Source organism: Panthera leo, chromosome D3, assembly GCF_018350215.1.
Source record: "Panthera leo isolate Ple1 chromosome D3, P.leo_Ple1_pat1.1, whole genome shotgun sequence".
Taxonomy (NCBI): domain Eukaryota; kingdom Metazoa; phylum Chordata; class Mammalia; order Carnivora; family Felidae; genus Panthera; species Panthera leo.
The window spans coordinates 53,455,161-53,599,339 of record NC_056690.1 but is presented as its reverse complement, the minus strand read 5'-3'; the positions used below and the strand labels follow the sequence as shown (position 1 = coordinate 53,599,339).

Sequence of the window (144,179 nt, the reverse complement as noted above, 5' to 3'; positions counted from 1 at the left end):
GAGAAAAATAAAGCAGAGTGAAGGGGTTACATGGGAGGCTATTTTAATTTTTTTTTTTTTTTTTTGAGAGAGAGAGAGAGAGAGAGAATGCACACAAGCAGGGGAGGGGCAGAGAGAGGGAGAGAGACAGAATCCCAAGCAGGCTCCATGCTGTCAGCGGAGAGCCCGATGCAGGGTTTGAACCCACGAACTGTGAGATCATGACCTGAGCTGAAATCAAGAGACAGACACTTAACTGACTGAGCCACCCAGGCACCCCATGTACTATTATTAGTGGGGCTCCGTGATGAGTATGGAGCCTGTTTGGAATTCTGTCTCTCCCTCTTTCTCTGCCCTTCCCTCACTCACGTGTTTGCTCTCTCTCTTCTCTCTCAAAATAAATAAACTTAAAAGATAATAGTACATAACCGGGGCAACAGCATTATGATGATGATGATGATGATGATGATGATGATGATAATGATTATTTCTGATGAGGAAGTTGTTTCAGGGTTCCGTATCTCCTCACTCTCCTCTGTGGGAATACAGTCCATTCTGGTGCTGCCACTTTGTAGGGTCTTAGCAGCAGCAGCAGCAGTGAGGTTTCTTGGGTTCTTGTGACATCAGAGGGAGTCCTGAGTGGTTAAAGAGGGCTCTAGTGATCCAAGGGGTAGTAGGGAATCTCAGAAGAGTCCCAAGAATGATCAGGAGGGGGCACAGATTCCAGTTGCCCTCCGCAGTGAAAGAAACGGAAAGTATAAGTGATGAGAATGCTAGAAGCAGAGAAGCTGGAATCACCAAAATCCAGCAGAGAGGGGAGGAGACATCCAGTCAGTACCGCTCTGTTGTCGACGCTAGGGGACACCATTGTCATGGGAGATGTGCTCCTCACACAGAATTCACTACACACGGGGTGGCGGGGACCTGTTTTCAGTAGGAAATTGGAGCAGGTGAACTCCCAAATGGGACACTGATGTCCAGGTAAGAGATGCTTATATGTCAGGCATTTGTAAGTCAAAAACTGCCTTGCAAACTTTTATTTATATATTTCAAAATTCTCCATATATTCCTATATATGCACACACACACACATATATGTACTAGGGGATATAGTAGGATTATTTGGCCTCATGCTTTTTCATAGACCAGGTTATGTCATGTCAAGTAATAGTTTCTCTCCAAAAGTACATTTTGGAGCCATCATTCTGGTTACATTGCAGACGAATGCAGAGGAAGGCAAGACTGGAGACAGGAAGAATAATTAGGAAGGGACTGAAACAATGACATTCAGGCCTGATACAGGGCAGGAGAATCTGACAATATTTAGGTAATAAAATTGAACAGACTTGAGACATTTGATATGAAGGCAAGGAGGGAGAAGAGCATAACATGTTTATGGGCTCCTGGTTAACTAAGCAGGTGATACTGAACACTGATGAAGGAACAGTTTCGGAGGAACAATGGTGGGCTCACTCTTAGACAATCTGAATTCAATGCAACGAGGGATTATCCATATGGAAAGATCTAGCAAGCCTGGAGCTTAGTGCAAAGTGCAGAGTTGGAGACAGTCATCCAGTAGAGTGCAAGGAACCAGTGCTAAGAGTATATGGAGGACACGGTGTGTAGGAAAGAACCTTGAAGATCAGCAGATTTAATGGTCGGATAGAGGAGAAGACCCAGTGACAGTTTATGTTTTGGAAAATCAAAGGATTTGTCTTTCACCGGATTTACAAAGTACCTAAACCAATCTATCTGCTCCTGGCTACTTAATACTGTTCAATGATGGTTGTACAATGAACATAAAATAAGTTGCTTCTTTTCTTTTAAACCCTTACCGCAATATGTCCTTATGTAATAATTAGTGAGGAGTTTGACATTAATCAAAACAGGACTAAATAAACAGTACTTGGTGACCTCTTAGGGAAGACTTTTAAAAGTTGTGAATATTTGCATTGACATAAAACTTTTTGTTGCACAACAACAAACTTATTCGAGCCAATTTCATGGTTTCAGTTAACCTTATTAACATTGTCAAACTTTTTGTATTTTGAAATTGTCAATAATGAGAATGCCATCATTGTCTAATCAGAAAAAAAAATTTTAGTTTTTTTAAAAAATTAGTTGGAAGCAAATATGAAAACTATTGACAGGAACTGTGTGGTGGCAGAAATATGTGTTTGTCATATTGTTAGATTACATATTTAAATTTCAAAAAAAATAAGTTTAAAATTGGTTTATTTTTCCAAATTTAATTATTCAATTACAGTCTGCAGTGAGAATATGGGGTGTGCCAGAATTTCAAATCCAACACCATGGGTATTATGCAATTCATTTATATGTCAAAGGCTACCCTTATGAATATAAATGAATAATGATTCTACAATTTTATTTTCTAGTTTTATATCTTTGACCAAAATCGAATAATAAAGAAGTATCAGTGTTTCATTAGTGACTGAAGACCTTCCCTCCATTCTGTTTTAATACGTATGAGTCGTTCCTAAGAGATTTCAGGAGAGCTGTGGTTCATTCAAGTCCTGACTCTTCCTACTGAAATAGCCACTGAATTCCAGCGTTGTGGAAATCACTGCTGCCAGCTGAAATGGAGGCTTATAGCCAGGGGAAAACCATCCTGGGAGCACCCTTCCCTGTGCTGATGATGGAGGCTGGCTGATGAGGGGTTCACCACTGTCATGGCAAGTTCTCAAAATAGCCTCTAGAGGGCAGAGAAATCACAAGCCCGCGAGAAATTCTGTGTTGCTAGTTACCCAGGATTCTGCATCCTTTCTTTAAAAATATTATGTGCTGTGCCCTTTTGTTTCAAATTGATTTGTTTTCATGATACATGGTACCAAATTTCAGAGTTATAGAAGGGGTATTGTTATTCCCCAGAAACAGCCAATAGAACTCAATATTATCAATTCCTTATACACTAAAACCTTGGATTGAGTAACTTGTTCTGCGAGTGTTCCACAAGACGAGCAAACATTTCTAATAAATTTTAACTTGATAAACAAGTGGTGTCTTTCAATATTCATAGTTCGTGATGCTGAACATCACATGATCACAACTGAGCCAATGGTTCTTGAAATTTGCTTTGATATACAAATGCTTTGGATTACAAGCATGTTTCCAGAATGAATTATGCTCGCAAACCCAGGTTTTACTGTATATCCTTCCAGAGACCACGTGTGTGAATATTACCCTCCTTCTTCCCTCCTTTTATATAAATGGTGGCATCCGCACATCCTATTCTGTGCCTTCACTTTTTTCAATTAATATTATCTTGGACAAAAATTCAATGCAAGAATGCAGAGAGCTTTCTTGTTTATGACTGCAAATTATTCTAGCTATGGGTGTGCCATAATCTTTCAAGTGATACTTTGGTAAAGGGCATTTAGTTGTTTCTGCAGTAGTACAGAAACTTGTACATGCATAATTTCACTTGTGCGTTGATTACATCTGTAGGTTAAAAACGGCATTGCCTCATGCAGTTATGGGGACTGGCAAGTTTGAAGTCTTACGGCAGGCCGGCAGGAACCCAGGTGATAGGTGGTGGTAGTTTTGAGTTTGAAATCTGTAGAGCATCTAGCAGGCTGGGAAGTCAGGAAGGATTAAAAAAATTATATGCTTAATTTATCCATATATTCACTTTTTTTAAGTTTATTTATTGTGTGAGAGAAAGAGTGCTGAAGGGCAGAGAGAGAGAGGGAGATAGAGAGAGAGAGAGAGAGAGAGAGAGAGAGAGAGAGAATCTCAAGCAGGCTCTGCACCATCAGTGCAGAATCTGATGTGTGGCTCAAACTCACGAACCACGAGATCATGACCTGAGCCAAAATCAAGAGTCAGCCGCTTAACTGACAGAGCCGCCCAGGAGCCCCTAGACATTCACTTTGAATTCAGTCCACAAATCTTTAACATGTTCCAGGCTCTGTGCTAGGTGCAGCATATACAATGTGAACAAACACAGACCAGATTCAGGCCTGTTCTTGAGGTGCTTTCATATGCTTTTCACAAATCTGTCATTTCTGGTAGTTGCTGTATTTTCCCTTTCTGAACCAATGAGACACTTGCTTCCTCTCTCCCAACCCTTACTGACTCCAAATTATTTCCCACTGCTCTAGTCCGGCCTGCAATCCTGTTTAGAATGGCTTAGGTGTGTCCCCCACCCCCACCTGCCCCTTCTTACTCCCTCTCAGCAGCTTTCATCAATGGACAGGGCTGCTGGCTGGGTTCTCCGCTCAGCGGCCTCTGCAAACAGGAATGCAGTCCACCAAGATTTAACTACTGGTTCCTATAAGCTCCGCCCCTTCCTCTGTCTCTGACACCCAGTGGTCCAGCCCTGCAGATTTCCTCCTCCAGTGATTCTGTGAAATGAGACCCAAGTGTGTCTCCCAGGAAGGGTCTTGAAATGTTGGAGAAGTTAGATGCCCACTGGAGAAACCATACACTGAAGGGGCCTTCTTGCTGTGGCCCTATGCTGGCCTAGGGGAAGGGCCATCTGGTCAAAGTGAAATTGTACCTCTTGCCCTTCCATTGTGGTTTTTCTCAGTCTCTGTGGCCCACAGCGGGGCTTCAGCCTTCCCCTTGGGTTCTGGGATTTTCACAGTGGCATTTTGCTTATGGGTAGTTGCTAGGTGGTCTTTTTGTGAGGGGGACTAAAATCAAGAATGACCTATATTGGCATCTTGATGACATCACTCTCCAGGAAGGATTTCTGCTACAGTCTTGAAGCAGAATTCCTTCTACTCTGGGAAACCTGTTTTTTTGCTCTTAAGGTCTCAAGGGACTGGGTGAATTCCATCCACAATATCAAGGGCAATCTCTTTTACTTTAAGTCAACTGATTGCAGATGTTAATCATGTCTACAAAATACCTTCAGCAACATCAAATGTTTGACCAGATAACGGGGTACTCTAGCCTAGCCAAGTTAACACCTAAAATCATATCAAGTTACTCTCTGCAGACACTGTACCGATTTTCTCTCTTACCTAGAATGTTTAAGAGTGGCACGCCCAAGGATCAAACCCCACGTCAGGCTTGGTGCTGAGCATGGAACCTGCTTGGGACTCTCTCTCCTCCCTTTCTCTTTGCCTCTCCCCTGCTCGTTCTCTCTCTTTCTCTCTCTCTCTCTCTCTCTCTCTCTCTCAAAATAAATAAATAAACATTAAAAGAAAAAAAAGAGTAGCATGCCCAAGGTAGCATTAGAAGATTATCAAAGCATTTTGAAAGAGGTTCTGGTTTGCTTCTTAAACCACCCTGTGCCGTTAGATTAGTAGCAGCAATAGCTCCGCCTGGGTCATCACTTACAAAGTTCTAAAGGCTGTTCTTAATTTTGCTGGTGAAGGTGGGGAAAACGATATTGTACTGCATTTCTTGTTCCCTTTAAATTCCCTCTGAAAACAATGTCTCTCCTAAAGAAATCTTTCCCACTCGGACATTTCTTCCTCTGCCAGCTTCTCAAGGAGAATTCTAAGTATCTTCTTTGCCCTTGTTTGTCTCTTCCAGATCATTTTACCTCCTCCTTAAACACCCACTCTTGAATCTCATGTCACTAGGCTTTCAACCACTTCTCTTCAGTGTTGGTGTTCGTTACCAACCCCCAGATCACATTCCCTGATTTCTCTGTGTTTTCTAGTGCCTGGACCACTGTTTGTCTTTTCTGTCTCATTCAACTCTATTTCTGTCTCCATATCTACATTTTGATATCTGCATAGGTGAAGCTTTCACATTTTGCTCTGCTCGAACTGGGATTTTAAGGGTAAGGATCCAGGCAAACAAGGTAGCAAAGGTCATTTTAGCTAGATAAGGGCGTTTATATAAAAGCAAGAATGTGAAATTAAGGTTTGTGGATAGGGAACTACAGAGTGAGATTCTAATTAAGTAGGGACAAGATTAGGACCAATCATTATTATCATAATTTATTTAGACTATTGAGTAGATAATGAGAGTTCTAAAAGATTCTAAGGGTAGGAGTAACAAGCTAAAATTTGTGATTATAAATGTAAATCAGGTAACTCTGATTGTAGAAGGTAGATGGGAGAAAAGTATTGCTAAGAAGGAATATCTCTTGGTGGCACATTATTTCTTAGACTGTTTATTTGTTCAGTGTGGCACATCCTGGATTTGGGAGGCCAAGATAAATATCTCCTGACTGGCATGGTCACCGATGTCTCCTCAGTATGCCCACTGGTAAAATGTCTCCAGGGTACCCAAAAGAAGTTAGATAGTTGGAGCAAAGTAGGCCTGTGGGTCCTCTCCCTTAAACTGAGTAGGACTATGGGAGAATGTCACTTTAATTTCTCTGAAGACAGGGGCTGAGAAATATAATGTGTGCAGTGCTGGGGCTGGAAAGCCTGGGTTTGAATCTGAGGTTTATTTTCTGTTGGCTGTTTGATCTTAAGCAGCTGCCAAATCTCTATATGCCCTCTTCCTCATATAAAATATAAAAATGGGAATAAAAATCGTACCTTTGCTACAGGGTTATCACCCAAAGTACCCTTAAAGCAGTGCCTAGCATATCTTAAATAAATACCTTTACCTCTATTTATATCACTTTGTAGTAAGACTAACGCTTTGGGAAAAATCCTTTTTTAGTATTTCAAACTCCTATTTGAAAGTATAAGTGAAAAAAATCATTTTAGTATATTGCCACAAAAATTAAAGAAGAGGCAGAATATAATGTTGCAATAAAATAATAAAATCACATTTATATAAGCTTTTTTTTTAGCTTTATCATATAAAGTAAAATGTTTGTTTCATTTATGTGAGTGTGTGTGTGTGTGTGTGTGTGTGTGTGTGTGAGAACTGGATCATCAGGTAAAATGCATTTTTACTCTAACTCCCATCAAGAAAAAATGTAAAACACTATTTCAAAAGAAGCAATGAGGCTAAAAACCCTTAGACACTGTCAAAACAGGAGACTCCCAAATGTTGTTAACTCATTCTACCTTAGGAAGAAGAGGAAAATTCTTAATACCTACATCTCTACCATTTTGCTGGAGGACCTTCCTGGGATCCTTGACTGATCAGCAGAATGTAAAGGGGAGATCTTTCTCTTTCTTCTGTATTGGCTCACTAGGCATGCCTGAATTCCCAGGACTTGTACCAACAGAAGGGCCAGTGTTTATCTCCAGCAGATACTGGGGCCTCTATACTCAGAGGTTTCTAAAAGCCCTCCCTCCTTTCCCTTCTGTCCCCATTCCTGAATGTACTATTTTGCACCAGTCCTGGAGGTCTGACTCTCGCTCTCCTGTGCGCATGCTCTTTGTTACCTAGCAACTTTGACTGCCAAGCCTGAGACCATTATTATTATTATTATTGTTACAATACCAGAATAAATCCAGTGGGAAATATTTCTCAAAAGAGAAAACATACTTGCTATTTTGTTTCAATACCATTTTATGCTGATTGAGGGGTAAGAACACGTTGTTTAAATGTTTTATTTTGGTAAGTATACATTTGCTACTATAATATGAATCTGGAAAAGAGTCTGGAAATAACTTGTGAGGCCATCTGATCTTTAACCCTATTGTTTCTATGTAAATAAGCCAAGACATAAATCATAGACTCTATTTTTATCAACTCTGATGTCTTCTTAAATGCAAGAGCCTGATGTTTTAAGCCTGCCTAGTCCAAAGAATTCTTTGGGGTGCCTGGTTGGCTCAGTCAGAAAGAGAGTATGACCCCTGATCTTGAGTTTGTGAGTTCGAGCTCTATGTTGTGTGCAGAGATTACTAAATTAAAAAAAAATAGTTAATTAAAAAAACCAGAAAATAATTTTTTAGGTTGCTTTCCCTGGTCAAAAGGAAAATAATACTTTAGGCTTATTGTGCCTGAAATTATTGGTACGCTTACAAATTCTCAATCTCATTACCATGAAAGGGTAATGAGGAAAGATGATACCAAATCTAAGGATTTGGTGCATTTTCCCATGCAATATAATGCTATTATATATTATTCAGGAGTTCTGTTCAAGTGTTTTTGAGGTGAATAGAGAAAATTACTTCCAAGATGACTTTGTATCTGAGCTTTTCTAATGGGGGTCAAATGTCTATAACAATAATTCATTCGCTCTGCTACAACTTAAGAAGGATGAATTGTTTAGTTATAGGAATATTAATTGCATTACAACATGATGGTGAGCATATGCTCTCATCCCATGCATCATATACTGATTGAACATGATATCCAGCCTTCAGTGTCTGGAGTGGGTACCTTTCAATCAACTGTCAGGATTCAGGGATATTATAATGTTCAGTATATTAATAGCTCATAGAAAAGATTAAACTTGTACTAAAATGGACATGTACCAAAATGGGCAGATGGGGCTATAACTCCTCTACTTGTTTTGGAAATTCACTTTACTGGGTGTATTTTTTAGAGTTGAATGAGTTTTTTTCTGGTAGCATGCTGATGTTCTGTGTAGTTGTGGATATATGATGACTTGGGGCACTTTCAGGGAATTGCTCTCAACAGCAAAGGGCTTAAGGAGATGGGCTCAGAGGCTGCTCAGTGTCTGCCATCGCCCCTGGCAATCAGTTGGGGAAGGGTGGTCATCTCTCCTCAGGAGTCTAAGAGCCTGGATATGTGGTTTTTCTCCACTTCCTCTCTTTCTCTACCAGTGACCCGTCTCTGACCCTGTTCACTGCAGCGCCGTCTGTGGGATCAGATCAGGTGCTGAGCTACTGTGAAGAAATTCCAGAGTATGTACTTGGCGGTTGAGGTAAATTACTGGTATAGTATCTCATTACTCAGTTTAACAACAGTTTTGAGCATAAAACATTCTTCCAGGCATTCTCTGTCATCACTCTCATTACCAGCCCCAAAGCCAATTTCTGCACTATTTTGGTTCTATCACCCAGTTCTGACCTCTCTCTCAGACCCCTAAGTACCTAAGTTCAGGTACATTCTTTACCCGAAACTGAAATTTAACTGAGAATTTTGTATTTTTACTTGTTAATCTCATGAGCAACCAGCTTTTGAAACTACTGACCCAGATCCTGAGTGGGGCCTGCCATTAAATGAGGGAAATGAGCTGAGTGCCTGTAAGACAGGATTTTAGGTGCTCCAGGGAGGTGATCATGGTCTTTTCCTATAAGAAATCCTGGGGCACCTGGGTGGCTCAGTCGGTTAAGTGTCCCACTCTTGATTTCAACTCAGGTCATGACCTCACAGTTCGTGAGTTTGAGCCCTGAATCAGGATCCGCACTGACAGTGCAGAGTCTGCTTAGAGTTCTGCCTCTCCCTCTCTCTCGGATCCTCCCCAATTCTCTCTCTCTTTCAAAATAAATCAATAAACATTAAAAAAAAAAAAAAAAGGGAATAAGAAATCCTGCCTTACCATCTTCTCGGGGCTGACATTTGACTCTTAGAATTTTATATATTGTAAATATCCTAGGGAAGGGTAGAAACTTCAAGTAAGTATCCATTATTTACACTTAATTGTAGTTGAACAACATAAAAAATAAGTTTTTGAGAGTGAATAAAGAGCATATGAGGCCCTAATCTCTGTGGAAAGGGGAAGATAGTGGCCTGACTTGTAATTCCAGAGCTGGGATGTGGAAGAGGCTAAGGACACACTTTACCTAGTCCCTAGGCCTGTCCTGGAGCTGACCTGTTCTCAGTTACAGTGATGCCCAGCCAGATGGGTGGACTTTGCAGCCTCTCTCTACTCAGGTGTAAGAGAAATGGTAGGAATGGGCTGGCGGAAGAGTTAACTTTAGCACTACAGTACCAGTTGGCAATCAGTTGGGGATCATGACAGATGATAGAAAAGCAGCCCAGATTTTCTTGTTTTCTACTTCAGTGCTGTCCAACAGAACTTTCTACAATCATGGAAATGCTCTGCACTGTCCATTACATGAGCCACAAGCTACATGTTGCCACTCAACACTAAAATGTTATTAGTGCAGCTAAAGAGCTGAAGTGTAGGGGCACCCGGGTGGCTCAGTCAGTTGAGTGTCTGACTTCAGCTCAGGTCATGACCTCATGGTTCTGTGAGTTCGAGCCCCACATCGGGCTCACTGCTGTCAGGGCAGAGCCTGCTTCACATCTTCTGTCCTCCTCTTTCTCTGCTCCTCCCCCCCTCTCTCTGGCCCTCCCCCGCTCACGCTCTCTCAAAAATAAATAAAAGATTAAAAAAAAAAAAAGAGCTGAAGTGCAAATTTTATTTTAATTGATATTAAAATTAAAATAGCTGCCTCTGGCTAGTGGCTACCATATTGGACATGTGGTTTACAGACCAACATGAGCCTACAGTAGAGTCTTTCACCAGCCAGCAGCTCGTGGGCCATGTAGACACATTTAGTTTGCACAGTGAGAGAAACAAAAAGACCTGATTTAGTTGCTAACATTTAATAACAGGCAGATTTTAAGTGAAAACCTGAATTCCTGGCTTCCTTGGAAAATGACAAGATATCTGGCAAACAAGTCAACAGTCCTAAAGGCACCAATTAACTTGAGCTTATCAGTGGCTATTTTGCTTTTGTTTTATTTTATACCCCACCTGCTTTCTTCATCTATTTAAACTACCTAGTTGCCACAGGCATTTGATTTTAGGATCCCTGTTTGAAAAACATTCAAGTTTCACCTTTCTGAAAATAAATTAACTAAACACCTAACTTTGAGATGCCTTTTACAAATATTAATTAGAAGGTGCTTCTGACTAACAAAGAAGCCCGGGAACAGGAAAGTGGGAACCTCACACTCTGTCAGAGCAGGACATGCTGGAATCATCATGTTCTAAGAAGACAACTTTGGCCTCATCCTTTTGTCTCTGAGAAACTCTATCTATCCACCTGGAACTTAAGCCAATTATAGTACGTTCCTTGTAGTATCCTTATGGGGCTTTACAATAATGAAGTGTATAAAGCACTTAAGATCTATGCTTAATAATAAACTTAAAATTTTAAAAGTAACATTTTCCGAGCACCTGGATGGCTCAGTAGGTTAAGTGTCCGACTTCAGCTCAAGTCATTATTTCGAGGTTCATGAGTTTGAGCCCTACATCAAGCTCTCTGCTGTCAGCACAGAGCCTGCTTTGGGTCCTCTGTCTCCTTCTCTCTCTGCCCCTACCCTGCTTATTCTATCTTTCTCTCTCTCTCTTAAACATAAATTTTTAAAAAATTTAAATAAAAGTAACATTTTCATCTGAATTAACATTTTTATATTCAAAAAATTTTTTTAATGTTTATTTATTTTTGAGAGAGAGAAAAACAGTGTGTGAATGGGGAAGGGGCAGAGAGAAAGGGAGACACAGAATCCAAAGCAGGCTCTAGGTTCTGAGCTGTCAGCACAGAGCACGATGTGGGGCTTGTACTCACGGACTGTGAGATTGTGACCTGAGCCAAAGTCGGACACTTAACTGAGCCACCCAGGCACCCCTCATTTTTATGTTTAGATAAGAATGTCAATTTTGAAAGAATCCGGGGAGAACAAAATAGTGCATGGAAAAAATGCACTCTTTTGTTAATAAATAAAAAATAAAGTGCTACAGCCTACATAGAGGAAATAAAAGAAAAGTTTCTTTTCATATGTTTTTGGGCTTAAACTCATTGATAATAATCTAATATATCCTACAAAATAATAACTGCATTTTGAGCCTATCAAGATGAAATTGGCTTATTAACATGCTTTTCCCTGCATAGTGGCAAAGTTAATTTGGAATGGAAAGGAGCCAAAAATAGAAAAAGAAATCAAATTCAGATGAAACATAACATCACCAAAAGCCCTTAAAAATAGGGCAGTGAATGCAAATGTGAGCATAACAAAGGGAATTAGGAACGGGAAAGTGAAAGTGATTTTCCTGAAAGATGGTATGTCAGGAAAGTAAAAGGAAAGAGGATGTATCATAGAGGTACAAAAATAATGGCAACCACACACTATTGCAGAAATCCAATGGTAGATATGAAAAAGACTTCATGATATAGCCTATGTCTACATCATCAGTAGAAGTAATGATCAGCAGAACTTGTTTTTTTTTTTTAAATAAACATTATTTTATTTTATTTTATTTTATTTTATTTTATTTTATTTGAGAGAGAGAGAGAGAGAGAGAGAGAGAGAGAATGAATCCCAAGTGGGATCCATGCTCAGCATGGAACCTGACACAGGACTTGATCTCACAATCCTGGGATCATGACCTGAGCCGAAATCGAGTCCAATGCCCAACAGACTGAGCCACCTAGGCACCCCCATGAGCAGAGCTTATAAGTCTTTTAATGTTACTGATTTTGGAAAATGGCAAGTGTTTAAACTTAAGTGATTATAATCCTCATAGGGTATTTCGTTATGAGAAAAAATGCTTAGGAAACAAACATTTGAGCATGAGCTAAATTCAGGACAATGGGAACAACCAATCAGGGTTCTCCTGTCAAAGAGCTATTATCAAGCTGGGGAGATATAGGTGAGAAAAGAGGCTAATGTGGGAGATAGATGATGACTGGTAAATTTTGGAGGGGCATTATATAGTCTTTACTTTTTGATAATCCCATTTATTTCATTTTGAAATGTGTTTTGAAAGATAAACAGATGAATAATAGTTTACCTGGTGGACAAGAAGAGAAAGTGATTCTAAGCACAAGGTCCTGCATGTTCAAAGGCTCAGAAATTTAAAATAGTGAAAAAAGATGGAAACAATCTTATTCCCCAGGATATGGTACACAGAGAGTGTTGGTGGGATGACTTATATCAGTAGCAGAGTTGTGTATAAGTATTTGGAATTTCGGAAAGGAGAGGGTAACATGAGGGAAAAACTGAACATGATGGTGAAGTCGCGGGTTATGTGTATGACATAATCTTTCCTCTGTGCTACTCCCAAACTTCAGAAATCTTCCTAGGCTTAAGAAATGCTTGATATTTGGGAATTATTTGTGGATACCAGTCTTGGAGAAGAGTTGAGACTATGGGACCAGGGGCAAGAGGACAGACAAAAAGAACCACCAAGACCACTGCTGATGTTATGTCATTTTTGTACAAATTTTACAAAGATTATCTCTTTGGGACTGGGTCGCTGATTTGTGCAAAAAAGGAGGCCTTGCACGACCAAGGCAATTGGGGATATCCTTTTAATCTTCCCACAGCAGGGTGCACAGCTTTGAGGGCAGAGCGCTGGTGGACTGCAGCCCTCATGCACCTCCCTGGCTAGATGACCTGCAATACACAGCCTGCACAACGTGACACGGCAGCGCCGACCATGAGGAACTAAGCATGGAAGGGAATTCACAGGATGCCAGGGGGATGGTTTTTGCCTGTTACAGGTCATGGAAGTGGGCTTAGGCCAACATCACCTAATCTGTAAAGGATTTGGGAACTATATTATGTGTACATGTGTACAGTGTGTTCAGAGAACTCTGAGAAGATCAGTATTTTTGGAAACTACAGTTGACCCTTGAACAAGAGGGGTTTCAACCACACAGGTCCACTCATACGCGGACGTGTTTGATAAATACAGGACCATAAAATATTTTCTCTTCCCAATGATTTTCTCAACAACAGTTTCTTTTCTTTAGCTTACTTTATTGTAAGAATATAGTATATAATACATAAGACATAGAAAATATGTGTTAATTGGCTATTATGTTATTGTAATTCTTCCAGTCAATGTTGACATAGGCTATTAGCAGTTAAGTTTTTGATTTTTCTTATGTTTATTTATTTTTGAGAGAGTGAAAGAGAGACAGAGTGCGAGCGGGGGAAAGGCGGAGAGAGAGGGAGACACAGAATCTGAAGCAGGCTCCAGGCTCTGAGCTGTCAGCACAGAGCCCCATGCGGGGCTAAAACTCATGAACCGCAAGATCAAGACCTGAGCCGAAGTCGGATGCCTGACTGACTGAGCCACCCAGAGCCCTAAAGTTTTGGGGGAGTCAAAGCTGTATGCAGATTTTCAACTGCATGGGGGGTCAGCACTCCTAACCCCTGTGTTGTTCAAGGGACACTTGTGTATTTTTAAAGGGGTGTATTTGTTTCCTAAGGCTGCTGTCACACCTTGTCATAAACTAGATGGCTTAAAACAACAAAAATTTATTTTCTCACAGTTCTGGAGGCCATAAATGCAGAAGTCTGAAATCAAGCTGTCAGCTGGGGTGGCTCCCCCCTCCCGTGGCTTGGAGGAAGTATCCATTCAATGGATGCTCATTTCCTTCCTGGTGACTGCTAACAATCCTTGCATTATAGACACCACTCCATCTCTGCCCCTGTCTTCACATCATCTTTTCTTCTGTGATAAGCACACTTCATTGGATTTAGAACAATGCACGTTACATTTCCAAAAATGTTTTTTGCAAATAGGGTCACATTCACGGGTTCTGGGAGGGCATATCTTTGGGGGGCCACCATTCAACCCACTAGAAGGGGAGTTGTGGTAAGACATTAAGCAGGTGAGTAGGCAGGACTTCCCATCTGATATTGTGAGATCACAGCATTGCTTGTTTATAACAGTTTATGGTTCACTGATATTCAAATATTTGTCACTTACTTGATGTTTATTTCAGTCTATGCAGTCTTTCCTCATTTTATACTTGTGTGGTTTGGTTTTGTCCTGACAAGACAAGTCAATTGTTTTATTTTATTATTATTTTTTAATGTTTATTATTTATTTAGTTAGTTTTTAATTTTAATGTTTATTTTTGAGAGAGACAGAGCATGAGCAGGGGAGGGGCAGAGAGGGAGACACAGAATCTGAAGCAGGCTCCAGGCTCTGAGCTGTCAGCACAGAGCCCAACGTGGGGCTTGAACTTGAGAACAGCAAGACCATGACCTGGGCTGAAGTCTGATGCTCTATGGACTAAGCCACCAAGGCGCCCCAAGGCAATTGTTTTAATCAGAAAAGCACACTTTTCTTTACACATTTCTTTCTTTTTTTTTTTTTTAAAGTTTAGTTACTTATTTTGAGAGAGAGAAAGGGCAAGCAAGGAAGGGGCAGAGAGTGAAGGGGGAGAGAGAGAATTCCAAGCAGATCCCGCACCGTCAGCACAGAGCCCTCTGCAAGGCTTGAACTCACGAACTATGAGATCGTGACCTTGAGCCGAAACCAAGAGTCAGCTACTTAACCAACTGAGCCACCCAGGTGCCCCAAACATTTCTTACCTCTTAAAGATGAAAAGTCCCTGAGTTGCTGTTGGTAGTCTTTGAGTTTGAACCTAAATTTTTCTACTTGCCTAGAACTTGTTTTAAATTGTTGATATCCTAGAGACATCATTTTCCTGCTAATGTCTTTGTGGATTGATTTTCATTGAAGTATTAAAACCCTTCTATAATTAATGAATTCTCTTTGGCCCTCTGTGTTTCAGAATGACAAATAGTATCTAATGTACCTTAGATGAGAAAGATTCCAGTGGGATGTATATTTACAGGCTGTTAATGCTCATTGTCACATATCCCAGTGCCCATGGGTTTTTAAATTAGAATAAAGAAAAGGCTCTTTTTCTGAAATGAGGTTAATGACGAAATGAAATAAATTGCTCTCTCATGGAATTAAAGAATATTAGAGGTGAAGGTTTCTGTTGATTAATCTAATCTAGCTCATACATTTTACAAGCTAGGAAGCTGATGCAAGAGAGACTGACTTGTCAGAGACCACCCAGCCAGAGAGTAAAGCGAGAGCACTAGATCTAGGGATCATCCCATTCACCTTTACTGCTTCAAGGTAAATTTGCAACAGTTTTTCAGATTACGTACATAGGTAGAAACCCTGATGAAATGAAAATTGTATTTAAAATAGGAGTTCCTATTTCATAATGATGCATCTAGAATGACAAACCTGATCTTATCCTTCTTCAGTTGCTTATTCCCAAACCAGAGGATGGTTTCTCTTCCACCACCATTTTGCATCTTTCTAATTAAATATATTAATTGAATAAATGCATCCTTTGCTTTCTGATATTATTTTGTATTTCCTTCTGCTAATATCTCCCAATATCTGCTACTGAACTCCTTTCTTGTCATAGTTTCTCTTAACTTTTTATTTTTTCCCCAAAACTCTATTTAATATGTTTTACTATTTTCCTTCCATGGAATAAGTGGGAAGGTCAGAGGTTGGGGTGAAATGAAGAAGAAATGTGGAAAAGAATAAAGAGAGAGAGAGAGAGAGAGAGAGAGAGAGAAAGATTTCTTTCTAACTTTCTATTTCTTTTGTTTTCAGTTATCATTTTTTCCCAATGTTTTGCATAAACAAATAGAACTACATGTGCATCAAAAAGAAACTTATGAACTAAGTGTTTCTCAAAATTTGGCTTGTATCAGAATCTCTTCTGAACACTCTTAAAAATATGGTGAGTCCCATGCTGGGCCTTATGAATCTAAACATGTATAAGCTGGACATTGGCAGCAGGGTAATTACTAAATTTACATGAGCGTAAGTAATGTAAACTGAAATTTGCTTAGTGCATTAAAGCACTTTATGATAAATCTGTGTGAAGGAGTACTATATAGCCATCAAAATGTAGAGTGATATTAACTGACATTGACAAATGCCCATAATCTGGGGCATGAAGGTTACGGACAAGCTGGTGCCACTGGTGAAGGTCTCTCCGCTCATCAAGGTTACCTGAAACCTTGGGCAGAAGAGGAAAGGAGGATAGCAGCTGAGGAGAAAAAGAAGCAGGACGAATGGAAATGGAATGAGAGAAAACTGGCAGACGCCCAAGATGACAGCATGCTAAAGTGAGCCTGCCTTTGTCTGGAACAGTGTGCATGAATAAAGTTTTCCGTGTTATGTGATGCTTTCCAAAAAAAAAAAAAAAAAAAAAATCCCATCATCTGTTGAGTGAAAGGTCAAGTTAAAGCATGATCAGGTTTAATATGATCTCATTTATTTTAATGCATATCATATATGTAATATAATATATAGCATATATGCTATGTAGAATATTATATTACATGTATGCATATAAGTATAATGTCTGATAAACTACAGAGCCAGTATACTGTTGTATTGGAGACTCAATACAGTTCTGTTTTCAAATTTTCATAATGAGTCTATTATGAACCATGCATAATTGGGGGAAAATATTAAAATAAGAAGCTGCCTAAAGCTCCTGTCCTTAAATGACAATGTCAAGGAAACTTCTGAGGAGGCTTAAATTAATTAATACCATTTAAATAATTTACTACTGTGAAAAATGTTTTATTCATTTCTTTCCCGAGCTTACTCTTTTCAAACATTCTAAATTACAGGTGGAACATGTTTAACTTAGCTCATAAATTAACCTCTTCATCTAGAACAGGGAGGAATACAAATTTCTGTGCCCACATTTTTTATTGTGGTCAAAGCTGTAACTCTTAATGAGGCCAGTTGATCAACATCTATGAGTGAGAAATTAATAAAATGATCATCGTTCAAGCCAGAAACCTTGTTTGGGTTATAGGTACTAGTGAAATATTTTACTAAGTTCTAACACTATGGTGTCTTGGAACATCAGTGAATATTTTATTAAAGAGGAAAAACACTGGTTTCCTCAGTGGCATTAACTATTTAAAAACAAGAAATGTAAAAATAAATCAATTAACTATTTCTCACAGATAAGGGTCTGGTTAATCATTTTGGGTCTCTGAGTAAAAAGTTCAGAAAAAAATGGACTTTCAGATTCTTATTGGCAAGGAAAGTGGTTTCCTAGATACTGTGCTATGCAGCCACTCTTACGAAGAGAAAAAAAACACAGACAAGCAGTGACTGTTTATGTTTCTCTGTGTTTTCCTTCTTCCTTTCATCCACCTCCCCGGTATATACCAAGGTGCACGAGGAAGTGTCCACTCAACATAGATGTTAATCGATAGGCAACTCTTGCAATTTAAGCATGTGAACATGGTTAATGTTTTAGAGTTCTCACGGAACACCCAGAAAGCTTCTCCTCCCGCATTAGTAGAGTCCTCAGATTTATCTTAATGATGCTGCTATTGTTTCTCACTAGGTCTGTTTATGTACTTTCAGCTAAGGGATACTAAGCCTAAAACAGGCGTGAGCATATTGTTATTGGTTATTACCATTAAAGTTTCTAGAAGACATTAATGTGAGTAATAGGAAATATGGAAATATACAGAGATTCTTTTGAAGTTGCATAAGGTTCTTGATAGTAAATGTGTTATGTATATGATATATACATTAATTTTATACATATAATTCATGTACATATATGTGTATATATACATCTAATACATTTATACAGACATCTGTGTGTGTTTCCCCTGTGAACAGGATTATATATATATTTTTTAATGTTTATTTATTTTTGAGACAGAGAGAGACAGAGCATGAATGGGGGAGGGTCAGAGAGAGGGAGACACAGAATCTGAAACAGGCTCCAGGCTCTGAGCTGTCAGCACAGAGCCCGACGCGGGGCTCGAACTCACGGACCGCGAGATCATGACCTGAGCCGAAGTCGGCCGCTTAACCGACTGAGCCACCCAGGCGCCCCCAGCATTATATTTTTTATAAGGTTGGAGGAATTAGGATGTGAAACTTCATGAAATCTAATGTTTATGAGCATTTACTGTGTTCTATACTTGTCTTATTTAATCATTGTTACTACCTGTCTCTGTAAATTTCAAGGAACTAAAAACATGATTCTCATTCCAATATAGAATCAATATATACTAAAGATTTATTAACTCATTAATGAGCAAATCAACAACATAATAAAGCTGTTCAAAAAGCATTTTGAGGAACTGGGTATTTACAGACACATAAGACAACAGAATAAGACTGATCTTGAGGGCAGTAAAAAAATATCTTTTCTTTGGAGCTATCTTTTCCACCTGACAGAAATTACTTGCAGTTCCATTGTGTCTACCTTCAAATTAACATACCACTTCACAGAGTCTAAGATCTTAATTTATGTACAAGTCAAACACAAAGGTCTGTATGAAAATCAAACAAAGAAATGTTACCTTAGCTCACGAAATAATCCGTGGATAGGCTGGCTAAACAATGCCCAGTAGGATACTGAAAGTGTACCTTCACTTTCCCTGCCTTAGAGCCAAGTTTTAGATAATAACTTTTAATGTACTCTAATGTGTAAGTACTTTCATTATCCTCATTAATTTGTTAGGAGTTAAGAAAAAATATCAGACTCAAATATGCTAAGTCACATATATTTTACAAGGTAGTAAAAAGATTGGAGTTTGAAGTCAGCTCAACTTTATATTCCCATCTATAAACTGAGAAAAGCTATATTCATATAGGACCATATTTATTACTTGACTTTTGTCTTATTTATCTTATTTGACTGATTTGGTATTGTGTTGTATCATGAATTTTAAATGACAGTCTATGGCCAATTCTTTTGGTAGGGGAATAGAATATTAATATAGTGTTATAACTATAAAGATTTGACTTTGTATGCCTACGTACATTTCTCTATACATCTCTTATACCTCTTTCAAATGGCAAATTAATTACTAATCATGTGACTCTTTTCATGTCCCCAAAACTCTGGGCCAGTCAGCCCAGTTGATTATTGTATGTGACAAATGAGGTCATTAGGGATTGCTTAGCTTTAATATGGAAAACACAAACAAACAAACAAACAAACAGAAAAAAACCCTCTTCAATGGCCACGGCCTGCGTCCCTAAACCAACTGGTTAAGTCACAAATATGTTGGTCAGGAGAGAGCAAAAGCCTACACATTATGTCTTCTAAAGATGCTGTCATCAATCTTAGAAAAATAAATCCAGTTTTGTTAATCATATGTTTTGTTAGTTTTTGTAAATATCCTACATCCACTTGAAAAAATGTTTCACTTTTTTTTGGCACTTATGTGGCGTATATATTTCAATAATGCAATTTATTAAAAAAAAAGAAGGCCATATCCAAATACCTATTTATGAGTACAAATATTTGGAAAAGGCATAACAACGACTGTACTGAGAATATATACAGGACTTCTTTTGAAATAAAAAAAGACGTTCTGTGCTGTTTTATGAAAGATCTTGGGTTTGCTTAACTGATTCTATTATTTGTCTATATCTTGAAGCCCTTTAAATTCTTCAGATTAGTAATTAATTGTAAAATTATCATGAATTATTATTATTATGTGTACTTGATAGTCTATGTATCATTTACCCCAAGAATTTTCTAGGGCCAGCTTTCTACATTCAGTTTTTGTTGCTGTCATTAATGTTGTTTTTGCAGAAAATAGAAACAACAAAGAAGGATTAAAATTCCAGGCCTGGCTATATGATTTATTATGATGGAAAAAGTCTGATAGCCTCTTCTGAATCACAACACACTGGCTATCAATTCCCAGAATATTGAAACCTCTTAACCCTGCTGATATGAAAAAGAGCCAATGCAAAGCAGTTGAGCTCAGAGCTTTACATATTCCTCCATATGAATTCTTAGACATTTGCAGAATACCTGAGTCAGACCTGTCCTTGAATACATTTATTTGCCTCTCCTCGAGTTCTATATATATCACACAGCTCCCCAGGCATCCTAGAGCTCTAGCTGTTTAGGCTCACTCTTTTCTTAACATTGGCTTGGTCTCTGACCTCAAATATGGCAAAAATCAGCATCCCTCCTACATTGCTGAAGACTTTCTAGGGGCTTATGCTTTTCCAAGTCAGATTCTGTCCCAATTTCCGGCTTTGGATGAAATGCATTTTTTGTGTGTCTGTCCAACTGTAATTCTTCTTTATTCTCGGTCCTAAAACAGCCCAAACAGGAAACAGAGTCCTATCCCTTTAATCTCTCCCACCCACTCTAACCACATACCATAAGTACAAGCAGTGAATATGGCTTGTTTTTCTGAAGAATTGGGGTAATACAAAACTGGGTATTAGAGAGCATGTTCTTAGAGTTCTGTGTCATTCTGGTCCTTTTTTCTCCTTAGGTCTTAGCTATCCAGCATTTCCTGTGTCCCTTGTATCTTTCCTCAAATTTTTCACTTGTTTGGGGCACCTGGCTGGCTCACTCAGTCGACCATGTACTCTTGATCTCAGGATTGTGAGTTTGAGCGCTATGTTAGGGGTAGAGCTTATTTAAAAAAAAAAAAATCCTCACTTCCTGCTTTCTACTCATTGCTGGGTTCTCTCACTCTCTTCAAATTATTCTTCAAATTCTTTCTCTCTCTTTTGCTTCTCAGACCTCTTTTTCTTCAGCTAGAATGACTTCCCAAGATGTTTGCTAAACAAGCGTATTCTCCCTAAAAGAATTTCTGCCACCAGCTGCTTTTTAAATCAAAAAAATAATACACGCATAAAGTTATAAAAATTTCAACAGTTAAATAAACAATCCAGAGAAAATCTGATTTCTTTCCACCTCATATTTCAAAGATCCCCATTCCCATGGCTCTCTTTCTCAAAGGCCCCTCATGCCAGATTCTTGGGTATGTAAGTATGATATACTCTCTTTCCAAAACATAGAGTGCTATATCTCACCCATTTCCCAGATACACTCTCTACCTCTCTTTCCCTGCTCAGAGCTCCATTAGGGATTAATCCACAGACTTGCTCACCTCTGGCTTCATGTTGGAAGATCTAAGGGGGAGAAGAGAGAGGTGAGGCCTCAGTCTGCCTTCCTAAGGTCCCATTGGTGACTCTCCAACTACCCTATCATTCCAATTCTGGTAACTGTGCCTTTCTTTCATCTTTCCAAGTCTATGGTTACCATGCCTTGCATTATCTCTAGAGGTTTCTCCACCCCACCCACATGAATTTATAAACAGTGTCCTTTGAAAACTCAGATGATCCAGTATGAATGTGGCCTGGTGGAATCCTAAAGATATAAATGGGGGCAGCATTTATGCAATTTTCTGGAGGTTAGATGTCAGGATCTCAGCTCACATGAAATCTACCTTAGGTCTTTATAAATGTAATTTTCAATCACACCTGCTGTAATTTATTTACCTGTTCCTTAATGTTGGCAGTTAGGTTTTTTCCTGTTTATGACACTGATGCAAACATATACCTTGTGTTTATATCTTTGCACGTATTTGTAAGTAAAAGCGTGGAATAAGTTTTAAAAAATAGTAATTGCCAGGGGTGCCTGGGTGGCTCAGTTGGCTGGGCGTCCGACTTAGGCCCAGGTCATCATATCACTGTCCAGTCTGTGAGTTGGAGCCCCATGTCTGGCTCTGTGCTGACAGCTCGGAGCCTGGAGCCTGCTTCTGATTCTGTCTCCCTCTTTCCCTACCTTTCCCGACTCATGCTCTGTCTCTGTCTCTCTCAAAAATAAATAAACATTAAAAAAAATAGTAACTGCTATACCAAAGACTATAAGCACTTAAAATATTAGCCAATTGTATTAATTTATACTGCCTGTGATAGTATCTTGCCAATACAGTTAATTCCTTACCAAACCCATAAGTGAAAGATGGTATTTCATTGTCATTTTAACTCGCATCTTAAAAATTGTGAGTAAAAGCTTAACAACTTTCTATTTTTTTAAACTATTTTTTCCCAGAAAGTTCCTTTTTTCCATCTCTTATTAATATGTGAGCACTTATATATTAAAGAAATTAATCCTTTGTCTCTTTCATGCATTTCAGATACTTGTTTTCAGATTGTCATTGATTTTTAACTTTGCTTATGGAATATTTCCAATGAAGAAAATGTATATTTGCTTGGTAACAGTTCTCAATCATTTCTTTTAACGTCTTTGTTAGGAATATCCTCCCCATTCTGAGACAGTCAAGAGATTTGTCTTGTTTTCTTCTAGTAGTTTTGCAATGTCAGTTCTTATATTTTCATGTTTAAAGCTTCGAACCCCGGGCATTTTTAGTGTAAAAAATTAAGCAGATCTAGTTCCTTCCAGATGTTAGTATTGTTCCTTCACCATTTAATGACTAATCTTGCCCATTCTTATGACTTCAAAAGAGCACTTTAATATATATATTGAATTCCTATATTCATTTAGTTCTGAATTTATATTCTGTTCTATTGTTTTGGTAATGGAGTTTATTAGTTGATAGTAGTCTGCATTGACTCAATGATTACATCATTCCTTTACTGTCATTTCTTTATTCAGTTCTTTGCTAGCTGACATTCTCTGTACAGAAGGTTTTTCAAGAAGGGGTTCATGGGAAGCATACTATTTGACTTCTTCCATGTTTGAAAGTATCTGTTGCCTTTATGCTAAGCAATAATTTCTTTGGATATAAAATTATTGCATGATATTTTTTCTCCCTGGTGACTTCTGGAAATTAATGTAGAATTCAACACCCCTGTGGAGAAGTCTGGATCCAGTTAATTGTTTTCCTTGCTGTAATGATTTGATCTTTTTTGCTTGGATGTCCAGAAGAGACTTTCTTTTTTGCTGTGTACTGAGTATACTGATCAGTGTTGATTAGTCTGTATTTATTTGCCTTCTGGGACATGGCATGCACTTTGAACATGTTGACTTAAGCCTTCAACCTCCTGTACGATGGTCTCTGAGTTCACAAGACAGGGGCATCCCTTCCATTGTAAACACATTGAAAAAGATCAATAAGAAGAACAGAGAAGCAATGCAATAACTGAATTGAGTACTGCTGAGGCTCTAACTCAGAGATGAAGAGATGGAAAACCACAGGAGAAATTAAAAGACAGGCAGGGGGAATGGGAAGATTCAACATATGCCAAACAGAATTCCTGAAGAAGCACATAGGGAGGATGGGGAATAAGCAATATTCAGAGAACTGATGACTGCAAATTTTTCATAATTTAAGAAAGGCATTACACACTGATTCCCTAGCAGTCTAAATAAAAACATATTTCAAACACATAATAATGAAACCACAGAACATCCCCAAAGAGAGAAAATTGTAACGGTGATGGAGGGAAAATTATCTAGTAAAGAATGATAATCAGTCAAATAGCAACCATAGGTACCATAAGACAATGACACAATTCCTTCAAAGGCTGAAGGAAGAATAATTGTCAACCTATAATTCTATGCCAGGCTAGTAATCATTTAGTACTGAGGGCAAAGTAAAGTCGTATTTATACACACAATGATTGAGGGTTTAAGACCACAGACTCTTGCTGTAAGAACTATAAAGGATGTATTTGAGCAAGAAGGAAAATGAACTTAGATGAAACAGCTGATGTAAGAAGCCATGGTAAGAAGAGAAATGGATAAAACATCTTAGAAAAAAATACAGAAGTATTAATCCTAAAAGCTGCAGCAACTATAATTTAAAAAAAAAAGAATTTGGATACCATATGATTTCACTCATATGTGGAATTTAGGAAACAAAACAGATGAACATAAGGAAAGGGAAAAGAGAGAGAGAGAGAGAGAGAGAGAGAGAGAAACAAACCATAAGAGACTCTTAATGATAGAGAACAAACTGAGGGTTGCTGGAGGGGAGGTGGGTGATGGGATGGGCTAAATGGGTGATGGGTACTAAGAAGGGCACTTCTTGGGAGGAGCACTGGCTGCTGTATGTAAGCAATGAATCACTAAATTCTACACCTGAAACCAATATCACACTATATGTTAACTAGCTAGAATTTAAATGAGAATTTGAAAAAAAAAAACAAAATAAAGAAATTTGATGGGGTTTAAAGCAATAAAGATAAAATGGTAGGCATGGCATATTATATGGAATGTAGGCTGTTTGGAGAAAAGTTAAATTGCTTTGGATCTTTGAGGAGACACTGATAATTTTAGAATTACTTAAGAATAATAAAAATTTGGGGGCGCCTGGGTAGCTTAGTCATTCGAGTGTTCGACTCTTGATTTAGGCTCAGGTGATGATCCCAGGGTGGTGGGATTGAGCCCCATGTTGGGATCCGTGCTGAGTGTGGAGCCTGATTGGAATTCTCTGTCTTTCCCTCTGCCACTTCTCTGCTCTCTCTCTCTTTCCCTCTCCCTCTCAAAATAAATATTTAAAACAATAATTAAAATTTTAATATGCATGTTAAAAATTTGAGGATAATCAATAAAGTAATAGAAATAGAATGTAGGAAACAGTAAAGGAGAAAAGGCAATGAAATCAAACTTGATTAATCAAATGCAAGACTTGATAGGAATAAACAAAGCCAAAAAAATCTATAATGAATAGAGATATTCTTTGTTTTTAGTTTGTTCAACTATATTTTTGAATTTTTTTTCTGTTGCATTTATTCTGTTTTCTTCTTCAGCAATACCAAATACCTGATGAATTCTGCTGGCATCTTTTTTTAATATTAGCTTTACTGAGGTTTAATTAACAGAATTATAGTATCTTTAACGTGTACATCATGGTGGTTTGATATATGCATACATGAAAGGAATCCCCCATCTAAACTAACACATCTATCACCTGTCTTTCACATCTACTTTTTCATTTACTATTTCACTTTGCTCAGTTTTCTCAAGCCTGTTACCTCACACCTCTGATTGTATTTTCACCAATATCTGTTATTCATTTATTTCTGCTCTCCATATGGATATTTTTGTGATGGTATTATTCTTCTCTTTCATTTTTCTCCTGAGCTCTGCCGGTTTATTTTGCACCTGCTTCCTTGAGCTCTTGTAAAATTCTCTACACTTATCCCAGGTAAGTGTGTATGTGTGTATAAAAATTCTTTGGAATTAAAAAAAATCTATATTGATCTCATTTATGGTATAATTTTTCTGGTGTGTGGTTATCTGCCTACCTTACATCATGTCCTTTTTCCTCTTGTTTTTCTTGTGTTTTATGGCGGCCCCTTCTTGACTATTTCTGTTTGGAATGGAGTTATTCCCAGTGGAGTAGCAGGTAAGGGCCAGGGAGCGCCCCCGCGGAACGGCTGCATTACAAGATGCTGCCTGAGAAAGTGTTTACCACTTTGCCCTGTGGCGTAATTCTTATCCAGCTTAGCAGTTGCACTGGTTTTTCACGAATCTCTATATGATACAATTTTCCAGGATGTTTCCCTTTGCCTTAGCTTTCACAACTGTGCAGTTTCTAGAAGCTGGCAGCTCAGGGTTGCAGGTCATCCAGGGTTTTGCCTCCCCATGATACACTGCTTCTTACGGACATAGTGCGTCTGTGCTTTGCTGGTTGGACACTTCCCCTGCCACACGACAGAAGAGGTGAGAGAAGCCCCTCAGGCAGCCTAGCTATCACCTCTCCTTCCAAGGGCTCCAAGAGCTCTGTCCCAAACGGTCTGAGTAGGGATCCTCTTCCAGCATTCTCCATGACAATATTCCCAGGCTTCCTTCATATGTAACTGTTCAGAATCTTAGGTGTTTTCTTGCATCATTGAAGATTTTTCTTGTATTACTCTTATTTACAGTTGATTTCAGGAGGAAGAGGTGACAGAGCTATTTTTTTTTAATGTTTCTTTATTTTTGAGAGAGAGAGAGAGAGAGAGAGAGAGAGGCAGAGAGAGGAAGAGAATCCCCAAGCAGGGTCCTTGTGCTGTGAGTGCAGAGCCTGATGTGGGGCTTGAACTCACCAACCATGAGATCATGACCTGAGTGGAAACCAGGAGTCTGACACTTAACCCTGACTGAGCTGCCCAGGTGCCCCTGAAGAGCTATTTTTATTTCATTCGGTTAAACTGGAAATCACCTTTTGCCAGCCTAGCCTTTTTATAACAAGTTACCTCCTGCTACATGTCTCCTTTTACTGTTTTAGCCCCTCTCTCTGTGGGAGTGGAGAAGGGCTTACCAGAAAGGTTTTTCTTAGAAGTAGGAAAAAAGTCATTCCCACCTTATTTTAATGAGACTTCTATTTCATCAGATCAGTATTCCCTCTCCACTGCATAGCATGGTTCTTCAGAACTGCCATACATGATAAAGGCTCCCAAGAGATTTTAAGGTTATTTTACAAGCAGACCCAGAACTCAATCAGGAATGTTTAAAATTAAATGTCTTTATTAATCACAACGCAATTCACATTGCTAAGATTATTCTACCATTAACCGTTTAAAGACTTATGGGGTCTGGGGATGACCGGTATGTCAAATGTGGTGGAGTAAAATTTATTTGTTGTTTTGTACTATCAGTTTCACAGTTAATGCATATTGTTTTGGTAAGGTGGGATTTTAAGCTATCTTTATCATACAGCAAAAATAAGGACTTTTTAAAATGGAAGTTATTTGAAGAAAATTCACAGCAGGACCAGAGGCAAAACCAATTATAACTCAGTAATAATTGCCAGTTGCTGCAAATTATGTGAACAAAAGCCCGACAGATGCTTTTCATTTGACCAGGGGTGAAGATCGTATAGCCAAGGACTCTACCTGAAGTCACTTCATATCCTCTCCTTAGTACACTGGCTCTCCCAAGTCGCTGTGGAGCCTGGAGAGACACTGAACAATCATTCCCTATCTAGTACACGTAGTCCTGAGGAGGTTAGTGTGTTCAAAGGTGTCTAGTATTGTCTGTACACACCCGTGCTCTGGGTAAGCAAAGGGGTATCACGCCGAGTGCAAGCATTTCCACCTAGGAAGGCAAGTCTTGCTTATGAGAGCTGACCTTCTCCACCTCAGACGCTTTAGCTGACTAGTCTGGAAATACTTCCTGTTTACCTTACCTCTTCCTGAAGAAAGACTTCATTTATTTAAGGATAGATTAATCTTTTTTCTCACCTTGACAATAACCATATTTTTCATGCTTGTCAGATGAAGAATGCTAGGAACATAATTGGTTATATGTATAGATATATATAGATAGGGAGTTGTCCTTTGCTTTGGAAGCACGTTTACTGCTGTGTGTCCTGTCTCAAACCATTTATTTTTGGGATAAGTGACTGTAACTCTTTAACTTGGTCTTTCTCCAGCATTCACGGTCACCTTTGGGGAGAGTCCACATCATTGTAATACTGAATTCATCCATCCTTCCCATTTATATATATATATATATATATATACACACACACACATATATACATATATGTGTATATATACACATATATACATACACATATGTATATATATATATATACACATATGCACACACATGTGTGCACACACACATATTTATTTATTTAAGTTTATTTATTTATTTTGAGAGAGAGAGAAAGCATGAGTAGGGGAGGAACAAGTGAAAAGAGAGTGAGAATCCCAAGCGGGCCCCCGCTACAACACAGGGCTCAAACCCACAATCTATGAGAACATGACCTGAACTGAAGTTGGCCGCTTAACTGACTGAGCCACCTAGGCGCCACCATCCATTCCATTTCTCATTTCTTTTGGGTCTCCATTTTTTCTGGAAGCAAATTATTTATTTATTTATTTATTTATTTATTTATTTATTTATTTAATGTTTATTTTTGAGAGAGAGAGAGAGAGACAGATTGAGAGTGGGGACTGGTCAGAGAGAGAGAGGGAGACACAGAATCTGAAGTGGGCTCCAGGCTCTGAGCTTGTCAGCACAGAGCCCGATGCGGGGCTTGAACTTGAGAACAGCAAGATCATGACCTGGGCTGAAGTCTGATGCTCAACGGACTAAGCCACCAAGGCACCCCAAGGCAATTGTTTTAATCAGAAAAGCACACTTTCCTTTACACATTTCTTACTTTTTTTTTTTTTTAAGTTTATTTACTTATTTTGAGACAGAGGTATACTCTTCATATACGGTTTATAATCAGTGTGTAGATATCCATAAAACAACCTGCTGGGATTTTTATTGGGATTGCACTGAATCTATAGATCAATTTGGGAACTTGATAGATCAACTGATGTCTTAGGCTGGAACTGGATATTCTCTTAGGCCACATGGAAGGCTAGAGCTGACTGGAATTTGGTATTCCCTCTCCCCTAGGTCAATTAGGCTCTGATAATGCCCCAGCTAGTTGGGCTGTGGTTAACTCACAGGTTAATATTTGGGATGAGTTGATTGAATTTTATCCATTTTGTAATATAGTTAGGTACATTACATTTCCCATTTGCTATTTGTCCTTATGATATTTTCAAAGATAGAATATGCTATATGAATAACAGTACATTTACATATTTAATAATACATCATATTGCCCTGTTAATAGGCTTTTTCTCTATGCTCCGAGTGCCATCACATGCTCAGCCCATGAGGTTCTAGAGGACTACCTGCTACCAAACATAACGAGTGAGTGATGTCCCAGCCTTCCTGAGATGAGTGTTTCTACAATGGGTGTTGTTTTCTCTGCTTTAACCTCTCCTGCATTTTGAGCTCTAGTAAATAATTTTGACATAAACCGACTAACAAAGTTTTGGTGCTACACAGTGCTGTATCTACTACAAAGGAAAAAGGAGGACCAGAAGCTAGGTTAGAAGACAGATTTTCTGGAAACTTGTGATACTTTCAAGGAACTGCTTGAGGAAGCAGAAAATTAGAGGATTGGTAGGAGTTTTTTCTTTTGACATTTTGAGGGACATCTTAAATATTGCTAAAAGCTGCGAGGATTGAAAAATTGCTTCAGTACAATACTTAAAATACTTCTCCATAGGAACTATAGAACCTCATATAACTAACTGTTAGAGCTCTGATTCCTAGGAATTAATCTCCATGCTGAACTGGGTAAGTGTGCATATATTGTTTTCATTGGCTCTTTACTGATCTATCCTATTAGAAGAAACAGGTTTTCCAGTTAGTACTTTCTGGTAGTCACAAACCTATGAATAACAATAATTTTTCTCACTTTCTTTCCACTACTTTTACCTCTTCATATTCTCATCCAAGTGCATTGCTTAATTCTTGCCAGTCCATGTCTTTTTCATGATTTTGAATGAGGATAATTCTATATTAATCATACTGATGCTTCTTGGTCTTTTAAAAATAAGAACATTTCTGTTTATCCCTATTTTATGAAGAGTTTTAACATCAGAAATTGCTTAATTGTATCAAATGTTTTTCTAGCCTCTATACAAGATATTGTATGCCAATAAATTTATGACAAATTGCTCAATCTTTTTGGTAGTCCTTAGGAAAGTGCAAATTAAAACCAAGATGAGGCACCACTACATTCTATCTGGAATGCTAATATTTATAGGGTTGATTACACCAAGTGTTGGTGAGAACATAAGGAACTTGAGCTCTCAAACCCTACTAGTGGGAATGTAAATTGATAGAACCATTTTGGGGAAATAGTTGCCATTATTTGTGAAATCTGAGCACACTCATATCATGAAGCAAGAATTCTGACTAGTAGGAATATAGCCAACAGAAATGCACAAATATGTGTGTGTTATAATAGTTTATAATGTGTGCATTATACTAGTTTTATTTGTAATTGGATCCAATTGCAAAGCAATGTTCATTCACAAATAATAGGATAGGTAATCAAATTGTAGTATATTTATACAATCACCTACTTAAAAATATACTAAATTTCTTTTCTTTGGTCTAATATGTTGGGTTATGCTAATAACTTGCCTAGGTTTTTGCATTTCTGGGGCATTCCTTATTGGTTATGGTGAATTGGTGTTATTCATACTTTTTAACCTGAAAAGACTGGCTTCTTTGTTTGTTTGTTTGTTTTAAGTTTTTAATTTATTTTGAGAGAGAGAGAGCAAGCACAAGCAGGGGAGGGACAGAGAGAGAGAGAGAGAGAGAGAGAGAGAGAGAGAATTCCAAGCAGGCACTACACTGTCAGTGCAGAGCCCAAGCACAGATGGAACTCACAAACCACGAGATCATGACCTGAGCCTAGCCGAAGTCAGACTCTCAACAGATTGAGTCATCCTGGTGCCCCAAGACTGGCTTCTTTCTTTTGGTTAGCTCTGATATATTTAAACTTAGGTTTTTACATCCCTTGGGTTTTTTTTTTTTTTTTTTTTTAGTGTTTTACCATGATTATTTTATTTATTTTTTTACATCCCTTGTATGGTAACTTAAATCCTTCCTGTGACTATGAACGTGTGAATTTTAATTTAAGTCAGGACCTCAGTATTCCAAAATTCTCTTCTCAGGCACAGAAGCACTGAAATCCTTTATCAAATTTACTTGAATCCTCTTTCTCACTTCAACATTTATCCATTTAAACTCTAAAATTATGTTAGTCACTAAAAGAATAGATGAGTTAGTCACTAAAAGAATAGATGGAGAAAATCCTGTGAGCCCTATGATGTCACATAGGATAAAAAAAATGGATAAAAAATTGCCTATGAATGTCCTTCATTAAAAGTTTATTCTGTATTTTAAATTCTATATTTTTGATTGCTTTTGGCTGCCACAGGTTATAGGATTCTTGATATGATAGAAGAACATTTTAATAATATCCTAGCTTTTATCTATGCATTTTATCTTCTACTTTTATGATTCATTCACCTATGAAGATGGCTCTTTTGATAAAATGCTCCTGGTAAATTAAAGTGAACTAACTTGTACTCCTTGTTACACTACTCAAAGGAATATATGTAATCACGTAAAAGGTTAAAAGTAATGTTGATTGACTCATTCAATAATTATTTATTGCCTTGTTTTTGTACAAGGTTTTGGGGTACTACTGTATGTCATCAAAATAGAATCATGTACAGGAAATGATTTTTTAAAAAATTCAATGAACTGTGTCAAGTAATGAGTGTTTTTTTCTTCCTTCTTTTTAACGTGTGTGTATGTGTGTATCGATAAGAAAGATATGTCTCAAAGTTACCCAGGACTAACTGCTGTTTAGAATTCAAGGCGGTTCTGGGAATGTGGTTATTGCTTTGTGTGTTTAGTAGCCAGGTTTATGGACCCTCTCTCTAGGGTGGGATTGATCAGCTGGTATGTATAATGCCCACTTGTCCTCTGCATCTGTTTCTATGTGTGCTGATACTGTGATTTCCCTTAGCTTTCTGGGAACCTGGGTGGTGGAAGCCTCAAACAGGAAGAGGAAACCTACATTTCACCCTGGTGGGTGCTTAAATAACACCCTTTCCCATGGAAGGCACAAGGCGCTACCTTTTATGTGACCCAGCTGCTCTCTGTCTCCCGTCTTTGCTTTTCATTGTCTGTTCCTCCACCTCCAACCTCAAGTTTTCTGAACATATTCTTATTTCATCTGCCATGGGGAGGTTTTTTTTTTTTCTAGGCAGCCTAGAGGCTAGTTAGGGGCATTGGCTGGCAGCTCAGGTTCTCTTTAAAGCAAAACTAGCAATCTGTTGAATAAACCAACATTATGCTGAGGAAAAAAAAATGGATAAAGCAAACACAATCTATTAATTTTTCATTTTGACCTATCAATTGCTTTAACTAGACAGATGGGCCTTAACTTTATGCTTTATGCTATAAACTATAAACATAATTTATATGCTTTGTGACACAGATATGAGACAAAATTAGTAAAGATAGTTTGAAAGATTTCTAGAAAAAAATTTTTAAAAATACATTAAATAAAACATTTGCCCCCATAGACAACATAATCCCTGTGAAAACTGGAGCAGGTGTGGTTTGTGGAAAGGGCACTGAATGAGGCTGATAACATCTTGGCTCTCTGCCCAGCTCTGCTACCTTATTACCATGTGACCTCAGGCCAGATATTGTACCTTACTGAGCTTTAGTGACATAATAATACTTGCCAAACGTACCCCAAAGGGATGTTGTGAAAATGATAGAAAGGTGGTTTGAATACTTGAAAACGCTATAGGGCATTCTTATGATGGGAAAGAATGATTTTGGATTTAGGATGAAAGGGTTAAGGAAATTTGGGTCAACTGCTGAAGTAGAGATTGTTATTACTACGATGGTTTTCCTTTTAAATGTTAACCACAATACAGTATCACCTTACAGCTTGTATTTTTTCATATATATAAGATTATTAAAATCTGCCTTTAAAGTGATTGTTTGCTTTCAAATGTAAGACACTTATTTTAATATTTATTTAATACAACCTAAATAAGATATAGAAAGATCTGCTGATTTTTCTCAGCAGAACTCTGACTGTATTTATAATGAAAATCAGTGGGGAAAATGGGCTTTATTTAAGAGAAGCATCTGTGCCACAACAATATCTTAGAATATATATTCCATTTCATAAATCACACCAAAGTCTAATTCTTATACAATCTACACCCCAATAATGTAAGTAAAAAATTCAAGTATCTAAGCATAATTCATCAACCCAACAATTTTCTTTAACTGAATATCAGATGCTGAGACCATGTGTTTAAATATATAAAATTACCATATTTAATCAGTGATTGTAATATAGAGGTCTGAACCTTAACCAACCATAAAAGTAAGATTCTATGTGCTTTCATGCATTCCTCCACCCCCACCCCCACCCAGTTTAGAGGAAAAAAACAAAAAACAAAAAACCTTACAGATTTTTATGCTACCAAGGTTGTGAGCAAATCCCAAACCCTTAATGGATATTGTTTATCCTCACTCAGCACAGACCAAGTAAAATGTCACCCACCTCATCAAACAAGTACATTTTTCTATTCTGTTGTAATCACAATCTCAGTAATATATTTCTGATTAATATAAATAGAAAACCATTAGTTTTAACTTATTCAGTTTGACACGCAGATATTTAAGAGCAGGGGGCTCTCATAAACAGAAAATAATAGAAGGAATACTTGGTAGTAATAAATGTAAAACAAAGCAGTTAAATGAAATTTACTTATGTCTTACTATTGTTAAGTTTTGTCTTATTATAAGTTTAAAGTCTTACTGATGTTATAAAATTAAACCTTGATATTATAAAATTAAACTTTCTGCAAGGTCATTCCTCTGCTGTGGGCTTTACCTGGCTCGTGAAGAAGTGTCAGTTGATAATCTGGGCTTGAAAAGGTTTGGTTAGCATTTCTTCAGTTCTAAGTATTTCATCGATTATTGCTTTACAAATGAGCTGAGACCCTGAGGCATCCTTCAGACTACTGGAAACTTAATGGATGACTCAGTAGGAAATTTGGTATTTAAACAGGAAGAGACCGGCATCACTCTTTACTGTTGGCAGAGTGTGATCTAAAAGAGATTAAAAAAAAAACAACAACCAAATTTAACAAATATTCTTGTTGTGCTTAGTAGGTACCAGGCTCCCCAAAGCTCTTTAGAGGCATTACCTCATTTAATTTAATCCTTACAACAACCCTAATAGGCAGTATGATTATCTTCTTTAGCTGATGAGGAAATGAAGGCACAGGGAGCTTACGTAAACTTCAAGGTCACTTGATCAGTGATTGGGATTCGACCCCCGGCTCCCTGGCTCCAGAGGCTTGGCTGCTGACGCTCTTTGTGAGTGGTGATAAAAGAGGTAACAGGCACACCAACTAAGCTGGTTTTCTGGTACGCTGCTTTACTCCAGAGGAGAATCAACCAGTCTTTTTCTTTTTAGAACTAGTCTTTTTTTTTTTTTTTTTTTAATTTTTCTATAATGGACTTTTTTTCTTATTGATGTACAGTTCACATACAATCTTATATTACTTTCAGGTACAAAGAATGATTCGATATATGTATACTCTACAAAATGATCGCCACAATAAGTCTGGTTACCATCTGTCACCATGCATAAATACAAATTTTCTTTTTCTTGTGATGTGAGCCTTTTAAGATTTACTCTCTTAGCAACCAGTTTTAACAAGTACTGTAGTGAACCTGAAAGAGATACCAGTGGCAGTAATCTATGCCAGCCAGGCACATCTATACATAGACGTCAGATTTCTTAAAATAAGATTCATAATCAATTTCTAAGATGTTAATACTTCCCTCTTCGTTTTATGATAAAGTTTCCTAATAAAAAGCCAACCTCACCTGAGACCTGGCTGTTGCTAAGCCAGCAGTTGAACTGATGCAAATAAGATGAAAAGTCAGCAGGATCTGAGAAACTACAACTTTGCTTCCTCAACATTCATGGATTTCTTTCGTTTGCAAAGGTATTTTTTTAAGCGAGTTTTATCTTGTATTTAATGGGGCGCCATTTGTATTTCACATTTCCCTTAAGCATCTAAAAATGTTACAGAATCGTGTCATTTCCTTTCACATTAAATATCCAATCAACCAGAGAAGTTGAGTAACTTGTAAGTATCTCAAAAAACAAAATGTTAAAAAATGAATTTGAACTTGGCGATTTCATTCAGTCATGCGTCCAATGGGATGTGAGGGAATCTCTTATGTGCCAGACATCGTGTTTGGCATTTTACAGTTATCCGGTTTAACCCCACAGCCTTGCAAGGTCACACCCATCATCTGGGGGCCGAGAAAAGAGGCTTGCAGAGGGTAGTAGCTTGCTATGAATTTCACAGTTAATAAAAGGCCTTAGTGAATTATAAACTCAGATGTTTCAGGCTCCACGGAACATAGTACTATTTAAGAGACGATCCAAGGCCTGGGTATCTTGCTAAGAAGGTACCAAATTTGCTGGCAATCAAATGATGGTTCAATACCACCGCATCTGGAAATAGTGAGCAAATCATGGCGGTAGGGTGCATCCAACCACTTCCTACATGATTGGTTGAAATAGAAACACCTTCACATACGTTGGAAAATGTGACATAGCTAAGGATCCGGACTTCTTCACTTAGCTAGCAGGAAGAAGCAGCTTTTGAACAAAAGGGAGACCACGGCCTAGGAGGGGGGATTAAAACAATTTGCCTACTGAAGCTGGTTGGTGCTGCAGTACTCAAGGGCCAGTTGACTGCACGGAAGTCTTTTCCGCCACGCCTGAATGGGTATAGCTACCGTAGGACCACCCAGTGCTCACCTTCAGATGAGAGGGCAAGTCCCATTACAAGGGATATATACACAGATCCATAACACATCCTGACAATATGTTTCTATAAGAAGTGCGAGATGGAAGGTTTCATTAATCTGGGACTGGAAAAACCCTTGTTCCCGGAGCGTGGTATTTTGGGAGGAAATTACACCATTGAAGTCCCCTCCTTGAGATACCCTTTTTCCTCCAGGTACATCATACTTCTTTATCGATCTCCAGGGGGAGGCGTACCCGAAGCTCAAGACCAGTCCCTCAACGCCGAGGGGCGCGGGGTCCCCGGGCTCGCGGGGGCGGCGGTGACGCAGGAGGCAGCGGCGGCCCAGGTCGCGGCGCGAGGTGGGGGCAGGTTGCTCCGCGCGGTGCGGCGCCAGCCAATCAGGAGGCGCGGTGTTTCGGGCGAAGGGAGGAGAGAGGGTGGGTGGGGGCCTCCAGGTTTCCTCCGGTGCCCGGGCAGCGCCGCCTGCAGTTTCGAGCCCGAGCGCGGAGCCCCGCGGGGGCCTCCGGGTGCGCCCGCCGGTCCCGGTTTTCCGCCTCTTCCCCGCCCTTTCGGGCCCGCCCCCTCCTGCGATCCAGACGCGGCTCCGACGGCGCCCGGCCTCCTCCTCTTCGGGCCCCCGGCTCTGCCCGCAGCGCGAGTCTCCCGGTCGCTCTACGCCTGGTGTCCGGGGGCGGAGTGGGGGGGCGGCGCCGGCGGGGGCGCCTGACCCCGGGCGGGCGGCGGTAATGTTGCTGCGGTTGCCGCCCTTGCGGCCGGGCGGGCAGCTGGCGGTGGCAGGAGCCGGGGTCGGAGCGCGCTCGCCGCTAGCCGGGACGCCGCCCTCGCCTGCGCTCGGCTCCCGCGGCCGCCGCGGGGCGCCGGGGCCCGGCGCGGCATGAGGAGGTGGCTGCGCGTCCGCGAGCGCTCAGCTCCTCGGCCCCCAGGGCCCCCGCGGGCCCCCGCGCGTCGCGCGCGCCGGCTGCGGCCCCGGCGCCCACGCTAGCCCCGCGCAGGCACGAGACGCCGCGGCCCGGACGAGGCGGCGGCGCAGGCCTGCCGAGCGCAGGCGGGCAGCCTCCGGAGCGCGGGGGCTTCGCGTCCCGCACCCCGGTGAACGCGGGTAGCCCGGGCGTGCTGTATTTTGCTGCCCCTCTCCGCAGGGGCGCCGCGGCGTGCAGCCCGCGCTTCTCCCCACCTGCAGCCCCTCCTCCCGCCGCTGCCGGGGGGGGGGATAAGGCGCACGTCCTTGCCCTTCCTCGGCCTCTTCAGGTCCTGCTGTCCCCGGCCCCCACCCCGCCTTGCCTCCCCCCCCACCCCCGCCTTGCCTCCCCCCCCCCCCCGCTCCTCCCCTCCCCCGACTCTCCGGCCTCCCATTCATTCCGTGCGCTGCCTCCCTCCCCTTTCCTCTTTCCCGCCCCGGCCCTCCCCCGGAGCCTCCCCACGCGGACCCCGTTGCAGTCTCGCTATTCTTGGCACATTCGTGGAAGTTTAGGGCCTGGATGGTGCCCCCAAGTCCGGCCTGAGAACGCAGCCCGAGCTGCTGGCCGGGAACAGGAAGATGTCTGTGCTCAAGCGGATGATGCGGGTCTCCAATCGCTCCCTCCTTGCCTTCATCTTCTTCTTCTCCCTCTCCTCGTCCTGCCTCTACTTCGTCTATGTGGCTCCAGGCATCGGTAAGCACAGAGACACACCCTCACTTCTCTCGGTCACGCCGAAGGAAACGGAGGATGTTCACTTACGGGATTTGGAAGGCGTGCGAACAGGGGCCCGGCAGAAAGCGTTTTATTTGAAATGTTATTTCAGGAGTGTCAGATAAACTGCTTGGGGGGCATGGCTTTGGTACGTGAGTGGGTTTCGTTTGTGCACGTTTGAATAACTTGAAGACTGCATTAAACGGACACAGCAAAATTAGGTGTGGTGACCCCGGATGCCCTGGTTGCTTTCTTGAGTATTCATGACAGCGTTATTCACTTAATACCGGGTCCTTTAAGCTTAAACTCAGTGCTTAATCTTAGTTTTATTCACACACTCTCAGATATAATAGCTGATTGTAAAAATATGATGGAGAAACCAACACCAGCGAATGTGATTGAGTTCAAGAATGTATGTTTTCAAGTGTTCTAGGTCACTTTTTTAGAATGGGGCCAGTGAACATCTGTGCCACATACTTCAGGAATTTTTAGGCGATGAGTTTTCTTATGAAAACAATGCTCCATTATTTTGTCTGCTTTTCAAGGGTAGGTAGAGTCTGCTACCTGTTAGGATGACTTCTGAGATAAAATAACGATTAAAACAACAATTTTGTGGGATAGTTTGTAGTTTAACTTTATCCTACTTATCATTTTTTGGGCCTTTGGCCTAAATACCCTTCTTAATAATCTACTTGAATTGGCTTATTATATATTCTAATTACTCAGCCCCCTTTGGTTGAAAAGGTGTCAATGTGGCATTCTAGTGACTAAAACCTAGGAACCTCATATGGGATTAAAACACATCGTGTCTCCCAAACTTTTTCTGGGTTTTTCCTGGTTATTATGTAGTTAATGTTAAATATTTATGGTATGTATTTAATGTTAGTGTATTTAGTGTAAAATATGAGTTTAATGTTAACTTAGTATTAATGTGGATCTCCTATTATTTCTTTTTAGACACTGGTAGGCTTTTGAGCCAGTGCCATTTCTCCCTGGTTCAGGCAAAAATGAATGGCCTCTTATACAGTGAAAACAACTGCAAAATTTTGAGATGGAATTGTTATCAGGATATTGTCCTGTGCAATAGTAGATTATATTAATGACTTTCAGGGGAGAGGGAAGAAGCAAACCTTATTGAGACGGTTTTATTTCCTAAAACAGGATCACTGTATGATTTTTTTCTTGATTAAATTTTTGGATTCAAGTAAGATGTTTAAACTCAGATAATGATGCTTGAGAAGACATAAATTGTTGAAACCTTGATGTATCCCAAAATAGAAGTTTAGGTTAAAGTTTGAAGAGGTGTGAATATTTTAAAATATTATTTTCCTTTGATGCAGTTTTTTCCTTAGGCTGAATAAAATCCCCTGGAAACCTGTAGAAGAAATGACAGCGATAGCTCGGTGGATTTGAGTAGTTAACCAAAATATTTGGTGGCTGTTCTTAAAATCTTCTGCCATTTTGGAAGTCTTATAAGTTAACTCTTACCGGGGCACCTGATGGCTCAGTAGGTGAAGTGTCTGAATCTTGATTTCAGCTCAGGTCATGATCTCACAGTTTGTAGGATCGAGCCCTGCGTCAAGCTCTGCACTGACAGCACAGAGCCTGCTTGGGATTCTCTCTCTCCCTCTCTGTCTGCTCCTCCCCCATGCATGCATGCTCTCAAAATAAATTTAAAAAATAATAAACTCTTCATTCTGTAGCAATTTTTACTTTGTCATGTAGCTCTCTCTTTAAAGGTTGGAAATCTTTGGGTGATGTTATTTTATCAGATATTTAACTTTGAGAGGTTTTGGAGAAAAAAGTTTTTTTTGCACTTAGGCAACAGTTTTGTTTCTTGGTATTTTGAGTAACTTGTTGAACTTAGGTTACTCAAAAATCTAACCAAAGGAAATAAATTCCAGCTGTTGCTTCTTAGTCATCCCTTTTTCTTGGTGCACTGAATCTGTAGATTCTTAGAATTCAGTTGATGTGATATACTAATACATTTTTCTCACTTATATACTTAATGTTTGCCATAACATTATGGTATGTCATAAAAAATTTGGCAATTTTCATACAGACAATTAGGCTGACACAGTTTAAACTACTGTTTTTGTGGGTCTTATAATTTATAACTTAAAAAAGTTGATTAAAGCCAGTTAAGAATGAAAATAAAAACTTACAAAGTACTTAAGAATGAAAATCAAAACTTACAAAGTACTATCAATTTATTATATCGTCTGTTTCCCAAACCAAGTATTATTTAGCAGGAAAAAAAAAGTCTTATTTTTCTTTTAAGTGTTGGGAAGCAGTTTTCCAAAATTCACATTTTTGCCTGAAAGCTCAAATTTTACCATTGGCAACAAATACTGTCAGTTTTGTTTTGTTTGTTTTTTTTTTTTTTGAAGTGTCCGGCTCACTTTGTTCATTTTTGGAAAATGTAGGTCAAACACAGGAATCTAACCATAGTTTGTCAGTTCTCTAAAATAAAAATGATAGTTTATGTAAAATGTGGCTAGTTCAGCTCACAATGCAACAGTCAGTGCACAAGTTGATTTTTAAGATAACCATGGTACTTTGGTATGCTACAGAGATGCTTATGAATACTTCCCATTTCATGACACGTTTCTTATTAATGAGATGTACCCCAAACTAATTAGGTTCTTATAACTAACTAATTTGCATGAGGTGTACAGAGAATCTTCTTGAAATAATTCATATTTAATTATTTTTAAGTTTTTTAAATTCATTTTGAGAGACAGAGAAAAAGAAGGGACAGGAGGACCAGAGGGAGAGGGAGGGAAAATCCCAAGCAGGCTCTGCACTGTCAGCGGGGAGCTGGATGCGGGACTCGAACCCACAAACCATGAGATCATGACCTGAGCCGAAATCAAGAGTCGGACGCTCACGTAACCGACTGAGCCACCCAGATGCCCCGAAAGAATTAATCTTTTAGCCTGAATTACATCTTGGGGCAAAATTTTCATGTGACTAAAATACATGTTGTATAAGAGGGTACTTTTTGTTGATCTTAAATAAATGTTTCAAATCTCTTCTGTTAAAAAGCCCATATTATTCCTATCCACACCAACTTGTTGAGTAGACATTAATTATATTTTCCTGCCTTTTATGTCCAGAGACCTATTTTTGTCATGCGCCTTCCCCCAGGCAATCGGTCTGTCATTTTTAGTTCCTCTTCCTCAGTCTTCTTTACCTGTGTTTCTCCCTCCCTCTCTCTCTTCCCTCTGTGTAGTACCACACAGTTGTAGACAGCCTGATCTATTTCGTTTCCAGTGTTTTCTGGTGTTCAACAGTTTTTTTGGCTAATGGGTGTTAAGCTACAATGAGTTCCATCAAACTCTATGCTCATTATTCTTAAGAATATTTTGAAACGTTTTCCTTGAAATTTCTAATTCATGCTGGAAATACAGGGATAGTCTTTATATCATGAACTTTAGTAGAAGGGAAATTGGTCTGCAGACTACCCCCCCAGGAAGTCCATAGACCGCTTCCCCTAGCCCACCTGGTAGAGTCAGGAGCCATTAATTGTTTCTCATTCTCTTTCTGCTTTTGTGCAGGATTGCAAAAAGATGAGTGCAGTTTCCCCCCAAGGTCTTGACCTGGCTGGATTGCCAGTGAAATTCCATTTAGCATGAAACAGTTTCCATTGTAACTTCCAACACAACGTACTTCTATTTTCCTGCTATAGTATCAAAGGAGAAGATGAGCTGACTTCCAAGTTCATTCAGTAAACACAAGTGGAGTATCTCACATAGGCTGGACATTGTTTGAGGCACAGAAGATAGATGACTAAGACTCAGTTACTTCCCTCATGCTACAATGGGATGAACATCAGGAAAGAGCTATAGCCAGTCCTTGGAAAGCATGCCTTGTGGAGTGTGGGCTAGTTACGGATATCCAGAAGGAGCTGGTGGTTGGAGCAGGCCATTGAGAGTTTTCCGGACTAAGCAATGGGACAGCATGGGCAAAGGTACTTAAAAACAGAAGTATTTCCACCCGGCTACCACTTAGGATGTGGAGTGGCAGGTCAGCCAGTATTTTGGTGTCGAGGACCCAAAAATTCCTGGCAGAGAGAAGCTGGACTTGACTCGCACAGGTTTATCAAAGTGTCTATGATTAAGAAAAAGAGTTGATGTACCTATAATTAGTGGGGTAGTATGGCGGAGAAGATTGCATAACTCCTTTGGGAACGGGGTTTCACTGTCTATTTGACTCACCAGAGCTTCCGACCTTTCCTAGACATGCTGACAGGCTGTTTTATTCTTTGAGTAGAGGTGGAATCTGGTTGGGGCACTTTGGTCTGAATTCCTATGGTACCTTTAAGGAATTACCCGCAAGTGCTTTGTTAGCGGGCCTCTGGGCGGTTTGTGAGCTCTGCTACTTCTGGTGTAGCTGATGGGTGGTCAGAGTGTGGGGGTCTGTGTGCACGGGTATGCGTTATGGGAGACGGTGGCTTAGTTAGGTCATTGCTGAGAGCCCCCTGACATTTTTTTTCTAAATTTTTATAGATTACTTTCACAGTTTTTTTTTTTCCATATGAAATCGTCTCAGTTGTTTCTTACAATGGTATCCATTTTCAAAGCTTTTATACATTTATCCTGTAGTTGTATTTCTCCTGATTTTTCCTGAATGTTTAACATTGATGCCCATTTAATTTTTTTTTTTTTCCTTGCCTGAGTTCCTCTTGGCTAGCTCAGAAGGTGGCAAGTTGCCCTGCAGCTTTCTTATCATAGCCCTTTAGCCTCCTGGCCCTGGCTGTGTGAGCCTGGTTGTGTTCTTTTTGAGCTGTTGAAGTTTGCTTTGTGTGTCAAAGGTCCACTGGTGTTTTCCTCACCAAGTTCTCTGACCTACATGGCTCCTTTTAGGGTTTCTTTTGATTTGGGTCTTGGTGTCAGTGGTTTCTTCCCTCCGGGCCTTTCTTTGCTGGTCACTGATCCCAGGCTCAAATTTTTGTCCTGGGAGTAGCAGGAAACATCAGAAGTTTTGAAAAGGGGAATGATGCAATCCTTTGTTTTAGAGCATTTCTTTTAGCATGGAGCATGATTGATAAAGGGCAGAACCAGTGGCAGGGAGACCAGGTAGGAAGTTATGTCAGTAGCTCAGAAAGTAGAATATGAGAACCTGATCAAGGTCATAGTTGGATCCAGACAGAGTTGAGAGGATGTGAGTAGTGACATTGAAGGCAAGAGAGAGGCTTTAGGAGGATGCTGGTATTCCAGCTTAGACAGCTAGGTGGCTGGTAGGAGGTATAGACAGGCATGTGCTTTGAGGGAGCTATTTTGGTTTTAGAGAGAGTGAGTTAGGATATCCTAACTCTTTAGAGAGAGTGTGGGATATCCAGGAAGAACATGTCAGTAGGTAGGAAGACGCAAATAAGAACTTAGAGCCTAGGAGAGACGTCTAACAAGAAAGAGATTTGGCTGTCTTCAGCATATACGTAAATGGTACTTACCTATTTCTCCCCCAACACACCTGAGTGATAAAACTAACTCCTGCAAGTAGAAGTAACTCGTCATGTCAGTTACTGGTAAACATGGGGCGCTAAGGATTAAATCGAAATATGGAGGAGGCCTAAGTGTAGTTTGAAAAGTTTCCCAAAAGGCTCTGTTACCCTATTCATTCCCCAGTCTCACATAGGCAGTCAATGTGGTTGACATCATGGGAAGTTTGGATGGCCACTCAAGGAGAGCTTGTGGAAGCTGAAGAGAAGATAGCCATGGATGAAATCTCACAACTTAGGGCAAGTGGAGAAATAGGAACAGGAAAATGAAGGGAGAGAGAGATCATAGGAATGAAGTGAGGCCTTTGTGAGTGAGTGAATGAATGAATGAAAAATGATGATTAGCAAGACAAGTGTTGCAATGGGTTAATGCTTAGAAGAATTCCCAATTTGGTAAGTAGGAGGTAAGTAGAGAACGGATTATAACATGTGGTCTAGGAAGACTTCATACTGCAAATGTTTGTCTCTACAGGACACTGTGGTTCAGCATTGAACAGGATCCACAGGTCCTTGTCTTCATAGACCATATAACCCGTGAGAAATCCTCACAACTGAAGAATAACTATTCTAGAGTAGAGTGAAATGCCATTTGTTGTGGATGCACTGGTTGTGGGGTGGCACTAAACTAATTTAGGCATTATGCAGAAGACAAAGATGAAGCTGCGGCCAGAAGCTTAAGTTAGGTACTTAAACGATTGGCTTGGGGGAAAAATATTTCGTGCTAGATTGGAATATTTGAAAGCTAAGAGGTGAGGGGGAAATGGAAAGTTAAAAAAAAAAAAAAGTTAGGGGCTAGAGCATAGAGTACAGAGAGGAGTGTGGGCTGGAGCCAGAGAGATACACATGGGTCCAGTCGGAGTGATCCTTGTAAACTGGGTAAGAGAACTTGGACGTTAGCCTGAGGACAATGTCAAACCATTGAGCTTAAATTTTAAGTGGGAGAGTGACGCAATCAGATTTGCATTTCAGAAATATTTAGGCGGTACCACTATGAATGGATTAAAGGGAGCAGGATTGGAATTAGAGCAGGTAGAGTGGGATAAAGCGTATAGGTACATTAGTTTTGGAGATGGGAGAAGAGAGGACATAAAGATGTTTGCTGTAGCAAAAAATTAGATAATTAGATGAATATGGAGAAGGAGGTTGAGGGAGTTCGTACTAGATTAGGTAGGTGTCTGAGTTATCTGTTTAGAGTGAGGGGCTCAGTTTATTTGATCAAATCTAAGTATAGAGTGAACTGTTTCCTAAACTAAGTTAAGAGATTTGGTTTCTGCCTTGGTGCATGCTAGAGGCTTACTAAAGAATTGTTGAGTGGCTGAATGTTTCTAATTCAGTCCCTTCTGTTGGTAGGGCGGCTTCTTTGTTCTCTTACCAGCTGACTAATCAATACCATTGGGATGTTAGATGTGAGACACCTTGGGAGTTTATGGAGGGTTGGGCTGAGAATTAGGAACAGTAGAGAAAATTGGATTGGTCAGCATATTAGTTATCTATAACTTTGTGAATTACCCCAAAATGTAGGGGCTTAAAAGAACACATATGTATTATCTCATAGTTGCTATGGGCCAGGAATGTGGATATGGTGTGGCTGCATGCCTGTGGTTCAAGTTCTCTCACGAGTCTACAGAGTATTGAGGGTTGATCAGGGTTGTGGGTGAAGGCTCCACTGGGGAGCCTTCCAAGTTCACCCATGTAGGTTTGGGCAGGATTCAGTTCTTTGAGGGCTGTTGGAGTGAGGGCCTCAGTTCTCTGCAGGTTGTTAGTTGGAGGCCTCCCTCACTTCTTGCCACATGGACCTCTCCATAGGGCAGTTCACAACCTCATCACTTTTGCCGTGTTTTCTCAGAAAAGAGCCACTCAGTTTGGTCTACAATCAAGGGAATAGGAGGCATTCTTAGAGACTGCCTACCACAGTCAGATTGCCATCCTTGAACAGCATATGTAACTCCACTATGTTGTTTCAGTATATGTGAATCTAAATCCTAGGGGCCTGTGGGAATTAGGTTGTTTTTTTTTTTTTAATTTTTAAATGTTTATTATTGAAAGAGAGAGAGAGACAGAGATAGAGACAGAGACAGAGTGTGAATGGGGGAGGGGCAGAGAGAGAGAGGGAGATACAGAATCTGAAGCAGGCTCCAGGCTCTGAGCTGTCAGCACAGAGCCCAATGTGGGGCTCTAACCCACAAACCACAAGATCATGACCTGAGCCAGAGTCGGACACAAGCAACTGAGCCACCCAGGCACCCCGAAATTAGGTATTTTTGAAGAGAAAATTTGTTCGTTGAAATCTGACAATGCTGGGGCACCTGGGTGGCTTGGTCGGTTAAGTGTCCGACTTCAGCTCAGGTCATGATCTCACGGTCCGTGGGTTCGAGCCCCGCGTCGGGCTCTGTGCTGACAGCTCAGCCTGGAGCCTGTTTCAGATTCTGTGTCTCCCTCTTTCTCTGCTCCTCCCCTGTTCATGCTCTGTCTCTCTCTGTCTCAAAAATAAATAAATGTTAAAAAAAAAAAAAATTAAAAAAAAAATTAGAAATCTGACAATGCTAAATACCATTCTTCATGTTATTCTTCCATGAATACATTTGAGGTCTGTTAATGTGGCAGAACGAGGTAAATGATGTATTTATTCTGCAGCAGTGTTTACCATTACTGCCTTTTAATGTTTATTGAAGGTAAAAATAGCCACGTCTGTGGATACTTTTAAAAGGGAACTCCTAATCTAGGTTTGTAGTCTCTGTGTGGCAGGTATTCCAAATACCAGTTGGAATTTAGCTGGGAACAGGATGGATTTTTCTCTTGAGGCAGTGTTATTATATACAGTGGGTAGTTTCCTAGCCCATCGTGTGGCCAGCCTGTTTATCAGAGGATATACTACAAGGCTTATCAGGACACTTGGCTTTGTAGGCCTTAGGCTCTCTGGCGGTCAGAGCTATGGCTGCCTGTTTCCCCACTGGAGCCTCTAGGTTTGCTCCTCTGTTCAAGGGCCGGGGCCGTGGGAACCTTGGACCCAGAGGCCTTCGTGTCTCTGGAACCAAATCTTTGTGCAAAGAAAGAAGTTACAGGAGAAAGATCCCAAATGTAGCCCACTGCTTCACTGTTGGAGCTTCATAGAGTTGTCCTTGCCACACCCCCAGCCCCATGCTAATGGAATAGTCTTGTAAAGAAAGAGAAGGCAAGACTGGCTCCCAAAGGTTGTCACCTGTCCGAAGTCTCACACGTTGTTGTTGGAAGAGCTGAAGTAGTTTTCTGGCAGAGCTGAAATGTACAGCTTGGGGTATCTGACTCTTCCACTGTGCGTGAGTTGAAGGACCTGATCATTGTTGCCCTGGAAGATGGTTTGGGGGAAATATGAGCTCTGTCTTCTTCACCTTAAAGGAAGACCACGTAGAAGAGAGATGAAACTTTTTTGGATAGCGTCAGATAGCCATAAAAGTAGTTTAGTTACAAAGAGGCAGATTAAAAAAAAAAAAATTAATGTTTATTTTTGAGGCACAGAGCATGAGTGGGGGAGAGGGGACACAGGGTCTGAAGCAGGCTCCAGGCTCTGAGCCATCAGCACGAGCCCAATGCAGGGCTTGAACGCACGAACCGGGAGATCATGATCTGAGCCGAAGTTGGACACTTAACCGACTCAGCCACCCAGGTGCCCCATGAAGCAGATTTTAAGAAACCACAGCATTCTGAGTTGTCAGTAAACAATGAAATAAGTGCTTCATAAGCATGTTTTTAATCTGGGGGTAGATGACCACCTGTTAAGGCTGGAGAAGGTGCTTTGCTTGGGAGACTGGTCAGACTTCTAATAGCCTCTTACACTCAGTTATGCTATGTTAACCTCCACAGCACCCTTGCTCACCCAGCTTAGGGGCAGACCTGTTCCTCCACCTGTCCCCCCACCCCCACATTGCCTTTTATGACTTCCTTTCCCTTTCAAGCCTGCGTTTCATGTTTGTCTTAAGTAAGTGTGGGGGTGGATGGGGAGACTGCAGGGAGACAGTGGAAAGAGGTACATTGCAGTGATTTTTCTAGAGCTTGGATTTCCTAGGTCACTTTTGGGAATTCCCAAGAGCATTGATTTGTGCACTATTCTCCTGGTCAGTTTTCCTGGCTGCTTTAGACCGAGCTGGCTGTTGTTACCACTGCCTCAGACTGCAGTTTACCAGTTTAATCAGAACAGCCTGTCCCTGTCATCTCTGTCATCCTTTTTTCCCCTTTTCCCTCTGTATCTGTTTTTCTTTTCTTTTCTTTTCTTTTCTTTTCTTTTCTTTTCTCTTCTCTTCTCTTCTCTTCTCTTCTCTTTCCTCTTTTTAATTCATGGAGGACACAGTGATTTAATATTTAAAAGACTATTTTTTTCCATTTTTGCCTTTTGTCAGCATAGTAGCAAAGAGAGTACTATACAGGTAATATTGTGATTTATGGTGAAGATCAGGCTGATTCAACGTTGAAAGTAGGTTTTCCGAGGATACCTACACCACCATTAACACGCCTTTGCAAAATTAAGACTTTACTCCAGTTAGTACTGGACATTTTTATCCCATGTCTTGGATTCACTGGGGAATTTCAGGTAACACCCCAATTTTATTTTTCTCTAGTATATAAATCCTGCAGTGAGCCAACTTGATTTGTTATGTTTCATCAGCATACTTGTTTTTAGTCATATCAAAACTTGGCAAAGTTTAGTTTAAAGCCACAGCAAAAACCCTCAGTTAAAATAGGAAAGATAGCTTAAAGGGTGTTCGTCAGCAGTTATATTTTTGGCTGCGTGGCGTGGCGAAATGTTTAGGAAAACATACTTAGTAATTTTAAATCTGAAATTTGTAATTAACTTGTTTTTTTCTCCAGAGGCATAATAAATATGGCTTTTTGCTTGCATCTATGTTTTCATGATTAATTACTCGAGTGTGTAAAAGTCTTTGATTCGACCAAATCATCGTGTGATACCATTATACTAGGAGGTAAACTTAGATTCTTCCATGTCTGAATGAACTGTGCATGAATTAGAAAGCTGTGTAAAGAGGATTTATTTAATATAATTAAACTGATGTAAAAGGACGTTCTAATTTTTTGCTTGTTACAAATGTTATTTTTAAAGAGTTACTACAAGCAGTGGTTTTCAAACAGGAATGTGCTTAAGGTGGTTTGCATAAACAAACTTATTTCCTACGTTTCATCACCTGAGATTCTGATTCTGATTCTGGTTCATTTTAAATATACATCTTAGGTAATTCTGGACCCTGGGAACTTTATTTCTGACAAATACCGCAACTGGTGGGTGAAAAAAAGTTAAGTGCTTGACAGGTTTACCTCTCTAAATTAATCATCTTATATCATTTGATCTTTCATAGAAGAAATCTTACTTTTTAAAAACTAGATTAACTTGTTTATAGCATCATGTTTTACTGGAGTGGAGATGGCTGTCATGGTGAAGAATTTTTTTCCTCCAGAATAGAAATGGACAGAATGGACAAATACATCCTTTAAGACAACCAGGATCATGTGTTTCTTTGTGAATCTGCACTGACTATGTGACTGAGTTATAGGTTGATCTGAAATTTGTTAGTGTTTTTAATTATTAGAAAGATACATTGTAATTTGCTTAATCAGATCAGTAAAAGGGATTAAAGCAGATAACCTTGCATGTTAGCCAATGATTTAAAAACATTTTATATAGCATTTTTCTAGAAAAGTCTCTTTGTAATATTGTTACACTGAAGTAGGTATATGAAACTTGGTGCTATAATCTCGATTGAAATATTGGGTCTTGTTTTATTTTTAAATATTTGAGGTTTGCTAGTGTTAATGTGACCTTATTGAAACCATGTTATATATATTGTTTTCCTGATAATTACGCTAATACCTCAGAAATTATGATTTATGCAATTTCTAGTTTGACTCAGAGGAAGAGAAATTGGACTTTATTTTTATTTGAATCAGGAGACCTAAGGTAGAGAATTATAAGGTGCCTTGTTTATTGATTTGAAAATATGCTCTAGCTTTGGAAATCTTTGAAATTCATTTCCCACAGTGTATCCTTCTCTCCTGCTTGTTACAGAATCATTTTCCTTTCATAAATAAGTTGAAATTTCAGAAGGTATTTTAATTGTGAAAACACAAGGAAATTGGGGATAATTATAAAACATATAGTTCAAATACTTTTCACCTTTTTTCCTCATGAGAGAATTAAAAAAAAAATTACTTATTTTGAGCGAGAGAGTGCGTGAGCAGAAGAGGGGCAGTGAGAGGGAGAGAGAGAATCCCAAGCACGCTCTGTGCTGTCAGTGCGGAGCTGTAAGATCACGACCGGAACTGAAATCAAAAGTTGGACACCTAACCAACTGAGTCACCCGGGCGCCCCACATGATAGAATTCTTCAGTAAAGATTCATTTCACATTCACCTTATGTATTCTGAAATCATTAATTTTCAGAAATTTAATAATGTTGCCTGGCTGTTTATTTATGGTTTGATCTTTTAGTCTGTAATTTCATTAGATAAGTTTCCTTACTGATTAGGTTAAAAAATCTATTTAATTGGCTACATTCTTCCTTCCCTGATTCCCTCATTTCCTCCTAATTTTCCTTTCCTACAATGTGGTGCATAATGCTTAACTTTTGTTTGTGCTTTAAAGAAACGTGTGTCTATTTTAAGTGAACAACAGTCAACTAAGAAATGTCAGTGCAGATTGATATCTTGTGTTAGTGTTTTCATATTGCTAGGTTCAGAGTCTATTTTTAGAATTATCAGCTGAGTTTAAACGAGGCTTCACTAATGATCTGCAAAAGTACTTCTGATGTTTTAGGTAGTTTATGCTGCTTTAGGATTTTGGTTTTTACAAAGGAACCTCCCTGACCCCTTAATTTCTGGTACTGCTTGGCAAATGGTAAGCGTTCAGTAAATATGTGTTGAACAAACACATGTCTCCACCCTGAACATCTTTAAGACTGTTGGAAGAGTCCAATTTTATTTAAAAATATTTAATTTTGATCAGTATTCAAACAGAAATAATCCCCAGAAATAACTTAAGACTGCTAAATTGCAGAGTGGAAGTGGTAAAAGCACCAGTTGTAAAGAATTTCTTGTTAATTTTTAGTGTCTACATCAGCAAAGCTGTAGCTGTTGGCTAAGATCTGAAATAGATCTGTACCGTGTCTAACCACTGAATTCATTATTCCTTGATAAAATGGGATTCTGAATGCAGAAGTCTTTCATTCTCTTTATTCGTTAGTCAGCCCATGACTCACTTGAAAGATGGGGAGGAAGTTATTGTAGGTTGGTAATTATTTGCACTACAGATTTCCTTGAGCCCATACCTGGCTTTGAATTATCATCACCATGGTGAGGTACTCTGCTTAAATAGTACCTTGACATAAAGTGAATTGTTTGTCTTACAGCCTGGCACAGCCTAGAAATTTGTTACTTTTTTGTTTTTAACCCAGGCAGTACTTTGGTCCTAGACAAAGTATGAACAATATTTCACATATTATCTGGCCTAATTCTGGGGTTTACAACATGATTAACAGAGATAATATGTTTAGCTTTACCATCTTGGGTGAGTAATTTCTGGGAATTTGTTGAACAAGGGCTAGATGTGGGAAGAAGAAAACCTTTAAGCATCTGAAATAGATACTTAGAAGATTATTGTGAGTTCTTAGAAATTCAGAGCTATCTGATTCAGATATCTGTACTAATATCAAGGGGTGTAATGGAAGCAGTATTTTTCTTTTTTCCACATTGTTCAATTCTTTATGTGTTCTGTAGATAATATGGGAAACTATAAGTGCCCCTTCTGATTTCCTCCTCTTCTTCCTTGCACTAGTTGGAATCTGGTTGATCCCTTCTCACTCCCCTCAGAACTTCTTACATTGAAGATTTTTCTTTTTTTTTTTTTTTCTTTTTTGTCCCTCCCTCTGCTCTATGACTTTCAACCATTGCTTCTAACACATTGCTGCCCCTCAGAGTCCTTCAGACCTGTCCTTGAATCCCAGTTTTTAATACCGACCTATGCAGCTTCTGAGTTTGTTTTTGGATCTTACGATGGGGAAAATTGTACCCATGCCATGTGGTAGTGTATTAGTTTCCTATGGCCGTTATACACATTACCACACACTGAGTGGCTTGAAGCAACAGAAATTTATTATCTCACAGTCCTAGGGACCAAAAGTCTGAAATCAAGTGTCAGGGCTGTGCTCCCTCTGGAGGCTCTCAAGGAGAATCCTTCCTTCCTTCTTCCAGCCTCAGGTGCCTCTTGGCATTCTTTGTCTTCCTAGGCTTGTGGCCACATCACTCCAGTCTCTGCTTCCATCTTTACATTTCTTTCTTCTCTCTCTCTCTCTCTCTCTCTGTCTCTCTCTCTCTCTCTGTGTGTGTGTGTGTGTGTATGTGTGTGTGTGTAAATGATCCCTTGCCCTTTTCTTGTCCGTGCATTTGTCATTGGATTTTATGCCCACCCGGATAATCCAGGATGATCTCCTCATCTCAGGATCCTTAATTACATCTGCAAAGACTCCTTTTCCAAATAAGATAACATTTTCACCGCTTCTGGGAATTAGGATGTGCACATATCTTTTGGGGGGGCGTCTCCATTCAACCTGATACATACAGGCAGTTTAAGAATTAAATATAATCATGGGTGCATGGGTGGCTCAGTTGATTAGGCGTCCGACTTTGGCTCAGGTCATGGTCTCGCGGTTCATGGGTTCGAACCCTGCACTGGGCTCTGTGCTGGCAGTTTGGAGCCTGGAGCCTGCTTTGGATTCTGTCTCTTTATCTTTCTCTCTCTCTCTCTCTCTCTCCCCCTCTCTCTCCCCCCTCCCGCACTCATGCTCTGTGTCTCTTTCACGAATAAACATTAAAAAAACTAAAAAAAGAATTAAATATAATTATATGTATATATATTTACATATATTTGTATACAGCAGGTAGCTTGACCAATGTAGGTACTCAATAAATGTTCATTCATTTCTCTTCTCTTTAGAAGCCTGTGCCCCCAACATTCTGCATCCTGGGATGATTTTGGCAGTTAGTACAGGCGTACCTCATTTTATTATGCTTCACTTTATTGTGCTTTGCAGATAATGCATTTTTTACAAATTGAATGTTTGTGGCAATCTTGCGTCGGGAAAGTCTGTTGACACCATTTTTCCAACAGCTTCTGCTCCATGTCTTTGTGTCACATTTGGTTATTGTCACTATATTTCAAACGTTTTCATTATTATTATATCTGTTATGGTGATTTGTGTTCTTTGATGTTACTATTGTAATTGTTTTGGGTGTCATGAACCCAAACTTAAGACAGCAAACTTAATAATCAATAAATGTGCATGTTCTGACACTTTGCTGACTGACCCTTCCCTGTCAGTCTCCCTCTCCTTGGGCCTCCTTATATTTCCTGAGACAAAACAATATTGAAATTAGGCTAATTAATAATCCTACAGTGGCTTCTAGGTGCTCAAGTGAAAGGAAGAGTTGCACGTCTCACTTTAGATCAAAAGCTAGAAATGAATAAGCTTAGTGAGGAAGGGATGTCGAAAGCCAAGACAGGTGGAAAGCTCTCTTGCACCAAACAGCCAAGATATGAATGCAGAGGAAAGGTTTTTTTATTTTCTTTTATTTTTTTATTTTTTAATGTTTATTTATTTTTTGAGGGAGACAGAGAGTACGAGGAGGGAAGGGGCAGAGAGAGAAGGAGACACAGAATACAAAGCAGGCTCCATGCTCAGCACAGAGCCCAATGTGGGACTTGAACTCATGAACCGCGAGATCATGACCTGAGCCGAAGTTGGACACTTAACTGACTGAGCCACCCAGGCACCCCATAAAGTTTGTTTATTTTTGAAAGAGAGCATGTGTGTGCATGTGAGGACAAGTGGGGAGAGGCAAAGAGAGGAGACACAGAATCCTAAGCAGGCTCCATGCTGTCAGCACAGAGCCCAACATGGGGCTTGAACTCATAAACTGCGAGATCATGACCTGAGCTGAAATCAATGAGTTGGATGCTTCACTGACTAAGCCACCCAGGTGCCCCCAGAAGAATGGTTCTTGAAGGAAATTAAAAGCGCTACTCTGGTGAACACATGAATGAAAAGAAAGTGACACAATCTTATTGCTGAAATGGAAAAAGTTTTAGTGGTCTGGATAGAAGATCAGACCAGCCACAACATTTCCTGAAGCCAGAGCCTAGTCCAGAGCAAGGCCCTAACTCTCTTCAATTCTGGGAAGGCTGAGAGAGGTGAGGAAGCTGCAGAAGAAAAGTCTGAAGCTAGCAGAGGTTGGTTCATGAGGTTTAAGGAAAGAAGCTGTCTCTATAACATGGCAGTGCAAGGAGAAGCAGCAAGTGCTGGTGTAGAAGCCATAGCAACTTATCTAGAAGGTCTAGCTAATTAGTTAGGTGGTTCCACTAAACAACAGATACCCAGTATAGACAAAACAGCTTTCTATTGGAAGAAGACACCGTCTAGGACTTTTATAGCTAGAGAAGAGAAGTCAATGCCTGATTTCGAAGCTTCAAAGGACAGGCAGACTTTTGTTAGGTAGGGGCTAATGTAGCAGGTGACTTTAAATTGAAACCATCTCTCATTTGCCATTCCCAAAATTCTAGGACCCTAAGAATGATGCTAAGTCTACTCTGCCTGTGCTCTAGAAATGGAACAACAAAACCTAGATGAGAGCACATTTGTTTACAGCATGGTTTACTACTGAATATTTAAAGTCCACTGTTGAGACCTACTCAGAAAAAAAGGTTTCTTACAAAATATTTCTGCTCATTGACAAGGTACCTTCACTCAAGAGCTCTGACGGAGATACACAATGAAGTTAGTATTTTCATGCCTGCTGACAGAGCATCTATTCGGTAGCCCATGGGTCAAGGAGCCATTTTGACTTTCAAGTATTATTTAAGAAATACATTTCATAAAGCTTTACCTGCCATACATAGTGATTCCTCTGATGGATCTGGGCAAGGTAAATTGAAAACCTGGAAAAGATTCATCGTTCTAAATGCTATTAAGAACACTTATGGAGGGGAAGAGGTCCAAATATTAGTATTACCAGGAGTTTGGAAGAAAGTGATTCTAACCCTCATGGATGACTTTGAGGGGTTCAGGACTTCAGTGGAGGAAGTCACTGCAGATGTGGTGGAAATAGCAAGAGAACTAGAGTTACAAGTGGAGTCTGATCATGTGACTGATTTGCTGCAATCTCATGATAAAACTCGAGCGGGTGAGGAGTTGCTTTTTATGGATGAACAAAGAAAGTGGTTTCTTGAGATGGAATCTGCTGGGGAAGATGCCGTGAAGATTGCTGAAATGACAACAGAGGATTTAGAATATTACATAAACTTAGTTCATTAAGCATTGGCAGGGTCTGAGAGGATTGACTCCAGGTTTGCAGTTCTACTATGGATAAAATGCTAGCAAACAGCATCACATTCTCCAGAGAAATCATTCGTGGAGGGAAGAATCATTTGATGTGGCAAACTTGGTTGTTGTTTTATTTTCAGAAATTGCCACAGCCATCCCAGCCTTCAGCACCACCACCCCGATCAGTCAGCAGCCATCAACTTTGAGGCAAGACCATCAGCGAAAAGGTTATTACTTGCTGAAAACTCAGATGATGATTAACATTTTTTAGCAATAAAGTATTTTTTAGTTAAGGTATTACATTGCTTTTTGGGGCACCTGGGTGGCTCAGTCGGTTGAGCATCCGACTTCAGCTCAGGTCATGATCTCGTGCTTCGTGGGTTTGAGCCCCACTTCGGGCTCTGAGCCTGGAGCCTGCTTCGGATTCTGTGTCTCCCTCTCTCTCTCTGCCCCTCCCCTGCTCGTGCTCTGTCTGTCTCAAAAATAAATAAACATTAAAAAAAAAAGCTATGTACATTGCTTTTTAAGACATAAAGCTGTTGCATGCTTAGAGTACAGTGTAAGTGTAGCTTTTAGATGCACTGGGAAGTGACAACGTTTGTTTGACTTGATTTATTATAGTAAAATAAATAAAATAAATAAATAAATTAATGAATTAATTAAAAAAATCTATTGTGGTGGTCTGCAGCAGACCACTGCAGCAGTGTCTCTGAGATATGCCTGCATCAGTTCAGAACCTTCCAGCTCCACCTCCTATCCCACTGACGTCTCTCTCGGTGGCCATCAGGCAGTCTGGTCCTTGTCTTCCATCCTCCCATGTGCCAAGTCCCCATAGCTGTGACCTGTTCTCCCTGGCACCTCCCCAGTCCACAGTCTTCCTAACCTTATACTTCTGGCACTTTCTCACCATTGTTAACATTACTTCTCATCTTCACAAAGACCTCAAGTCCGCTCCCCTTTTTTCTTCTGTGTTTTTTTTTTCCCCCCACACCATCCATCCATGTGGACCTTTACAAATCATTTTCCATTGCTTCCAAACTCTACTCAAGTTGGGTTGTTTACTCCCGGATATGCTCAGCACCTGTGTACCCCACAGCCTCTGTGTACACTGTCCCATCAGTGGAAATGTGCTTTCCTGTCCTTCCTCTTACTTCTTTTTGTGCCTTAAATTTAAATGTACTTTTTCTTCCCTCTACTTAGGCCACAGCCATGCTCAGGTTTCTCCTATTCTAAAAAACAAAACCCACTTTCCCTTGACTTTGCTCTCACAATTTTCTCTGAAAATTGTTTTCACTTTGCCACTACCCACTTTACTCTTTCCTGTTTGCCTTTTGTTTCCATTGCTTCCCAGAAACTCTTCTCTTAAAAGATTGACAGTGATCTCCTAATAGCATTTTTAAGAGGCTAAATAGTATGGTGGTAAAGAGCTAAACTGCTGGGATTTGAATTCTGCCTCCACCACCACCTGATAACTGTGTGACCTTGAGCAAATTACTTAACCATGCCTCTTTTTTTTTTTTTTTTTACTCTGTAAAATGGGAATGATATTAGTACCTATCTTGTACGGTTGCTTGTAAGGATTAATTTGGTTAGTGTATGTGAAGCTTTTCTAAGGATGCCTGGTAAGGAGTATGTACTGAATATTAGTGTTTTACTTTTTTAAGCTGTTATTTTTTTTTAAGTTTATTTATTTTGATGGGGGGAGAGGCAGAGAGTGAGAGAGAGAGAATTCCATGTAGGCTCCATGTGGACAGATGCAGGGTGCAATCTCACGAACTGCGAGATCATGACCTGAGCTGAAATCAAGAGCGGGATGCCTAACTGACTGAGCCACCCAGGCACCCCAAGCTATTCTTTTTAGTTTTTCTTCTTAGCCTTCCTGGCATTTGATATAGTTGACCATTTCCTCTTTCTCCTGCACTGTGTTCAAGCTCAGACTAATTCATCTCGGGATCTTTTATCTATGTGACCCTATTTGCGGTCTCTCTCCATGCATCTGAATTTATCTCTTCTGTGGATCATTTTTCTACAGTAATTCACTGCCATATTTCCCACTCTTATTTTTTTTTCAATTTTTTTTTTAACATTTATTTATTTTTGAGACAGAGACAGAGCATGAACGGGGGAGGGTCAGAGAGAGGGAGACACAGAATCTGAAACAGGTTCCAGGCTCTGAGCTGTCAGCACAGAGCCTGACGTGGGGCTCGAACTCACGGGCCGTGAAATCATGACCTGAGCTGAAGTTGGCCGCTTAACCGACTGAGCCACCCAGGTGCCCCAATTCCCACTCTTAAATACATGTCACCCCAAGTTGTATTTCTTGCACCTCTTTCTTAGCTCCAGTGCTACACTTAAAATGTACCTAACTCACATAATCTCCTTCACTGGGTTACTTTCTGTTAAAGGATCTGTGCTAGTGTGTCGTAAGGTTAGGAACGTGGTATTGGGACCAAGGGGATATTGTGTTTGAGGCCTTTGAAGCTCGGGAAACATTTCCAGGTCAGTGCAGACTGGCACATACTCCTTGTCTTTTTTCACTGAATACTGAATACTTTTTTCACTGAACAAAGCTAGATGTGGAAAGAGATGGGGAGACACAGTACATTCCTTAGTTTTCTGATGTTGAGAATGAGGCAAGTTCATAAATTTCTTGCCTCGCAAACCCAGGGTGAGATATCTGGAAGTTGTAAACTGTTGATTTTTGAAGTTTTTTTGTTTTTGTTAAGTTATAGGTACCCCCTCCCCACCCCAAAAACAGAACAATGTAAATAAATTTGTCTCATAAAGCAGAGGCAAATAGCAAATTAACTAGAGAACAGGGCATGATTTTAATTAAACAGTGGTAGTTTTTAGTGTATTTCTGAGTTGTCTCAAGACCAAAGGGCAAAGCTGAGAAAGTTTTTCCTATTTGTTTTCTGAAATGCAGTTTCTTACCCTTGGAATAGAAATTTTAGAAGAGGATTTTGTCGAATTTGTTGGTTTGCCAGTAAGATACTCCATTTTATATTTGTGATAATTAGCAGTCATATGGTTATTTGTGGTTAATAATGTAGGGTGTTTGGAAATCAGGTAGTTGGAACCATTCTCATGTTGGTTTAGTGTGCCTTGCAATACTTTGACACCTTGCATTCTTCCCATTAATGACAACTCTAAACAAAACAGCTTCATTCCCTAATGGATTTTGATCTTTGGGGATTAAACCCACGAGGACCATTAACCTAAGGAATGTAACTCAATTAGCTGTAAATGATTTAAGACAAACTAATAGATTTTCCATTTGGAGGGCTTGGTGTCTTGCTTTCCTGAATTTTTTTCTCTATCCATCTAACGAGTAATAAATGCATTCTTTCAGTAAATGGTTCACCTTTGTCACAGTTGCCGGCAGGCATTTTTTTTTAAATTTTTTTTTATTTTTTAATGTTCCTTAGCAGTTTTGTTACCTGATGTTTTGAAGTTTTTAGGACCATTTGACTTTGATGTTTCTTTTCTATACCCGATGTTTTCCTTGCGCTTAAATCTGACTTGGATTCAAGATGTCAGACAATTTTCTGTATATGAGTTGGTGTGTTAAAAGGAAAAGCAATGTAGTTAAAAAAAATTCCATTTCTAGGACACATGGTAGTGCATCTACATTCTTACTCGCACATCCTTGCTTAGGCTCAGTACTGTTTCCTGGAGGCAAAGACTTTGACAGGGGCCTCAGTCCTGCTGCTTCATGACAGGTCTTTTCCCCAGTTTGGTATGGAACAAGGCTTACAAGGTATTTACATCACCGACAATAAATTTCCTACATAAGTTCAAGTTTAAATGATCCAGGGTGTTGAAAACCAGTTGGCATTAGTTTTCTATTTGATGGTTTTTCCCTGTATCAATTCAGTTGAAGTTTTGTTTTCCTACATTTGTTTTGGTTGGCTATTCTTTTGTTTTCATTTTGCACTTTGTTTTCTTCTTTCTTTTAAAGTCCACTGAAGGGCAAAAATGTAATAAAAACTTGTGTTTGTAAACCCACGGGTGTAATAAATTCAAGCCTAAATGAGTTATATATAATTATAGGACTGCTTTCTAGAGAGGATGTAGACATGCTCTTAAAATGATTGAGGTAGAACTTATGTGAAGCTTGGATTTCTGTTTCTGTCTCTGTTACAGATTGAAGGTAAGAGGAGAGTGTTATTTTACTCTGTTCTCTACTAGTTTTATTTACTTTGCTCCTTTGTATTTCGAGCAAATTAACATTGACATAAAAAATGGGAAAGGAGGTAGTAAACATTACATTTTGCTCATCTCTTTGTATCATCTCAAGGAAGTAGAATAAGACCCAGAAAATTAGTTGGCATTTAAGATTTTTTAACTTGGCATTCATTTTTTGAGAGTGTCATTACAGTGTTCAGGGTCAGATTATTTTAAAATCCTAAGAGTCATTAGGTGAACCTTGCAGTTTTTTGGTTTTGCAATGAAAATGATCCTCCTCCCTTTGACTGTGTGGAGTTCATGATGTTTTGGTCGTATGCTTGGAGAATTTAGAGAAGAAGGGGCTTTAGAGAACAGCCAGGGCAGTACTGCCTTTTTTAGGGGAGGAAGCCAAGATTCGGTGAGCTGTCCAAAGTTATGCCTGCATTGTGCTTGTAGAATCATGACTGAGAAAGAAAGGATCTTTTGATTACTTCTGTGCCTCTCTGAAGAGGCCTGGCATCTCTTAAAGGCAGAGATTTTTGTAATCTTGGTCAATTTACCAGTTTCTCCCAAAGGAAGACATTTGGGGCCTTGTTCGAAGCACTTAACCACTAAGAATTAAATGTACCAACTTGAAAATGCACATTGATTTTGATTGTGTCTGCTTTTACAATCCTGGTAGGTAGATTTGTGATTGAAAGGGAGTGTAAAAGTTCCAAGAAATTAACTCAGTAGAGAGAAATTACCAAAATAGGTATTGATTCTAGGTCATTCTGCCCCCTAACTCTCCTTCCCCAAAGACACTGAGAATTTGCAAGATCTATTGTGAGATTCATATTCATACTAGATGTGGTGATTTATGATATATTTATGATTAGATAAGGAATGCTTGCCTTTGTTGGAGTTTTGATTTGAGGGAATTCATATAGAATTAGAGAAAGTATATTATGTGATTGTATATTTGTAGTAAAATGCCTTTTTTGAAATTTCTAAGTGTATTTTATGGTAGAAAATAATTTATGAATAAAGGAATTATGATATTCAGTTAGTCTCATTCTATTTGATGGACATCACTACTTAAATCTTTCATTTTTATTGTTTTAAAAAAGCAGTTTGTTTTATGTTTTTGTTTGTTGTTGTTGTTGTTTTTTATATTTTATTTTATTTTTAAGAAATCTCTACTCCTAACTTGGGGCTCCAACCTAAAACCCTGAGATCAAGAATCCCATGCTCTCCCCACTGAGCCAGCCAAGCACCCCTGTTTTTATAAGTTTTTGATAATGGGCAGTAATCATTTTATATTTCTGTTTTCTCTTTGGACATGCTGATTAAGTCAGTTGGGGTCTGTTGGACAGTTCCTCATTCTGACTATTATTTTATTAAATTAAAAACAAAAGCATACTGAGTCATGATACTTCATCTTTTTTCTTTTGTAGCCAACACGTATCTCTTCATGGTACAAGCTCGAGGAATAATGTTGAGAGAAAATGTGAAAACCATAGGACATATGATCAGGCTGTACACAAACAAGAACACCACACTCAACGGTACAGGTGAGATGGCTAGCTGCTTCCTCCTTCTCTGCTTCTGTTTCTTAACGTTTGTAGCAAAAAGAGGTAAACCAAGTCTCGCAGCCTCTGGTTTTGTCTCTAAGTAACTCTTTTAATGATGAAGGTGTCTCCTACTGTCTGTGCGGGGAGGTTCTTGTACTGCGTGAGCCAGGGCTGTCCCATGTTTTAGGATATGTAAAAGTGTTCTCACAGAGGGGACGGGGGTTTTGTCCAAAGATACTTAATTCTTGCAAGCATACAATGCAAAAAGCTTTTCCAATTCACCTATTGTCAAGAGGAACTAACCACAGAGAGAGTAGTTTATCCATATTAGTCCTTTTGCTGTCTCTCTTTATGCCCATTCTGACTCCTAAAATGTTTTTCAACTATGTCTAGAAAATACTTACTGTTTTTAATTGCAGAAGATTCTTAATAATTGTATGGCTTTTTAAGGGGGCTTCAGGAGAAATTATTGAAGATTGGAAATCCGTAGCTAGCTGCTCTTCTTTAAAAATATTATCTGGAAGTAGACTCTCCATCACAATCACATTTGGTTAAAACTTAAGTAATATGCCCAAGTAGTGCTTTAATGAAGGTAGACTTGATGTAAATAGCTTTAACTACTGTGGAAGAATGCTCATGCCCCCATGTGGCAGAGTTTCTGCGGTGTCTCCTGAAGTGTTATTAGAGGTTACTTAAAGGTTTTAGTGATTCATTGTCACTTGTTGCATCCTCTATATTCTCATTTTAAGCAGTTAAAATTAAAGATTTGGAGTGCCTGGGTGACTCAGTCGGTTGAGTGTCCGACTTCAGCTCAGGCCATGATCTCACAGCTTGTGAGTTTGAGCCCCGTGTCAGGCTCTGTGCTGATAGCTCAGAGCCTGGAACCTGCTTCAGATTCTGTGCCTCCTTCTCTCTCTGCCCCAACCCACTCGCATTCTGTCTCTGTCTCTCCCAAAAATAAATAAACATTAAAAAAAAAAGATTTAATTTATGTCAATAGTTCTCCAATGTGCCATTGTAAACAAGAGGCAGACACACACACACACACACACACACACACACACACACACACTCTATTAATAGGAAGTCCCTATCTTCCAACCATAGATCTTCTTAAAATGTCTGTTAAGGTGGGTAATAGTTTTACCCTTCTAAAAAATTCAAGACTGTATCATATTGATTCTTAATTTAATTTCACACGTGCTTCTACGAAATCCATTCTAGCCATTTGCCTGATTTGTTTGATGATGTCACAAATCAAAACACTCTTGTTTTCTCCCTTTTAATTTTAAAGAAATTTCTTTTAGAAAGACTGTCATTGTACTTGGAATTTTAATAGTATAGTAAAAATCTTGTTAACTGGTCTTCTGCTTTAATTGGTCTTCTGAGTAGTAGGTCAGTGTTAGGAGCAGTTTAAACATTATAAAAGCTTCTTTAGGACTTGTTCTGGTTGAATAAGTTGATTGTGAAAGTGTTCACTAAAAGTTCACTCCACTGAACAGAAATACTCAGCATCTTTAGGTTACTGTATTCGTATAAGGGAGTGCTGGACTTCTGTGCATGATCAGGTTCTTTTCCTGGGGCATGAATAAGTTTTATGTGAGAACATTGAGCTTGATTAAGAGAATTTATTACTGAGTCAAGACCCCACAACTGGAAGACAAGAAAGAAATGGGGAAATCCTCTTTTCCCCTTTACCATCTCATATTTTCTTTCTTTTTAAAAAAAATTTTTTTTTAATGTTTACTTCTTCTGAGAGAGAGAGAGAGAGAGAGAGTCAGAGTATGAGTGGGGGAGGGGCAGAGAGAGAGGGAGACACAGAATCTGAAGCAGGCTCCAGGCTCTGAGCTGTCAGCACAGAGCCCGACGCAGGGCTCGAACTCACAAACTGTGAGATCATGACCTGGGCCGAAGTTGGACGCTCAACCGATTGAGCCACGCAGGTGCCCCTTCCATCTCGTATTTTCAATAGTGACCCAACAACTAATGCCAGCTTTGGTAAGAGTTGGCTTACTTTTGTTAACCTTTGAAAACTTTTCACATGGTTCCTTCACTGGTGGTAACACTGTTCTCTGGGGACAGTCATTGTATCAGCTACAGATCGGGATTGGTCATAAGAAAGACCCGGCTGCAGTGGCTTAAGCACATGAGGCTTTATATTCTTATGTCTGGAAGTTGGCTATCTGTGGCTGTGGTGGAGAGTGTCCTCACACGCCTTCCATCTTCTGCTCTGTCACAGAGTTTTACAGTCTGAGGTTGTTATAGGGCCCCGGTCCTTATATTTGTACTTGGGTCAGTAAGAAGGAAGAAAGGAAGAGGGAAGAACAGAGGGACCCTTTTAAGGAGACTTCCCAGAAGTTTCACATGGTATCTTTGTTTAAATCTCGGTGGCCAGGACTTTGTTATAACAGGCTATAAATTACAGTCTTTGAGCTGGGTACACTGGTGCTTTGAATGAAATTGGGGTTGTGTTACCTAAGGAGAAAGAGAAAATGGAGTTTGAGTAGGCAACTATGAGGCTTTTGCCATGTTCACTGATATTGAACAATTGGTATGGTTAGTGTACTTTACTAGATACTGGAGATACAACATTAAGAACAATATCCTCCCTTTGTATGAGGATCTCTAGGCTTTTGGGAGAGATGGAAGCATACATGGTTATTTATAATACTGTTATTTCTTTTCTTTTAAGTTTATTCATTTTGGGAGAGAGAGAGAGAGAGTGTGTGCATGTGTGTGCGTGCAAGCACGGGCGTGTGTGAGTGGGTGAGGGGCAGAGAGAGAGAGAATCCCAAACAGGCTCCATGCTCAGCACAGAGTCTGACCCAGGGCTCAATCCCATGACCTTGAGACTATGACCTGAGTGGAAATCAAGAGTCAGATGCTTAACCGGCTGAGCCATCCAGGTGCACCAATATAATGCAGTTTATTTCTGCACAGACATACAGATATAATCTGCAAAAAGGAGATAATGGCCAATAAGGTGTACAAAGAGCTAACTGAACTCTAGGGGAAAATCGATTAACATGTACTGGCTCATTTAAAATTTAACACTTGATGGCAAATAGATTGTGATATGTCTAAGCACACATTTGATTTCAGAAAAGGGTTTTTAACCTCTTACCTGGCTTTCTGAAGCACCAAATGTAAATACATACTGTATGTAATACTTTTGTAAAGAAATTACACACTCTCATGATCAAATGATGCTTTGCCTTATAGCTACAGAGTTAGTCAAGTTTAGAAACAAGATGTAATCAGTGAATAATTACCGAAGCAGAGGATAGTTGTCATGCAGCGTTAGAAGTGGTAGGTTTGTTAGAAATAACCCAGCACACTTCCTCGTTTGATAGATGCAGGGTCTGAGACGCCACAGGCAACACACCATAAGCAGTGGTAAACAGGCTAGAACTCTCACTGAGTTTCTGTACCTGTTTTAAGCTGCCGTTTGTGGGAAAAACTATGCCCTTGAGGGTCCTTTTTCCATTAGTCATAAGGTCCTATGAGAGCTGAGGAGGGGACCTGCCCAGCAGTTTTCATTCTGTGTCTCTCTTTCCTTCAGGTGTGGTGCTAGAAGAGAGGAAGAAGGCTGGGGGCCCAGAACTCATTGTGTTTTCATCCATCCATTCATTAGATGAAATAATGTCTATATTTTACAGCAGTTGTGGTAGATCAGTCTCAACTGCATCTATCATGCATAACCTTTTAAAACTGCTCCTGATTTTGAAAGCAGTGGTTTTACTTGATGGACCTAAGCACTTTTGTGGGAATAATGATTTTGTGGGTTTATTACAGTATAGCCTCCAAAAGCTTAAATTGTTGGCTGTATTATCAGTTGTGAGGTGTTCATTTACAGTAAATTTTTTACCATGTTGTAGATACTTTATTAGATACTGGAAATCAAAGGCAATTTGATTTCAAAAAAAAGATATTCAGACTAGTGGCAGGGGTTGAGTGGATGGATTTATACATAATACATCGGGATGACATAAGTCCCACTGGACGCAGTACTCAAGGGGTGCGGAGACTTTTCTGTAAGTCTGGCAATGAGTTGAGACCCTTATGATCATTTGTGATGATGTGGCCAAGAATAACATGTTTAGCTCCAAAACTTTGTGTTTAAAGGAAGTGAATATATTCCTGTTGTGTGTCTTTGAGGTTTGTTTTATTTTTAATGGTTCTTTAAAAACTGATGCAAGGGTACTTTGTGAAAGACTCAGTCATTCTAGCACTAAAATAAAAAGTGAAACAATCCTCCAGACCTCCCGTTGCCACCAGGCTTCCCAGGGGGAGCTATCGTTAACAGTTTGTTTTACAGAAATGTCTAGAGAGCTTATTACTTCTGTGAGTTGGATGTAGATTTATAGAATCATAGCAAGTGGCTAAAAGAAGGAGCCAGACATTAATAACAAGAAATAATAAATTATGCACAATAAGAAAATACTCTTATTTAAAGTTAACTACATGACATGAAGAAATTGCTTGGGAATTTTGAGAATGTTAATATTTATCTGCCTCAGGATTATAAGAAAATGAATCTTCTGAACACATAAAGTCCAGGGACAACCTTATTTATCTGCTGTTTTTAGCTCCTACAAATGCATAGTGTATAGTAAATGCCTACTATAGTACGAGTCCCCATAAATGAAGAAAAGTTTTTTGAATATAACTTGAAATTTGATCTATATCTGGATATATTTTTTAAAAAGCATCTTAAGGAGGAGCGCCTGGGTGGCTCAGTCGGTTAAGCGTCCAACTTCGGCTCAGGTCATGATATCGCGGTTCGTGAGTTCAAGCCCTGCGTCGGGCTCTGTGCTGACAGCTCAGAGCCTGGAGCCTGTTTCAGATTCTGTGTCTCCCTCTCTCTCTCTGACCCTCCCCCATTCATGCTCTGTCTCTCTCTGTCTCAAAAATAAATAAAAACGTTAAAAAAAAATTAAAAAAAAAGCATCTTAAGGAAAGAATCAGAACTTTAATGGACTTACACTTCTTTTATGTTCAGTATCTTAAATCATTCAGATATATATGGGGGACATATAGGGTGTGGACTGCTAGAGGGGTCTCAATGCTCTTGGTGTGTCCCTGGTTATAAAACAATTAATGTCCACTAAACGCCCCCTCCCCTTTGGGTTGGAGGATTTTCTTTGTTGAGTGCTTTCCAGGGCTCTTCTGGAGAGGGGCATTGGGAGGATTCTGTCGCTGGGGCTTTCCAGCTTCCTGGTGGAATAGGCCTTAGCAGTTGTACATCTTATCGTGGGGTTTCCTGGCAGTAAATGCACTTCCCTTAAAACCTTCCCCGTGCCCTGCCAAATTCATAACTGGGATTTCCATGTAGTCCTTTAGAATTGGACCTTCTCCTCCAGCTTCTGTCTTCTCCTTGGTACCAGATCCCCTTATACCTCCTCTTGCAGCCTCTGCAGGGTCCCGTCCAGCAGGTGTGCCTGGGGGTGGGGAGAGTCTCTTTCCTCGGAAGTGCCATCCTGGAGCCCGGGCTGCATCCCTTGTCAAATTCATTTTGATGATGAGTGAATATCTATGTTAGGCAAAAAGTATGCAGGTGTTTGGTATTTGATTATTCTAATATAATTCATATTCAATTGCCAGGATTCTACCATTTTTCCACAGTGAGAGGGTTTAGTTTTTCCAGTTTAGTGAGGTATGTGATTTTTACCTTTCGCCTTTTGCTTGCTGGTCACTGACAGACAGGCCTCTTTTTGCAGTCACATGCCTCTTCTCCTCTTTCTTCTCTCTTTTCATGCAGACCAGTTCAGATAGGAATAACTGTTTCAACAGAGCAGATTACTGGAGATTGAGAGAATATCTTTGCATTTTCCTAAAGTGTCTGCTAGAGCTTCATTTCCTGTGGGGACACGGTTTATGACCTAGGAGACAGACAGTAGTTTAATCAGCTGTTTCCGAGTCTTGTCTCTTACTGCGTGTTGGTCTCATTCTCTTAGACTGGCCTCATTTTACATAGAGGTCATGGTTCTCAGGCCTGAATCTCAGAACCTTGTTACAGAAAGGGCCGAAACATGATCTCTTTGGTTCCAAGTTCAAAATTCCTAAGGTTCTACTGTCCCAGGTTAAGTCACATGCACGTCTCTGAACCAGTCACTCATAGCTCTAGTCAGTGAGTATATATATGGGCTCCAGATTGTTCTGAGCATTTCTCTAACTGAAACCTGAAAATGGCTACATGAGGTAGGCACAGGTGGGAAACTACATTGTCTTGCCCTGTGCCACAAAGCTAGGGCATTTTGGAGCAAGGATTTGAACTCCCCATTTGACTGTGGCACCCTAACTAGTGCCCTCCCTGTATGCTGTATAACTTGCAGTATCTAAAAATAATGGACCTAACATGAGATAGAGCTTCACAGCTCCCCAGGGACTGCAACCTGCTATTGCTATTGGGAATGAGTAATTTAAAGATTTAAAATGGGGGGCGCCTGTGGGTGGCTCAGTCGGTTAAGCGTCCGACTTCAGCTCAGGTCATGATCTCGCGGTCTGTGAGTTCGAGCCCCGCGTCGGGCTCTAGGCTGATGGCTCAGAGCCTGGAGCCTGCTTCCGATTCTGTGTCTCCCTCTCTCTCTGCCCCTCCCCCGTTCATGCTCTGTCTCTCTTTGTCTCAAAAATAAATAAATGTTAAAAAAAAAATTAAAAAAAAAAGATTTAAAATGGACCGTATTACAGAAGTAACTTGAGTGGTAAATCTCAGTTTCTTAAGTGTGGGGTGGTGAGAAAACAGTACTCCCACCCCTCTGCTCCGTGGTTACTAGAAGCATTGTGCTGTGACGGTGTGGTTGTCCAGGATACCCTTGGCCATTTGACGGTGGAGAGGATTCCCTGGTATACTTTCACATTCCCTTTTGATCTTGCTCAGCCGGGGGAGGGATGGGAGCAGGTGTTCTCCTATGGTTACAGATAAGCCTGCTCTGTATGTATGCACAGATCTGGCCAGGCTGCTCTCTAGACTTTTCCCCAGTTCCCTTGGGAAATCATGCTGAGAGGTCTTTTCTAGCAGCAGTGAAGGGTGAATGGGAGAGTAGCCACAGCAGCTGCGTTTGCTTTTCTCTAGTTCTTTGTAGATAATTGCTTTTAAGTACTTCTGTAGATTGCATACTGTAGGCCTTCTCACAGTGGTAGTGACATATTTCGTACTAGGAGCAAAGAAAGCAAAAGGGAGTTTTTTGGTTGTAACTTTTTTCTCTCTCTCCAAGATTATCCTGAAGGCAATAATTCAAGTGATTATCTTGTTCAAACAACAACATATCTTCCGGAAAACTTCACATATTCACCATATCTCCCCTGCCCAGAAAAACTGCCTTATATGCGTAAGTGTCATCTAATTTTGACTTAACTGTTTGCTTGTGTTATAATAAAATAATACAAATCATATGGTTTGAGCACACCATGCTCAGATCATTAACTGTGGGTGCTAATGTTCATGTTATGTAGCATGTTACTTGATATTTCTTTTTTGGACAAGGCATTTTTTTGGGGTGGGAGGGAGATTGAAAAGTTGAAGAAAAAGCTTATCGCTTACCCAGAAGCAACCTCTATTGTGAGTTTGATATGTGTTCTTACAGGTTATTTAAAAAAATTTTTTTACAGAAATAGGTAGACAGTTATAATGTCTCAAAGGTGTTAAGAATTTATATAAATTGTCTTAAGATTACAATTATTTCTAGAATTTGCTTGCTTAATTAAAAAAAAATTTTTTTAAATATTTATTTTTGAGAGAGAGAGAGAGCCAGCATGAGTGGGGGAGGGGCAGAGAGAGAGGGAGACAATTGGAAGTAGGCTTCAGGCTCTGAGCTGTCAGCACAGAGCCCGATTCAGGGCTCAAACTCACCAACCGTGAGATCATGACCTGAGCTGAAGTCGGACTGAGGCACCCAGGCGCCCTTCCTTAATTTTTTTAGAACGATCCACATTGATACATATAGATCTACTTATTTTCCTTAATTACTGTATTGTACATGTTTGAATAAGGGTACTACATTTCATTTACCTTTTTACCTGCTGATGGAAATTTACATGGTTTCCACTTTTTTGCTATCACAAAGTAGTGTTATTGGGAGCAGGACGGTACAGATTTCTCTGCATGTGGTACATATATGCTTGAGGGTTCATCCCTAGAACTGGAGTTGCTACATAGGCTGGCTTGGTTTTGCACCAAAGGAGCTGTACCAGTTTATTTTTATTTTTATTTTCATTTTTTTCAAGTGCTTATTTATTTTTGAGAGAGAGAGACAGAGAGCACATGAGCAGAGAAGGGCAGAGAGAGAGGGAGAGAGAGAATGCCAAGCAGGCCCTTGCTGTCAGCACAGAGCCCATTGCGGGGCTCAATCCCACTTACTGTGAAATCATGACCTGAGTCGAAACCAAGAGTCTGACGCTTAACCAACTGAACCACCCAGGTGCCCTGGAGCTGTACCAGTTTATATCCTCAACATCAAAGCATGAATGTAACTATTTTGATATTGATAGACTTTTAAATTTTTGCTAATGTGATAAAAATATATTTTCTAATTTGTTAAAAAATGATATCTCGTTTGGATTTTCACTTTTCTCATTAGCAATGGGTTTGAGTAACTTTTGATGGGTTAGTGAGTGGTTTTGAATTTTCTCTCCTGTGACTCACTCAGTTGTGTGCTTTATTGATTCCATATTGGTTAATTGGACTTTTGTCCTGATTAATGGAAGTTCTTTACATATATTCCAACAGTGACCTATTGTCTGCTGTATGTATTGTATAACAGCTTTTCACAGTCCTTGGCTTGTCTTTTCATTTTGTTTATGGAATCTTCTGTTTTATAGAAGTTTAAAGTTACGATATTTTCAAGTGTATCAATCGTGTTAAAGTTTTTGCTTTTTCTGTCTCAAGAAAGCTTTCTATATTACTCCAAGGCCGTACAAATACTCTTTTATTTCCTTCTAATAGTTTTACCATTTTGTACTTAACTTTTGTGTATGAGATAGCAACAAAGATGGTGTATTTTAAAAATATGTATTTTTAAAAATACATATTTTTTCAAAATTATGAAAACAGTACATGATCATTTAAAAGCCCACTATAATCACTCAGAAGCTGCAGGGCTATCATTTTGGCATTTTTTTCTTTGTATGTTTCCCCTCCCCCAATTTTAAGCATGATCTGTACAGATAAGCTTATATGTTGATTTTTATGTAATTAAAAAATTAAATAAATATCCTTTTGAATTGCTTATTTATCCTTGGGTTCTAAAGCACTCAGTATCAAAATGTGTTTTTTATGTCTTTACATAAGTATTCTTTCTTGAAGAAATTGGCCTTTGCCTATCATATTTATAAACTGAAAGTTTATCGTTGGTAAATTATTGAAATTATATATTTACAATCAAGAGTCCCCTTTCAATGAATGTCATCTAAGGCCATGGGTCTCAAATTTGGGGGTGCATCAGAATCAGCTGGATAGTCTTAAAATTCAGGTTGCTGTGCTCCACATTCGGAGTTTCAGACTCCATATATCTTGAGTGGGGTCTGAGAATTTTCATCCCTAACAGGTTCCTGGGTGCTGGTGATCCTTGGGCCACACTTTGAGAGCCACCAATCTGGAGTACGTCCTACTCTAGCCACCAGCCTAGAGTAGGCTATATCAGGCCTGAGGAACTTTTGTGATTCTTGGTCCCAACCTCTAAGTGATTTTATTAATCTGACAGGGGGCATGGGTATTTTAAAAAAGATTCTCACTTGACTCGAATCTTCCTGTCTCTTTGCTGTCTTATAATAGAGAATGAAGCTATGATTTTTGTGGCCGTGTATTTGTCATTACTTTGTTATTGTAGCCCTGGTTTTCTAAAAATGAATGTTTTTGTCTGTGCAGTACTGAAACCACTAAGTAATGTTCTGTTGAAATATTGATTATAATAATTTCATTTTCATAATTTGCATATTCAAGGGTTTACAGTCTTAGGAAATCTTTCTGTTCTCGGTTTAGTTGCCATTTTCTTAATTACTGCTTTATGGGTACTAATTAAACTCTGTTTAAAAGCATCTGCCTGCCAGGCCTTCCTACTAGCACTGCTCTCCTCCAGCCCACAACTTGTAGATGTCCCTGTCGTGGTGCTTGAGAGACTCTGTCAGGCCTGCTGCGCACTCACTGCCCTGTCACTGAATGTCCTGCTGCTACTGCTCCTTATCACTGCTTCCGTCAGAGTCTTCTTCACAAGAGAGGATCACACTGGTTGGGCGAGCCACCTTTTCACAGAAGGCCTCCTCATGGGCTGCTGGCTTTGGGTCCAGCACCACCCCCATGTCGTAGTTAGAAGATTGGTCATGTACAATAACTACTTAGAATGGGGCCGTGGGAACAGCCAATATAATGAGGCTTCTTCCAAGAGGGGCTTACTTGAGCCATCCAGGAGAGCCCCTTCACTGAGTCATGTGACCTCTGCAAAATAGAGCCTCACTTTACCTATCTGTAAACTAGGGAGTATTGTATCAACTTCACAGTGTTGCAAGGATAAAAAGAAGTGCAGTGCTTTAAGCTTGATAGACATTAGTTTGATATTCTCTTTCTTCCTCACTGCTTTGATGGAGCTACACGTTGTGATGATCAAGGGAATGAAAAACCTGGGAGAAATGGGTGGAGTTAAGGGGTTTTATACTTACCTATGTATCCCTATTTTTTTTTTTAAGTTCACAGGATTATTTCCCATTGATAATAGAGAATGGCATACCAAAATACCTAAGTGTAAAATCTTTTTATAATATTGCACAAAATAATTGAATGCAGTATCTCCCTAAATAATAGTTAAACGAAGTCCGTGTAGGGAGAAGGTCTACTTTGATGAAAACTGTCCAAGTATGAATGATACTTAATTTTCCTGTAATTTTCACCAAAAGTGAAGTTGAGGCTTAACATTGGTGTGTTTGATTATCTAGCTGTAGCTTCTTTTTTATTTTTCTCTAGTGGAGCAATGGGACTGCCAGCACTGGATTACCATAGAGATAAACTTGTGGCTTTTCCAGTTGGAATTTAGATAAAATGGATTTCATGGATTTCAGCAATATTTTACATTCAGTCAATTATACCATAAAATCTATTTTATAATTTTTTTTTAATGTTTGTTTATTTCTGAGACAGAGAGAGACAGAGCATGAGTGGGGGAGGGGCAGAGAGAGAGGGAGACACAGGATCTAAAGCAGGCTCCAGGCTCTGAGCTGTCAGCCCAGAGCCCGATGCGGGGCTTGAACTCAAAGATCATGAGATCATGACCTGAGCCAAAATCAGACGTTTAACCAACTGAGCCACCTAGGCGCCCCTGTAAAATCTGTTTGTTTGTTTTTTTAAATTTTTTTTTTAACGTTTATTTATTTTTGAGACAGAGAGAGACAGAGCATGAACGGGGGAGGGGCAGAGAGAGGGAGACACAGAATCTGAAACAGGCTCCAGGCTCTGAGCCATCAGCCCCTGTAAAATCTGTTTTAATGTGTGTTATTTATACAATATGAGTGACTTCTTTGTCACTGTTAGTATTTATAGATCCTCCAGAGGGCTAATCCATTTTCAGCTTTCTTAAATTTATGTGAGACTCTCCTTGCTAACAAAGTAAAGTAGAAATTTCACTTTTTCCAGACCTAAAAAATAACAAGTGCTTAGCGTGGATGGTTTGATTTTTGTGAGTGAAGCAGAGTGGGGAAAATGTCATTTGTGTACTTTGCATTAAAATGAAGGTAGACTAGGGGCGCCTGGGTGGCGCAGTCGGTTAAGCGTCCGACTTCAGCCAGGTCACGATCTCACGGTCCGTGAGTTCGAGCCCCGCGTCAGGCTCTGGGCTGATGGCTCAGAGCCTGGAGCCTGTTTCCGATTCTGTGTCTCCCTCTCTCTCTGTCCCTCCCCCGTTCATGCTCTGTCTCTCTCTGTCCCAAAAATAAATAAACGTTGAAAAAAAAAAAAAAAAATAAATAAATAAATAAATAAAATAAAATGAAGGTAGACTTGCCTGGAGTTTTCCTATCTTTTAATTCTTCGAACAGAATACATTTCCAGTAACTTTCATATATTTTGTCCTTACTGTTTGTGGAATATTTCCCTTTATGGTTTAACCTTGGTAATTGCTATAGTTGGTAGACTTAGGAATATAACAAAAGCTATAAGGACTTTTTGAGATGAATTTCAATAACTCAAATGAAAATCAGGAGAAAGGGACAAGATAAGTACACTTCAGAGAAGCTCAAAGAATATGTACTATGACAAACCATCATGCACATGTGTACTGTAAAAAGAGATGGGAACCATTTTCGAGTAAACCGTGGCTGCACATGTAGTGGCCTTGGGTTGTTCACAGGGGCAGGCAGAGGAGACACGAAGCTGAATGGCCCTGTGTCTAACAGCCAGAGCAGGTAACACGCTCACAGAAAAGCAGCGTCCTCACTATGAATGGGTTATTATGTGATGAAAGGGAACCTATGGTTCATTCGAAAAGGGAAAGGGAGATGTCAGTGAGAGGGGACATTGTAATTGGCTCTTGCAAGATAGTTCACTAGTAGCTGAGGTAACAGTGTCAGAGCCTGAAGGGTTCTGTGAGAATGGAGGGTGGTCTGTTGTGACCAGGGTGGGAAGTGAGGCTGGACAGGGAGGGGAGGGGCCTTGAGGGCCATGTGGGTTCCAGGAGTCCCCGGGCACCCATGAGATAGGCCTCAGAGGGAGCAGGGCCCTTGAGCATATATGCAAAGGGTTGATTTGTGGCCTGTGTGCCTATCTCTAGGATGAGTGTACAGTTTTCAAAGGGTCTGGGGCAAAAAAGGATAAAACAAAATGAACAAAGACCACTGCTCTAAGCAGATGAGTAGTGTGACTAAGATGGTATTCAGAAAGACTATTCTGATGAGAAGTGGAAAAATGGATGAAAATGGGAAAATACTAGAACCTGGAAGGCCAGCAAGGAGCTTTCTGCCTGGGCCAAGAGGAATGACAAGAGCATATGCCGAGGCTGTGGCATTGGAGAGAGGACAAGGCACCAAAAAGAAGCCCTAGGAGTGCCATCGGCTAGATGTGGTGGCCAACCAAGGGATCAGGGTTAATGAGCAAGTTTCTGGCTTGGTGATTGCTAACTGAAACAAGTAATGCAGGATAAACATCACATTTGGAGAATAAGGAAGTTAATGAGGAAGTTAGACTTGGGCCTTGTTTAAAGCTCAGGAGAGTTAATTTGGGGTCTGAATTTCATCAGAGAGATCTGGGCTAGAAACAGAGGAAGTGAGATGGGAATGCTAAGGGTGGGTCCCTGGAGAATACTGGCACTTGTGGGGGCAACGGGTAGTCAGTAGCAGAAGAGAGAACTGTCAGGGACATGAAGGAGTCAGGGAGCAGTGTCCCAGAGGCTAATGAGGACACAGTTTTGAGGAGAGAATGTTCTGTCTTGTGACATACCTCAAAGCAGATGGAATGAAGACCTGTGACAAGCCATTGAGTGTGGCATAGAGAAAACAGAGGCGACACCAAATGCAGTCTCAGTAGAGGGGTAGGGTAGGGTGCAAAAGACACTGTCCGGAGAAGTGACTCAGAGGGATATAAAAACTTGTTGGTTAAAAAAAAATAGTGTGGTGGGAAAGGGAAGTAGAATGGAGGAAGGTATCTGGAGGAGGTGGGGGCAAGGGAAGAACTCTTTAGGAAGATATGGACTTGAGCAAGTTTTGGGGAATTCCAGAGAGACTGTCGAGATGGTAAATACAAGGAAGCAGAAGGGAAGTATCCATGGAGCCAGATTCTGGAGAAGTTTACAGGAAACAGAAGTAGGTTCAAGTCAAGGAATTAGCCTTGGAAAGCAAGAACCTCTTCTCCCCTGAGGCAAGAGTATATATAGTTCATTGGGAGATGAGGTGGAGAAAGTTAGGGGGGTTCATGCCTATTACTTCAGTGTTCCTGATAAAGTGGGAGGCCATATACGTATGAGAGGTTGGCCAGGAAGGCGGGACTCAGTGGTGGGCAGTTCCCGCAACTGAAATGTGTTCATGTCCAGCTGTGTGGCCACAAACATGATTCAGGGGTGTCTACTGACATAGGAGGTTTGAGAATGGGTCCAGTAACCTTCATTCTAAACAGCTATGCCTCGTGATTCTTAGCCACGTGACCAAAATTACTGAGCTGCTTATTAGAAGACCAGATAGACTGGGCAAATGAGGATATAGCAGAGAGAAATTTAAGCCAGAGCTGACTGGCTTTCAATTCTGACACTGCCAGTCCTCCTAGGTAATGGTGATGCTTAAGGTATGAATACAGGTCAGAGTTTATAAGGATGATGTACTAAATAAAGAAAGAAAGAAAGAAAGAAAGAAAGAAAGAAAGATAGATAGATAGATAGATAGATATACAGGGGAGGGGAGAGTACCTCCTGGTCAGTAAACAAGGCTGGATATTTGAAGGTGGTACAATTAAAAATCACAAACTTCAAAGGAGGTGAATTCATGAAAGAAGGAAGTAAGTGTGTGTGTGTGTGTGTGTGTGTGTGTGTGTGTGTGTGTGTGTTTGTAGAGTGTAGCTGTAAGTCTGCAGAATACTTTCTTTTATCCCCGGCTCCAAGATTGTAGACCTAGGAAAGCAAGCATTTGGCACAGTTTGAAAGGGAGAACACGTTTTCATTTAAGATGAGGGGTAGGGTGGTATTCTAGGGAAGACACTGAAGTACAGTATATGGAAGCTCTTGGCAATGAAATGGTTCCAGGAAACATTTGAAATCACGGGAGGAGTATATGATATACCATATTTTCTTGACAAGATACATTATAAATTTCATAACAGCTTTTTGGGAACAAGAAAGAAGCAGTACATGAAATGCACACGTTGTAGGGTGTGTCCCTGTGTCAGGATGCGAAAACATAAGTCAGTGCGTGTCTCAGAGTTGAGGAAATACAATAATAGTTGTGGATTATGACACTAAAGGAGATGGTCAGTTTATCAATAGCTGGGGACTAAGAAAACAGTTTGGAAGACGTGATAAAGGCTGCGGGGCTTTCAAGGGGGGACCAAAGGTTCATTGGGTGGTTTATGAGGGAAAGGTGAGGACAAAAAGCAAAGACTGTTAACTGGAGGTTCAGGTAGTCATTCAGAGTAAAGTGAGAGAAAACTATAAGCAAGGGAAGAAATTGGGTGTTAAGAGCTGTGTGTTGTGACCAGTATTAGGAGATGAGAACTTGGGCTGTATGGAGGCTGTTATTTTGGGTCATTTACGTGTGGGACACCTGTTGCACAAATGGCTTACAGGCATATTTTAGTACCTGGTAGAGCCAAGGGGTGGAAATAAAGTAGGAAAGAAGCAGGAAGAGAGGTGAGACAAGATTGGACATGGCCAGCTTTGCCATTCCTACCCATTCATCCATCCATCCATCCATCCATCCATCCATCCAGTGTCCAGGCATTGCACTTCGCATTGGTGATGTGTGGCTAAAAACCACTCTGTGTTTAGAATACTTAGATTTGGTCACTTCAGGAGTAGTTGAGTAAGAAATCGTCTGTGTAAGTAGGCATAAAATTCCAGAAGTTGAGGAGCCTAAGTAGTTCCCTATTGGGAATAGGCAGTTTCTAGTGTTGGCCTCAAAGGAGGCAGTGGGTTACTAGGGGGGCGTGATGCCTGATGTAGCTGTTTAGCCTTGAGCTGTGTGTGCTCAGGCAGCAGCCCAGGGGGAGTGGGAGAGAATGTGTATCTTAACATAACAATCCATTTTTTGACTTTGGAGAGGAATTCACCTGATGGGATATTTCTTCGGGAAATTCATGTCTTTCTCAGCACTGTCGATCAGATCTTTGGGTTTCTTCAGATCTTCCCGGCCATTTGAAACCCTGAGGGCAAAGTGGTGATAAAAATCAGAGTATCCAGAATTAGGCTTTAGATACCAAAAAATAGATATAGGCCCTGAACTCAGTCACAGGAAGCTGTGGATTTTTAGAGAAAGCAACTCTCTGACTAGAGATAATATGCCTTACATTTTACTTGAAATGTAAGAAAATGTAAACATAGGTAATTCATATGCATTGACTATTATTTTAAGAATTATGTTTTAATAGAAACAGTAATATCCTAAGTCATGTCACGTGATATGTTGTAGGCCACACTACCATGAGCATGTGGTTTGGGCCTGCACACACCTAACGGACCCCAGACCCATTTAGGTTTCCAAACTGGGTGGCATTATCACATGTCTTGCTAATTCAGCATTAGAAAATTATAGTAAATACCATATATAACCAGTGATGCAACTAAGTTTTTCTCAACACATAACAGAAGTAGTTTGGCATCAGGCTTTGTTGACAGGACTGATGGGTAGCTTACAACTGACTTTTGTTCTTCCACTTGACCTGACCCTCTCGCGAACTGGCAGCCCCGATTCTATTCAGGCACCGAGTTCTGCTCTTTCCTTTCAACTCCATCCAGTTCCACCTTCCAAATAGTGAAAATCAAGATTTGATAGATTACGTTATTTACATTTGTGTGCTGATTGGTGGCACTGCTGGATAAATTGATTTCAGAGACTATATTTTTGACTTTTTAATTTCTTTTTTATTTTAAAAAAATGTTTATTTGTTTTGAGAGACAGGGAGAGAAAGCGTGTGTAGGGGTGGGGCAGAGGAGAGGGAGAGAGAGAGAATCCCAAGTAGGCCCCATGCTGCCAATGCAGAGCCCGACATGGGGCTCGATCCCATGAACTGCGAGATCATGACCTCAGTCGAAATCAAGAGTTGGACGCTAAACCGCTTAACCGACTGAGCCACCCAGGCGCCCTGACTTTTTAATTTCTAACTGGGGAGAGAGCATACGTTCTCACTGGAAAAGCTCAGGTTAGCACAGGTGCTGAGTGAAGATTGGGGGTTCTCTGTGGAGTTCAGCGGGTCCTTTTTCTTCAGTTGCCCTTGGCATCTCAACAAGTGAAGTAAAGGGGGTCTAGTCTGGCTGATTGCTTACGTTTTTACACGTAGAGAAAGTTTTATCCTCTTCTGGTTTTAAAGCACTGGAATGCTTCTTTGAGTGAAACCTCAAGGGGACATCCAGTATGTAAAGGAGGTGACAGTCACTTCAGTGGGTGCAGTGGTGGGAGGACCCCAAGTCTCCCTGAGAGATGTTTTTCTACTGAGGATCGTTTGGAAACCTTGTCACCAGTAGTTCTTCTGCTTCGTGCCTCTTCCCGGCCATTCTCTGTAATGTTCCCTTTTCCCTTCACTTTCTGTGCATGGCATCTTTCCCCTAACACCTTGTGTTGAGAAGTGAGCTGGTGTATTGAATTAAGAATATGCAGATTAGGGGCGCCTGAGTGGCTCAGTCATTTAAGCGTCTAACTCTTGATCTTAGCTCAGATCATGATCTCAGGGTTCGTGGCTGAGATCACAGCCCACATCGGGCTCTGTGCTGACAGCATGGAGCTTGCTTGGGATTCTCTCTCTCTCTCTCTCTCTCTCTCTCTCTCTCTCTCTCTCAAATAAATAAGTAAACATTAAAAAAAAAAAAAAAGGAATATGCAGATTATGACCCGCTGGATGAGGTTAGCACAAGCCATTCACATGGGGTAGGCAGGTAGTCCCTCAGCATCTGAGCTCCCACTTTTGGGGAAATGAAATTCAGGCAGTCATTTTGACTGGAGTTACAGTTTCAGTACACCCATACACAGGAAACAGAGTCATAGGGTTTAATGACAGATTCCAGAAGCAGGGGGGCTCAGTGAGCTGGGGGAAGGGCAGTCTTCTGTTCCAGGTTGAATGAGCAGGAGATAGAGAAAGGTAGCCGGCACCTATCACTTATAGGATGGTTGGGACAGAGGTCACTTAACTTTTTGGTGGGCTTAACTCTAAGTGATTATTTTAAAAGATGCCCTGACAAAAGCAAAGCAGAAATTTATGGCGGAAATCCTAAACTCAAGTCCTTATCTAAGTGACAGACTCTGGGTGTGAGCAGGGTTATCATAGTGTGAAATGCCTAGGCAGCAACTCAGAAAAACAAAGTTGTTTTTGCAGAAGAACAATAGTTGTTTTTCTCATCGCAACTGACCCCGTGATGCCTAGGCATTAATCTTTAGGGAAAATCATAGGCACTATCTGAACGGTGGAGGTATTACAAGCCACTGGCAGGGTTTTGGTCATCCAGCACATGAAGCACCTAAGCAAAGCAAAAATGCCAGTCAGCAATATCTATAGACAACAATTGGAAATGCTGTTTGTAATGACCCTCTCCATTTGTTGAGGTCCAGCAAAGAAAATAAACCAAAGCCCTTGGATAAGGTTAAGGTAGGTATTTGATTAAAAACTTGGGTAAGATGATGGAATACATATACCTGTTGGGCTATCTTTTGTAAATGTGTCTGAATGTTTCCAGAATTATTAATATTCATGCAGCAGACGGGCCCTTTACAGCACATATAGCTTCTTCCCTGGCCAGTAGATAATCTAAAACTAAACGGTTACCCAAAACTGTCTGCTGCATCAGGGCTGGGCTTTGGTGTAACAGTCCAGTGTGTTTGGCAGGGTGGCTGACAGGTTGCTGTTTATCTTAATAATTTGTTGTTGTGTGCCTAGTGGGGTGGCAGCTAGCCCAGTCCCAGTGAGGGATAACAGCAGACCTGTGCCCAATATAATGGGGTTGAATACTGTTTCCTTTTCACGTGAGGGGGCAGAGATACGGATTGGCGGGTCCTGTTCAGCGATGTGTAAGGGTAGCTCCAGGGAGACTGAAGTACGCTGGTAGGAATAGACAGGACTCGTGGGGGCTGGCGCGGAGGCAAATGCATTGGAGGTTGAGGGAAGAAGTGCACATATGGAGAGCCACGTATCTATGACAGCCCCAGGGCATTGGACCCACAGTGGACACTAACTGCTTAATCAGGGAAGCTAAAGTAAGTTGGAAGTCCCTCCTGGATGGTTGGGCATTGAGGCCCAAGGCCACAGGAGTGGTTCTCCTTGGGACAGGGTGTAGATCATAAGCATCCATGTGGTGTTGGTTCCTGGGCAGATACGGAGGATTATAAAAGGCGGTGGGGGCTCCTGCCAAGCATCACATAGTGTACTGCAAAATGTCCTGCATGAGAGCAGTTGAGCACCATGGACAGAGGTCAGGCAAGCCACAGGGGCGTATAGGGAGAGCCTTTTGCTGGTCAGATGGGGGCAGGATCAATATTTTAGCTTCGTAGGCCACTAACTCGGGAACAGCCTTTGTTGAGCCTGGTAAGATGTCTGGCAATTCTAGCAGCCCTCAAAATAAGCTGTGATTTCTGCCTATTGTATAAAAAATATTTAAGACTGTCAGAAGACTTGAATAGGAGGATTGTCTATTTTGTGTGTCCTAGTGGATAATTAGGGAACTGTATGGGTAATTGTCCCTCCCAGAAGAGAGACAAGCTCTGGGGAGTTGCTGGGTCCCTAGGGCAGAGGCCTTGGCAACTTCTACTCTCAGAGGTCAGAGTTTGGGAGCCCAGATCCTGGTGCCAGGGCTGGGACATTCCAAGCGGTAACGACATTTGCCTTCCAGGTGGGCCGGTGGTCTCTTGAAGAGCCCACAGTGCCTGAGCAAAGACTTCCGGCTTGTATTTGAGCTGTCCTGGATTAGGGGCCCGTGATGTCCAGAACCACTCACACAGAGGGACCTTTGGTCATCTAATGAGAGAGTGAGCTGAGTTGAGGTGCCACTCCTCCATGGGGACTGAGAAGGGGCCTGGAAGCCCTAATATCTCCGGGGGCCCTCTGTTGGGTTCCTGGCTGAAGGGGGGAGAGGGGCCATTTGCCTTTACTGGCAAACAAGATTTGGGCTTCAGGAAAATTATCTTTTTCATGTCTAGCTACAGCATTAATGTGGTCTAATGCCTATTATGCCATATCTAACATTGCTGTGAATTGTAACAGTATGGCCTTATAATTGGGTGGGGGTGCTTTAAGAAGAACTCCTTAGATTCTGGCCCCGAGGGCACCCTCTGGGTTGGAAGTGGCCAAGGGGGTCCGTGGAAGCATGCCCATTAGCCCATCCCAATTTTATATAAGCGGAGGCATGCTTCATCTAGGCTTGTCTACGCGCAGGGAACCCGGGCTGTAATAACTGTGATGGACGGACAGGCCTGGTGCCAAGCCATAGAAACACACATCCGGTGAGGCAGCTTCTTCCTCTCATCTCTGTGGACTCCGGAGGCTTGTGGGGGAGGTCTCTTCCTGAGAGTCTATTCCTGTTTTTGTCTGCATCTCTTGCCCTGGTGGCTCGATGCATTTGGGAGTGCTGTCGTTGTGGTGACAAGTCCAGAGGCTCCTCCAGGGTGTCTGTAATAAAACAGGCCCTCAATACCTTGGGTTGTTTTTTTGGTACAAGTTATGAATTTTGAGGACTTTGGCCAGTCTGGCCAGGACACGCATCTCAGCCACTGTAACCAACAGTTCAGAGCCAGTTCCAAAGACCTGTAAGAGCCAATTTGCACCCTTCTCCCCCTTCCTATGGGCAGATTTTTCTAGAAAACCCTTGCATTTCTATTCTGTATAAGTAACTTGTCTCCCATTTCTTTTCACCCTGGTGGTTGGGCGTTTTGGTTGGGAGGATAGCGACAGGGGACACCTGGGATGGAGGTTGCCCCTTCCCGGACTCGTGCTGCCACACCTGCCTTTCTAGGTTGTTCCAACCAACCCTCCAAGTGGTCGGGGTTCCCCTCCACCAGTGCAGCAGTAGCTGATGTACTGGGGAAAGCTCCCAAGCCTCAGGAACATAGCACCGGTGATTAGGCGTGTTGATATGCCACGCTGTTCGGTACCGAACAGGCCATCTGAGCAGGGGTCTTACAAATGTCTAGTGGTTTTTCAACCTCCACTGGGAACTTGGGAGGAGCCGGTACCGTGTGTTCAGGGGCCCTGCTTTTGTGGCGAGAATGTGTCCTGCTGTACCACACCAAGGATGGGACTCCTGACATCCCATGGGGTTGGGGGGGGTGATTTGCGACAGCAGCAAGCATTGTGGCAGCATAGGAGGTTGTTGACCTCAGCATTGTGTCCACCCAGAGGTCCGTGATACCCCTGGTAGAGTCACCTCTCTCATGTGTTAGGGCTGGCTTTCCAAGCTCAACACCCTAGTCCCAGCCACCAACAGCGTGGGCCCAGCAGCCAGCCACACCTGTGGCACTAATCTAAGAGAACTCCCTTCCGTGTCCCTGCCACTGCCCTGCCCTGTCCACTGCCCCTGCCTGGGGAAAGGCGGCAGGGTCCTGCTATTTCCACTAGCTCACCTTGGCCCGGTGCTGGGACTCTTGCATGTGAGTATTGCAGATTACCTCCAGACCTGGCACACAGCAGGGACTTGTTTAGGGACTAGTGGGAAACACACCTACTGCTGACTGGAGCCTGCTGGTGGTCAGCTTTTCAGGGGAGTCTGCCTTTCACTGCATCGACAATTTAGGGTGGGGATTTGTGAACAGTACGCAGCCGTGCAAAAACAGTGCCACAGACTGCCAGCAAGCAGTGGGTTCCTTCCCAGGGAGACTGAGTGGTCTGGGAGAGGAAGTTAGTAAGCCATTTGTAGCTCCAGGGCATTGTATGGGGGTACACACTGCACCCACGATCCCATCATTATCACCGGTTGTGTTGAGAAGCAGAACTGGTATATTGAATTAAGAATACCCAGATGCCACCCACATGGGGCAGGCAGGCGCTCCCTCAGCATCTGAGCTCCCACTTTGGGGAAATGAAACCCAGGGAGTCATTTTGACTGGAGTTACAGTTTCAGCACACCCACACAAAGGAAGTCGAGTCACAAGATTTAATTACTTCCAGATCCCAGAAGCAAGGGGGCTCGGTGAGCTGGGGGAAGGGCAGTCCTCTGTTCCAGGTTGAATGAGCAGGAGAGAGAGCAACTATCACTTACAGGGTGGTTGGGGCAGAGGTCACTTAACTTTTTGGTGGGCTTAACTCTAAGTGATTATTTTAAAAGGTGCCCTGGGGAAAAGCAAAGGAGGAAGTGATGGCAGGAATCCTAAAGTTGCATTCTTATCTCACTGGTGAGACTCTGGGTGTGAGTATGGTTATCATACTTTGAAATGCCGAGGCAGCAGCTCAGAAAAAAGAGTTGTTTGTCTCATTGCACTCCACCCCACTAATTTTGTGCTTCTTCTTCCTCTCCTCTTTCGGATCACGCTTTTACTGTTCCCAGTAGTGGCCATCCTATCTTGGAGGCCTGTCCCTTACCATCCGTCCCCCCTCACCCCCAAAATAGTACTGTTGCTGTGACCACTGGCATGACAACTTCATGCCACTGGGTTGTCTTTGGCCTTCAGCCAGTATGAGATTAAGATTTCAGAGGAAAGAGCAGCAAGCGCATAGGAAGGCAGCTGAGGGACTCTGAGGACGGTGCGTGGGGGGCAGGCAGAAGGGAGGTTGGACTCTGGATGCCTCATGCATTAGAGATGGTTAAGTGGTGGGCACCGGAGGCCCCGCCCATTGAGAAGAGAGACGTAAGACTTGCCTCTTCGTTTGCCAGTGCCTGTGTGTTTGAGATGAAAACGCAACAGCAAATGAGACTGGAGGGCCCTGCTGACAGTAATGATGATTACAGCTGTTAAAGCAGTCAAGCTGGAAAAAAGGCCAAAAAAATTGGTTTAACAGTGCATATAGAATACCAGCCTCAGTTACTCATATGAACTGCCTATTATTTATAATGACTATCATTTTAGCAATCATGCATACCATTAAGTGCATCAGATTTGTTTGTGTGAATTTTATTTGATTACAGTGGTAGATTCAGTCTTTGTCAGCTGAGCTGGTACTTATATTGATCAGTCTTACGCTGTGAACCTCCCCTTTCTCTTTGAGTTCATACGTTACTCTTTCCTTTTAGGTAAGCCTCATCTTTCTAAGATTAGCTACTTTGCATATCTTACCACCCAAAAGGCAGGGTAAAAGGCCACAGATGTAGTCAGGAGAACTGGCAGACATTAGAAGGTTGCACTTTTCTCCCCCAGCTTACCCTTTGAAATGTAGACATTTGTATTTTATTTAATTTTTATTTAAAAAAAATTTTTTTTTTAAAGTTTATTTATTTTGAGAGAGAGACAGCATGAGTGGGGAGGGGCAGAGAGAGAGAATCCCAAGCAGGCTCTGCACTGTCAGCGCAGAGCCCGACGCTGAGGCTCGAACTCACAAAACCGTTAGATCAGACCTGAGCCAAAACCAAGAGTCAAATGCTTAACCGGCTGAGCCGCCCAGACACCTGGCATCTGGTTTTTACAATGCTTCTCGCTGGCATGCCTGAGTGTTTAATGGAAGCTACTGATACTCCTGCCTAGTTAGGAGGAAGGGAGGGAGGGGAAGAGACACAGTTGTGAAACCTTAGGATACAGAACGACAGGAGGAAAGGAGAGGGCTCTCTCAAAGAGGAATTGAAGGTTTTATATGTGGAGTCATGGCCAGTCAGGCTCAGACGACCTGAAATGGGAAACCTCATTTGTTGGTATGTATTTTATGAGATGAAGAGGTTAGACCTAATTTAGTTCTGTTAGTTCTCAGTTCTGTTTCCGACTGAGTTAATGGAAATGACTTTCCACCCAAGAGTCTTTTGTCATTTCAGTGGTACACAACAGAAAAGCTAGTAGTAAAAACACCTCCAGTAAGATATTCGTTAACTCAGAAAGTGAGTGCCTGGTAGGCCAGGAATATCTTAAAAGCCTGTAGTTTTCCAGTTTTGCAAATCAAGGGGATACTGGGTAGGTGCTACAAATATAAATTGCTTAAGTTGTGTTTGCAAATTCTCTCTCTTAAATGTCAGTAGAGGACAGTAGGAACAGCTAACGTATATTGAGTGTGTACCTTTGTGGTTGATGCTGTTGCTTGATCCTTCTCACGGCACTGTTTCATCTAGTGGACACAACCACACGGGGAGGCAGGTGTTACCATCTGCTTTTGCAAAGAAGGAGGCTGAGGCACAGAGAAGTTAAATAGTGTCCCCAGTACGCAGAAGGTAGGATTTGGCGGTTTCCTGCCAATCTAACCGCTTAATTAACACTTACAGTCTGTGCTCTCGTGCTACCTAGGTTGACTATGTGGAAATTAAAAGTAGTTTTAAAATATGTGACTAAATTGTCAAATTACAATAATAAGCTAATCTGTAATGACGTGCAAACGTTTCCCAAAGAATATTAAAAATATTTGCTGTATTAAACAATTTGATTTCTCTTATCTTTGGCTGATTTACCAAAGATAGTGGAGTGATTTTATAATTTATCATCCAAACTAAAACTGAAAGGGAATGATACTAACAATCATGTGGTGATAACAGGAATAAACTGTACTGTCCTGGCAACTAAGTTATGCCATCAGCCCTACCGATTGTTGTTTGTCTTGCTTCGTATTAAAACAATTCTTCACGTGTTTGACCTTCTAGGGGGATTCCTCAATGTCAATGTAAGTGAAATCAGTTTTGATGAAATTCATCAACTCTTCTCCAAGGATTTAGATATTGAGCCAGGAGGTCACTGGAGGCCTAAAGACTGTAAACCCAGATGGAAGGTGAGGTAAATTTTTTCATAAGTAATATAATTGTTACTGTGCATTTGAGGAAAAGTGTGCTTGATTCAGAATATATAGTGAAATATATTTGTCTTGAAAATGTAAGGCAACAGAATTTTTGTATTTAATGTATAGGTATTGACAGTTCAGATAGGATTTAATAGTGTTGCCTGGGAAGGCTGTAACCACACCTCTGCGTATATACAAAATGTGTGCTCGTGCGTTGTCTCTTGGAGATCCTGGTAGTAAATGCCTCATTTGAGATTGGCTTGGAAAACAGATTTTTTTGTCACCATTCTGTTTGGAATGGGCAGAGGCTCTGACTTTTCTGCCTCCTGCTGCTGTCCGCAATGCTCATTGTCACCTGTAGGCATGGCCCTACCGAGTCCTGGAACTGTGACTTCCAGTTGGGTCTCACACTGGGGTGTTCCTAGAGTCTCAGCATCCTCAAGAGGCTGCTTGCAGGTCACAGTGGGACACAAAAAGGAGAACTTTGGGTTCTTCACCTCTGTTTCAGAAGGCAGAGCACAAGCTTTTTATCTTTTTGACTTGTCAGACTTCTACTTAATGTTTTGTTTGAAAAACTCTAAGGGAATGGTCTGCCTCTGCGGTTTAAAATCAGTTGTAAACCCTGATTTAAATCAGAGTTGCTCACAGTACTGTGAAATTTGCGAGTGGGTGCATATATATATATATATATATGTTCCTGTAAGGTGGTTATGTTTGAGTAGGAAATAGCATTTACAGAATTCAGGTGAAAACTACAGAGGATTGAATCAATAGTTATATCCTGGAGGATTGTGATATAGCCTTAATTTGGGAAAAGTTTTCAGTTCCTCTTTTGAATATTAGTATTTTGCTAAAATATTTGTCTTTTGGTACAAAGAAAAATCACTGCTGTGAAGGAGAATGTAGATAAAAGTGCTCTGACTTAATTGGCCTTGAACTCTTTGTGTTGGGGAAGTGTGTTATTTCTATCTGCATCTCTAACACCAGATAACACTATATTATCTTGTGTAAGGTAAGCACTAAACCCAGTTTTGCTGAATTGAGGTTACAAGACAAATAAATGTCTTGTTACATTTTTTTTTTAAGTTTATTTATTTATTTTGGAAGAGAGAGCATGAGCAGGGGAAGGGCAGAGAGGGAGAGGGAGAGAGAGCTTTGCTCTAAATTATTAAATAAATGTTAGGGTGTTTTTGTTTTTTTTTTTTTTTTTTTGCCTCAAAGAAGTTGTGAAACTACTTAAATGGATTCCAGTACAAATTTTGGCAAATCATTTATTTTACAGTTGTCTGGTCAGACTCCGTTAATAAATGAATCTTCATATTTCATGATTGATTTTTCTCACATTTGTATACAAAATAGGACCTAATTTACACAATTCTACTTTTAAAACAGATCCTGGGCAAATAAATTATTTTTCTTGGGTGATGAGTATGTTGAATGCTAATAAGAGAAAAAAGCATCATTAATCTCAACAGCTGTGGGGTAGCATAGAGGTTGGTCTTCTGACGTGTGTAGGTGGGGTACAGCATACTGCTTAGATGTGCATTGTGCACTGTGGTAGAGTAATTTGGGATTGGGAACATTTAGTGTTCTTGTTCTTCCTTCATTGATTGGTCTATATCAGACATTGGATTTTAAATTTTATGGTTTGCTTTCTTCTTCTCACTTTCTGGGAGAAAAGTATATCACACACAAGTAGTTCTATTTAAAGATTTTAGTAGACTATAAACTCCGTGTGAATGACTAGGTAACAATATTGAAAGTGGAGTTCCCAAGAGCAAGCTAATTCAAGGATCTAAAAATAAGCTTATTTTATTTAGGAACCGTATGGTAATGCTGTTGTTATTTCAACTTGATGCAAACCCTTCTCAGAATACAGTTTCTGGTTCTGAGCTCTGCAGCTAAAAGTATGAGAAGAGATTTGGACATGATTCAGAGGTGACTGGTACTTGCCGTGTTTAACTAATTAAGGGCATTCCCCTTCTCTCCCTGCCCCCAACCTGTTTACATTCTAATGATGTCCCATTCTAATCTTGGAACAGAGTTGAGAGAGAGGGAAAGAAGGAATTACTAGATTTATGTTAAACGTCTGCTACCAACTTGATTCTTAATATTTGAGGTTCTTTTTCTTTAAAAAAAAAAACAACTAAGTTCATTAATGGCCAATTAATTGGAACTGAGATCTTTGAAACCGAGTGATTTCAGCAATTCTCACGTATTTTGAACACTATAGGTTCCCGTGGAAAACGGGTTGGAGCACAGATTGGAGGCCTTATACAGGCAAGCTTATTTCTAAAGGGGTTTGGAAGAGGAAGATGATAATGCTTTTCTGGACATTAAAAGGTGAAGTGTTCACCTATGACCTTGCTTTTCCATGCAGGGGTCAGGTGGAGGTCTGAACTGGAGGTCTAAAGCCTAAAGGCTTAAAGAAGCAGGCAGCTGCCTGCTGTGGGTGTCTGCTCAGAGGCAGGGTTCCATATCTAGTCCTCAAAGATGAGTCTTAGCATCTATTTCAGAACTACCCAGGTGTTTGGTAAAAGTGAATATTCTTGAACTTAGTCCTCAGACATTCTGATTTTATTGGTGGAAAGGGACAAGAACCTGCATTTTTTTTTTTTTTTTTTTTATCAAGTGCCTCCTGTTTGAGAAGCTCCCGCAGACACTGGAAATGGGGAGGATGAGGATGATGGACCGGAAACCACTGACGAAGAGAGAGCACAGCAACTTCTACTGTGTTCCGTCTTCGTCAGTGGCACAGAGCTACCGCACCCCTCAAGTAGGCAAGTTTGCAGCCGAGTCGTCTAGGGACACTGTAGCCGGTGGTGTGCCTGAAGTTTGAAAGTAGGACAAAAACTTAGTGGGAAAAATGTATGTAGTAAACACTTTTCTTGCTAATCTCCTCATGGTGAGTATAAGAGCACATAAGCAAGCAAGAAATGTAGGTGCATAAATTGAGTAAGATTAGTGGCTTAAAGTGGGAGCAAACTGAATGGGATAATTTTGCTTGAACAAGAGGTGGCGAGGAGGGATTGGTGAAGATGAAGTGCTGTTTTGCAGAAGATAACGACCAGATGTTGTCTGTCTCCACTGGAGATGCATCAATGGGAGAGTGGCTCGCACAGCAAATTAGGGCACATGTGAGAAATGTCCTGAAGCAAAGGTTATTGAACCTTAAATATATTATTGCAGGACCCTGAGATCTTCGTTTTCTAGACAATAATTTGTAAACTGTTGAGAATGTCATTCCACCGCCACAAGAAGGGACATGCCAAATGAATTTTTAAGATACTGTTTTGCTTTATTTTAATAAAAACTTTGCTTTAGGCATGTTCAAAATATTTGATAATGGTCTCATTAAAATGTGGCCATTTATTTGCTATTAAGACAACAGTTTAGCTTATTTTGAATTTGCCAAGACACTGGTAGTTTTTTCTTTTATAATATTCTCAGTTTCCTTGTAAGGTTAAGAAAAAAACCCACAAGTCTTGATATTTTAAATGCTTCATTGAACAAATTGCTGATTTAGAGGCTACGACCTTGTCTATTCTTATATGTTCAACCCATCACTCAGCATAATTGTATTTAATTAATGTGGACCATCTTTAATGTGGACTCGGCAGCTACTTAATAGCTTCTTCCTTTAAATATCTTCCTTTAAATAATTCGCCTTAACTGCTTTTGTAGCCCATTTACATTGTCACAGGCGGCTGCCTTGTGGCCAAATTCAGAATGAGGAAGGGCAAGCTTGACCCTTACTTCTGCAGAAGTTACCACATTGTTCACATCTGGTAAAGCCAGTGGTAGGGATTTGTTCTTGTCATCTGACTTCTTCCCCTTCTTTTACTTTTCGTAGTCATTTGCTCTCCTAAGAGTGAACGTAGGGGTCCCTAGCTGCCTTGGGAGTTGTGTTGTTTTGGGAGTTCTGTGACTATGCCAGCAATGAATACTGGACACCCATCAGCAGGTCCCCAGTCAGTGGGATGTGTGTAGAATGAGCAGTGGCCGCCATGTTGGGGGTGGGCAGACTCTTGGATGTGAGTTAGCCTTGCTCCAACCTTGTGGTCCTTACATTCAAGAGGTACCTTACGGGTGAACCAGAAGGGAATGGGATTAAAAGTGCGGCTGGCAGAGAGGCACCAGAACCTCTTTAGTTCTTACAACTCACTGAAAATAAAATAGTGCACACATGAAAATATCAGTGTCATAGCAGTCATTGTCTCTTTTTCTGCTGTCTCATCAGCATTTAGGGAAAACTAGTGGTGGTGATTCTAGTTTAGACATCTTCAGTTTTGCTAAACTATCTTTTGTGGGTTTTTTAAAATGAAACTATTTTAATAATTTAAAAATTTCTCTATTTATCCTGGTAATGTAAAATACATTAGTAAATGTTACTATTTTCTGTTGACTGTGTCTAACGTCATGACCTGATTTTACAAATAGGACCAGGTCCGGAACCTATGCCCTCTCAATTATTTACATTTATTCATTCAGTAGTAAAAATTATTTGGTATAGGTGAAATTTTAGTAAATCCCAGATATAATGTTCCTACAAAGTTTTCTCTTATAACCAGTTTAAACTGTATTTTAAAATCCAGAATATAAAGTGACACATAGATACTGTAATTAGATATATTTTGACTGTTAAGTTCTTTGAAAATCTAATGATTTGGGGATTTATAATCTGTACAAAACATTTGTTTTTATTTCAATTTGCATTAGAAAATTCACAATTATAATAAAGCCAGTTTAGCTAAGAAAAGCAATGTTTAGAAAACATTTCATCATTTTCAAGGACAAAGTCTAAACTGTAGGGTAATTTAGCTTGTATGACAAATCTTGGATCCAAGAAATAGAGGATTTGAGTAAGTGGTGGTTAATAATTATTCATTTATTCCTATTTTATATATAGATGGTGTTTTTTAGTCTTGCTTTTAAGAGCCCCAATAATTTTTCTTTCCCACTAGGAGAAACATCGATTTACTGAAAAACTACTTAATTTCCACATAGGTGTTTTTTCTTTTGTTCTTTAGGTAAAAAAAACTCTTTGGACGAATTTCTTTGTTTTCTACTGCTTACATTACTTTTTCTTTGTTAAGCTTAACATTTTAATGTAATTTTACTATCAATTTCATTTTAAACTCAGTATTATCCTACCACTGAAAAACATAAAATGTATCAAAAATTTAATTTTACATTTTGATTAAATGAAAAATAACTAATATTATTATGAAACTTCTATGATATATCTGTTATATTTCTCAAAAATAACTCTAGGCTGAATAAGCCATGTGTAAGATAGTAGATATTCAAGTGGAATGTCTTTTAAATTCAATTTTAAAGTCATGAATTTATTATTTACGATCTAATTTGAAACCTAGAAGTTACTCTTGACACATCCCTTCCCCACCCTCCTTATATCCAATCCATAAACCAGTCCTGTTAATTCACTTCTCACATGTTCCAAAAATTCATGTACCTCTCTTCTCCACCCTCACCTCATTTCAAGCTTCCATTACCTCTTGGCTTAACCAGCTCGCTGAATCGAGTTTTGGCTTTCTCCAGTCTACTCTCCACAGTAGTCTTTGCCGTCCCCAAACCTGATTTTATCAGGCCTTTGAAGTCTTTCTAGGACTTCCATGGTGACCATACGATAAATAAATATCACAATGTAAGGAATGGCCCTCAGAACCCGCTTACACCTTCCAGGTTCACAAGACTGGAAATGGAACAAAGGCAAAGGCCAGGTCTGTTTTTTCTCACTGTTGGATCTCTAGTGAGAAAATCTATGAAGGTTTGACTTTAAAATTTTCAGAAATTTTTAAGGATCAGTTTTTATCTTTACCTCTAGGGCTTGCTGTGCAATATTTATCTACATATGTGACTATTTTGTTTTTAAAGGTGGCAGTTCTCATTCCTTTCCGGAATCGCCATGAACATCTCCCAATTTTTTTCTTGCATCTGATTCCAATGCTCCAGAAGCAGAGGCTGGAATTTGCCTTTTATGTCATTGAACAGGTGAGAATATTTTTCAGAATGGTAAGTATAGTGGAACTTGAACTCTTTGATATGGTGGGATTAAAAATGTTTAGTTTAGGGCGAATCTTTGGTTTTATATTTTGGTAAAATCTCATTTGGGATTAAGCGTATTATATATGCCACATTTTGTTAATCCATTTATCAGTTGATATGCTCCTATCATTTTTAATCATGTCTTACCTATTAAGGTGAAATGTTGTTCTTGAATTATTTTTCATATTAATCAGCTAATTTTTTCTCCATAAATATTCTTCATGTCTCACTATTCCATATATACAATTTCTTTCAGTCTTATTTGAACCCTTTGGAGATATTTGCCATATTTTTGTTTTTTTCCATTCCTGTCATTACCTAGTTTTATATTAAGGTATCATCTTGGATTTCTTAACTTATCTTTCCCCCCACCCCACCTCTCAAACACTAGGGCATTTGCTGAATTTTATCAGTGATTTCTATGTAGCATTTCTAACATGTACATTTTGTTTGTATTTCAAATATATTGTAATTTGGCTACTTTGGGCTTGATATTGATAACCTCATTTTATCCTGACACTCCTTCTTTTTACTCACACTAAACCTGACTAAAAATGTATTTCCTTATTTATCAGTAGGCATAAAGTGACCTAGCTTATATTATTAGATTCTTATGGGTATTTTGTGTGGAAAATATTCAAGTTTTGTTCCTAAGATTATTATATTTAGTATGTTTTTCCAGCTCCTTTGTGGCTTATTTTAGATCTGTTCTTAGCTTTTTGCCTCTATTTTTACCCCTGTGAATGCTTGCTATTTATTAGAACTTATACTTCCCTGTATGTAAATTACCCCTGTCAGGTTTGTTCCTGTGCATATGATGATGCATATAGTACATCTATGTGCTTTTATGTACTTTTTAATGTAACAACCTGTACTACGAAAATGGATTTTTTTTTTTTTACCTGATAACAAATCACAATTTCTAGCTACTTTCAGGATAGCCATAAGTAAAAACTTCTAGGTCAGTTTTACCAACTGCTAGTTTCCTTTATTGAAATTTCAGTCTCCTTAATGTGTTGGGAGGTGAGACGTCTGCATCCGTGTTTTCACGGACCTCCACTCTCCCAGCTGAGCTATCGAAGAGGGCACAGTGTCAGTGTTTGTAAAGGGATATTCTTCTGAGAGTTCAGAACCACTGAGTTTTTGTGTGTGTGTGTGATGGAGCAACCTTTGCAAAGCAGCTAAGATCCATATTTTATAAACTTCTTAAGTCTAAGTCTCAGCCTTGATCGATATTTTTTTTTTTAAATTTTTTTTTCAACGTTTTTTATTTATTTTTGGGACAGAGAGAGACAGAGCATGAACGGGGGAGGAGCAGAAAGAGAGGGACACACAGAATCGGAAACAGGCTCCAGGCTCCGAGCCATCAGCCCAGAGCCTGACGCGGGGCTCGAACTCACGGACCGCGAGATCGTGACCTGGCTGAAGTCGGACGCTCAACCGACTGCGCCACCCAGGCGCCCCTTTTTTTCTTTTTTTTTTTTTTTTTTTTTTTAATTTTTTTTTTTTTTTTGCCTTGATCGATATTAATTCAAGCCCACGTAGTTGATCGTGGGTGGTTTTGAGGTAGTAACATCTTTACCACATATGAAATAGAAGAGTGGCTTTTCTGCTGGACTGGTGCCCAGAAGTGCTAAGCAATTGAAGTTCGGCTCAGAACTTCAGTTAAACGTGGGAGGTTATACACATATTTACCACTTCTCCTTTCCAAACACCAAAAATGAGAGTGAAAGAAAAAAAGGTTTTAAACCAGAAGGACAAAGTGATGGTCATCGAGAGATTTCAACACATTTCTGGAAGTCGGGAAGTAGATGGAGCACTGATGACTCCCTTAGCAAAGCAGGGGATGTTCAAAGCCCCATGCCTGTTGAGGATGATTGTGACAAGAATGGAGGCAGTCTGCTGGACAAGCTCCTGCAGGTCCTGGCACTTGAGAGATGTCACAGACGGACCGTAGCACTGGCCATAAAGTCACGGGATTGATTTAAAAAGTTTGATTACAAAACAGTCACATTCCCAGTTCCTCATCTTTGCTCGTGCTGCCAGGTGATTGTTGTGTCTTGTAAGAAATGAAAGTTTATCCTGTGGAGAAACCACACCAAAGTCCTGACTGTGCCAGCACAGCCAAGCTGTGGGGTCTCGAAGCAGGAGGGGTTGAGTGAGTCTGCATACAGACCCTGGGGATCCTCAGGCCTTTTCTCTGTCTGGGGTTTTTGAAGCCAGCAGTTAGAAATGAAATCCCCCCAGCCCCTCCAGCTGACAACAGAGCATAACTTGTGTCTTTATTAGAGAAATAGATTAGCCTCAGAAAGGAGATGCCTGATGTTGTACTTAGACATCTCCAAAGGAAAAGGCCAGCTCATCGCTTTATCACCTCCATGAAGCCCTTTCATTCATTCAACAACAGGGATACAACAGGGAACAAACCAAGGCAAGGCCTCTCGTTCTGGTGAGGAGAGATGGGCAGTGAATCGTTCATGATGTGGCAGGTGGTGCTCGGGGCTAAAGATCAGGGCAAAGAGAGCAGTAAGGGCATGGACACGTGTTCTTTTGTATAGTGTTCAGGGAAGGCCTCTCGGAGGAGGTGAAGTTGGGGCAGCCCTGACTAGAATAATGGGGAGTGGATTCCAGGTGGGAATACGATCCAACAAGAGGGAGAGTAGATAATAGAGACAGTGAAGGGAACAGATAAAATCTTCAAAGAACAACAAAAGCTCATAATCAGTATCCACAGAGAATAAAGATCACGAATCTGCAAAAATAGGACATCATGAAGAATAGTCAGAATAAGGAAGTTACTGTAGAAGAAAATGTCATTATTAAAACAAAATGTAGAATGCTGGAAGATCACTAAGAAAATAACTCCTAAAACAGAACTAAAACATAAGAAGTTAAGAAGATCAATCAGGACAGAATGTCACGGGGGTAACCACTTCCAAGATGGCCCGCAGGGATTTTGCCTCTGTGTAACTGGGCCCCTGAGTGGTCTCCAGCGAATACGGGCTGACTTGCGTGGGCAGCCAAGCTGCAGAAGGACAGCATGTGGCTTTTGAGGGCAGGTCATAAAAGACCTTGCTGCTTCTGCCTTGGTCTCTTGGATTACTTTCTCAGGGAAGCCAGCTACCAGGTTATGAGGACACTCGAACAGCCCTGTGGAGAGGAAACCACATCATCTTGGCAGCAGCACCTTGCCGGCTGGGGGAGTGAGCCACCTTGGAAGTGGGTCCCCCAGCTGAGGCCCAGACGTCCTGGAGCAGAGATGAGGCGCCGGTGCAGTGCCTTTGGCATTCCCTATTCACACTTGGTGGTAGACTTGCTGAGCAGAGTTCTGGAAAAATAGAGCAGAAAAAAATTGGGGAGGGACTGGGAAGAAAATGACCAAAGAAATAATACAAGAAAATTTCCCAGAAGGAAAGACATGTCTTTGGATTAAAGGGGCTCACATGTGTATGCAAATAAAATACCTGCTGTGAAGCATTTTATTTCAAAATTTTAGAATACAAATTAAAAAGACAAGATATCGAGAAGGTTCTATAGGAAAAATTACCGGTGATTATGAATCTTCTTGGTAACACTGATAGCTAGAAGATTGTTGAGCCATGCCTTTATAATTCTAGGGGAAATTGATTTTTTAACCTAGAAGTTTTTACCTAGCCCATACATCAACCAGGTGTGAGGGTAGACTGATGGCATTTTCAAGCATTCATTGACTATATATATATATATATTTTTTTTTTTCATGCATCCTTACTTAGGAAGCTGTTGGAGGGTGTGCCTTAGCAAAGAGAGAAAGCCAAATCAAAACAGGGGTGATGTAGGGAACAAAGTCCTAGGATGAGAGTCACACGTTGTCAGACCAGTCCAAACTGGAGCAAGAATCAAGGGCAGTGGGAGCTGGAGTCGGGCTTGAGGGGGTGGAGAAGGAATTGATAGGTGACTTGATGTGTTTGAACTACATCAATTACTAATAAGTAGAGGACATATCTATTGAGGTTTTTGTACAGAGTAATAATAGTTACATAGAAAACTAAGAAAACAGAAGACGGTCATTAATCCCAGTTTGAAAAAGAAAGTGGAATCCTAATTCACTCAACACTCCAGAAATATTTATGCAGTCCTAATAATGCAGATACTATTGCTTTTACCAAAAATTATTATATAACTACATTGGGAAAACGGATGGAGGGGCGTGAGCGTGGTGGTGTGAATCTTCAATGACCACGGTATGAAGTCAGTGGACGGCGTCTAAAGTTAATGAAGCAGGGAAACATCAGAACTCTTATTACCTTGCAATATGGAGAAAAGTACTATTTAAACTACTAGAGCAGGGGAAATGCCTTACTTTTGGAAGATGAACTTATTTTTATGATAAGCTATTAAATATTATGTCCACATTTAATAAAAGCAAAATTTTAAAACCTTAAAGGAAAGCAGTTTGTTCAAGCTGATGTTGATGTGCCAGTAATGACCTTATAATTTAATTCCCTTTCCTGTATGTTCTCTCCTTTTCATTGGTGAAGAAGGAAGCTGTAAAAAGTAAAGGGATTTCTGTTACCTCAAGTTAGTGTGGGACTCGGGACTAAAAATTCGTCATTTCTCACTCCTGAGGCAGCACTCTGGTGGTGACCATGTTGTGTGTCTCATTTGTTCCTGTCATTGTCCTTTTTTGCTGTCTTTGGAAATGATTTTGAGAAATATTGCTAAGGCATGGATAATTGCTCTTTAATTTTCCTCAGATGTAGAATGAAACTTTTTACTGCCGATGCACCTTAATAAAACTTTCCTCGTAAATAAAGGGAAGTGGTTATTCTGTAAGAAGTTGGGTTCTGTGTAATAAGTTCCCATTTTCTTGTCCCTTAAAGTGCTCTTGGTCTTTATCATAAGCAAGAATAATAAAAACAGAAAGTGGTTGTTGCCTGGGAACTTTAATATACTTTTCTTAATAATAAAAGAAAATGGTTGTAATAAAGAAGTTGGGTTTTGTGTAATAAGTTCCGACTGTTTTCGTCTCTGAATATGTCTGTGTCTTTATTGTAAGCATTAACAATAGGGACTTAGCTCTCTTTGGCCTTGTTCTAGAACAGAAGGGCTACTGCATGCCGAGTCACAGTTCATTTCCTGCTTCTCTTAGACTTGACACACATGGAAAACTTCACTAAAAAATAGAACCTGTATTATTTTTCATGGCTTTTTTTCCCTCGTCATAAATGATCTATATTCTGATGTATTTGGAATAAAACAGAAAGATGAATTACATCATTCTGTAAATCTGGTGATCTGACAGTACACTAGATAACAACAGTGTTTTCTTCTCTGAACCAAAGCACGAAAGAACATAGTATATCTGCATATTTGAAGATCCTGAAATATTTCATTTTATGTAGTTGATTCGGATGTATTTACAATTATTATCTCACCCTGAATCAACAAGTTAGAAAAAAGCCAGATGACAAAGGCTGACCGTATTTGTGTTTTTCTCTGCAAAGACCGGCACACAGCCTTTTAACCGTGCGATGCTCTTCAATGTGGGCTTCAAAGAGGCCATGAAAGACAGCGTCTGGGACTGCGTAATCTTCCACGATGTGGATCATCTACCTGAAAATGACCGAAACTATTACGGTTGTGGAGAAATGCCGCGTCATTTTGCAGCAAAGCTGGATAAATACATGTATATGTGAGTAATACGCAGTCCTCCTGATGCCATACAGTAGACTCACAAAGTCATATCATTGACGTGGGAGTTCTGTTACTGTGCCTGGATCTGAGAGGGCTCAGAAGCCTAAAGAGTGTCTTTAACTCCACTTGGTCCTCACAGGGAGCCAGGATATAGAGTCACTTGCCTGCCCTCTGGGTGCTTCCTCACTCAGAAGTTTGCATGTGGGGTGGTGGGAGAGAGAAACCTGGGTTCTACATCAAGCAAATGTGGACTTAACTTTTGGCTCCCCATTTAGCAGTGATAGGACTTGGTTAGTTTCCCGTACCTCTGCTGCTGGTGTTCTTGTTTCTTGGAGTCAGAGAGCCCATCCGTAGGGCTGTGTGAGATCACGGATGTTGGGCCTGCCCTGCGTAGGCGCACATAGCACATGACGGCTCCCTTCTGCTTCCGCTTTTCCCGTGGTTTGTTTTAGTGCAGGGAAGGCCCTTTCTCTGCAGTGTGTCATTCTCTTTCTGAGTTCTGGGTTCTTGTCTTGCCTTTAATAGTAGAAGGCAGGGTTTTTATGGTGGTTTTTTTTTTCTCTCTCTGACTTCATGTACCTTGAAATGAAAAGTCATCGGCGCTGATAGTAACTGAAATTGACACAGAAGCATTTACGTCATCACAGTTTTCCTGGCTGATGGAAGTGGAGAGCAGACAGGCAGCCTAGAGCAGGGCAGATGGTTCCTACATCACAGTTTTGCCTACTCCCCAACCTGCACACTAGAGAAGGCAGACAGTCTCCTGGACATGACTAGGTTAATCAGCACTAGGATAGGAAATGAATGACTTTTTTTTTTTTTTTTTTTTTTTTTTTGCTTGTCATTATTAAGAAACCTTTTCCTTACTATTGCAGTGTCTGAACTCCAAGTCTGACATTACCATAGGCTTGGGGAAGATCATCCAGGTTCAGGATCTGGTTCTTGGAAACTCAGTTTTGGTTAGCCCAATACAGTCAAATTAGATCCAGAGTAAATGATTTTCACTAAAAAACATTATATAGATCATATAAACTAAAAATTTTAAATGGATTTTTCTTACTTGAAAACATTAACTTTTAATGTAATATGATCCTCAGATCTACCTAGACTAACCCCACGGTTAGTAGGGTATCTTGGAAGTTTGAGTAGAGATTAGAATGTAGTTTAGGGAGAATGGCAGCAGATTAAGGAATAGGCCTGATAGTGGGTAGACTTCAGGCCATGGGATGAAGCCTGATGAAGGATCTCTGCCCCATAATGGTGCTCACACTCTGATGGCTGCTGACAGAAAAGCCCAGGCCCCCAGATTAGTGACTCTCTCCCTTTGGACAGTGTGAGGTAAATACTACTAGATTTTTTTGTTGATCTTCTGTTTCCTCTTCTTTAGTTTATTTGTTCTACCTTCATTTTATCTAATTTTTCTCCATTCTGGTTATAGTACAGTTGATTATTTCCACTCAAGCAGAAAAATAAGTGGCATTAACGTACTTGCCAATTTGTGCATGTTGATCAATGCACAGACACACACATTTATCTATATCTGCCTCTCTGCTGATCTTCAGGTTTCTCCCAGACCACTAGCCTGGGGAAGAATAACTGACTGGTATGGGAAACACAACAGTGCCATGAATGCCTTTTGACCCTGTTGAACCCCAACTGGTGTTATAACTATGGAATCCTTACTTCCCAAGTGTGAGCCTGTTCAGTCTCCTGGGGCAATGATTGTCTTTGGAGTCAGTATTGCTTTTATTGTCTTTGGGTGCTTTTGGTCCATGGTGGGGCCAAGGTTGCTTTCTCCTGCAATCAGTGAGTTCCATGCAGGAGCTGCTTCTCCCTTCTTCCGTGGCCACACAAGATCTCAGCTGGCACACAGCACTTCTTCCCCGCAGGGAATGAGGTGAGAGTCCCTCCGACAAAAAATGAGATCTGCTCTCTCCCTCTGTCTGAGGCAGCTTTGCTATAGTCCTGGCCAGATTTCCCTTATCTTGATTTACACAAGCTGTGCATGGTCGTGTTTTCCCTACTGGCCCTCCACATTTTCCCCACTGGCTCTCCCTGGCCTCTGTAGGGGCTGTGGCATGCTGCTTCCCAATAGCATTTTGGGGCCACAGGAATTTATTCAGAACTAAGTCTAAGGATGCTACCTTGAGATCAGAAAAACAATATGTAAACGAACAACTTAGTTTGACAAATTCCTTGGAATATGAGTTAAAGAAAGATAAGGAAAATAAAATCCAAATTAAAAACTACCAGGTAGTCATTTCTCAGAGAAAGGCAATTACTGTATGATCTCAGTTGTATGTGGAATCTAAAAAATAACCAAATTCACAGATACAGAGGACAGATTGGTGGTTGCCAAAAGTGGGGGGGGGGGGGGATGGGTAGGCAAAATGATTGAAGGGGGTTAAAAGACATAAATGTTCAGTTGTAGGATAAGTAAATATTTGGATGTAATGTACAGCATGGTGACTGGAGCCAATGATACCATATTGTATATTTGAAAGTTGCTAAGAGAGTAGATCTTAAAAGCTCTCATCACAAGAAAATGAAGAATTTTATAACTGTGTGGTGATAGATAATAACTAGATTTATTGTGGTAATCATTTTCCAGTATATACATACGTGAAATCATTTTGTCATACATCTAAAATGAGTATAATGTGTTATATGTCTACTATATCTCAATAAAGTCATTTATATATATATATATTAGTACATTACTGCGTTATCTATATGTTAGTACATTAGTACATACATATTAATATGCATTTATATATATTAGTACATTAGGCATATATTTGTAAATACCCATGAGTATTATGGTATCATATCAAGCAGGTATGATTATCATAAGAATAGGCAGCTAGTCATTTCAAAATTAAATGCTAGAGTTGTCTTTATTAATTTATTTTTATCCCAGCCTCTGTAATAACACATTTATAATTAAGTTCAATTAATTTAGGACATTTTATTAGCTTAACAACATCTAACATTTCATGAACAACTATTGATGTATTTAAGCAAGTTTACTTTGGTGTGGAAATCTCATACAATTTTTGAACACTGGGTTTTGAGTCTGACAAAGTAACAATATTGAATATTAAATTTCAGTTATCACAAGTGTTTTATTTTGCATTTTACCTCACACATTTAGATGCTTCACTAGAATATAAAAATGTTTTGTTTCTTGGTGCACTTTACATTTCCCAGAATATGATTTAATCAGCACAGTTGTTTATATGGAAAATAAGAGTGTATTTTGCAAAGCACATACAAGACTGAAAACTTGATTTCATATGGCAAACTGTTTTGATTTCATTTTTAGAATGCTGTATTCTGCTTTCTTTTTAGTCTTCCATATAAAGAGTTTTTTGGTGGTGTAAGTGGACTGACAGTGGAACAATTTAAAAAGATCAATGGTTTTCCTAATGCCTTCTGGGGATGGGGAGGAGAAGATGATGACCTTTGGAATAGGTATGTTGAGGTACAAATTGCTTAATAGAGTTTTCTGTAAATTTCCTTTTATTAGTTAAATAGCACTTTGCCATTCTGAGGAAAGATTTTGTGGGGGTGGAAAATTTTTGAGGTTCCTAAATCCTATTTTGTGTTTGTCCCTTTCTTCATGAAGAATGCCTTCTGTCTTCACTTTACAGAACAAACTGATGGTGACTGGAGGGGAGGTGGGTAGGGGGTGGGTGAAGTAGGTGATAGGTATGAAGGAGGGCACTTGTGATGTGAGCACTGGGTGTTGTATGTAAGTATTGAACCACTAAATTCTACACCTGAAACTGCATGCTACCTACATGCAGTTCTACATTCTAAATTCTACACCTGAAACTGCACCTACACTGCATGCTAACTAACTGGAATTTAAATAAAAATTTGGAGGAAAAATAAAGAGTGCCTTTTGAAATTGACAACTCTGTAATGATTTCATTCTGTTGCATTTTAATTTTTTTTTTTTTTTTTTTTTGAGAGAGAGAGAGCACAAGTGGGGAAGGGGCAGAGGGAGAGAGCAAATCCCAAGCAAGTTCCACACCCAGCGCGGAGCCTGATGTGGGGCTCAGTCTCACACCCGTGAGATCATGACCTGAGCCAAAATCAAGAGTCAACGCTTAACTGATTGAGCCACCCAGGCATCCTTCTTTTGCATTTTAACTTGAACTCACGTAATCAATTTTATGTCAGATTTTATTTCCTGATATTTTCATTTCCATGTATTATAGAGTTCACTATGCTGGATACAATGTAACAAGACCAGAGGGAGACTTGGGGAAATACAAATCTATTCCTCATCACCATCGAGGTGAAGTCCAGTTTTTAGGACGGTAAGTTTAATATCACTTTCAGATAACAAAGTTTCAAAATTATTTAATGTATGAAGGATTTTTTTAAAAAAGCATTGCACCCCACAAAAAAAATCTCCAGGGAATTGTCTGTTGATATTATTTTTCTTTATCTAAAGAAAAGAGATGTACATATGTATTTATGTTATATTAATGAGAAAAATCTTCTCCAGGGACTTGTCTGTTGATGTTATTTTTCTTTATATAAAGAAAAGAGATATACATATGTATTTATGTTATATTAAAAAGCCCAGGTTACCATTTATATAAAAACTGTTTCCTGGAGGCGCCTGGGTTGGCTCAGTCAGTTAAACGTTCAACTTCAGCTGAAGTCATGATCTCCTGGTCTGTGGGTTTGAGCCCCGTATCGAGCTCTGTGCTGACAGCTCGGAGCCTGGAGCCTGCTTCAGATTTGGTATCTCCTTTTGTCTCTGCCCCTCTCCCGCTCACACTCTCTGTCTCTCAAAAATAAATAAACATTAAAGAAAAATAAAAATAAAAAGTGTTTCCTTAACATAAAACATATTACTTCATAAAGCGTTAACATAAAATATTTTATTTCTTAAGGATGTCTAAGTTGTAAGTGTGCAAAATAATTTTTTCAGGAGGCATTTTAAAGCTAGTAAAAATGCTAATTTAGAATGGTTTAGAATTTTTTTTTTAAGTTTATTTATTTATTTTGAGAGAGAGCACAAGTTGGGGAGGGGCAAAGAGTGAGAGAGAAAGAATCCCAAGCAGCAGGCTCCATGCTACCAGCACAGAGCCCGATGTAGGGCTCAAACCCGTGAAGCTGTGAGATCATGACCCGAGCCGAAACGAAGAGCCAGATGCTTAACTGACTGAACCACCTAGGTGCTCTGGTTTAGAAGGATTTTTAACTATGCATGAAGAATTAAAATTGTACAGAGCTTTGAGCGCTGTAATTACAAGAACGATCTTGAGCATATTCATCAGGAGTTTTTTCTTTTTAAACATGTTGCCATTATTTTTCATTTTCTTCTCTAACACTGTAGGTATAAATTACTGAGGTATTCAAAAGAGCGTCAGTACATCGATGGGTTGAACAATTTAATATATACGCCAAAAATACTGGTTGATAGGTTGTATACAAACATATCTGTAAACCTCATGCCAGAGTTAGCTCCAATTGAAGAGTATTAAAAGAAGTAGCTGTCATGGCAAAGCTAGACCACAATGCTGATCACAGACTTGGAGTGTATTCTAAATGGAGGTCAGTGAATGGACGTGTCACAGTGCCCTGATCCGTGAGAAGAGCCAGCTGTCCTTAGTGTTTACGGTGTGAGATTATATGCTATCACCCATCCTGGACTCTGAGACACTCGCCCACGGCAAGCACTGTGGAGACTCAGTGCCGTTGCGGAAGTCTGGAAGTTAAGAGGGCCTCCCTACAAAGAGAAAATTTTTATACTAACATATATAATTTAATTCAAGAGAATGCTTTATTTCTGTTTAAACATGTTTTGTATATATGTGATGTAAATTAATGTGTTCAAATTGTTGAAAAAGATGTGTTGCAGTTTTGCATGTAATTGGTCATGCCTTTATTGGACTTTTCTAGACATTTTTATTTGCATGGAAAAAAACAATGCAAATTTATGTCACTAAACAAAGGTTAACCCTTGTGTGAAATGAAGGAACTGTCAATAATTGACAGCCAACTAATACAGTAAGTGGTTATACTAGTTTTGAGCTTTAGACCTTCAGCCTCTTGTGTGGAAGTCACAGCTTTCTTAGGGTTCTAAAGGATAAGAAGAAAGGAGTTGAACAGCTCTCCTTCCTACCAGGATTACCTGTTTTTTTCCTTGGCTTGCAATCTCATCAGATTTTGCTAAGTCACAGCCATATTGTTTATGCACATTGCATGAGTATTACCAAGAAAATCGTAAACGTTGTGATGTAACACGATATAAAGGACCTCTTTATGTTAACTGTCTTTCATGTATCTTTGGTGTAATTGTCAGGGATTTTGTGCCTCAAAAAATGTTCCCAAGGTTGTGTGTGTTTGTACACTGTATTTTTTTTTTAATTCATAGTGAACAGCACTTTTATTATTTCTAGTTCAGAAGAGCCAAAAAACAATTTTCATTAAAAAAAAATCAAAATGATTTTTTTTAAAAGAATGAGCTATGGAAAACCCAGTAGTACTTATAATATACAAATGAATTATACTATTAGATAAGAAATTAAATGTTCTATTTTTATGAAGATAAATGCTTAGTAGATGAAAACGAACTTTAAGTTTAATTCTGGGACTCAGAATTTCAAGTTTTGAAGGGAACCTTTAATGCCGGCCAGTTTTATTAGAACTATATATTTTTTTCACTTTTAAGAAATTACATTTCTGGTATTCTTAAAATTGCCTCACTGAAAGCATAATTTAATAGAATTATTTTAAAATACATAATCAGTTATTTAAATGCGGTGACATTATAGGACACTGCTCTGAGAACAGGTCTTACTATCTGACATCCAGTGTATTGCTTTATCTTCAAGTTGGGTGAAGTTTTCCTGGCAAACCAAACCGCATCCTTACTTTGAAAATTATCCACTGTAGTCAACCAAAGAGTCTACAAAATCTTAACATTTTCAGAAATTTAAGACAAAAAATTATGCATCTCTTAAGTGAGTCTGCAAAAACAATGAAGAACAAAAGAAATCTATCTATGAGGGATGTTGGGATAACATTTGCCTCATGGATTGTTCCCCTAAAACAGAAACAAAGTTATTTGTCTCAGGTTTAAGTTTAATTGTGAAGTGTTATTTTTTTATGGCAATATTGGCAATACAAATGACCACAAACCAAATCATAAAATAATTGAATTTCTTATACTTTGAAAAAATGGATTGCTCTCCCTTTATGATACCAAACAGAATTTTCCATATTTATTTCTTAGAATTATTTCCAAAATATTTGCCTTCCTTTTTTTTTTGGTGGTACTCAAAATAACAAAAAAATCGAACCTTCCAAAAAATAAGAGATTTGTTCTTAATTTGTGTATCTGTTCGTTTTGGTCTCATAGCCAACGCAGTTTGTTTAATTTGGTGAAATGCAAGACGGTTGGGAATGTTAACATTTGTAATCACTAACAAGATAGTAGGGGCATAGGAGCATAATTAATCCAATAATACTTAAATATTTTTTTAATACTTACATATTTTAATTGTGGGGAAAATTAGGGCTGTTTCTGAGTCTTATACGTAAAACATATATTTTGCTTTTGAAAGTGAAGCTGCCCACGTTTTGGAATCTTCATTTTGATACACACTCCACAGTTTCAGGAGCACTCAGTTCTACTAGTATCTGCCTTATTTTCTTGGAAGTCTAATAGCAATTTTTGTTTCATGAGTGAGCCATATTACTTAGCTTTCTTCAGTTTTGAATATGCTATGTCATCCTGTGAAAATCATCTCATTAATTTCCTTTTTGTCTTTTCCGTTTCCTTTTTGTTTTGTTTTGCTTTTTAAGCGCACACCAAAAATTGATTTTTACCTATAAAGAATGACTTTTATGTGTTTCCGTAAGAGTGATATATACACTTTGCTCAATTATCTTTGTTTTATGAAAATAAACCTATTCCGTAAAAATTAACAAGTCCATTGCAAATGCAAATTCTCTGTCGTTACGTTTGGTGGATTTATTAGTGAATGTGTATTGATCGCCTGCTCTGTCAGCGTGAGGTATGTCTACAGAAAACATATTTTATTTCTGAACACATCCAATCAAGCAAGTTGAAACCTTTCGAAAATTATGAAGACATCCTCTGATAACTTATCGGTTGTATTTCTTAGTTTCAAAGTCAAGAAACTTATGTACATAGACATGGCACTCTTACAAGGTCCCTATGGCACTACTGGGAAAGTTACATAGTGCCTTTCAACTCCAGAGAGAAGTAATGATTAATGGATCTGTTGGTAGAAAAGAGATGGAAAAGTGTACACATGAGTATTTTTTTAAATCTACATTTAAATTTGTATTTTGCGAAAAGGTGTTCAGTAAGAAAACTTCTTTACAGTGTTATGCAAACACGTGATTATGTATCAGAAACTTGCTTAGATTCCCTTTCCAACCAAAATACTGCTACCCATTTTAAAGTAAAATGGAAAAATACAATATTCTCCTTCTTTCGGAGGCTGCCTACAAGTGAAAGCAGATTTTGTGTCATTTGATTTGGCCTTTCCTTGTATCTGTTGTATTTCTGTATGTGCTCGTTAGACAAATATTAGCACTCTGGATTTATTGCCTTGTATTTGCAAGTATGCCAACTGAGAGATCTAAAATGGCCAGTGTGGTTTATCTGAAAGAGGAAGTGTACTTAAGATCATTTTATTTATTAGATCTGAAAGGCTTCTACATAAATGCACTGAAATAAATGCTAGTAATTTCTTGTACTCTCATTTTTTTTTTTTTTTTTTTTTTTGCTTCTCATGGAAATGTTTGTACTTTTTTATCATTGTCTTTTATGAAATACAATGTTCTAAAGACTTCGTGTGACACTGTAGTTATTTTCGCTCAGGAACTTTTTGGGGGTTTTCTAGGGTTGTTGTTGTGTTAGTTTTCCTAAATTTAAGGTGAATGGTTGATAAATACCTTGGTTGCACTGGGATTGCAACAGAAGCATGAAGTGACCACAGTGTCTGCCTTTGGAACAGTTTTAGTTAAAAATAAACATTTAGTGATCTCCTCATAGCCTTTAACACAGAAAAGACACAGCGATATTTAAATATTTTTCGTCACGGGCGCCTGGGTGGTTCGGTCGGATAAGTATCCGACTTCGGCTCAGGTCATGACCTCACGGCTCGTGAGTTTGAGCCCCGCGTCGGGCTCTGGGCTGACAGCTCGGAGCCTGGAGCCTGCTTCAGATTCTGTGTCTCCCTGTGTCTGCCCCTCCGTTGCTTGCACCCTGTCTCTCGCATTGTCTCAAAAATAAATAAATGTTAAAAAAATTTTTTTTAAAGAAAAGACAGTGCTATAGCACTCAAAATTATACTACAATTAAAAGAAAAAGATAAAAGTTACAAAAATAGAACTTGTGTATGTTTCTTAGCACATTCTTATATTTTCATGGACCTGAATTCAATTGCTTATTTAATCTTCCTAACTCCATCAGTTGAACGGTATGCTCTGGAGGCTTTCTAAGAAATACCAGACATTACCTACGCTCATGGAATTTATTGTCTTCCGTGGGTAAAATCGATATGGAAACAACTGAAAAACCTACATACTGGCAAATGAGGTGCTCAATTGTGTCCTCTGTAAGTGTTGGTTTTGTGTTCCCTAATGCAGGGTTAGGCCAATAGAGTATCTGTGTAGGAGAAGCTTTTCCCAAGGCACAGAATATTTCTTAGCAGTAAACCCTGTGCTTCAGAAGGATAGTTGAGATAATTGTCTACAATTGATCTTGAGGATTTGTGGTTAACTTTTTCATAGGACTGTATAAGCAAAGACTCTGGAATCAGATTGACCTGAGTGTGAATTCAGAGATCCCCTATTATTAGCTGTGAAATTTTAGCAAAATTTTAAATCCCTGTTGTCTTCAATTTCCCGATCTTGCAGCTGAGGATCATAGGAACTACCCGAGGATTGCTGGAGAGATCCAATGAGCCAATCCTAACCGAGCACTTAGCACAGTGCCTGACATGCTGAGCAAAAACTTGGCTTAAATTAAGCCAGTTTTCAGCTCAAGGCTAACAAGCTTTTCTTTCATGCAAATTGTCTTGGATCATACGTATTTTTTTAAATTAATTAATTTATTTATTTGAGAGAGGCAGAGCATGAGTCGGGGAAGGGCAGAGAGAGAGGGAGAGAATCCCAAGCAGGCTCCGTACTGTCAGTGCAGAGCCCCACACGGGGCTTAAACCCACGAACTGTGAGATCATGACCTGAGTCAAAACCAAGACTCGGCCGTTTAACCAACGAGCCACCTAGGCGCCCCTCTTGGATCATATTCTAGGAGTGATAAACTGCGTTCTTTGATTCTACTGGGAAATGAAGTCAGTGATTACCCTCTACATGACAATGTATGTAAACAATTAGTAAAACTGGCAAAGGGCCACAATTACATTTTAGCAGTAATAGTCATGAGAATAAATACAGCATATGGGAATCAAGCTCTGTTTCCTCAGAGGGTTGTGTGATTTAAGTAGCTGATGTGGAAATCACCTATTACGATACTTCTCTTAATGGAAGTCATTCAGTAACTTGAAGCTTCTCTCGGTATTGCTACTGAAGAAGTTACATGTCCACGTGGGCCTGTACTGCTTTTTCTCTTCTACCTTGGCTTTGGGGTTTGGCTTCTTCACCTCTCTTTTTCCCAGTGCTCTCAGAAGACTCTTCTTCCTCTGCCTTCCATTCTTTCTCCCTTCTCCCCTCTTTGGTCAGTAACACTTTCTAGGACCACTGACTAGCCCTGTCTAGTAGTATGTTCTATGATGATGGAAATGTTCTGTGACTGTGCTGTCCAGTACGGCCACTAGCCACATGTGGCTGTTAAGCACATGAAATGTGTCTAGTGTGAACAAGGAACCAGATGTTTAATTTTGTGAAATGTTATATGTTTAAAAAAAATTTTTTTTTTAATCTTTATTTTTGAAAGAGAGAGAGACAGAGTGTGAATGGGGGAGGAACAGAGAGAGGGAGACAGAATCCGAAGCAGGCTCCAGGTTCAGAGCTGTCAGCACAGAGCCCAACGTGGGGCTTGAACCCACGGACCATGAGATCATGACCTGAGACGAAGTTGGATGCTTAACCGACTTAGCCACCCAGGCACCCCAAATTTTAGATAAGTTTAAGCAGCCACATAAAGCATATGATCTCTACACTTGCAGAGCTTCAACTTCATAGTCTCCCCAAGTACATGCAGGAGACTCTCAAGTCAAATCTCCAGCTTAGAATTCTTAGCTCCTGACCCGCATTGTCAACTATGGACCCATCTCTACCTGCTTGTTCACAGAAATGTCCTCAGCTGAATTTATCATATCTCCCTTCAAAACTTAGTCTTCCTCTTGTTTTACCATCCACTTAGTAACTCAAGGCCAAATCTGAGAGTCACCCTCCCCCTTCTGCTCAGCACAGTCAACGTGAGCTCCACCTTTGAAGTCTCTCTGGAATCTATATGGTCTTTTGTTTCTGCAACCATTGCCTGGATCCTCCCCAGTCTTGTCTTACTGCAAAGGTACGCCTGTTTTGAATCTGTCTAAAATATTGCCACAAAAATTGTGTCTTTCAAAATACTACCTTGCTTTTAATCTTTCAGTGGCTCCCCATTGCCTACAGGAAACAGTCCAAATGTTTCTGTTTGTCATGTAAGGCCTTAAGATGACCTATCTTCCGCCTGCCTCTCTAGGACCACCACCTCACTTCTCATCCCTCTTGCACCCTTTTTCATTCCCCAGCTGCCTGTGAAAACTCCCACCTGCCCGGCCTTTGCTACCCTCCTCCATGAGAGGGTCTCCTGCGTATCTCTTAAGACACTAGCTCCTCTGGAAGCTGTCTCTGGCCAACCGAAGTCAAATGTGCCACTCACTCCCTTACATTCCTACTCTACAGTACTACCCTATTAAAGCATGTCTCCTGCCATTACATTTATTTGTTTATGCATTTTCTTTCTCTCTTGAAGACTGTTCACTCTTTGAGGGCAGCGGTCTGTATCAGTTGTTTTTGGACACGGAGCATCTAGCACGGTGCTCAGCGAAAGAATGATTCTGCCCGGGCAACACTATTTGCCATCTGTTCAGGCAGCACACTCCATAGCATTCTAAATTACTGTGCTGTTAATACATATGCCATACCTACTTAAAGCTGTGTTCAGCAGGATCAGTGCCTTAATTAGGACCATTAAGTGCCAGGGCACTTGGGTGGCTCAGTCGGTTAAACGTCCAACTTCGGCTCAGGTTGTGATCTCACGGCTCATGGGTTTGAGCCCCGCATCACGCTCTGTGCTGACGGCTCAGAGCCTGGAGCTTGCTTCAGATTCTGTGTCTCCCCATCTCTCAGCTCCACCCCCGCTCACACTCTTTCTCTCCCAAAAATAAATAAACCTTAAAAAAAGGACTATTAAGTGCCATCATCAAAATGTATCTGATGTTTCAGATACATTTCAGCCTAACCACAAATGTATGTGAATAGGGAGTCAGGCCCAAGTTTTTACTCAACGTATTTTTAAAATTTAAAAGTATTTATTAAGCTTTAGAAAATTAATATAGATGAGTGCATAAAAAGAATAGAATAGTGAAGAATTCACTGCCAAGACAATTTTTATTGATGTTTTAAAAATCCTAGAAGGTGGAAATCCCCCTTCCAGCAAAATAAATGTCACAAGACACTACTGTGTTGATGAAAGAATGAGAGCAGATCCTGGGAAACACCTGGCTGACTTAACACCAGAGAGAAGGTGTTAATTTATCTCTGGAACATAATTTCTATCTTGAGGCAGTTTAAAAATGTATTTACTTGATTTCCAAAGACTTTATTTTACACAGTTATCCCTCCCCTTGTCTCTTTCTTCATCTGTTTTTCCTTCTTCTCTTCTACCACCACTGTTAGAATCCATAAAAAAATCACGGTGGCAATTCGTTTTGCTTCAGTCTTTATGAAATCCTGTGAGTACTTTTGTTCTGGCGGAACAGGGTCACCATGGTAACCAGATTTCCCCTTCATTATTCTCTTAATCTCTTGTCCTTGGACCTTGTATAAACATCATTTTGCATAGGGTAATTATGCAGTCTTAACCTATCTGGCAACTTCTGGCAGCCTTGTTTCTGGTATCTCCAACCCCAATATTTCTGGGCATTTATTAAGCACCTGCTGTGTCAGGCACTGTGCTGTGCTGGGCACATGGGAGTGAATAAGGCAGTTCCTTCCCCTGAGTGGTCTACGGCCGAGCAGGGGAAATGCTTGCCAGGGGCTTCTCATGGGGGCCACCCCTTTGCCTCTAAATACTTTATAACCTACTCAGAAACCAATTAAAATATGGACAAAGTCTTGGACAGGTCATATAGAAGAGGGAGTTCCCAAAGAGTTGTGTCCACAGGGCCTGTGGGAGGAGAGCATCACCTTGCTACCACAGAGAGGGCAGGGGTGGGGAGTGGTAGGGACAGGGTTTGGCTACTGCTGCTGCCAGTTGGGGGTGGAGAGGGCCCTGGTTTTTCTGTAGTGCCTTCTGGAGAATAGACAGGTAAAATTGGAAAGTGCCTGCCTGCTGGCCTTCGCTCTTCCTGGTTCTTGGGCTACAGTGAACCAGCTTTTCTTGGGGGACTCTTCTGGGGGTATCTGCTGTCAGCATTTCTGAGCTGCACACATCCCTAGCACCCAGGCTGGGATACTGAGGGGGCAAGAAAAAAACTCTCAGAATTCACCCCTGGGTTGTTTCTCGTCAAGTCCCCATGTCCCCAGGGAGTTGGCCTTCTTTACTGCTCCACCTCTCAGTCTTCTGGTAGGGTTTCGTTGTTGGGCGATTCGTGGGAGAAGTGAATGGGATGCATCTACCCCATCTTGTCCAACTCACAGAAATGTCACATAAAAAGAAAGATCAGGAACTGTTGTATCTTGACTGTGTGTCAGCACAGTAGTTGTGACATGGCGTTATCACTTTGCAAGATGTTACCACGGGGAGCAGGACTTGGCAAAGGGGACAGGGATCTTTCTGTATTGTTTCGAACAACTGCATGTGAGTCCACGGTTACCTCAAAATTAACAATTTCATTAGAAAAGAGGTAAAGGGCCCTATAGGAAAGATGATCGACTCTTCTCACCAAGAGAAGGACAGATGAAAATCACATGGAAGTACCACATGGAAGACTGGCAAAAACCCAAAAGTTTCACCGACACTTTGGGGGGGCTGTGGAGAAGCAAGTGCTCTCATACACAGGATGCAAAATGTCACAACCCCTGTAGAGAAGAGTTTAGCATACCGAACAAAATTACTAAAGCATTTACCCTTTGTCCCAGAAATCGTTTTTGAGGCATCTATTCTAAACACACATCTCTACAGATACGAAACAACATGCCTACAAGTTTATTCATGGAGGTGTCACTTCGAATAGCACAAGATTCAAACTAAGCAGAGGGAACTGGTTGAATAGTCACCCACACACTAAAGCGCTTTGCAGCCATATGAAAGAGGGCACATCAATTCTCTGTTCTGATATGTACTGCTTTCCAGGCTAACAGTGTCCTGTGGGAAAAAATAAAGTTCACAAACGATATAAAGTGCTGCCTTTTGTGAATGAAAGAAGGAGAACTAAAAATGTATGTGTGTTTGCTTCTCTTTTACAAAAGAGCGGCTGTCAAGACAAACCACCGACTCATAAAAATGGTGGTCTGTGGGGAGAGGGAGGGGAACAGTGGGGCAAAGACCGTGGGGTTGGCAGTGAGACTGATTCTTTAGGTGTGATTGATTTTATATAGTTAGGAACTGGAATCGTGTCAATGTTTTTACAAACTCCAAAAATTAAATTTAAAGCAAACCCTAAAATCGATTTTAAAAAGAGACAAGTTGAAAAATGTATTTGGGCAAAGCAGAACAAATGTTGTTTTTCATGAGCTAACAACTAACCTTAGCAATAAAGAAAATAATTCTTGTTTGGTCATTGTTTTTGCTACATTGGATAAATGTCACTGCTACCATGTTTGCATGTTTTACCAGCTCTTTTATTCTTCCTATTTTTACTGTACATTTTTCTTTTTCTTTCTTTCTTTTCTTTTCTTTCTTTCTTTCTTTCTTTCTTTCCTTTCTCTCTCTCTCTCTGTCTCTTTCTTTCTCTGTAGAGTTTACTTTGCATTGTTTTTTTAAAATTTTTATTTATTTTTGAGAGAGAGAGAGAGAGAGAGAGAGAGAGAGCGCGAGCATGGGCACGAGTGGGGAAGGGGCTGAGAAAAAGGGGGACAGAGGATCCAAAGTGGGCTCTATGCTGACAGCAGAGAGCCTGATGTGGGGCTTGAACTCATGACCCCTGAGATCATGACCTGAGCCAAAATCAAAAGTCAGACACTTAACCAATTGAGCCACCCAGGAGCCCCTACTTTGTATTGTGATTGTGACAAATGTAATAACTTCTCTTTTGTGGCCGTATCAGTGGGTTTGGCAGCCCTGCCCAAGACCCTTTCCCAGGGAACCTGCCTTAGCCAACTCCTCAAAGGAGGATTTCCACACACCCTGTAGCTCTCCTGGCCACTGCTCCCTGGACAAAAGGTAGAGCCTTGCACAGAGAAAGCACAGCAATACACAAACAAAGCCAACCAGATTCTCTGAAATTTGAAGGGACTTAAGCACTGAGGCAGGTAATTTGGGGGTGGGGACCAAGTCTAAATTTCCTTCCACACGGTTAAGCGAGCAGAGAAGCTGGTCTGCAGAGAGAATGAAGAAGACTCCTATTGGGAATCTTGCAACCCAGACGTAGATAAAAAGGTAGTTACTTCAGTTCCCAATGGCTTTCCAGACCCAGTCCCTGGTGAGGCCCAGCTGTGCCCATTCCATTTGTGTTCTGTGAGAAACATATGAATCCTTATGTAAAATCCCTTGTCATTCAAGTTTGCTGGGTTGGGTTTGTGTTTCTTAAATCAAATGACCCCTAATTGAGACATCCATTTCTCTTTTTTAGAAAGTATTCTTTAAATTTTTTGTAATGTTTATTCTTTTTTTTTTAATGTTTATTTTTTTAATTTTTTAAATTTACATCCAAATTAATTAACATATAGTGCAACAATGATTTCAGGAGTAGATTCCTTGATGCCCCTTACCCACTTAGCCCATCCTCCCTCCCACAACCCCTCCAGTAACCCTCTGTTTGTTCTCATATTGAAGAGTCTCTTATATTTTGTCCCCCTCCCTGTTTTTATATTATTTTTGCTCCCTTCCCTTATGTTCATCTGTTCTGTGTCTTAAAGTCCTCATCTGAATGAAGTCATATGATATTTGTCTTTCTCTGACTAATGTCACTTAGCATGATACCCTCCAGTTCCATCCACATAGTTGCAAATGGCAAGATTTCCTTCTTTTTGATTGCCGAGTAATACTCTATTGTGTATATATACCACATCTTCTTTATCCATTCATCCATCAATGGACATTTGGGCCTTTCCTTACTTTGGCTATTGTTGATACTGCTGCTATAAACATTGAGGTGCATGTGTCCCTTCGAAACAGCACACCTGTATCCCTTGGATAAATACCTTATAGTGCAATTGCTGGATCAGAGGGTAGTTCTATTTTTAATTTTTTGAGGAACCTCCATCCTGTTTTCCAGAGCGGCTGCACCAGTTTGCATTCCCACCAGCAGTGCAAAAGAGATCCTCTTTCTCCACATCCTCGCCAACATCTCTTGTTGCCTAAGGTGTTAATGTTAGCCCTTCTGACAAGTGTGAGGTGGTATCTCACTGTGGTTTTGATTTGTATCTTCCTGATGGTGAGTGATGTTGAGCACTTTTTCATGTGTCAGTTGGCCATCTGGATGTCTTCTTTGGAGAAGTGTCTGTTCGTGTCTTTTGCCCTCTTCACTGGATTATTTGTTTTTTGGGTGTTGAGTTTGAGAAGTTCTTTGCAGATTTTGGATACTAACCCTTTATCGGATATGTGGTTTGCAAGTATCTTCTCCCATTCCGTCAGTTGCCTTTTAGTTTTGCTGATTGTTTCCTTCTCTGTGGAGAAGCTTTTTGTTTTGATGAGGTCCCAATAGTTATTTTTGCTTTTGTGTCCCTTGCCTCCAGAGACGTGTTGAGTGAGAAGTTGCTGCAGCCACGATCAAAGAGGTTTTGCCTGCTTTCTCCTCAAGGATTTTGATGGCTTCTTGTCTTACATTTAGGTCTTTCATCCATTTTGAGTTTATTTTTGTGTATGGTGTAAGAAAGTGGTCCAGCATCATTTTTCTGCATGTCGCTGTCCAGTTTTCCCAACACCACTTGCTGAAGAGACTGTATTTATTCCATTGGATATTCTTTCCTGCTTTGTCAAAGATTAGTTTGGCCATATGTTTGTGGGGCTATTTCTGGGTTCTCTATTCTGTTCCATTGATCTGAGTGTCTGTTCTTGTGCCAGTACCATACTGTCTTGATGATTACAGCTTTGTAATACAGTTTGTAGTCTGGGATTGTGATGCCTCCTGCTTTGGTTTTCTTTATCAAGATCGCTTTGGCTATTCAACGTCTTTTCTGGTTCCATACAAATCATAGGATTGTTTGTTCTAGCTCTGTGAAGAATGCTGGTGTTATTTTGATAGGGATTGTATTGAATATGTAGATTGCTTCAGGTAGTATCGACATTTTAACAATATTTATTCTTATTATCCAGGAGCATGGAATCTTTTTCCATTTCTTTGTGTCTTCTTCAATTTCTCTCATAAGCTTTCTATAGTTTTCAGTGTATAGATTTTTCACCTCTTTGGTTAGATTTATTCCTAGGTATTTTATGGTTTTTTGTGCAACTGTAAAGGCAATCGATTCCTTGATTTCTCTTTCTGTCGCTTCATTGTTGGTGTATAGGAATGCAACCGATTTCTGTGCATTGATTTTATATCCTGCAACTTTGCTGAATGCATGAGTCAATTCTAGCAGTTTTTTGGTGGGCTCTTTTGGGTTTTCCATATAGAGTATCATGTTATCTGCGAAGAGTGAAAGTTTGACCTCCTCCTGGCTGATTTGGATGCCTTTTATTTCTTTGTGTTGTCTGATTGCAGAGGCTAACACTTCCAATACTATGTTGAATAACAGTGGTGAGAGTGGACATCCCTGTCTTGTTCCTGACCTTAGGGGGAAAGCTCTCAGTTTTTCCCCATTGAGGATGATCTTAGCATTGGGTCGTTCATATATGGCTTTTATGATCTCGAGGTATGCTCCTTCTATCCCTACTTTCTTGAGGATTTTTATCAAGAAAGGATGTTGTATTTTGTCAAATGCTTTCTCTGCATCTGTTGAGAGGATCATATGGTTCTTGTCCTTTCTTTTATTGATGTGATGAATCATATTAATTGTTTTGCAGATATTGAACCAGCCCTGCATCCCAGGTATAAATCCTGCTTGGTCGTGGTGAATACTTTTTTTAATGTATTGTTGGATCCGGGTGGCAAATATCTTGTTGAAGATTTTTGCATCCATGTTCATCAGGGAAATTGGTCTGTAGTTCTCCTTTTTAGTGGGGTCTCTGTCTGGTTTTGAAATCAAGGTAATGCTGGCTTCATACAAAGAGTCTGGAGGTTTTCCTTCCATTTCTATTTTTTGGAACAGTTTCAAGAGAATAGGTGTTAACTCTTCCTTAAATGTTTGGTAGAATTCCCCTGGAAAGCCATCTGGCCCTGGACTCTTGTGTTTTGGCAGATCTTTGATTACTAATTTGGTTTCCTTACTGGTTATGGATCTGTTCAAGTTTTCTATTCCTTCCTGTTTCAGTTTTGGTAGTGTATATGTTTCTATTTCTTCCAGATTGCCCATTTTATTGGCATATAATTGCTCATAATATTCTCCTTATTATTGTTTTTATTTCTGCTGTGTTGGTTGTGATCTCTCCTCTGTCATTCTTGATTTTATTTCTTTGGGTCCTTTCCTTTTTCTTTTTGATCAAACTGGCTAGTGGTTTATCAATTTTGTTAATTCTTTCAAAGAACCAGCTTCTGGTTTCATTGATCTGTTCTACTGTTTTTTGGTTTCAATAGCATTAATTTCTGCTCTAATCTTTATTATTTCCTGCCTTCTGCTGGTTTTGGGTTTTATTTGCTGTTCTTTGTCCAGCTCCTTAAGGCGTAAGGTTAGGTTGTATATCTGAGATCTTTCTTCCTTCTTTAGGAAGGCCTGGATTGTATATAATTTCCTCTTATGACTCCTTTGCTGCGTCCCAGAGGTTTTGGGTTGTGGTGTTATCATTTTCATTGACTTCCATATACTTTTTAATCTCCTCTTTAACTGCTTGGTTAGCCCATTCATTCTGTAGTAGGATGTTCTTCAGTCTCCAAGTATTTGTTACCTTTCCAAATTTTTTCTTGTGGTTAATTTCGAGTTTCATAGCTTTGTGGTCTGAAAATATGCACGATATGATCTCAATCTTTTTGTATTTACTTAGGGCTGATTTGTGTGCCAGTATGTGATCTATTCTGGAGAACGTTCCATGTGCACTGGAGAAGAATGTATATTCTCCTGCTTTAGGATTAAATGTTCTGATATATCTGTTAAGTCCATCTGATCCAGTGTGTCATTCAAAGCCATTGTTTCCTTGTTGATTTTTTGATTAGATGATCTGTCCATTGTTGTGAGTGGGGTGTTGAAGTCTCCTACTATTGTGGTATTACTATCAATGAGTTTATGTTTGTGATTAATTGATTTATATATGTGGGTGCTCCCACCTTTGGTGCATAAATGTTTACAATTGTTAGGTCTTCTTGGTGGATAGACCCCTTGATTATGATATAATGCCCTTCTGCATCTCTTGATACAGTCTTTATTTTAAAGTCTATATTGTCTGATATAAGTATGGCTACTCTGGCTTTCTTTTGTTGAAGTAACCATGATAGATGGTTCTCCATCCTCTTATTTTCAATCTGAAGGTGTCTTTAGGTCTAAAGTGGGTCTCTTGTAAACAACATATAGATGGGTCTTGTTTTCTTATCCATTCTGTTACCCTATGTCTTTTGATTGGAGCATTGAGTCCATTGATATTTAGAGTGAGTACTGAAAGATATGAATTGATTGCCATTATGATGCTTGTAGAGTTGGGGTTTTTGGTGGTGTTCTCTGGTCCTTTCTAATATTTGTTGCTTTTGATATATATATATATATATATATATATATATATATATATATATATATATATATATTTTCATCTTTTCTCCCCTCAGAAAGTCCCCCTTAAAATTTCTTGCAGGGCTGGGGTTTAATGGTCACAAAGTCCTTTATTTTTCGTTTGTCTGGGAAACTTTTAATCTCTCCTTCTATTTTGAATGACAGCCTTGCTGGATAAAGAATTCTTGGCTGCATATTTTTCTGATTCAGCACACTGAATATATCCTGCCACTCCTTTCTGGCCTGCCACGTTTCTGTGGATAAGTCTGCTGCAAACGTGATCTGTCTTCCCTTGTAGGGTAAGGACTTTTTTTCCCTTGCTGCTTTCATGATTCTCTTCTTGCCTGAGTATTTTGTGCATTTGACTGTGATGTGCCTTGTTGATGGTTGGGTTTTTTTTTTATCTAATGGGGGTCCTCTGTGCTTCCTGGATTTTGATGTCTGTGTCTTTCCCCAGGTTAGGAAAGTTTTCCGCTATGATTTGCTCACATAACCCTTCTACCCCTATTTCTCTCTCTTCCTCTTCTGGGACTCCTATGATTCTGATGTTGTTTCTTTTTAATGAGTCACTGATTTCTCTAATGCTTAAACCGTGCCCTTTTGCCTTAATCTCCCTCTTTTCTTCTGCTTCGTTATTCTCTGTACATTTGTCCCCTATATCGCTGATTGTCTGTTTTGCCTCGTCCATCCTTGCCGCCGCTGCATCCATCCATGATTGCAGCTCAGTTATAGCATTTTTAATTTCATTCTGGCTATTTTTTACTTCTTTTATCTCTGCAGAAAGGGATTCTAATCTATTTTCAACTCCAGCTACTATTCTTATTATCGTGATTCTAAATTCTGGTTCAGACATCTTGCTTGTATCTGTGTTGGTTAAATTCCTGGCTGTTGTTTCTTTGTGCTGTTTCTTTTGGGGTGAATTCCTTCGTTTTGTCATTTTGAAGGGAGAAAAGGAATTAATGAGGTAGAAAAATTGAAATAAAAATAAAAATTAAAAAAAATGAAAATTAAAAATTAAACACACACACACACACAAATTGAATAGATGATGCTAGGTCCTAGGTGTGTTTTGGTCTGGGTGTTGAAGGTGGTTTGACAGACTAGAGAAAAAAGGGGGGGACTGGAAGAAAAAAAAAGGAAATTGAGAATTTGAAAAAATGAATACACTGAAGTAGACTGAAATGAGATGATGGGGGTAAAACAGAATTTGAAAAAATATACACAAATGTAAAGAATATAGTAGAAAAAAATTAAAGAAAAATATTTTTAATAAAAATTAAAGATAAATATGAAAATTTTCTTTTTCTGTACTTAAGAAAAAAGAAAAGAAACGAAAAGGAGAAAAAAGAAAAAGAAATTGTTTGAAATTTTGAAAAAGTGAGTACACTGTAGTAGACTAAAATAAAATGATGGAAGTAAAATAGAATTTGAAAAAATTTACATAAAAGCAAAAAATATAGTAATAAAAATTAAATAAAAATATTTTTAATAGAAATTGAAAGTAAAAATGAAGTTTTTCTCTTTCTGTATTCAAGAAAAAAGAAACAAAAAAGAGAAAAAAAGAAAAAGAAAAAAAGGAAATTGTTTGAAAATTTGAAAAGGTGAATACACTGAAGTAGACTAAAATAAAATGATGGAAGTAAAGTAGCATTTGAAAAAATTCACACAAAAGCAAAACATAGTAATAAAAATTAAAGAAAAATAGTAATAATAAAAACAAAATAAAGAATATAATATATTATATATAAATAAATATATATAATATATAATAATAATATATAATTATAATATAATAAATAATAAAATAATAAAAAGTAATAAAAATTGAAAATAAAAATGAAATTTTTCTCTTTATGTATTCAAGAAAAATAAAAGAATTGTAAAATAGAAAAAGAAAAAAGAAAAAAAAAGAAATTTGAATAGATGAACCTGCTAACAGATTGACGTAGGACTGAAATTGCTTCGTTTTCCCCTAGAAGTCAGTCTATGTAGCTCTTTATAGTCCATAAATTAAACCAGCAGTGAGACTTGTGTTCTTGAAGAGGGAAGTTGGCCCAGTTGGGCGGGGCTCAGTGTAACAGCTCCACTCTCCACTAGATGGCGCTGCTAGCCTACTGGAGTGGGTGCTCATAGGTGTGTATGCGCATGTGTGGGAGCGGTGAAAATGGCGTCAGCCCTCTACCCAGTCTGTTCTCCCAGATCAGCAATCGCGCACCCGTCCTTTGTCTTCAGCTCTCGTCCACTCCCCGCTTTTTCACTCTCCGAGACCAGGCCCCAGGCAGTACCTCTCTCCTGAGTTTTGTCTCAGATGCGACTGTTTTCCCCGACCCCTCACTTCCGACGGACTGTGGCTTTGACCCGTTCCGCCCCTCTGCGGGAGGGTCTCACCAAGCAGTGGCCAAATGAGCAACGGCTGAATATCGGTTGCACCCAGGAACACCTGCTGGATCCTGCTGCTGCCGGTGCCCTGAGGTCTGCGGCCAGGTGCCAGCCCGCCGCAGAAAAACTGTGCGAGACAGTGTAGCAGCAGCATTTCAGGGATTGTGGAAGATCACAACACACATCTGGCACCAGGCTTCACCCTTAACGACCTTGCCCAAGCACGAGCGAATATGGCTGCCTTCTGGGGTCTGCTGGGACCAGGTGGCTTCAATAGTCTCTACCAAATGTCCTTCCAGCAGTGGAACCGCTTTTCCCAGTGTGGCCCAAGAACCTCCCGGACCCCACTCTGTTCCTGGGGATTCGTCCTTCCACCAGAGCACCGCCAGGTATGGAGCTGCGGAGTTGCAGCCTTTGCGCTCCCCTTGTTTACAGTCTTAATGGAATTTAAACCCTCTCCTTTCTCCTTTCTCCCTTTTTAGTTTAGTCCCTGAGGCTGTTTCTAATTTTCCACTTTCTCTCCAGCTGCTTTTGGGGAGGGGTGCTTTTCCCGTATTCTCCCCCCCCCCCCCAGTTTCTGTCCTCTCTCCGCCCGCAAAAGCGGTTCCCTACCTTTCATGGCTTCTCACTCCCCAAATTCACCACTTGGCACTGCGTACCTGCTGAATTCTGTGGTTCAGGTTGTGCAGATTGTTGTGTTAATCCTCCAATTGGTTTTCTAGGTGTGCAGGGTGGTTTAGTGTTGGTCTGGCTGTATTTCATGGATGCGAGACACACAAAAAACTTCCATGCTGTTCCGCCATCTTGGCTCCTGCCCCCTAAAGTGCTAGGTGCTTTCTAGGCCCGTTTTATGTCATCTACCTCATTACTCCTCCTCAGAATCACTCTGAAGGAGTAGAAGTAGGGATCAGTTGAGAAGCCACAGGAAAGAGATTCAAGGCAGAAGAGAATAAATTGAATGCTTCCCATTCAAGATTAATCAGAGAGCATATGAGAAATTTTATAAACCCCAGAAATTTACAGGCCTGAGAAAAATCTTTCTAGAAATTGATTCCTGACTCTAGACTTCAACCTTCAAGTCCAACAATTTATTAAAATTAAGAAAAAAATGACCAACAAACATTTATTGTTCTTCTAAGTCTGCAGTCTGCTTCTAAGTTACAAGCAATATAGCATTGCTTTTATAATGTGCTTTTGTAAGGAAATAAAATTTATCCAAAGGCTTATGAGTATACATTGGGAAATAATTGAGTAATTTTTTAATAACACTTTTTAGTAGGTACTTATCTAAAAACATCTTTTGTAAGTCATTTCCTGGGAGTAAATGTAATTTTTTACTCTAGGCCTCGTATCAAAAGTATTGTAATTACCACTCCCATGGGGAGAACAAATTGAATAGGAATCATAAGACCACAGAACTTAGGTCAGGAAGGAACTTTAATCGCCTCTTGGCCTTATGACTAAGATCAAGTAAGGTCAGGAAGGAACTTCAAAATCATCTAGCTCATTTCTTTTTCTTTCTATTTATTTTATTAGATATAAACTAAAACAAAGAAGAAATATAAATGGAATTTACCACTCCTCCACCAGACGCTTGTAAAGTTCCTGTCATTCAATCTACTCCCTGGCCAGGAGACTGGGTTTAAAACTCTGATCGGATCAGTCCATTGCCTTTCTTTACCTTTATTTACCCTAGCTTCCCTTTTACTCATGGGTCCTTTACTTCTTAGCATAAGCCTTCCATCCTCAGCTACTCTATATGCAATATCTAGCCTCTAACTAAACCAAGTTGCTTGCCTTTCACTGAATATTTAATATGCTCTCCAATCTCTGTCCCTGTGCGTTCAGTCTCTTCGCCAGGAATGGCTTTTCCTACTCATTTGCCTGGTGTCTCCTACTTAGCTTCTAAGGATGAACTCAGGGAGTCACTCCTCTGTGAGGTCTCTAGGTCCCCAGGAATCAGGGCAAGTTTTTCTATTGTGCCCCGATAGCATTTATATCTTTCAAGGTCAGTGCAGACTCTCTTTCCTTCTCTCTTTTCTTTCCTTCCTCCCACCCTCCCTTCCTCCCTTCTTTCTTTCCTCCCCTCCTTCTCTTTCTCCCTCCATTTTTCTTTCATACCTGCCTTCAGGTGATCAATACGTGTATGTGGAGTAACCAATACATGTGTGTTGTTACAGATTGAGTAATATTTTTCCTCCCAAGATATCCACGTGCTAATTCCCCTAATCTGTGTGAGGCACTTTGCAGATGTGATTAAATTAAGGATCTTGAAATGGGGAAATTATCCTGGATTCTTTGAGTGACCCCATCTGATCACAAGGATCCTTGTAAGAAAGGGCCAGGAGCCAAGGATGCAAGAGGCCTCCAGAAGCTTAAAAAGGCAAGGAGAACCACTCTTTGAGGTCAAGCATCCAGAAGGAACACAGCCCTGCCAATACTTTGATTTTAGACTTCTGGCTTCTAGAAGTGTAAGAGAATAAGTTTGGGTTGATTTAAGCCACTGGATTTGTGGTAATTTGTTATAGTGGCAATACACTAATACAGTAATACTCATGCCTAAATGCATTAACAAGTCAGACCTTTTAACCTATTAGACATATTTTTTAAAATGGTTTGTTAAAGGGAATAGACAATACACATTAAAAATAAAATGGAAGTGCCCGTGTAGCTCAGTCAATTAAGCTTCCAACTCTTGATTTTGCATCAGGTCATGATCTCAGGGTTTGTGGGTTCGAGCCCCACATGAGGCTCCACACTGATAGCATGAAGCCTGCTTGGGATTCTCCTTTTCCCTCTCTCTCTGCCCCTCCCCTGCTCACTCATGTGCTTTCTTTCTCTCTCAAAATAAACGTAAAAAAAAAAAAAAAATAGAGGACAAACGTTCATCCTTTGTAGTCAAAGAATAAAAATTAAAGCAATCATGAGATATAATGATAGAAACATTTCTATTAAGCACAACTGGTAAGGCTTCAGTGTGATAGAATTTTTTACATTAACATGCTCATACTCCAATATTACTCCAAGCAATATAGTTCTTGAGAACTTAATATTACCATGGATTGTTTTAAGCCTTTTTACATGTATGGTGACAATTGGTCTTTAAAATAACATTTTGGAGGAGGTGCTGTGATTATTCCCATTTTACAAACGAAAAAACCCCAAAAAACAAAAAGACAGCCAGGCATGGAAAGCTGATGTAATCTGTGCTAGATCAAACAGCTTGTAATGGTGAAGCCCAGACTACTTCCCAGACAATTTGATGCTCAGGGTCCCACTTCCACTAAGAGATCCTTCTAGAAAATGTCAAGTCATTCACATAATTTAACAGAAGCAAAAAGCTGTATGCTTCATAAAGGTGTTCGTTGTGGCCCTAACTTCGAGTCCCCCAAATGGAGACTATCGAAGTATTATTACTTTTTGAAAGTAATTTTGAGGTGAAAATTACATTATGAAAATTTCAAAAAGTACAAATTGCAATTATTTTATATGTAAATATGAGAAATTGTTCATGATAAAATAATTGAAGCATGCAAATAATTTTACATGATTGCAACTTTATATAAATATGTTTATAGTATTCTACTAATGAAAATCATTCTATTGTGGTACAACTATGTGTTAACTATAATTTTAGTTTTCTAAACATTAAGTTCCTTTCAATAAAAGTATAATAAAATAATTATCCTTGAAAAAACTCTGCCAATTTTATTCTCAATAAATCACAGGATTGAGTCTTTCAGTTTAGCAATATGCATGAGAAAGCCTATTTTAGAACCATTATTGATTTTTTGGTACATTTTTATCTTAAGAGAAGATGAATATTTCTATAGCTGTATCATTTGAGACATTCTTGGTCACAAGTAACAAAAGAACTAAATCAGTAAATCCAAAATTGTTTTAAAATTAAAAGTTTATTTAAAAAAACTTTTTAAAAAGTATGTATACTTTTTTTATAAATAAAATGAAATTTTTTTTATAAATAAAAATGGATTTCAAAAAGAACGCTGCATCAAACACACTTACAAAATAAAGAAATATTGGTTAATGCCAATGAAAATTAGAGAAATATTAGATGTTTTGGCTGCTCCAAATTGTCATCAAGTCTTACTTTCTACCTTTCTGGAACTGGTTCCCCCCTGAAGGTCACCCCTCATAGTTAGGGGACAGCTACCAGCACCTCCCAGGCTGCACTCTTTTAGGGGGGGCGTATCACTTTCTTTTTTCACCATGGAAGAGAAGTCCTGGGTTTCCCTCTAATTGGACCATGTTAGCTGAGCACCCCTAACCTAAAAGATGCCAGAATGTTCATGGATTTTCCTGTGTGTTTGCCTCTTTTCCCCAGGCAGGAAAAGCCTTGATTCCTGACCAGACCCCAAATTCTTATGCAGGACCCTGACTCCCCATGGGGGATCCTCACTCCCTGTGCAGGCCCTGACTCCCCACAGTGGGGGGCTCCTATCCCATGATGCTTCTCTGTGGGGTAACCTGAGATGGAAAGGTCTGTCTTTCAAGATGCTGAAGCAAAACCCACTCAATAGGCTCTAGCTGTAATTTGAACCAATTACAACAAAAGGGACTCTTGTTCTTTTGGCCCTGGCCCTAGGCAGAAGAGCATTTTAGACAGGCTGTTTCTATTTTTAAACATTCTCAGTGCCTAAGTTCTTGAAGTCACTTCCTGGATGCAGAACCTGTACTCAGTATTTGAACTTGGTTACTCCCAAGAGCTGGTGGTCTTTCAGTGTTTCTCAACAAACTGGTTCCTTTCGTGTAGATCTGGTAGGGTCATGCTGCCATTTCTCATGTGTCTGTGTGAGAGGAAAAACCACCTGGTAAAACCCAAAGACCTCGTAAGGGCCCACACGAGAACTATCTGCCTGTTCAGAGCCAAGCCTTTCACTTACTTCTTCAGCAAATATTTATTGAGCACTGACTATGTGCTGGACACTGTTCTGCAGATACTTTGAAATAGATTCCAATGTATTTTCCAAATACTCTTTCCCAGGGAAGGCTGTAGTAGTGTTCATTCAGCACAGGTCATCTAGACAGCTGCTGGGGGCTCTCAGGCCAGACCCAGAGTTCTCTTCCTAAGCCCACCACTGTATTTCCACAGCAGGCTTTATACCCAGTTTCACACCCTCTGGCCTCCTGGGGAGTGACATTCATGGCAGGGACAGCAGGTGGTGGCTGCTGAGCATGGAGGGGAGCACCACATCTCTAGTGTTTATTTAAGCAGGCTTCTCATACCCCTCTCTCCTTACTGGCCGACAGTGGTTCCAGAACAGACCGTCAGCATTTGCATTGATTGCCAAAGATGAATGACCATCTGCCTTGGCTTGAAATTAACTGGGGCAGTACTAACCCACAGCAAATGGGGAACTGGGAAATGGAATTGATTAGGAGCTTATTTCCATTTTGAGAGGCAATGAGAAGTAATGGGGCTGAGGGAGGAGTGTGTTCTACGAACTGTGAAGTAGAAAGAAGGATGGTTGTAAAACTGAGGGTTTGGATGAGAAATAAAATCCCTAGGAAGTGCTGCCTCTGTGGATAAAATGTAGTTTAAGGCATAAATACTCTAAATGTCCTTGTTTGGCAGGTGCCATCCAAATGTTTCAGAAGCTATTTTAATATTGGCGATTTTTGCTTTCTGCCAGCTTCCAAGGTATAAGATTAAAAAGCTTGATTACCTCAAGTTCAGCATGGTAGAAGTTGAGCTCAACATCTCTGCCTACAAATCTGCCCCTCCGTTCATATTCCCGGGCTCAGTGGCTGGCTTGTTCACTCAGTCTGCTAGCCATGATCGCCAAGATCATGGCTGAGACTTCATGGACTCCTCTAATTCTCTCATTCCCACAACAAAGCCACATTGCTACCTGCGGATTTTCTAAATACCTCTATAGACATTGGGGAAAAGGGGGAGGGGGCCGGGAAGTAGCTCATGCACTGAGGAACTGGCCTCAATGTCATCACAAGCTAGTTTGGGGCTCACATCTGGGCAGTGTCATTCCATTGGACGTGACAATATCACAGAACATCAATATCATCAAGGTTGCTCTGAGACCATGATAAAGTAAGACAAAAAAGCAAGTCACCATGAAACCCACAAAACACCAAATGTCCCCTCTCACTGAAAGGAGTAACTGCTTCTGCTTTATTACCAAATTGCAGTTCTTTCTCTTCTCTAGTCTGCCCTCCCTACAGATGGACAGACCCCTGAGACACCACAGAATTGCATCCATTTTCTGACAGCATCCAAACTAGACGAAATCCCACTTCCTCAGACTCTTCCTCAAATCAGTTGAAGCCCCAAACCTACAATAGGTTCTTTTCAACACTCTAAGTGAGACACTTTATGGTTCCCCCTGGTATGTGTTCTCTCTTCCTAGAAAAGGCAATAAACCCAAGTGGTTCAACGACATAAATGTGTTCCTGGTGGATTTGGGCTGGAGAGTATTGACACCATTCTCTTCTCTCTGTTCTGGTTGCATCATGTTCTTTATTACCACCAGCTTATAAAGCTGTAGCAACGTCAAGTGTGTTATTCCAGATTCCAAGGTTCTTTCTCTCTGATTCCTCTTTCAAGCAGCCATGAGATTACCTCTCCCACCCTCAGCAGCACATTGCACGAGACTTTCTGTTTATCAAAAATGGGGCATAGTGTGGGGCGCCTGGGTGGCGCAGTCGGTTGAGCGGCCGACTTCAGCCAGGTCACGATCTCACGGTCCGTGAGTTCGAGCCCCGCGTCGGGCTCTGGGCTGATGGCTCAGAGCCTGGAGCCTGTTTCCGATTCTGTGTCTCCCTCTTTCTCTGTCCCTCCCCCGTTCATGCTCTGTCTCTCTCTGTCCCAAAAATAAATAAAAAAATTAAAAAAAAAAAAAAATGGGGCATAGTGTTTGACGTTTTGACAACATAAACCCCTAGATGTAATACACTCAGAAGGGCATGATACCACTTCTGTGGTATTCTTACCAAAAATGTATACTCTCATTTCAATCATGAGAATATGTCCGGTGAATCCAAATTGAGAGTCATGCTACAAAATGACTAGTCACTACTCTTCAAAAATGTCAAGGGCATGAAAGGCAAATGTTATGGGTTGAATCGTGTTTCCCTCCAAAAAGATATCTTTAAGTCCTAACTTCTAGTACTTCGGGATGTGACTTTATTTGGAAATAGGGCTATAGCAGATGTAATTAGTTAAGATGAGGTCAGACTTGTCAGAAAAAGATAAATACTGTATGATTCTGCTTATATGAGGATCTAAAGTAGCCAAATTTATGGACACAGAACGTAGAAATGGTGGTGCCAGGGGTTGCTGTGTTGAGGGGGAAATGGGAAGCCATTGTTTAATTGGTATAGAGTTTCAGATTTGCAAGATGAAAAAGTTCTAGAGGTCTGTTTCAGAATGATGTGAATATACTCAACCCATTGAACTGCTAGCTAAAAAATGGGTAAGCTGGTAAAATTTATGTTATGTGTTTTTTACCACAATACAAAATATATAAAGTAAAAAAACAAGATGACATTACTCCTGTGTATGGTGTCCGGTAAGAAGACAGCCATAGGAAGACAGAGGTAGACACTGGAGAAATACAACTGCAAGTCAACAACCCCCAAATCATAAGCAAGTCACCAGAAACTAGGGAGAGGCAAGGAAGGATCCTACCCTACAGATTTCAGAAGGAACATGGCCCTGCCAATGTCTTGGCTTTGGACTTCTGGCCCCCAGAACTGTGAGACGATAAATTTCTGTTGTTTTAAGCTACCTGGTTTATGGTGCTTTTTAATGGCAGCCCCAGGAATTTACTACAGCAAGGAAAGACTGAGAAACTTACAGACTAGAGGCCACTAACAAGGATTAATTATATCAATGTTATTCTCCCAGTTTCGAATATTGGACTGTGATCACGTAAGATGTTAGCATTAGGATCTGGGTAAGGAGCTCTATGTGCTATTTTTTCCAACTTTTCTTCTCTGAGGCTAAAACTAGTTCAAAATAAGATGTTAAAACAACAGGGCATACATAGCAACAGTTTTCTAGATATGTTTCCTGAGGCAAGAGAAACAAAAGCAAAAATAAACTATTGGGACTGCATCAAAATAAAAAGCTTATGCACAGTGAAGGAAATAATCAACAAGACTAAAAGACAACCAGTGTCTTTTAGTGTGAGAATATAGTTGAAAATGATATACCCGATAAGGGTTATTGTTCAAAATATATGAAGAACTTATACAACTCAAAAAAACAAATAATGCAATTAAAATGGGCAGAAACCATGAACAGACATTTCTCTAAAGAACACATACAAATGGCCAAGAGACCCATGAAATGATGTTCAACATCATTCATCATCAGGGAAATGCAAATCAAAACCACAATGAAAGGGGTGCCGGGGTGGCTCAGTCAGTTGAGCACCTGACTTCGACTTAGGTCATGATCTTGCGATTCATGAGTTCGAGCCCCACATCAGGTTCTGTGCTGACAGCTCAGAGCCTGGAGCCTGCTTCAGATTCTGTGTCTCCCTCTCTCTCTCTCTGCCCCTCCTCCACTCACACTCTGTCTCTCTCTCTCTCTCTCAAAATAAATAAACATTAAAAAAAAAAAAAAACACACAGTGACCTAGCATCACCTGTCACAATGGCTTAGACCAAAACACAAGAAACAACAAGTGTTGGCAAGGGTGTGGAGAAAAAGGAACCCTCGTGCACTGTTGGTGAGAATGGAAACTGGTACAGCCGCTGTGGAAAACAGTATGGAGGTTTCTCAAAAAATTACAAATAGAATCACATATGATTCAGTAATACCACTACTGAGTAATTACCCAAAGAATATGAAAACACTAATTTGAAAAAATATATACACCCCTATGTTTATTGCAGCACCATTTACAATAGCCAAATTATGGAAGCTACCTAAGTGTCCAGTGACAGAAGTCTAGATAAAGAAGAAGTGGAACACACACACATATACACACGTCCACCACACACATACCACAATGGAATGTTATTCAGCCATAAAAAAGAATGAAATCTTGTCATTTGCAACAAATGGATGGATCTAGAGGGTATAATGCTAAGTGAAATAAGTGAGGCAGAGAAAGACAAATGCCATATGATTTCACTCACATGTGGAATTTAAGAAACAAAAAAAAAGCAAATAAAAAAAAAAACCCAGACTCTTAACTATAGAGAACAAACAGATGGTTGCCAGAAGGAAGGTGGGAGAGGCATGAATGGATGAAATAGGTGAAGGGGATTAAGAGTACATTTACTGCAATGAGCACTGAGCTCAGCTATGGAGCTGTTGAATTGCTATATTGTACACCTGAAACTAATGTAACACTGTATGTTAACTATCCTGAAATTAAAAAAAAAGCAAACACACACACACACACAATAGGACATAGAGGTTGTTTCCTTAAATAAGAAATGCACTCTCACATTCTAATTTAATCATGCCACTTTTCTGCTAAAAACCTTGCATTTGGGATGAGAGGAACAAGTCCTCTATGCTTGTGTTCACTAGCAATTGCTTGGGGTGGTGCATAAGGGTCTCACAGGCTGTCCGCCATCCTTCATGCTGGCCTCCCTGCTCAGGCCTGTTCTCCAGCGATACTGACCTCACTGGGCTCATGTCCATGGCTTGCTTCCCCACTGTTGGAATTTATATGACTCCATTAATTTGTTATCTTTTCTCTGATACTTTCCTTCTTGTCCTCAGGTCACGTCAATCCCCAACCACTCCCTCATATTCCAGAGCACAGCCCTGGGCCCTGGGGAGGAGAGGATGCCAGAGAGACACAAATATATGTAGAAATAGTACAAGTGCACATTCCATTTATTTTCTCTATTTATATCTGAAACCATGAGAAAAATATTCCTTTTCTCCTTTGCCCCTAAAAGCGCTGACTGGCTGGTCTTACCTCAGAGATGAGTCTCCAGGCTTTAGCAGTGTAGCACCTTGAAATATAAGAAAGGTTATGGGGCGCCTGGGTGGCGCAGTCGGTTAAGCGTCCGACTTCAGCCAGGTCACGATCTCGCGGTCCGTGAGTTCGAGCCCCGCGTCAGGCTCTGGGCTGATGGCTCGGAGCCTGGAGCCTGTTTCCGATTCTGTGTCTCCCTCTCTCTCTGCCCCTCCCCTGTTCATGCTATGTCTCTCTCTGTCCCAAAAATAAATTAAAAAAAAAAAAAAAAAAGTTGAAATATAAGAAAGGTTAAATGGGGAGAAAAATGTACTAATTAATTCATTGACATGTGACCGGATTAATAAATTTTACCTATGAAGTCTGGGTTCAAAGTCTCAGGACACTGAATTGATTTTAATGATGATCTCAGGTTCCCTACAGGTATGATACATGGCACAGAAAAGACTTTAAACAGAGGCAATCTTAATCCTTTTTTTAAATGTTTATTTATATTTGAGAGACAGAGGCAGAGTGCGAGCGGGGGAGGGGCAGAGAGAGAGGGAGACACAGAATCCGAAGCAGGCTCCAGGCTCCGAGCTGTCAGCACAGAGCCCGACGCGGGGCTCCAACTTGGGAATGGAGAAACCATGACCTGAGCTGAAGCCATCCAGGTGCCCCTAATCTTGAAATAGATTGCTGCATATAAATGTCTCATTAAAATTATATTTATTTGAATACGCTTTATGTGGACGTTATAGCAGTATATTTTTTCTTCTTTTTAAAAGGGCAGGGACATTTTAGGAGAATGAATACCTGCCCTTTAAAATGACACTGCTGTTTACCTTTACCCTCCTCCCGGTCCACACTCATCTACACTCACAGTCAAATGACATTTGAAAGGAGTTGTGACAGAGGATTTAAGCACGGCTGTTCTGGAGCCAGCATGTGATACCTGATGTAAAGTCTTCAGGAATTTTATGAGTTGATTATCAAACACAGCATTAAAGTCTATTAAAATAAAGGTAATAAATACTCAAATCTCATTACCTTCTAATCATCTTATCTGTGCTCTTGAGGTTACTTATGTCTGTGGTGTCTGCATGGTGGAGATACTGTGCTGTCCAGCTGTGCTGCTTTTTTCTTCTCTTTCCAGCTCTGCGTTCAGTGACACCATATTGGCTGCTTGAAGTTGGCCATGGTGGCATTATTAATGCCACAGAAATTGGCAAACACTACAAATCTGGGCTGACGTTTTTTTCTCTGACGAGCCAGTTGTTAAATATCTGTTATCAAACACATATACACACATGCTTTCTTTACAAAGACTGATTTTATGTTTTCGTGTATGGAGATAAATTACTGATTCAAACATTAGGAAGTCGACATGGGCCAGAGGGATAGTTTCATTCGACTCTCCTTTAAAGCACGAGGTATTTTTCAATCCACCTTGTAATTTTCTTCTGGAAAAGGCAAGTGAAACCCATTCATCATGTATATATTTTATAATCTAATATTCATTCCTTTTTCTGAATTCCCCTGGGTACTGCACTTGTCCAAATCACGCTAATCTACACCTCAAACATTTATTTCTGCAAATGAATTGGGCTGGTTCCCCTGCTTCTGCTTCCAATCGATCCCACCAGGCTCATTCCTAATAAGCTTTTTTTTAAAAATTTTCTTTCTTTCTTTTTTTAATGTTTCTTTTCTGAGAGAAAGAGTGCAAGTGGGGGAGGGGCAGAGAGAGAGGGGGACAGAGGATCCCAAGCAGACTCTGCATTGACGGCAGAGAGCCCGATGTGGGGCCTGAACTCAGAACCATGAGATCATGACCTGGGCCAAAGTCAGACACTTAACTGACTGAGCCACTCAGGTGCTCCAAGCTTTGTTTTCTTTTTTTTTTTTTTTATTTTTTATTTTATTTTTTATTTTTGGGACAGAGAGAGACAGAGCATGAACGGGGGAGGGGCAGAGAGAGAGGGAGACAGAATCGGAAACAGGCTCCAGGCTCCGAGCCATCAGCCCAGAGCCTGACGCGGGGCTCGAACTCACAGACCGCGAGATCGTGACCTGGCTGAAGTCGGACGCTTAACCGACTGCGCCACCCAGGCGCCCCAGCTTTGTTTTCTTAAATTCAACCTCCACCATGTCATTCCCCTGGTCCAGACCCTACAAGGCCTCCTTATTACCATACACATGTTTTTCAAAGGATGGATATAGTCCCTATATTAGGGTCCTCCAGAGAAATATAAATATAAATATACATTTATATTAAATATAAAATGTTAATTTATTTATACTTAAATATACATATTTAGAGAGAGAAAGATTTACGTTAAGGAAATCGGCACACGTGATTGTGGGGGCTGGCAAGTCTCAAATTTTCAGGGCCAGCCAGCAAACTAGAGATCCAGGGAAGAGTTGATGCAGTCTTGTCTCTAAAGGCAGGCTGCAGGCGGAATTCCTTCTTTCTCTGGGGGCCTCGGTATTTTTTTAAGACCACCAACTGATTGGATGAGGCCCACCCACATTATGGAGGACAATCTGCTTTACTCAAAGTCCACTGATTTAAATGTTTATTACAGGTAAGGTGGTCAAAGGGTACAAACTTCCTATTATAAGATGAATAAGTTCTGGGGGTGTAATGTACAGCATGGTAACTATGGTTAACAATACTGTACTATATACTTGAAAGTCACTAAGAGAGTAAATCTTAAAAGTTCTCATCACACACATACACACAAGAGGTAACTGTGTGAGGTGATGAATGTGTTAACTAGCCTCATTTTGGTAATCTTTTCACAGTATATATGTATATCAAATCCTCATGTTTTACATCTAAACTTATACAATGTTATGTGTCAATTATATCCCAGTAAAGCTGGAGGAAAAAAATGTTAATCATGTAAAAAAAAAACCCCAAAACCCCCAAAAAACAAAAAACACCTTCACAGCAACATCTAGACTGGTGTTTGACCAAAAACTAGGTACCTAACCAAGTACTTATTCCTGAAGTTATTGGGAAATTGATAAAACATGATAAAGATCCTTCTAGATTTAGGGAAGTAGGAAATGTGTGTTTCTTATTAGTGAGAAAGGCCATGAATGGAATTAATTAAAATACTCATTTATCTCTTGGGTGTTTTCATGGGAAAGAGAATGGGGCTGATTGGAGGCCACCAAGGTTGATATGTTAGAAGCAGATATCATTGCTTCTGTAGGTTTTTGGCAGGACTTTCTAATTAGCATTCGTTGCTATTTCAAGCGTTTGGGTAAGCAGCTCTTTTCAGGCTGAGCGAATTAGGAGCCAACAGACTACTGTAGCAAGTCTGTTTCTGTGCCTTTCAGGGCTTTCCAAAGCTCTCTGCACGGCTTTGGGCAAGTTACTGAATCTTCTGTAGCTCAGCTTTCTTATCCCCAAAAGGCTTCCAAAACCTAGCGTTCAGTGATTCTATAACCCAACTTACTTGCCGTCCAGTTTCCCCCCATGATTTTTTATCTCTCTGCTTGTGACAACCCAGTTCCCACCTTCCTCTCTGCAATCATCACACCAATTTCCATCAAGGTATCTTGGCTGATGTAGTTTTCTACAACTTAGATAACTTTCCTTTATCTGTCACATCTAATTTTCAAATATAACTTGTAAATATCTTTAATATACACAGTACTTTTATAAATCAATATTCAGTAAACAGACCGCCTCCAAATGAGGTGAATATGCAGTTCACAAGAGGTTCAAATGGCCAATAAACACAAGATGACATGTTCAGCGTCACTAAGTATAGAAAAGAAATCTAAATACCTATTAAGTGTAAATTTTGACTTTCGGAATGTTATATTTCAGTGAATACAAACCCAGGATAAAATCTGGAAGAACGCCATAGGAGACTTTATTAGTTTCCCAGGGTTGTAGTAACAAAGAACCACAAAGTACCAAAGTACCACAGCAAAGTACCTGGGTGGCTTAAAATAACAGAAATTTATTGTCTCGCTGTTCTGGAGGCTAGAAGTCCCAAATCAAGGTGTCAGCTGGGGCCATACTCCTTCCAAAACTTAAAAAGGAGAAGACATCTGTTGAAGGCGATTATTTCTTGTCCTTGGCTTACAGCCACAACACTCCGTTCTCTGCCTCTGTCACCACATGACCCTCTCCCTGTGTGTCTGTGTCTGAATTTTCCTCATTCATTCACTCATTCATTTGGAGAGATAGAGAGCATGTGCATGCAAGTGGGGGAGGGAAAGGGAGAGAATCCCAAGCAGGCTCTGCGCTGTCAGCGTGGAGGGGCTCGATCCCATAAACTGTGAGATCATGACCTGAACCAAAATCAAAAGTCAGATGCTTAACCCACTGACTGAGCCATTAAGGACACTAGTTGTATTGGCTTAGGGCCACCCTAATGACTTCATCTCTATTAATTACATCTGCAGACTCAATTTCCAAATAAGGTCACATTCACAGGTACCGGGTGTTGGGACTTCAACATACGTCTTCAGGGACCACAATTCAACCCTTAACAGTGGCCATGAAAGGCATAAGCTGAGATATTAATACATAACAGCAAAGAGCAAAGGATAAAGCATCATTTCAGTGGAGGAAGCATGGACAGAGGACTATCAGGGACCAGACAACACATGCCAAGATGCTACATAGCATCCAGAAGGGAGAGGACATTCAGAAAGGAAGGAGAAGTCTGGAAGTTAAACTAGAAGTCAAATGGAATTGATTTTAGTGGACAAGATTAGGTTTGTTGATACCAAGAAGACATGAGCCAGGAAAATTAAAAAGTTAAATTCAATTCAGGTATATATGTGGCAGATTCATATTTTCAATCTGCTTGGGCTATAAAAATCCATAGCTATTTAACAGCAGCCAAATTGAAATGTAGCATTTTATAAACATGCATGTCGGTGACCAATACAATCATTGTAAGTATTAGATTGAATCTTACAAAAGTGCCAATATTTGGTCATTTAATCTATAAAAATGGCAATTGTATGTGGATTAGCTTTAATATACATGGGAAAAGGACTTGCTAACCTCATTAACAGAATCAGAGGCATTGATTTTGCCACATATATTTGGGGGAAAGCTTAATACATGTCAAAAAGCCCAAACCTACATTCCACTTTCTTCAAATTTCTGACTCCTTCTACACAGTCAGCAAAAGCATGGCAAGGTTTTAGATTTGAATTTGGAGGTAAATGGAATGGCTGCTTAGGTATGTTGAGGCCTATCCCTTGGGTCAGACCCAGGTGGTCCCAGGGAACCCTGGTTGGAGCTTGTGCACAAGAAGTAACTACCTCTGCCCCAGCCACACAGGGGTGGGGTGGGGGGTGAGAGGTGTTGCCTGATGACAAGGTTCCCAGCATGGATCCACATTGTCTAGAAGATGAATTCATAGCTCTAGCAGGTGCCATATAAAGCCCGCCTTCACTCCAACCTCCTTTCCCTCTGTTTCCAGTCTTACTGTGGCAGAGATGGTTCTTGACCAACCCAGATCAGTGCTTTTCTCCAGAATGTAGTCATTCTGGGAAATGACTCCTGGCCAGGAACCACATTGCTCCGTGCATCTAGAATGAGACCATGCCACAGGTTCTGGCCAGTGAAATGTCAGTGGGAATCACATGTGTCACTTCAGCACAGAGGGGATTAAGACCATACTTTCTCTATTCTTCCAGTCTGTTGATCAGGTATCCTTTGAAGCCACAAAATAAATCAAACCTGGGCCCTGAGTCACCATAGAGGAAAGCCACCCTGGGAGTCACCAGACGAAGAACTCCTACATCGGACTTGGCGTGAGTGAGAAATAAAGTTTGGTTTTGTTGAGCAACAGAGATTGAGATTGTCAATGTAGCAGCACAACGTAGCCCACCTCAATACCTCCTACACGTCAGCATCCTCACTCACCATCTGTTCCCTCACGAATCACGTTGTTTCACTTGGTCTGGCCTTGCAATCTCTGCTCTTCTCTACCTAGAATAACTCCTCCCTTTTGGAGCTGGTGAGTCGCCAAGATTCAGAAGTGAAATTTATTCTGAGTCCTTGTCTGACTTCGCCAGGCTTTTTGCTACCCGCTTTTTCCTCCCCTTGCTGTGCCTTGTACCGTAGCCTCTGTCAAATCATGTTGACGCAGTCATCTTCTCAAAAGGCCATGAGTTCTTTAAACACAGGCACTAGATCATATTCTGTATGTTCAGAGCACCGAAAATAGCGTTTGGCATGTAGTGGCTTCTCCATGCATGAATTTTGGATTAGTCTGAGTGAGTTGGGGGTGTGAGTGCTCTCTGATTACATCTTTTAGTCAGCTGACTTGGGGTGTAGTTGGTCAGAACCGGATTAGAGGACTTGAGCCACTGCAGGTCTGTCCTCGTACAGCTGTGCTACTCTGAAAATCAGTAAAGCACTTAAAGGGAATGCACAGAATAAAGAAGTGGGTCCTCAGAGCTTATCTTTTGCTATTCACTGAAGGTTAGAGGAAACTCAAGCTTTCTCATTTTCAGAATGTGTTTTTTTTGATGTTTACTTATTTTTGAGAGAGAGAGGGAGAGAGAGAGATAGAGAGAGAGAGAAAGAGAGACTGTGAGCAAGGGAGGGGCAGAGAGAGAAGGAGACACAGAATCTGGAGCAGGCTCCAGGCTCCGAGCTGTCAGCACAGAGCCCAGTGTGGGGCTGGAACTCGCAAACTGTGAGATCATGACCTGAGCCAAAGTTGGATGCTTAACCAACTGAGCCACCCAGGAGACCCTAGAATGTGTGTGTGTGTGCGTGCGTGTGTGTGTGTGTGTGTGTGTGTTTGAGAGAAAGAGAGAGAGAGAGGGAGGGAGAGAGAGAGAACATGTGAGCTGGGGAGGGGCAGAAGGAGAGGGAGAGAGAGAGAATCTTAAGCAGACTCCACACTCAGCACAGAGCCCATTGTGGGGCTCCATCCCACGACCCTGGGATCATGACCTGAGTTGAAATCAAGGGTCAGATGCCTAACTGACTGAGCCACCCAGGTACTCCATCAGAATGTACGCTTTTAGTGGCCTCCGACCATGCGGCATATGTGCTTAGCTTGAAAGACATTAGGAATTGGGATTTCTCCCAGAATTCAGCCAGAGACTTTTTTGAGTTCTTTTGCTTCTCTCTAAAGTTTGAAATTTTGTTTTTGTTGAGAGGACAAGGGAATAAAACAGTGAGTCCAAATGAAACAGGAAGTGCTTTAATAGGAATGTTTTATTGTCTCTGCCCAAGTTTCTACCATAGCGTATAAAGTGAAAACACTGCATTAATAAAAATGGAACACTATCGGTTACACAAAATCCTTCAAACCCACCCAAGGGGAGTCCCTCATTCTTTGGGTCTGCTGACGAGGGCCGTGGTGGAGTAGGAGTAGGGGCTGAGCAGGGCAGCGATGGTGTAGTGACGGCTGCCAGAGTTGTTCGCTGTGAACACCACCTAAGAGAGAGCAAAGACAGCGTCCATTTCTCACAGAGCCTAAAATGCGAGTCACGGGGAGAGAGGTCACTGGAAGTCCAGTGCCAATTTAACCCATTTTATTTTATTACTTCTTTTTCTGAAACACCTTGAGCAAAAGGCAAAAGTCCAAATAGGCTGGTGAGACTCCATGGGGGCCTGGCGCAGCCCTCGGAACGAGATTTCTTTAACTACTGCCTGTAGAATCAGGTCTCTCCTTTTTGTTTAATGTCGTTTTTACAAATTCACACTAAAAATCAGGGTGGCTGTAGCCTGACTGAGAGAAATCACAGAGAGCCTGGATCCTGTTGTCCATTTTCTTGGTTTTAGGGGAAAAAAAAAGGAGAAAAGGCAGTAACGGGCATTCAGTGATGTGAAGACTGAAGAATGGTGACTGCCATTCCTGCGGAGATACCCGGAGACCTAGAATTTTAGAGCTGCCGGAGAATGCTCTTTCTACTTGATAGATAAGTAAACTAGACCTCTGAGTTAGTGTTTGGCCCACGTTTATACAGGACAGAACCAGGCTAGGAGTTAAGTCTCCAATCTATAAACCCAGAAATTTCTCTCTCTCTCTCTTCCTTTGCATTTTTTAACAAGTATATTTTTATGTGGATAACAAGCAATGAATTTGAAGTAAAAGCATCCTAGGGTTCTATTTACAATAACAGAGTGTGGAGGATCATGTGGGAATTTTGAAATAGACACACATAGGTTGGAGCTCATTTGAGCTTTCTACATGGACAAATTGTTAACAAAAGTGTTGTTCTATTTAGCCATGTACTTGAGGCAAGTTTAGTAGAGCTTCTGAGACTCAGGCACTGGAATAGTCTAGGAGGGATGGATTTGGCTCAGGAGAGTGATGAGGGGCAGTGAGGAGGTCTTTGATTTTACTCATTGTGTACACAGGCCTTGGAATGGACTTGGGACACATCCTGGATAAATATGTTTTGTTCCTAATATGCAAAAAGAAGGCTTGATTATTTGGGGACAGGAGAGGAAAGATCTGATTAAACTATACTGAAAATAAAAATAGCATGAGGGCAAGAGGAGGTAAGAATCACCGAGAATCTCTGAAGGAGAAAAAAAACATTCCTTAAAGGCCAAGTGTCTAAAAGAACTAGGGAAAGCTTGTTCTCACTTATAGTGACATTGGCCTCCAGCCCCACTTGATTCTTCCTGAAAACTGTAGATGGCATAATCTGTGCTCAAAATCCCATGAAATGAAGAGGCTGATAGTTCCACAGGACATCTCCCAACTTTCTCAGTAGGTATAACATGGCCACCTGCGTCATTGGCTAGCGAGAAGGTGACTAATGTTGAGGAATAGCAGCTGTCTGGGGAGGTCTTGATCAGAAGAAGCTGGCAGGGAAGGAACTCCTGGCTGGACCCGCAATCACCAGTTACTGAGCTGAGGCGTCGGGCCTCACTCTTGCCTAACTGCTCTCTCTCACTCTCCATATCCATGCGAGCTCCAGGTTGAGCTGAATGTCTGACCTAATATGTCTTACCTCAGTCCCTTTCCTTCCACACCAAGGGCAGGAATGTGTTTTCACTTCTGAATTTCTAGCACTCAGCAGCGTGTTTGACACATCAAAGGCTTTTATTTTCAAAATGTTAGTTGAATGAATACTAAGAGGGTAAATGATAGACAAGGAAGCTAACATCTAGTGACTAGGAACAACATATCATGGGCAGTATGGCAGCGAATGTTCTCACATGGTCTCTTTAGGCTGAGACCAGAGCAGACACGGGTTCCAAGGAGGCTGATCTAGGGCAAAGGCTGAGACTCTAGGGACACCTCTAAGCCCTGTACTGTCTAAACTAGGCTCTTTGTCTTGCCGCCCCACTGAGAAGGAACAGCCAAAGGCAAGCTTCTTGGTGGATGGGGCTCCCTCGATGCTTTGTGAGTCAAACAGCCCCCTGCCCCAGTTTTTCTGGCAACACTGTCTACTAAAAGAACCCTTTCTGTCGATTGAAAGTCTCATCCATGACTAAGCCAGAGAGAATTGTTCCCTTTCGTGCTGAGCTATTTTTGATGCAATTATTTGATCTTTGACTCTGACCAACATGTCTGGATTGTATTTCCATGACAGCCATCTGTTTTAAATGATTTAAGGAATTACATACAAGGAGGAGGCAGCAAGAGTGGGCCCATATATAACTCTGAGGTTCCTACTACCTCATAAGCAAAAAACAGAGTATGAACCAAGGGTTGCAAATGTGGCCTTATTATTATTTTTTTTAGCCTGACTTCTTACTGGAAGAAAGCTGAGGCACACCTGAGGCTAAACCCTGGGACCTGTCGGTAATGATTTCTGCCCCTCCCTTTACTAGCCTGTGACTTTTGGCAACTTGTTGAACTGCCCTCTGCCTCATTTTCTTTCTCTGTAAAATGAGGATAATAATAGGACCAACCCCAGTGGGCTGTTCATGAGGACTGAATAGGTTAAATATAGAAAACACAATAGCCTGGCAGGGGTACATGCTTGATAGTGGTATGTATTGTGTTGCCCTTATTATTTTGAATTTACTGTCTCTATATGCATTACCCCAAGTCACTTACCCAAATCTCTGGGAGCCAAGCGTGTTTTGGAATAAAGCGTGTTTTCAGATTTCAGGAAGTAAAATGATGTGTCGATGATTTATTTCCCTAGGTAGGGTCTGGAGAGCTGCCTAGTAATCCAACATGCTAACAGTTCTTCAGCTAGCAAATATTCAAATATTCCCATTCGGTGGAATGAAAGAAGACGGTAAGGAGCATCATGTAAATTCAGGTCATGTTACTCAATGAGTTTCCACCAAACTTAAAAATAAACTTTGCTCTTCAGAGTTTTCTAGATTTCTGACTGTAGAAACAGGAAAGGGAATCTGTGCTAGTTCAGTTTCCCGGTGACATTTCCATGGTATGTGGCGTGCAAACTGGGCATTGCCTGGGATGAAAAACAAAAAATAAAAATAAAAGACACTCATGTGTCTCTATACTCTCACCTCTGCATATTCATGGAACGGGGAAATGCCAAGTGACTTCCAGTAGGACTTGGTGTCTATTTCCACTTTGTATACCCCTTCTACAAAATTCTCAGCAGTTGTGAGCCCATGGAGCTCTCCAAATTCACTGGTTTTCCTAGAAGGTACAAAATTACAGGTTAAGTTAGGCATTAGGGGAATAAATGCCATGGCAAGCATGGCAAGGTGACATCACGCACATATGCGTGCACACACACACACACACACACACTACACTACACATATGTGCAGTGTGTATAAGTGAGGGGAAATATATATATATATTTATATGTATTTTTATTTACAGCAAAACCTTGGATTGTGAGTAACTTGTTCTGCGAGTGTTCCGCAAGATGAGCAAACATTTCTAATAAATTTTAACTTGACAGATAGGCAATGTCTTGTGATACAAGTCGTACGTGGTGCTGAATGTCACATGATTACAACTGAGCCAATGGTTCCTGAAATTTGCTTTGATATACAAGTGCTTTGGATTACAAGCATGTTTCTGAAATGAATTATGCTCACAAACTAAGGTTTTACTGTGTGTGCACGCACACACACACACACATATTCAGGAAAAGGAGACGAGAAGGAAAGGTGAAATTCTGGTAACTGTCTGAAATTAACTGACAAGAAATTTGTCAGAAATGTTTCAAAAAGCTTATTGCAGATTTTTCTTAGGAGAACAGAAGATATAGGTGTAATGTTTCACTTCAAAAATAGTCATTATCGGGTGCCTGGGTGGCTCAGTCGGTCAAGACTTCGGCTCAGGTCATGATCTCATGGTTCGTGGGTTCAAGCCCCATGTAGGACTCTGTGCTGACAGGTTGGAGCCTGAAGTCTGCTTCAGATTCTGTGTCTCTCTCTCTCTGCCCCTCTGCTGCTCATGCTCTGTCTGTCTGTCTCTCTCTCTCAAAAATAAATAAACATTAAAGAAAATTAAAAAAAAAAGAGTTGTTGCGATTCACGGTTGGTGTTTGGGTGAAGGTTTGTAACTACCCCTTGGAAGTGTCCATAAGCTGCTTTGACTCTGCAGTTCCCCATGACATCAGGATCTCACTGCTTCCCTCCCTGGTGTCAGGGTGTTTTTCAGAGGCAGTGTCATTGGAACACACTGGGGAAACCCCAAAGTATAATGCATCTGAATTTTTTATTTATTTATTTAATCTCTTTGGTAACACTTTTCCAACAATAAATACTAGGCAGTTCCTTTTAAACAAATGACTAGGGGACTTCTATTTCCCTTTATGTACCAGCTAAGTTGCTGATGTTAGAAATTGCTCTCCATTAGACCTCAAAACTGACAGATAAAAATGGAAATTGTCTTCACTAACTTTCATCACTGCCTTTCCACCTTTCTTCTTTTCTAGGAAGAGAATATTTAATTTCTTTTTTTTTTTTTGTCTTGTCATAAAAAGTTTCACACGAACATCTGAATATTTTATGTGTTCATTCTATCTCTTGCTTAGAATATTCCCTTAAGTACTTTCCACATAGTGCTTGGCATTTTAGATAAACATAAATGGAGTCACAAATAAAAACTCAATTGAAACTACACCAATGAAAATGGTCTTCCCAGTGATGGGCGAAGAATCATAATGTGGTTCTTGAGATTCAGTGAAAACCCACAGAAATTTACCATCCTGGAGATATAAACGCTGAGCAGTATTGTTTGGTGCTGAGGGTTTCTTGGTTGCCCTTTCTTTCAGTTAGTTGGTTTAGGTTTGCTAATGTGCATTTTCTTTGCAATTCTTGTTAATGGAGGTGGAAAAACTCTATGAAAATTGTAAAGTGGCCAACGAAGGGGAGAAGTCATTGTTGTACCCTGTGTTGGGCGATGGCTCTGCTTTGCATATGCGTCTTTCTTTTCTGTGTCTTTTTGTCACTGAGTGTGACAGTCCCAGCTTTTCACAGAGTAGGTGCTCCACAGTGCTTGTTAGACATAAGTGCTGGATTCTGGATGATCCAGGAAAAATGCAGACAGCTGCCTCATCAGTGCTGTCCCTCGATTCCTTTCCTTTCCTTTCCTTAATAAAGTAACACAAATTGTACATCTTGCCTAAAATTCCAAGACACGGGAGCCTGGCTGGCTCAGTCAATGGAGCGTGTGACTCTTGATCTCAGGGTCGTGGGTTCAAGCTCCATGTTGGGGATAGAGATTACTTAAATAAATAAATATTAAAAAAAAACAAAATTCCAAGACAAGGACCCCAGCTTGAATGTTATGCAAGGGCACCAGGGAATCTGTGACACTCCTGAAATTCTATATATGGTGTGTGCGTGTGTGCATGTGTGTCTGTGTGTGCATGTGCGTGTGATTTTACTGGGCGCAAAGGACCATAGTTTTCATTACCTTCTTAAAGTGGCCTGTGACCTAAGAAGGCAGTGAACCACTACTGGAGTAGACGAGGTGCTGACTCCTTTTCCCTGCTACTTGCCCTGAATGCTGCTCCCCCTCTTGGACACTTCCAAGCTAACTAAGCAAAGCGAGAGGAGGGCATCCTCCCCAGGGCCTACTTGACCTCTGCCTGTGTTTTCAATCTACCTGAAGATTCTTCAACGAATGATGTGAGCTGCTCTCTCTAACAAGTGGCAGAAGAATGAGGAGCTAGAATGAGGTCCCATGTCTGGGTTTCTTGGGCGGCTTACCCTGAGGCGAAGGGCTCCCAGCTCTCATCAGCAGCCTTTTTGAACACTTTCACGGCCACGTTGACAGCAGGACTTCCTTGGACAGCGTCTAGGACTTTGACCATCAGGGGACACTTGGATTCACCAGTGCCCTGGGCATAGAGAAGACCAGTAAGAGGTCAACAAAACTGGTTAAGAGTGAAAGGAGCTGTTCTTTATGGTGTTAGAAATCTGGAACAAGGCAAGAAGTCCATGCCAAGTCCATTTCCAGCATTGTAAGTGTTGACAGTTAATGAGCTCCCCTTCTCAGTATATAACACAGACATGATTGTTCCCAAAGAAAGACTGGTTTCTGCCTCCGGACATGCTGCCATCGACCTGGAACATGTATAATGAATTTTAAAGGAGAAAATAGGCCCTCTGAGAACAGTTGCTTTGTTAAGCCTTGCCATTTGAGTGGAGTTACTAAAAAGATGCAATGTGCCACAGGACCAAATAGCTTGTTTTTCCTGAGAATGTTTTAGTCAGCTGCTGTTGTAGTAATTCCCTCTTACTGGTTGTAAAATAATGTCGACTACTTAAGGATGCATTTTATAGTATTAGTTAATTCTTCTAGAGGACTTAAGCATTCAGTATTCGACTAGAATGTTGTCCACCCAGCCCTTCAGAGATTAATCCATAGATACATTTTGATGAGCTGAAGGGAAATAAACTTTATAAAAGGATGCACATCTGACAACGCAATATTGGTAGCTTCATGAATATCATATTTTTATTCCTACCATATATTCGAGGAAATTGAGGCAAGGAGCCAGGCACTGTAAACCCAGTGCACCAAAGCTATAGTGGGGAGCACCCAGGGTCCAAGCTCCAGGTCAGTGAGCTCTGCAGAACTTCATTCATTTTGCAGTTTGAATCGATGATATTTAAAAGTCGATGCTGGGTACCCTTGTCCTAGTAACACAAGCTGACTGGCAGAGCTGGGAGAGGGCCCTTCTACTTCATCAGGTGTACACAAGAATCATCTAAAAGGACTTCACAGAATCAAACACTCACCGCAGGGCCAGCCTCAGACACAAGTACCAGTCCAGCAAGGCAAAGGAGGAGCAGATGAGAAGCCATCCTGCCAAGAACGAGAGAGCCTCTGTCTGTGCTGGCTGCCCACAGCTTGGGACTTTTATACTCACTTCTCCCAAGCCATGATGCTGATCCCTGCCAACATGACTCCAAACCTGCTGATTCTGATTATTGACTTAGTCAACAAAGAGAGAATAAGTAACTCATACAAATATGAACCTTGCCTAGAGAGATTAGAGCGTAGGAACATTAGCTCTATGAAATATTCTTATTCTTAACAGGTCATTTGACCAGCTTGGTCACCAAAACAAAAATAAGAAAAATCAAACAAAAATATTCTTCCTCCTTGGCAGGATGCAGCAACATTCTTGAGATATTTTTTTCCTCCCTGACCGATTTCTCTGCATGCTTTTTCATTTTCTATACATTTTGTCTTTTGTTTTATATGCTGGATGCAAGTTGTAATGATTTATTTCACTTAGAATGACATTTGGCCACACAGGGTTAAGTACAGTGCATTCGAAAACATCATTGCACTGGATATACGTCCATGGGTCAATAGGAGAAACCCTTGACGGTGTTTATATTTTAAAAAGCCTATGTTTTAGCCAAACTAAGTCATCTGGAACCTTTGCTTACTCAGCAGTTTCTCCACCAATTTTGTGTTCTTCCCAGACAAGGTTCATCTCAACTCAAGAAATAATGATATATTTCTAACTGGCATCAAAGATCCTGAAATACAGAGAACCAGATATACTTTACTCCTTCTCCTGCACTAACGTGCAGGAACCAAGCTGCCCAGCTGGTTATGAAATCTCAAGAGTCAAAATCCAGGAGCACCTGGCTGACTCAGCTGGTGAAGTGTGCAATTCTTGATCTTGGGGTTATGAGTGGGAGCCCCATGTTGGGTGCAGAGATTACTTAAAAAACAGAGTCACAATCCAAATTTCTGGACGGAAGTAACGATGACTGTGAGTAATAGAAGTTAGGGCTGACAGCAGATTCTCTTCCTTCTCGTGAGTTACACATCTAGAAATTATTAGTATTTGATGATTCATTGATTAAGAGCTAACTCAGGTGTATGTGTGCACACATAATATGTATGTGGCTTTATTCATAGATTCATGAAGACAAGGTTGTCCTTACAGACACATGCAGATGATAAGACAAAAATTCTAGACAAATACACATCAAGGATAAGTCTAGTTTGGAGGAGCGAGGGCAGGGAAAGAATTCCCACAGCTGACAGAGTCAGGCTAAAAGAAAGTCGACAAGCAATCATGAAGGATAAAGGGCTTTCAGGGAGTAGTGGAAGGACAGGGAGGCATTTCAGGAATATGGAAATGTGCAGAATACTCGGGGAGAGTGGACTGACCACATGAAAGCAACAATGAGCAAATCCAGTTCCGAGTATAGCTGGGAATGAAATCCTATAGCCTTGGAGTCTGACTCTGACGTGGTGCTGGAAAGAGTTTTGAGTCTGGAGATAGATAAACTGAGTCATCCAATTCCTAATTCTGCCGTCTTGTTTCCGGGATGACCTTCTCTATGTTATTTAATACCTCAGACACACAGCTCATGACTTTGTTAAGTAGAAATACCTAATATTTTACCTCAAAG

General features: G+C 40.3%; 2 protein-coding genes across 10 annotated transcripts; one reads left to right on the top strand and one right to left on the bottom strand.

The window, feature by feature from the left end:
• The first annotated feature begins 36,855 nt into the window (after positions 1 to 36,855).
• On the top strand, positions 36,856 to 134,221 carry B4GALT6 (beta-1,4-galactosyltransferase 6). 9 transcript variants are annotated; one of them, XM_042910315.1, is made up of 9 exons: positions 36,856 to 37,134; positions 59,618 to 59,734; positions 66,952 to 67,065; positions 84,100 to 84,224; positions 90,132 to 90,248; positions 95,789 to 95,976; positions 99,330 to 99,452; positions 100,205 to 100,306; positions 101,338 to 102,413. In XM_042910315.1, the coding sequence occupies exons 1-9, from the start codon at positions 37,020 to 37,022 to the stop codon at positions 101,483 to 101,485; spliced, it is 1,149 nt and encodes a 382-aa protein (XP_042766249.1). In that variant the 5' UTR covers positions 36,856 to 37,019; the 3' UTR covers positions 101,486 to 102,413. The 9 variants fall into 9 exon arrangements, with proteins under 9 accessions (XP_042766249.1, XP_042766251.1, XP_042766250.1 ...); XM_042910317.1 differs by lacking the exon at positions 101,338 to 102,413 and adding an exon at positions 134,066 to 134,221 and having other exon boundaries at positions 36,858 to 37,134; XM_042910316.1 differs by lacking the exon at positions 36,856 to 37,134 and adding an exon at positions 40,747 to 41,125.
• Positions 134,222 to 135,584: 1,363 nt separating this feature from the next.
• On the bottom strand, positions 135,585 to 142,624 carry TTR (transthyretin). The gene is made up of 4 exons (XM_042910882.1): positions 142,539 to 142,624; positions 141,504 to 141,634; positions 138,834 to 138,969; positions 135,585 to 135,824 (listed from the first exon to the last, which is right to left on the bottom strand). The coding sequence occupies exons 1-4, from the start codon at positions 142,602 to 142,604 to the stop codon at positions 135,717 to 135,719; spliced, it is 441 nt and encodes a 146-aa protein (XP_042766816.1). The 5' UTR covers positions 142,605 to 142,624; the 3' UTR covers positions 135,585 to 135,716.
• Positions 142,625 to 144,179: the final 1,555 nt, after the last annotated feature.

What these genes read in the sequence shown, in the direction of transcription:
- B4GALT6 (XM_042910315.1), top strand. Translation starts at nt 37,020, where the DNA reads ATGTCTGTGCTCAAGCGGATGATGCGGGTCTCCAATCGCTCCCTCCTT. An exon ending in AGAAAAACTGCCTTATATGC is followed by an intron (nt 67,066 to 84,099) that starts GTAAGTGTCATC and finishes TTGACCTTCTAG; the next exon opens with GGGGATTCCTCAATGTCAAT. An exon ending in CCTTTTATGTCATTGAACAG is followed by an intron (nt 90,249 to 95,788) that starts GTGAGAATATTT and finishes TTCTCTGCAAAG; the next exon opens with ACCGGCACACAGCCTTTTAA.
- TTR (XM_042910882.1), bottom strand. Translation starts at nt 142,604, where the DNA reads ATGGCTTCTCATCTGCTCCTCCTTTGCCTTGCTGGACTGGTACTTGTG. An exon ending in TGGGAGCCCTTCGCCTCAGG is followed by an intron (nt 138,970 to 141,503) that starts GTAAGCCGCCCA and finishes TGTACCTTCTAG; the next exon opens with GAAAACCAGTGAATTTGGAG. An exon ending in CGTTCCATGAATATGCAGAG is followed by an intron (nt 135,825 to 138,833) that starts GTGAGAGTATAG and finishes GCTCTCTCTTAG; the next exon opens with GTGGTGTTCACAGCGAACAA.